We start from the raw sequence: 144,179 nt of genomic DNA, 5'->3' as shown, positions 1-144,179 counted from the left end.
TTAATTTGTCTGTATCTTCTCTAGCTTACTGTTTTTATCTTGATATCTGTGGCATGTCAATTTCGTTCATTTCATATTCATTACTCATCTTTCTTTAATGCTCAACTATGCGTGTCTCTCTCGCCACAAAAAGAAAGCAAGAAGACAGAAAAGCTGAGACTGGATTCACGCCTTATTGAGATCACGTGCCCAGGAAGAACATGGAAAATTGTTATGGCGGCGTGGAAGTGACCTTCCAGCAATGCCTAATAAATTTTACCACCGTATTGTATTTTCAGTGCACGTTTCTCTCCCAGGTGCATATTATCCTGTATCCTTTTCTCTCCTTGTATTGCATCCATTTAAGAGATATTCAATGTTTGATTCACAAATAATCCTTCAGCTCCAATGGATTGGTATGACAGTGAAATACCATTAAATAATTTACCTCTCATCACAATCCCTTCGAATCCCTACATATTTGATCCAAATTCGTTTGGTAAATTTGCCACTTTTTCTAAACACTTTTCAAAAGGTTTTTCCTTGTAGTTTTGCTTTTTGTTTCATCTTGCATCGTAATTTGCACTTAATATTACACACAGACACAGGAAACACTAGGACACATATAGTTAATCAACAACTAAATTAAAGGATGAACTGTGGACGGTCATAGAAGACAATAGATTTGTAGTCTTTTTAAACTAATGTTTTAAAAGATCAAGGTTTATTTATTAGGAGGAAAGATTGTCACTTGAATGATCACGAATGTTATTAAAGGATTGAAACTGATTAATTCAACGACAAAATTTAATCACCCACTTAGAGTCTATGAAAAAAACTTCAACTCGGCTATGTCATTGACTTCAATGAAGCAGTACCATGGTAATCTCTTTAAGAGTTGAGACGTTCTTGGAAATATTTAAGTTGTGTTTTTCAAAATTATGAATGATCAGACGGATGAATGGAATGGAATTTTTCCATTTCTCTGTCTTTTTCTTTCTTTTTCTCTCTCCCTTACCACTCTCTGAATATTCAACGTGAAAATGAAGATCGGTCATCTTCATTTCAGTATAGACCAATTAATCACCAATGTATCGTAAATAATTGTTCTAATCTAGGATAAATATAAAGTCGTCAATCACCTCAGTAAAGGCAAAGACTGTTCCCATTTGTGAAATACATTACTTTAGTACTGCTTACTTCGGTTCTACAACATAGTCATCCTCAAATCTACTGTTAGAACAAATTTATCAATAGTAAGAATGAGTAATCAAATTGTATCTCTCCAAAGTATTTCTAAAATGTTACTTAGGAGCTTACAATCCTTATTGTTTTTTTTTTTTCACAATTTTCCGCGATTTTGGTACTTTTTATACTTTATAATGAGACGCCAAATTTTCAACATGAAATAACAATCAATTGTTTCAAGAATCAAATTAAAATGAAATATTTATTTTTTTATTTTCGTATTGCAGATTTCTGAATACAGATATTTGTACTCTAACTATTATGCCAGTATTCATCAACAGACAATAGAAGCTGCATCAATGTTGATTTTTCCCCAGCCAGAAGACGCGAATTGTAGTATAGAAGGCGAGTCTGACAATGTTTTCTCATCAGTGTTAATTTGTCTGTATCTTCTCTAGCTTACTGTGTTTATCTTGATATCTGTGGCATGTCAATTTCGTTCATTTCATATTCATTACTCATCTTTCTTTAATGCTCAACTATGCATGTTTCTCTCGCCACAAAAAGAAAGCAAGAAGACAGAAAAGCTGAGACTGGATTCACGCCTTATTGAGATCACGTGCCCAGGAAGAACATGGAAAATTGTTATGGCGGCGTGGAAGTGACCTTCCAGCAATGCCTAATAAATTTAACCACCGTATTGTATTTTCAGTGCACGTTTCTCTCCCAGGTGCATATTATCCTGTATCCTTTTCTCTCCTTGTATTGCATCCATTTAAGAGATATTCAATGTTTGATTCACAAATAATCCTTCAGCTCCAATGGATTGGTATGACAGTGAAATACCATTAAATAATTTACCTCTCATCACAATCCCTTCGAATCCCTACATATTTGATCCAAATTCGTTTGGTAAATTTGCCACTTTTTCTAAACACTTTTCAAAAGGTTTTTCTTTGAGTTTTGCTTTTTGTTTCATCTTGCATCGAAATTTGCACTTAATATTACACGCAGACACAGGAAACAAAAGGACACATATAGTTAATCAACAACTAAATTAAAGGATAAACTGTGGACGGTCATAGAAGACAATGGATTTGTAGTCTTTTTAAACTAATGTTTTAAAAGATCAAGGTTTATTTATTAGGAGGAAAGATTGTCACTTGAATGATCACGAATGTTATTAAAGGATTGAAACTGATTAATTCAACGACAAAATTTAATAACCCACTTAGAGTCTATGAAAAAAACTTCAACTCGGCTATGTCATAGACTGCAGTGAAGCAGTACCATGGTAATCTCTTTAAGAGTTGAGACGTTCTTTGAAATATTTAAGTTGTGTTTTTCAAAATTATGAATGATCAGACGAATTAATAGAATGGAATTTTTCCATTTCTCTGTCTTTTTCTTTCTTTTTCTCTCTCCTTTACCACTCTCTGAATATTCAACGTGAAAATGTAGACCGGTCATCTTCATTTCAGTATAGACCAATTAATCACCAATGCATCGTAAATAATTGTTCTAATCTAGGATAAATATAAAGTCGTCAATCACCTCAGTAAAGGCAAAGAAGTTCCCATTTGTGAAATACATTACTTTAGTACTGCTTACTTCGGTTCTACAACATAGTCATCCTCAAATCTACTGTAAGAACAAATTTATCAATAGTAAGAATGAGTAATCAAATTGTATCTCTCCGAAGTATTTCTACAAATATTACTTAGGAGCTTTCAATCCTTATTGTTTTTTTTTCACAATTTAACGCGATTTTGGTACTTTTTATACTTTATAATGAGACACCAAATTTTCAACATGAAATAACAATCAATTGTTTCAAGAATCAAATTAAAATGAAATATTTATTTTTTTATTTTCGTATTGCAGATTTCTGAATACAGATATTTGTACTCTAACTATTATGCCAGTATTCATCAACAGATAATAGAAGCTGCATCAATGTTGATTTTTCCCCAGCCAGAAGACGGGAATTGTAGTATAGAAGGTGAGTCTGACAATGTTTTCTCATCAGTGTTAATTTGTCTGTATCTTCTCTAGCTTACTGTTTTTATCTTGATATCTGTGGCATGTCAATTTCGTTCATTTCATATTCATTACTCATCTTTCTTTAATGCTCAACTATGCCTGTTTCTCTCGCCACAAAAAGAAAGCAAGAAGACAGAAAAGCTGAGACTGGATTCACGCCTTATTGAGATCACGTGCCCAGGAAGAACATGGAAAATTGTTATGGCGGCGTGGAAGTGACCTTCCAGCAATGCCTAATAAATTTAACCACCGTATTGTATTTTCAGTGCACGTTTCTCTCCCAGGTGCATATTATCCTGTATCCTTTTCTCTCCTTGTATTGCATCCATTTAAGAGATATTCAATGTTTGATTCACAAATAATTCTTCAGCTCCAATGGATTGGTATGACAGTGAAATACTATTAAATAATTTACCTCTCATCACAATCCCTTCGAATCCCTACATATTTGATCCAAATCCGTTTGGTAAATTTGCCACTTTTTCTAAACACTTTTCAAAAGGTTTTTCTTTGAGTTTTTCTTTTTGTTTCATCTTGCATCGAAATTTGCACTTAATATTACACGCAGACACAGGAAACACAAGGACACATATAGTTAATCAACAACTAAATTAAAGGATGAACTGTGGACGGTCATAGAAGACAATAGATTTGTAGTCTTTTTAAACTAATGTTTTAAAAGATCAAGGTTTATTTATTAGGAGGAAAGATTGTCACTTGAATGATCACGAATGTTATTAAAGGATTGAAACTGATTAATTCAACGACAAAATTTAATCACCCACTTAGAGTCTATGAAAAAAACTTCAACTCGGCTATGTCATAGACTGCAGTGAAGCAGTACCATGGTAATCTCTTTAAGAGTTGAGACGTGATGGGAAATATTTAAGTTTTGTTTTTCAAAATTATGAATGATCAGACGGATGAATGGAATGGAATTTTTCCATTTCTTTGTCTTTTTCTTTCTTTTTCTCTCTCCCTTACCACTCTCTGAATATTCAACGTGAAAATGAAGATCGGTCATCTTCATTTCAGTATAGACCAATTAATCACCAATGCATCGTAAATAATTATTCTAATCTAGGATAAATATAAAGTCGTCAATCACCTCAGTAAAGGCAAAGAAGTTCCCATTTGGGAAATACATTACTTTAGTACTGCTTACTTCGGTTCTACAACATAGTCATCCTCAAATCTACTGTTAGAACAAATTTATCAATAGTAAGAATGAGTAATCAAATTGTATATCTCCTAAGTATTTCTAAAATGTTACTTAGGAGCTTACAATCCTTATTGTTTTTTTTTTTCACAATTTAACGCGATTTTGGTACTTTTTATACTTTATAATGAGACGCCAAATTTTCAACATGAAATAACAATCAATTGTTTCAAGAATCAAATTAAAATGAAATGTTTTTTTATTTTCGTATTGCAGATTTCTGAATACAGATATTTGTACTCTAACTATTATGCCAGTATTCATCAACAGACAATAGAAGCTGCATCAATGTTGATTTTTCCCCAGCCAGAAGACGGGAATTGTAGTATAGAAGGTGAGTCTGACAATGTTTTCTCATCAGTGTTAATTTGTCTGTATCTTCTCTAGCTTACTGTTTTTATCTTGATATCTGTGGCATGTCAATTTCGTTCATTTCATATTCATTACTCATCTTTCTTTAATGCTCAACTATGCATGTTTCTCTCGCCACAAAAAGAAAGCAAGAAGACAGAAAAGCTTAGACTGGATTCACGCCTTATTGAGATCACGTGCCCAGGAAGAACATGGAAAATTGTTATGGCGGCGTGGAAGTGACCTTCCAGCAATGCCTAATAAATTTAACCACCGTATTGTATTTTCAGTGCACGTTTCTCTCCCAGGTGCATATTATCCTGTATCCTTTTCTCTCCTTGTATTGCATCCATTTAAGAGATATTCAATGTTTGATTCACAAATAATTCTTCAGCTCCAATGGATTGTTATGACAGTGAAATACCATTAAATAATTTACCTCTCATCACAATCCCTTCGAATCCCTACATATTTGATCCAAATTCGTTTGGTAAATTTGCCACTTTTTCTAAACACTTTTCAAAAGGTTTTTCTTTGAGTTTTGCTTTTTGTTTCATCTTGCATCGTAATTTGCACTTAATATTACACACAGACACAGGAAACACAAGGACACATATAGTTAATCAACAACTAAATTAAAGGATGAACTGTGGACGGTCATAGAAGACAATAGATTTGTAGTCTTTTTAAACTAATGTTTTAAAAGATCAAGGTTTATTTATTAGGAGGAAAGATTGTCACTTGAATGATCACGAATGTTATTAAAGGATTGAAACTGATTAATTCAACGACAAAATTTAATCACCCACTTAGAGTCTATGAAAAAAACTTCAACTCGGCTATGTCATAGACTGCAGTGAAGCAGTACCATGGTAATCTCTTTAAGAGTTGAGACGTCATGGGAAATATTTAAGTTGTGTTTTTCAAAATTATGAATGATCAGACGGATGAATGGAATGGAATTTTTCCATTTCTCTGTCTTTTTCTTTCTTTTTCTCTCTCCTTTACCACTCTCTGAATATTCAACGTGAAAATGTAGACCGGTCATCTTCATTTCAGTATAGACCAATTAATCACCAATGCATCGTAAATAATTGTTCTAATCTAGGATAAATATAAAGTCGTCAATCACCTCAGTAAAGGCAAAGAAGTTCCCATTTGTGAAATACATTACTTTAGTACTGCTTACTTCGGTTCTACAACATAGTCATCCTCAAATCTACTGTTAGAACAAATTTATCAATAGTAAGAATGAGTAATCAAATTGTATCTCTCCGAAGTATTTCTAAAAATATTACTTAGGAGCTTTCAATCCTTATTGTTTTTTTTTCACAATTTAACGCGATTTTGGTACTTTTTATACTTTATAATGAGACACCAAATTTTCAACATGAAATAACAATCAATTGTTTCAAGAATCAAATTAAAATGAAATATTTATTTTTTTATTTTCGTATTGCAGATTTCTGAATACAGATATTTGTACTCTAACTATTATGCCAGTATTCATCAACAGACAATAGAAGCTGCATCAATGTTGATTTTTCCCCAGCCAGAAGACGGGAATTGTAGAATAGAAGGTGAGTCTGACAATGTTTTCTCATCAGTGTTAATTTGTCTGTATCTTCTCTAGCTTACTGTTTTTATCTTGATATCTGTGGCATGTCAATTTCGTTCATTTCATATTCATTATTCATTTTTCTTTAATGCTCAACTATGCGTGTCTCTCTCGCCACAAAAAGAAAGCAAGAAGACAGAAAAGCTGAGACTGGATTCACGCCTTATTGAGATCACGTGCCCAGGAAGAACATGGAAAATTGTTATGGCGGCGTGGAAGTGACCTTCCAGCAATGCCTAATAAATTTTACCACCGTATTGTATTTTCAGTGCACGTTTCTCTCCCAGGTGCATATTATCCTGTATCCTTTTCTCTCCTTGTATTGCATCCATTTAAGAGATATTCAATGTTTGATTCACAAATAATCCTTCAGCTCCAATGGATTGGTATGACAGTGAAATACCATTAAATAATTTACCTCTCATCACAATCCCTTCGAATCCCTACATATTTGATCCAAATTCGTTTGGTAAATTTGCCACTTTTTCTAAACACTTTTCAAAAGGTTTTTCCTTGTAGTTTTTCTTTTTGTTTAATCTTGCATCGTAATTTGCACTTAATATTACACACAGACACAGGAAACACAAGGACACATATAGTTAATCAACAACTAAATTAAAGGATGAACTGTGGACGGTCATAGAAGACAATAGATTTGTAGTCTTTTTAAACTAATGTTTTAAAAGATCAAGGTTTATTTATTAGGAGGAAAGATTGTCACTTGAATGATCACGAATGTTATTAAAGGATTGAAACTGATTAATTCAACGACAAAATTTAATCACCCACTTAGAGTCTATGAAAAAAACTTCAACTCGGCTATGTCATAGACTGCAGTGAAGCAGTACAATGGTAATCTCTTTAAGAGTTGAGACGTTCTTGGAAATATTTAAGTTGTGTTTTTCAAAATTATGAATGATCAGACGAATTAATAGAATGGAATTTTTCCATTTCTCTGTCTTTTTCTTTCTTTTTCTCTCTCCTTTACCACTCTCTGAATATTCAACGTGAAAATGTAGACCGGTCATCTTCATTTCAGTATAGACCAATTAATCACCAATGCATCGTAAATAATTGTTCTAATCTAGGATAAATATAAAGTCGTCAATCACCTCAGTAAAGGCAAAGAAGTTCCCATTTGTGAAATACATTACTTTAGTACTGCTTACTTCGGTTCTACAACATAGTCATCCTCAAATCTACTGTAAGAACAAATTTATCAATAGTAAGAATGAGTAATCAAATTGTATCTCTCCGAAGTATTTCTACAAATATTACTTAGGAGCTTTCAATCCTTATTGTTTTTTTTTCACAATTTAACGCGATTTTGGTACTTTTTATACTTTATAATGAGACACCAAATTTTCAACATGAAATAACAATCAATTGTTTCAAGAATCAAATTAAAATGAAATATTTATTTATTTATTTTCGTATTGCAGGTTTCTGAATACAGATATTTGTACTCTAACTATTATGCCAGTATTCATCAACAGATAATAGAAGCTGCATCAATGTTGATTTTTCCCCAGCCAGAAGACGGGAATTGTAGTATAGAAGGCGAGTCTGACAATGTTTTCTCATCAGTGTTAATTTGTCTGTATCTTCTCTAGCTTACTGTTTTTATCTTGATATCTGTGGCATGTCAATTTCGTTCATTTCATATTCATTACTCATCTTTCTTTAATGCTCAACTATGCCTGTTTCTCTCGCCCCAATAGAAAGCAAGAAGACAGAAAAGCTGAGACTGGATTCACGCCTTATTGAGATCACGTGCCCAGGAAGAACATGGAAAATTGTTATGGCGGCGTGGAAGTGACCTTCCAGCAATGCCTAATAAATTTAACCACCGTATTGTATTTTCAGTGCACGTTTCTCTCCCAGGTGCATATTATCCTGTATCCTTTTCTCTCCTTGTATTGCATCCATTTAAGAGATATTCAATGTTTGATTCACAAATAATTCTTCAGCTCCAATGGATTGGTATGACAGTGAAATACTATTAAATAATTTACCTCTCATCACAATCCCTTCGAATTCCTACATATTTGATCCAAATCCGTTTGGTAAATTTGCCACTTTTTCTAAACACTTTTCAAAAGGTTTTTCTTTGAGTTTTTCTTTTTGTTTCATCTTGCATCGAAATTTGCACTTAATATTACACGCAGACACAGGAAACACAAGGACACATATAGTTAATCAACAACTAAATTAAAGGATGAACTGTGGACGGTCATAGAAGACAATAGATTTGTAGTCTTTTTAAACTAATGTTTTAAAAGATCAAGGTTTATTTATTAGGAGGAAAGATTGTCACTTGAATGATCACGAATGTTATTAAAGGATTGAAACTGATTAATTCAACGACAAAATTTAATTACCCACTTAGAGTCTATGAAAAAAACTTCAACTCGGCTATGTCATAGACTGCAGTGAAGCAGTACCATGGTAATCTCTTTAAGAGTTGAGACGTGATGGGAAATATTTAAGTTTTGTTTTTCGAAATTATGAATGATCAGACGGATGAATGGAATGGAATTTTTCCATTTCTTTGTCTTTTTCTTTCTTTTTCTCTCTCCCTTACCACTCTCTGAATATTCAACGTGAAAATGAAGATCGGTCATCTTCATTTCAGTATAGACCAATTAATCACCAATGCATCGTAAATAATTGTTCTAATCTAGGATAAATATAAAGTCGTCAATCACCTCAGTAAAGGCAAAGAAGTTCCCATTTGGGAAATACATTACTTTAGTACTGCTTACTTCGGTTCTACAACATAGTCATCCTCAAATCTACTGTTAGAACAAATTTATCAATAGTAAGAATGAGTAATCAAATTGTATATCTCCTAAGTATTTCTAAAATGTTACTTAGGAGCTTACAATCCTTATTGTTTTTTTTTTTCACAATTTAACGCGATTTTGGTACTTTTTATACTTTATAATGAGACGCCAAATTTTCAACATGAAATAACAATCAATTGTTTCAAGAATCAAATTAAAATGAAATGTTTTTTTATTTTCGTATTGCAGATTTCTGAATACAGATATTTGTACTCTAACTATTATGCCAGTATTCATCAACAGACAATAGAAGCTGCATCAATGTTGATTTTTCCCCAGCCAGAAGACGGGAATTGTAGTATAGAAGGTGAGTCTGACAATGTTTTCTCATCAGTGTTAATTTGTCTGTATCTTCTCTAGCTTACTGTTTTTATCTTGATATCTGTGGCATGTCAATTTCGTTCATTTCATATTCATTACTCATCTTTCTTTAATGCTCAACTATGCATGTTTCTCTCGCCACAAAAAGAAAGCAAGAAGACAGAAAAGCTTAGACTGGATTCACGCCTTATTGAGATCACGTGCCCAGGAAGAACATGGAAAATTGTTATGGCGGCGTGGAAGTGACCTTCCAGCAATGCCTAATAAATTTAACCACCGTATTGTATTTTCAGTGCACGTTTCTCTCCCAGGTGCATATTATCCTGTATCCTTTTCTCTCCTTGTATTGCATCCATTTAAGAGATATTCAATGTTTGATTCACAAATAATTCTTCAGCTCCAATGGATTGGTATGACAGTGAAATACCATTAAATAATTTACCTCTCATCACAATCCCTTCGAATCCCTACATATTTGATCCAAATTCGTTTGGTAAATTTGCCACTTTTTCTAAACACTTTTCAAAAGGTTTTTCTTTGAGTTTTGCTTTTTGTTTCATCTTGCATCGAAATTTGCACTTAATATTACACGCAGACACAGGAAACACAAGGACACATATAGTTAATCAACAACTAAATTAAAGGATAAACTGTGGACGGTCATAGAAGACAATAGATTTGTAGTCTTTTTAAAGTAATGTTTTAAAAGATCAAGGTTTATTTATTAGGAGGAAAGATTGTCACTTGAATGATCAAGAATGTTATTAAAGGATTGAAACTGATTAATTCAACGACAAAATTTAATCACCCACTTAGAGTCTATGAAAAAAACTTCAACTCGGCTATGTCATAGACTGCCGTGAAGCAGTACCATGGTAATCTCTTTAAGAGTTGAGATGTCATGGGAAATATTTAAGTTGTGTTTTTCAAAATTATGAATGATCAGACGGATGAATGGAATGGAATTTTTCCATTTCTCTGTCTTTTTCTTTCTTTTTTCTCTCTCCCTTACCACTCTCTGAATATTCAACGTGAAAATGAAGATCGGTCATCTTCATTTCAGTATAGACCAATTAATCACCAATGCATCGTAAATAATTGTTCTAATCTAGGATAAATATAAAGTCGTCAATCACCTCAGTAAAGGCAAAGAAGTTCCCATTTGGGAAATACATTACTTTAGTACTGCTTACTTCGGTTCTACAACATAGTCATCCTCAAATCTACTGTTAGAACAAATTTATCAATAGTAAGAATGAGTAATCAAATTGTATCTCTCCAAAGTATTTCTAAAATGTTACTTAGGAGCTTACAATCCTTATTGTTTTGTTTTTTTTTCACAATTTAACGCGATTTTGGTACTTTTTATACTTTATGATGAGACGCCAAATTTTCAACATAAAATAACAATCAATTGTTTCAAGAATCGAATTAAAATGAAATATTTATTTTTTTATTTTCGTATTGCAGATTTCTGAATACAGATATTTGTACTCTAACTATTATGCCAGTATTCATCAACAGATAATAGAAGCTGCATCAATGTTGATTTTTCCCCAGCAAGAAGACGGGAATTGTAGTATAGAAGGTGAGTCTGACAATGTTTTCTCATCAGTGTTAATTTGTCTTTATCTTCTCTAGCTTACTGTTTTTATCTTGATATCTGTGGCATGTCAATTTCGTTCATTTCATATTCATTACTCATCTTTCTTTAATGCTCAACTATGCATGTTTCTCTCGCCACAAAAAGAAAGCAAGAAGACAGAAAAGCTGAGACTGGATTCACGCCTTATTGAGATCACGTGCCCAGGAAGAACATGGAAAATTGTTATGGCGGCGTGGAAGTGACCTTCCAGCAATGCCTAATAAATTTAACCACCGTATTGTATTTTCAGTGCACGTTTCTCTCCCAGGTGCATATTATCCTGTATCCTTTTCTCTCCTTGTATTGCATCCATTTAAGAGATATTCAATGTTTGATTCACAAATAATTCTTCAGCTCCAATGGATTGGTATGACAGTGAAATACTATTAAATAATTTACCTCTCATCACAATCCCTTCGAATCCCTACATATTTGATCCGAATCCGTTTGGTAAATTTGCCACTTTTTCTAAACACTTTTCAAAAGGTTTTTCTTTGAGTTTTTCTTTTTGTTTCATCTTGCATCGAAATTTGCACTTAATATTACACGCAGACACAGGAAACACAAGGACACATATAGTTAATCAACAACTAAATTAAAGGATGAACTGTGGACGGTCATAGAAGACAATAGATTTGTAGTCTTTTTAAACTAATGTTTTAAAAGATCAAGGTTTATTTATTAGGAGGAAAGATTGTCACTTGAATGATCACGAATGTTATTAAAGGATTGAAACTGATTAATTCAACGACAAAATTTAATCACCCACTTAGAGTCTATGAAAAAAACTTCAACTCGGCTATGTCATAGACTGCAGTGAAGCAGTACCATGGTAATCTCTTTAAGAGTTGAGACGTGATGGGAAATATTTAAGTTTTGTTTTTCGAAATTATGAATGATCAGACGGATGAATGGAATGGAATTTTTCCATTTCTTTGTCTTTTTCTTTCTTTTTCTCTCTCCCTTACCACTCTCTGAATATTCAACGTGAAAATGAAGATCGGTCATCTTCATTTCAGTATAGACCAATTAATCACCAATGCATCGTAAATAATTGTTCTAATCTAGGATAAATATAAAGTCGTCAATCACCTCAGTAAAGGCAAAGAAGTTCCCATTTGGGAAATACATTACTTTAGTACTGCTTACTTCGGTTCTACAACATAGTCATCCTCAAATCTACTGTTAGAACAAATTTATCAATAGTAAGAATGAGTAATCAAATTGTATATCTCCTAAGTATTTCTAAAATGTTACTTAGGAGCTTACAATCCTTATTGTTTTTTTTTTTCACAATTTAACGCGATTTTGGTACTTTTTATACTTTATAATGAGACGCCAAATTTTCAACATGAAATAACAATCAATTGTTTCAAGAATCAAATTAAAATGAAATGTTTTTTTATTTTCGTATTGCAGATTTCTGAATACAGATATTTGTACTCTAACTATTATGCCAGTATTCATCAACAGACAATAGAAGCTGCATCAATGTTGATTTTTCCCCAGCCAGAAGACGGGAATTGTAGTATAGAAGGTGAGTCTGACAATGTTTTCTCATCAGTGTTAATTTGTCTGTATCTTCTCTAGCTTACTGTTTTTATCTTGATATCTGTGGCATGTCAATTTCGTTCATTTCATATTCATTACTCATCTTTCTTTAATGCTCAACTATGCATGTTTCTCTCGCCACAAAAAGAAAGCAAGAAGACAGAAAAGCTTAGACTGGATTCACGCCTTATTGAGATCACGTGCCCAGGAAGAACATGGAAAATTGTTATGGCGGCGTGGAAGTGACCTTCCAGCAATGCCTAATAAATTTAACCACCGTATTGTATTTTCAGTGCACGTTTCTCTCCCAGGTGCATATTATCCTGTATCCTTTTCTCTCCTTGTATTGCATCCATTTAAGAGATATTCAATGTTTGATTCACAAATAATTCTTCAGCTCCAATGGATTGGTATGACAGTGAAATACCATTAAATAATTTACCTCTCATCACAATCCCTTCGAATCCCTACATATTTGATCCAAATTCGTTTGGTAAATTTGCCACTTTTTCTAAACACTTTTCAAAAGGTTTTTCTTTGAGTTTTGCTTTTTGTTTCATCTTGCATCGAAATTTGCACTTAATATTACACGCAGACACAGGAAACACAAGGACACATATAGTTAATCAACAACTAAATTAAAGGATAAACTGTGGACGGTCATAGAAGACAATAGATTTGTAGTCTTTTTAAAGTAATGTTTTAAAAGATCAAGGTTTATTTATTAGGAGGAAAGATTGTCACTTGAATGATCAAGAATGTTATTAAAGGATTGAAACTGATTAATTCAACGACAAAATTTAATCACCCACTTAGAGTCTATGAAAAAAACTTCAACTCGGCTATGTCATAGACTGCCGTGAAGCAGTACCATGGTAATCTCTTTAAGAGTTGAGACGTCATGGGAAATATTTAAGTTGTGTTTTTCAAAATTATGAATGATCAGACGGATGAATGGAATGGAATTTTTCCATTTCTCTGTCTTTTTCTTTCTTTTTTCTCTCTCCCTTACCACTCTCTGAATATTCAACGTGAAAATGAAGACTGGTCATCTTCATTTCAGTATAGACCAATTAATCACCAATGCATCGTAAATAATTGTTCTAATCTAGGATAAATATAAAGTCGTCAATCACCTCAGTAAAGGCAAAGAAGTTCCCATTTGGGAAATACATTATTTAGTACTGCTTACTTCGGTTCTACAACATAGTCATCCTCAAATCTACTGTTAGAACAAATTTATCAATAGTAAGAATGAGTAATCAAATTGTATCTCTCCAAAGTATTTCTAAAATGTTACTTAGGAGCTTACAATCCTTATTGGTTTTTGTTCACAATTTAACGCGATTTTGGTACTTTTTATACTTTATAATGAGACGCCAAATTTTCAACATGAAATAACAATCAATTGTTTCAAGAATCGAATTAAAATGAAATATTTATTTTTTTATTTTCGTATTGCAGATTTCTGAATACAGATATTTGTACTCTAACTATTATGCCAGTATTCATCAACAGACAATAGAAGCTGCATCAATGTTGATTTTTCCCAAGCCAGAAGACGCGAATTCTAGTATAGTAGGTGAGTCTGACAATGTTTTCTCATCAGTGTTAATTTGTCTGTATCTTCTCTAGCTTACTGTTTTTATCTTGATATCTGTGGCATGTCAATTTCCTTCATTTCATATTCATTACTCATCTTTCTTTAATGCTCAACTATGCCTGTTTCTCTCGCCACAAAAAGAAAGCAAGAAGACAGAAAAGCTGAGACTGGATTCACGCCTTATTGAGATCACGTGCCCAGGAAGAACATGGAAAATTGTTATGGCGGCGTGGAAGTGACCTTCCAGCAATGCCTAATAAATTTAACCACCGTATTGTATTTTCAGTGCACGTTTCTCTCCCAGGTGCATATTATCCTGTATCCTTTTCTCTCCTTGTATTGCATCCATTTAAGAGATATTCAATGTTTGATTCACAAATAATTCTTCAGTTCCAATGGATTGGTATGACAGTGAAATACCATTAAATAATTTACCTCTCATCACAATCCCTTCGAATCCCTACATATTTGATCCAAATTCGTTTTGTAAATTTGCCACTTTTTCTAAACACTTTTCAAAAGGTTTTTCTTTGAGTTTTGCTTTTTGTTTCATCTTGCATCGAAATTTGCACTTAATATTACACGCAGACACAGGAAACACAAGGACACATATAGTTAATCAACAACTAAATTAAAGGATAAACTGTGGACGGTCATAGAAGACAATAGATTTGTAGTCTTTTTAAAGTAATGTTTTAAAAGATCAAGGTTTATTTATTAGGAGGAAAGATTGTCACTTGAATGATCACGAATGTTATTAAAGGATTGAAACTGATTAATTCAACGACAAAATTTAATCACCCACTTAGAGTCTATGAAAAAAACTTCAACTCGGCTATGTCATAGACTGCAGTGAAGCAGTACCATGGTAATCTCTTTAAGAGTTGAGACGTCATGGGAAATATTTAAGTTGTGTTTTTCAAAATTATGAATGATCAGACGGATGAATGGAATGGAATTTTTCCATTTCTCTGTCTTTTTCTTTCTTTTTTCTCTCTCCCTTACCACTCTCTGAATATTCAACGTGAAAATGAAGATCGGTCATCTTCATTTCAGTATAGACCAATTAATCACCAATGCATCGTAAATAATTGTTCTAATCTAGGATAAATATAAAGTCGTCAATCACCTCAGTAAAGGCAAAGAAGTTCCCATTTGGGAAATACATTACTTTAGTACTGCTTACTTCGGTTCTACAACATAGTCATCCTCAAATCTACTGTTAGAACAAATTTATCAATAGTAAGAATGAGTAATCAAATTGTATCTCTCCAAAGTATTTCTAAAATGTTACTTAGGAGCTTACAATCCTTATTGTTTTGTTTTTTTTTCCCAATTTAACGCGATTTTGGTACTTTTTATACTTTATAATGAGACGCCAAATTTTCAACATGAAATAACAATCAACTGTTTAAAGAATCAAATTAAAATGAAATATTTATTTTTTTATTTTCGTATTGCAGATTTCTGAATACAGATATTTGTACTCTAACTATTATGCCAGTATTCATCAACAGACAATAGAAGCTGCATCAATGTTGATTTTTCCCCAGCCAGAAGACGGGAATTGTAGTATAGAAGGTGAGTCTGACAATGTTTTCTCATCAGTGTTAATTTGTCTGTATCTTCTCTAGCTTACTGTTTTTATCTTGATATCTGTGGCATGTCAATTTCGTTCATTTCATATTCATTACTCATCTTTCTTTAATGCTCAACTATGCATGTTTCTCTCGCCACAAAAAGAAAGCAAGAAGACAGAAAAGCTGAGACTGGATTCACGCCTTATTGAGATCACGTGCCCAGGAAGAACATGGAAAATTGTTATGGCGGCGTGGAAGTGACCTTCCAGCAATGCCTAATAAATTTAACCACCGTATTGTATTTTCAGTGCACGTTTCTCTCCCAGGTGCATATTATCCTGTATCCTTTTCTCTCCTTGTATTGCATCCATTTAAGAGATATTCAATGTTTGATTCACAAATAATTCTTCAGCTCCAATGGATTGGTATGACAGTGAAATACCATTAAATAATTTACCTCTCATCACAATCCCTTCGAATCCCTACATATTTGATCCAAATTCGTTTGGTAAATTTGCCACTTTTTCTAAACACTTTTCAAAAGGTTTTTCTTTGAGTTTTGCTTTTTGTTTCATCTTGCATCGAAATTTGCACTTAATATTACACGCAGACACAGGAAACACAAGGACACATATAGTTAATCAACAACTAAATTAAAGGATAAACTGTGGACGGTCATAGAAGACAATAGATTTGTAGTCTTTTTAAAGTAATGTTTTAAAAGATCAAGGTTTATTTATTAGGAGGAAAGATTGTCACTTGAATGATCACGAATGTTATTAAAGGATTGAAACTGATTAATTCAACGACAAAATTTAATAACCCACTTAGAGTCTATGAAAAAAACTTCAACTCGGCTATGTCATAGACTGCAGTGAAGCAGTACCATGGTAATCTCTTTAAGAGTTGAGACGTCATGGGAAATATTTAAGTTGTGTTTTTCAAAATTATGAATGATCAGACGGATGAATGGAATGGAATTTTTCCATTTCTCTGTCTTTTTCTTTCTTTTTCTCTCTCCCTTACCACTCTCTGAATATTCAACGTGAAAATGAAGATCGGTCATCTTCATTTCAGTATAGACCAATTAATCACCAATGCATCGTAAATAATTGTTCTAATCTAGGATAAATATAAAGTCGTCAATCACCTCAGTAAAGGCAAAGAAGTTCCCATTTGGGAAATACATTACTTTAGTACTGCTTACTTCGGTTCTACAACATAGTCATCCTCAAATCTACTGTTAGAACAAATTTATCAATAGTAAGAATGAGTAATCAAATTGTATCTCTCCAAAGTATTTCTAAAATGTTACTTAGGAGCTTACAATCCTTATTGTTTTTTTTTTTTTTACAATTTAACGCGATTTTGGTACTTTTTATACTTTATAATGAGACGCCAAATTTTCAACATGAAATAACAATCAATTGTTTCAAGAATCGAATTAAAATGAAATATTTATTTTTTTATTTTCGTATTGCAGATTTCTGAATACAGATATTTGTACTCTAACTATTATGCCAGTATTCATCAACAGAGAATAGAAGCTGCATCAATGTTGATTTTTCCCCAGCCAGAAGACGCGAATTCTAGTATAGAAGGTGAGTCTGACAATGTTTTCTCATCAGTGTTAATTTGTCTGTATCTTCTCTAGCTTACTGTTTTTATCTTGATATCTGTGGCATGTCAATTTCCTTCATTTCATATTCATTACTCATCTTTCTTTAATGCTCAACTATGCCTGTTTCTGTCGCCACAAAAAGAAAGCAAGAAGACAGAAAAGCTGAGACTGGATTCACGCCTTATTGAGATCACGTGCCCAGGAAGAACATGGAAAATTGTTATGGCGGCGTGGAAGTGACCTTCCAGCAATGCCTAATAAATTTAACCACCGTATTGTATTTTCAGTGCACGTTTCTCTCCCAGGTGCATATTATCCTGTATCCTTTTCTCTCCTTGTATTGCATCCATTTAAGAGATATTCAATGTTTGATTCACAAATAATTCTTCAGTTCCAATGGATTGGTATGACAGTGAAATACCATTAAATAATTTACCTCTCATCACAATCCCTTCGAATCCCTACATATTTGATCCAAATTCGTTTGGTAAATTTGCCACTTTTTCTAAACACTTTTCAAAAGGTTTTTCTTTGAGTTTTGCTTTTTGTTTCATCTTGCATCGAAATTTGCACTTAATATTACACGCAGACACAGGAAACACAAGGACACATATAGTTAATCAACAACTAAATTAAAGGATAAACTGTGGACGGTCATAGAAGACAATAGATTTGTAGTCTTTTTAAAGTAATGTTTTAAAAGATCAAGGTTTATTTATTAGGAGGAAAGATTGTCACTTGAATGATCACGAATGTTATTAAAGGATTGAAACTGATTAATTCAACGACAAAATTTAATCACCCACTTAGAGTCTATGAAAAAAACTTCAACTCGGCTATGTCATAGACTGCAGTGAAGCAGTACCATGGTAATCTCTTTAAGAGTTGAGACGTCATGGGAAATATTTAAGTTGTGTTTTTCAAAATTATGAATGATCAGACGGATGAATGGAATGGAATTTTTCCATTTCTCTGTCTTTTTCTTTCTTTTTCTCTCTCCCTTACCACTCTCTGAATATTCAACGTGAAAATGAAGATCGGTCATCTTCATTTCAGTATAGACCAATTAATCACCAATGCATCGTAAATAATTGTTCTAATCTAGGATAAATATAAAGTCGTCAATCACCTCAGTAAAGGCAAAGAAGTTCCCATTTGTGAAAAACATTACTTTAGTACTGCTTACTTCGGTTCTACAACATAGTCATCCTCAAATCTACTGTAAGAACAAATTTATCAATAGTAAGAATGAGTAATAAAATTGTATCTCTCCTAAGTATTTCTAAAATGTTACTTAGGAGCTTACAATCCTTATTGTTTTTTTTTTTTTCACAATTTAACGCGGTTTTGGTACTTTTTATACTTTATAATGCGATACCAAATTTTCAACATGAAATAACAATCAATTGTTTCAAGAATCGAATTAAAATGAAATGTTTTTTTATTTTCGTATTGCAGATTTCTGAATACAGATATTTGTACTCTAACTATTATGCCAGTATTCATCAACAGACAATAGAAGCTGCATCAATGTTGATTTTTCCCCAGCCAGAAGACGGGAATTGTAGTATAGAAGGTGAGTCTGACAATGTTTTCTCATCAGTGTTAATTTGTCTGTATCTTCTCTAGCTTACTGTTTTTATCTTGATATCTGTGGCATGTCAATTTCGTTCATTTCATATTCATTACTCATCTTTCTTTAATGCTCAACTATGCATGTTTCTCTCGCCACAAAAAGAAAGCAAGAAGACAGAAAAGCTTAGACTGGATTCACGCCTTATTGAGATCACGTGCCCAGGAAGAACATGGAAAATTGTTATGGCGGCGTGGAAGTGACCTTCCAGCAATGCCTAATAAATTTAACCACCGTATTGTATTTTCAGTGCACGTTTCTCTCCCAGGTGCATATTATCCTGTATCCTTTTCTCTCCTTGTATTGCATCCATTTAAGAGATATTCAATGTTTGATTCACAAATAATTCTTCAGCTCCAATGGATTGGTATGACAGTGAAATACCATTAAATAATTTACCTCTCATCACAATCCCTTCGAATCCCTACATATTTGATCCAAATTCGTTTGGTAAATTTGCCACTTTTTCTAAACACTTTTCAAAAGGTTTTTCTTTGAGTTTTGCTTTTTGTTTCATCTTGCATCGAAATTTGCACTTAATATTACACGCAGACACAGGAAACACAAGGACACATATAGTTAATCAACAACTAAATTAAAGGATAAACTGTGGACGGTCATAGAAGACAATAGATTTGTAGTCTTTTTAAAGTAATGTTTTAAAAGATCAAGGTTTATTTATTAGGAGGAAAGATTGTCACTTGAATGATCACGAATGTTATTAAAGGATTGAAACTGATTAATTCAACGACAAAATTTAATCACCCACTTAGAGTCTATGAAAAAAACTTCAACTCGGCTATGTCATAGACTGCCGTGAAGCAGTACAATGGTAATCTCTTTAAGAGTTGAGACGTTCTTGGAAATATTAAAGTTGTGTTTTTCAAAATTATGAATGATCAGACGGATGAATGGAATGGAATTTTTCCATTTCTCTGTCTTTTTCTTTCTTTTTCTCTCTCCCTTACCACTCTCTGAATATTCAACGTGAAAATGTAGATCGGTCATCTTCATTTAAGTATAGACCAATTAATCACCAATGCATCGTAAATAATTGTTCTAATCTAGGATAAATATAAAGTCGTCAATCACCTCAGTAAAGGCAAAGAAGTTCCCATTTGGGAAATACATTACTTTAGTACTGCTTACTTCGGTTCTACAACATAGTCATCCTCAAATCTACTGTTAGAACAAATTTATCAATAGTAAGAATGAGTAATCAAATTGTATCTCTCAAAAGTATTTCTAAAATGTTACTTAGGAGCTTACAATCCTTATTGTTTTGTTTTTTTTTACAATTTAACGCGATTTTGGTACTTTTTATACTTTATAATGAGACGCCAAATTTTCAACATGAAATAACAATCAATTGTTTCAAGAATCGAATTAAAATGAAATATTTATTTTTTTATTTTCGTATTGCAGATTTCTGAATACAGATATTTGTACTCTAACTATTATGCCAGTATTCATCAACAGAGAATAGAAGCTGCATCAATGTTGATTTTTCCCCAGCCAGAAGACGCGAATTCTAGTATAGAAGGTGAGTCTGACAATGTTTTCTCATCAGTGTTAATTTGTCTGTATCTTCTCTAGCTTACTGTTTTTATCTTGATATCTGTGGCATGTCAATTTCCTTCATTTCATATTCATTACTCATCTTTCTTTAATGCTCAACTATGCCTGTTTCTGTCGCCACAAAAAGAAAGCAAGAAGACAGAAAAGCTGAGACTGGATTCACGCCTTATTGAGATCACGTGCCCAGGAAGAACATGGAAAATTGTTATGGCGGCGTGGAAGTGACCTTCCAGCAATGCCTAATAAATTTAACCACCGTATTGTATTTTCAGTGCACGTTTCTCTCCCAGGTGCATATTATCCTGTATCCTTTTCTCTCCTTGTATTGCATCCATTTAAGAGATATTCAATGTTTGATTCACAAATAATTCTTCAGTTCCAATGGATTGGTATGACAGTGAAATACCATTAAATAATTTACCTCTCATCACAATCCCTTCGAATCCCTACATATTTGATCCAAATTCGTTTGGTAAATTTGCCACTTTTTCTAAACACTTTTCAAAAGGTTTTTCTTTGAGTTTTGCTTTTTGTTTCATCTTGCATCGAAATTTGCACTTAATATTACACGCAGACACAGGAAACACAAGGACACATATAGTTAATCAACAACTAAATTAAAGGATAAACTGTGGACGGTCATAGAAGACAATAGATTTGTAGTCTTTTTAAAGTAATGTTTTAAAAGATCAAGGTTTATTTATTAGGAGGAAAGATTGTCACTTGAATGATCACGAATGTTATTAAAGGATTGAAACTGATTAATTCAACGACAAAATTTAATCACCCACTTAGAGTCTATGAAAAAAACTTCAACTCGGCTATGTCATAGACTGCAGTGAAGCAGTACCATGGTAATCTCTTTAAGAGTTGAGACGTCATGGGAAATATTTAAGTTGTGTTTTTCAAAATTATGAATGATCAGACGGATGAATGGAATGGAATTTTTCCATTTCTCTGTCTTTTTCTTTCTTTTTCTCTCTCCCTTACCACTCTCTGAACATTCAACGTGAAAATGAAGATCGGTCATCTTCATTTCAGTATAGACCAATTAATCACCAATGCCTCGTAAATAATTGTTCTAATCTAGGATAAATATAAAGTCGTCAATCACCTCAGTAAAGGCAAAGAAGTTCCCATTTGGGAAATACATTACTTTAGTACTGCTTACTTCGGTTCTACAACATAGTCATCCTCAAATCTACTGTTAGAACAAATTTATCAATAGTAAGAATGAGTAATCAAATTGTATCTCTCCAAAGTATTTCTAAAATGTTACTTAGGAGCTTACAATCCTTATTGTTTTTTGTTCAAAATTTAACGCGATTTTGGTACTTTTTATACTTTATGATGAGACGCCAAATTTTCAACATAAAATAACAATCAATTGTTTCAAGAATCGAATTAAAATGAAATATTTATTTTTTTATTTTCGTATTGCAGATTTCTGAATACAGATATTTGTACTCTAACTATTATGCCAGTATTCATCAACAGACAATAGAAGCTGCATCAATGTTGATTTTTCCCCAGCCAGAAGACGGGAATTGTAGTATAGAAGGTGAGTCTGACAATGTTTTCTCATCAGTGTTAATTTGTCTGTATCTTCTCTAGCTTACTGTTTTTATCTTGATATCTGTGGCATGTCAATTTCGTTCATTTCATATTCATTACTCATCTTTCTTTAATGCTCAACTATGCATGTTTCTCTCGCCACAAAAAGAAAGCAAGAAGACTGAAAAGCTGAGACTGGATTCACGCCTTATTGAGATCACGTGCCCAGGAAGAACATGGAAAATTGTTATGGCGGCGTGGAAGTGACCTTCCAGCAATGCCTAATAAATTTAACCACCGTATTGTATTTTCAGTGCACGTTTCTCTCCCAGGTGCATATTATCCTGTATCCTTTTCTCTCCTTGTATTGCATCCATTTAAGAGATATTCAATGTTTGATTCACAAATAATTCTTCAGCTCCAATGGATTGGTATGACAGTGAAATACCATTAAATAATTTACCTCTCATCACAATCCCTTCGAATCCCTACATATTTGATCCAAATTCGTTTGGTAAATTTGCCACTTTTTCTAAACACTTTTCAAAAGGTTTTTCTTTGAGTTTTGCTTTTTGTTTCATCTTGCATCGAAATTTGCACTTAATATTACACGCAGACACAGGAAACACAAGGACACATATAGTTAATCAACAACTAAATTAAAGGATAAACTGTGGACGGTCATAGAAGACAATAGATTTGTAGTCTTTTTAAAGTAATGTTTTAAAAGATCAAGGTTTATTTATTAGGAGGAAAGATTGTCACTTGAATGATCACGAATGTTATTAAAGGATTGAAACTGATTAATTCAACGACAAAATTTAATAACCCACTTAGAGACTATGAAAAAAACTTCAACTCGGCTATGTCATAGACTGCAGTGAAGCAGTACCATGGTAATCTCTTTAAGAGTTGAGACGTTCTTGGAAATATTTAAGTTGTGTTTTTCAAAATTATGAATGATCAGACGGATTAATGGAATGGAATTTTTCCATTTCTCTGTCTTTTTCTTTCTTTTTCTCTCTCCTTTACCACTCTCTGAATATTCAACGTGAAAATGTAGATCGGTCATCTTCATTTCAGTATAGACCAATTAATCACCAATGCATCGTAAATAATTGTTCTAATCTAGGATAAATATAAAGTCGTCAATCACCTCAGTAAAGGCAAAGAAGTTCCCATTTGGGAAATACATTACTTTAGTACTGCTTACTTCGGTTCTACAACATAGTCATGCTCAAATCTACTGTTAGAACAAATTTATCAATAGTAAGAATGAGTAATAAAATTGCATCTCTCCGAAGTATTTCTAAAAATATTACTTAGGAGCTTACAATCCTTATTGGTTTTTGTTCACAATTTAACGCGATTTTGGTACTTTTTATACTTTATAATGAGACGCCAAATTTTCAACATAAAATAACAATCAATTGTTTCAAGAATCGAATTAAAATGAAATATTTATTTTTTTATTTTCGTATTGCAGATTTCTGAATACAGATATTTGTACTCTAACTATTATGCCAGTATTCATCAACAGACAATAGAAGCTGCATCAATGTTGATTTTTCCCCAGCCAGAAGACGCGAATTCTAGTATAGTAGGTGAGTCTGACAATGTTTTCTCATCAGTGTTAATTTGTCTGTATCTTCTCTAGCTTACTGTTTTTATCTTGATATCTGTGGCATGTCAATTTCCTTCATTTCATATTCATTACTCATCTTTCTTTAATGCTCAACTATGCCTGTTTCTGTCGCCACAAAAAGAAAGCAAGAAGACAGAAAAGCTGAGACTGGATTCACGCCTTATTGAGATCACGTGCCCAGGAAGAACATGGAAAATTGTTATGGCGGCGTGGAAGTGACCTTCCAGCAATGCCTAATAAATTTAACCACCGTATTGTATTTTCAGTGCACGTTTCTCTCCCAGGTGCATATTATCCTGTATCCTTTTCTCTCCTTGTATTGCATCCATTTAAGAGATATTCAATGTTTGATTCACAAATAATTCTTCAGTTCCAATGGATTGGTATGACAGTGAAATACCATTAAATAATTTACCTCTCATCACAATCCCTTCGAATCCCTACATATTTGATCCAAATTCGTTTGGTAAATTTGCCACTTTTTCTAAACACTTTTCAAAAGGTTTTTCTTTGAGTTTTGCTTTTTGTTTCATCTTGCATCGAAATTTGCACTTAATATTACACGCAGACACAGGAAACACAAGGACACATATAGTTAATCAACAACTAAATTAAAGGATAAACTGTGGACGGTCATAGAAGACAATAGATTTGTAGTCTTTTTAAAGTAATGTTTTAAAAGATCAAGGTTTATTTATTAGGAGGAAAGATTGTCACTTGAATGATCACGAATGTTATTAAAGGATTGAAACTGATTAATTCAACGACAAAATTGAATAACCCACTTAGAGACTATGAAAAAAACTTCAACTCGGCTATGTCATAGACTGCAGTGAAGCAGTACAATGGTAATCTCTTTAAGAGTTGAGACGTTCTTGGAAATATTTAAGTTGTGTTTTTCAAAATTATGAATGATCAGACGGATTAATGGAATGGAATTTTTCCATTTCTCTGTCTTTTTCTTTCTTTTTCTCTCTCCTTTACCACTCTCTGAATATTCAACGTGAAAATGTAGATCGGTCATCTTCATTTCAGTATAGACCAATTAATCACCAATGCATCGTAAATAATTGTTCTAATCTAGGATAAATATAAAGTCGTCAATCACCTCAGTAAAGGCAAAGAAGTTCCCATTTGGGAAATACATTACTTTAGTACTGCTTACTTCGGTTCTACAACATAGTCATGCTCAAATCTACTGTTAGAACAAATTTATCAATAGTAAGAATGAGTAATAAAATTGCATCTCTCCGAAGTATTTCTAAAAATATTACTTAGGAGCTTACAATCCTTATTGGTTTTTGTTCACAATTTAACGCGATTTTGGTACTTTTTATACTTTATAATGAGACGCCAAATTTTCAACATGAAATAACAATCAATTGTTTCAAGAATCGAATTAAAATGAAATATTTATTTTTTTATTTTCGTATTGCAGATTTCTGAATACAGATATTTGTACTCTAACTATTATGCCAGTATTAATCAACAGACAATAGAAGCTGCATCAATGTTGATTTTTCCCCAGCCAGAAGACGCGAATTCTAGTATAGTAGGTGAGTCTGACAATGTTTTCTCATCAGTGTTAATTTGTCTGTATCTTCTCTAGCTTACTGTTTTTATCTTGATATCTGTGGCATGTCAATTTCCTTCATTTCATATTCATTACTCATCTTTCTTTAATGCTCAACTATGCCTGTTTCTGTCGCCACAAAAAGAAAGCAAGAAGACAGAAAAGCTGAGACTGGATTCACGCCTTATTGAGATCACGTGCCCAGGAAGAACATGGAAAATTGTTATGGCGGCGTGGAAGTGACCTTCCAGCAATGCCTAATAAATTTAACCACCGTATTGTATTTTCAGTGCACGTTTCTCTCCCAGGTGCATATTATCCTGTATCCTTTTCTCTCCTTGTATTGCATCCATTTAAGAGATATTCAATGTTTGATTCACAAATAATTCTTCAGTTCCAATGGATTGGTATGACAGTGAAATACCATTAAATAATTTACCTCTCATCACAATCCCTTCGAATCCCTACATATTTGATCCAAATTCGTTTGGTAAATTTGCCACTTTTTCTAAACACTTTTCAAAAGGTTTTTCTTTGAGTTTTGCTTTTTGTTTCATCTTGCATCGAAATTTGCACTTAATATTACACGCAGACACAGGAAACACAAGGACACATATAGTTAATCAACAACTAAATTAAAGGATAAACTGTGGACGGTCATAGAAGACAATAGATTTGTAGTCTTTTTAAAGTAATGTTTTAAAAGATCAAGGTTTATTTATTAGGAGGAAAGATTGTCACTTGAATGATCACGAATGTTATTAAAGGATTGAAACTGATTAATTCAACGACAAAATTTAATCACCCACTTAGAGTCTATGAAAAAAACTTCAACTCGGCTATGTTATAGACTGCAGTGAAGCAGTACCATGGTAATCTCTTTAAGAGTTGAGACGTCATGGGAAATATTTAAGTTGTGTTTTTCAAAATTATGAATGATCAGACGGATGAATGGAATGGAATTTTTCCATTTCTCTGTCTTTTTCTTTCTTTTTTCTCTCTCCCTTACCACTCTCTGAATATTCAACGTGAAAATGTAGATCGGTCATCTTCATTTCAGTATAGACCAATTAATCACCAATGCATCGTAAATAATTGTTCTAATCTAGGATAAATATAAAGTCGTCAATCACCTCAGTAAAGGCTAAGAAGTTCCCATTTGGGAAATACATTACTTTAGTACTGCTTACTTCGGTTCTACAACATAGTCATGCTCAAATCTACTGTTAGAACAAATTTATCAATAGTAAGAATGAGTAATCAAATTGTATCTCTCCAAAGTATTTCTAAAATGTTACTTAGGAGCTTACAATCCTTATTGTTTTGTTTTTTTTTCCCAATTTAACGCGATTTTGGTACTTTTTATACTTTATAATGAGACGCCAAATTTTCAACATGAAATAACAATCAACTGTTTAAAGAATCAAATTAAAATGAAATATTTATTTTTTTATTTTCGTATTGCAGATTTCTGAATACAGATATTTGTACTCTAACTATTATGCCAGTATTCATCAACAGACAATAGAAGCTGCATCAATGTTGATTTTTCCCCAGCCAGAAGACGCGAATTGTAGTATAGAAGGTGAGTCTGACAATGTTTTCTCATCAGTGTTAATTTGTCTGTATCTTCTCTAGTTTACTGTTTTTATCTTGATATCTGTGGCATGTCAATTTCGTTCATTTCATATTCATTACTCATCTTTCTTTAATGCTCAACTATGCATGTTTCTCTCGCCACAAAAAGAAAGCAAGAAGACAGAAAAGCTGAGACTGGATTCACGCCTTATTGAGATCACGTGCCCAGGAAGAACATGGAAAATTGTTATGGCGGCGTGGAAGTGACCTTCCAGCAATGCCTAATAAATTTAACCACCGTATTGTATTTTCAGTGCACGTTTCTCTCCCAGGTGCATATTATCCTGTATCCTTTTCTCTCCTTGTATTGCATCCATTTAAGAGATATTCAATGTTTGATTCACAAATAATTCTTCAGCTCCAATGGATTGGTATGACAGTGAAATACCATTAAATAATTTACCTCTCATCACAATCCCTTCGAATCCCTACATATTTGATCCAAATTCGTTTGGTAAATTTGCCACTTTTTCTAAACACTTTTCAAAAGGTTTTTCTTTGAGTTTTGCTTTTTGTTTCATCTTGCATCGAAATTTGCACTTAATATTACACGCAGACACAGGAAACACAAGGACACATATAGTTAATCAACAACTAAATTAAAGGATAAACTGTGGACGGTCATAGAAGACAATAGATTTGTAGTCTTTTTAAAGTAATGTTTTAAAAGATCAAGGTTTATTTATTAGGAGGAAAGATTGTCACTTGAATGATCACGAATGTTATTAAAGGATTGAAACTGATTAATTCAACGACAAAATTTAATAACCCACTTAGAGTCTATGAAAAAAACTTCAACTCGGCTATGTCATAGACTGCAGTGAAGCAGTACAATGGTAATCTCTTTAAGAGTTGAGACGTTCTTGGAAATATTAAAGTTGTGTTTTTCAAAATTATGAATGATCAGACGGATGAATGGAATGGAATTTTTCCATTTCTCTGTCTTTTTCTTTCTTTTTCTCTCTCCCTTACCACTCTCTGAATATTCAACGTGAAAATGTAGATCGGTCATCTTCATTTCAGTATAGACCAATTAATCACCAATGCATCGTAAATAATTGTTCTAATCTAGGATAAATATAAAGTCGTCAATCACCTCAGTAAAGGCAAAGAAGTTCCCATTTGGGAAATACATTACTTTAGTACTGCTTACTTCGGTTCTACAACATAGTCATCCTCAAATCTACTGTTAGAACAAATTTATCAATAGTAAGAATGAGTAATCAAATTGTATCTCTCCAAAGTATTTCTAAAATGTTACTTAGGAGCTTACAATCCTTATTGTTTTGTTTTTTTTTACAATTTAACGCGATTTTGGTACGTTTTATACTTTATAATGAGACGCCAAATTTTCAACATGAAATAACAATCAATTGTTTCAATAATCGAATTAAAATGAAATATTTATTTTTTTATTTTCGTATTGCAGATTTCTGAATACAAATATTTGTACTCTAACTATTATGCCAGTATTCATCAACAGACAATAGAAGCTGCATCAATGTTGATTTTTCCCCAGCCAGAAGACGCGAATTCTAGTATAGAAGGTGAGTCTGACAATGTTTTCTCATCAGTGTTAATTTGTCTGTATCTTCTCTAGCTTACTGTTTTTATCTTGATATCTGTGGCATGTCAATTTCCTTCATTTCATATTCATTACTCATCTTTCTTTAATGCTCAACTATGCCTGTTTCTGTCGCCACAAAAAGAAAGCAAGAAGACAGAAAAGCTGAGACTGGATTCACGCCTTATTGAGATCACGTGCCCAGGAAGAACATGGAAAATTGTTATGGCGGCGTGGAAGTGACCTTCCAGCAATGCCTAATAAATTTAACCACCGTATTGTATTTTCAGTGCACGTTTCTCTCCCAGGTGCATATTATCCTGTATCCTTTTCTCTCCTTGTATTGCATCCATTTAAGAGATATTCAATGTTTGATTCACAAATAATTCTTCAGCTCCAATGGATTGGTATGACAGTGAAATACCATTAAATAATTTACCTCTCATCACAATCCCTTCGAATCCCTACATATTTGATCCAAATTCGTTTGGTAAATTTGCCACTTTTTCTAAACACTTTTCAAAAGGTTTTTCTTTGAGTTTTGCTTTTTGTTTCATCTTGCATCGAAATTTGCACTTAATATTACACGCAGACACAGGAAACACAAGGACACATATAGTTAATCAACAACTAAATTAAAGGATAAACTGTGGACGGTCATAGAAGACAATAGATTTGTAGTCTTTTTAAAGTAATGTTTTAAAAGATCAAGGTTTATTTATTAGGAGGAAAGATTGTCACTTGAATGATCACGAATGTTATTAAAGGATTGAAACTGATTAATTCAACGACAAAATTTAATCACCCACTTAGAGACTATGAAAAAAACTTCAACTCGGCTATGTCATAGACTGCAGTGAAGCAGTACCATGGTAATCTCTTTAAGAGTTGAGACGTCATGGGAAATATTTAAGTTGTGTTTTTCAAAATTATGAATGATCAGACGGATTAATGGAATGGAATTTTTCCATTTCTCTGTCTTTTTCTTTCTTTTTCTCTCTCCTTTACCACTCTCTGAATATTCAACGTGAAAATGTAGATCGGTCATCTTCATTTCAGTATAGACCAATTAATCACCAATGCATCGTAAATAATTGTTCTAATCTAGGATAAATATAAAGTCGTCAATCACCTCAGTAAAGGCAAAGAAGTTCCCATTTGGGAAATACATTACTTTAGTACTGCTTACTTCGGTTCTACAACATAGTCATGCTCAAATCTACTGTTAGAACAAATTTATCAATAGTAAGAATGAGTAATCAAATTGTATCTCTCCGAAGTATTTCTAAAAATATTACTTAGAAGCTTACAATCCTTATTGTGTTGTTTTTTTTTCACAATTTAACGCGATTTTGGTACTTTTTATACTTTATAATGAGACGCCAAATTTGCAACATGAAATAACAATCAATTGTTTCAAGAATCGAATTAAAATGAAATATTTTTTTTTTTGTTTTCGTATTGCAGATTTCTGAATACAGATATTTGTACTCCAACTATTATGCCAGTATTCATCAACAGATAATAGAAGCTGCATCAATGTTGATTTTTCCCCAGCCAGAAGATGCGAATTGTAGTATAGAAGGTGAGTCTGACAATGTTTTCTCATCAGTGTTAATTTGTCTGTATCTTCTCTAGTTTACTGTTTTTATCTTGATATCTGTGGCATGTCAATTTCCTTCATTTCATATTCATTACTCATCTTTCTTTAATGCTCAACTATGCATGTTTCTCTTGCCACAAGAAGAAAGCAAGACGACAGAAAAGCTGAGACTGGATTCACGCCTTATTGAGATCACGTGCCCAGGAAGAACATGGAAAATTGTTATGGCGGCGTGAAAGAGACCTTCCAGCAATGCCTAATTAATTTAACCACCGTATTGTATTTTCAGTGCACGTTTCTCTCCCAGGTGCATATTATCCTGTATCCTTTTCTCTCCTTGTATTGCATCCATTTAAGAGATATTCAATGTTTGATTCACAAATAATTCTTCAGCTCCAATGGATTGGTATGACAGTGAAATACCATTAAATAATTTACCTCTCATCACAATCCCTTCGAATCCCTACATATTTGATCCAAATTCGTTTGGTAAATTTGCCACTTTTTCTAAACACTTTTCAAAAGGTTTTTCTTTGAGTTTTGCTTTTTGTTTCATCTTGCATCGAAATTTGCACTTAATATTACACGCAGACACAGGAAACACAAGGACACATATAGTTAATCAACAACTATATTAAAGGATGAACTGTGGACGGTCATAGAAGACAATAGATTCGTAGTCTTTTTAAACGAATTTTTTAAAAGATCAAGGTTTATTAGAAGGAAAGATAGTCGCTTGAATGATCATTAAACAAATTCCTGATGCCCCGCCCCCTTAAGTAAGACACTTTATCAAATCTGCAATACTAATGATTACTACGATACTATCACATTCACTACTGTACACGCAATAACCTTTATACCAGAGTCTCTTCCAGGCCTTGATAAGTGGTGATCACCATGTAAAAAAAAAGAAAAAAAAAGGATTGAAAATGATGAATTCAATGACAAAATTTAATCACCAACTTAGAGTTTATTAAAGAAACTTGAACACTGCTATGTCATAGACTGCAGTGAAGCAGTAACATGGTAATTTCTTTAAGAGCTGCGACGTTCTTGGAAATATTTAAGTTGTGTTTTTCAAAATTATGAATGATCAGACGGATGATTTGAATGTAATTTTTCCATTTTTCTGTCCTTTTCTTTCTTTCTCTCTCTTCTTTTGGAAAGTTTACAGTAACTACTTTAAAATCAATAGGATTTTTGATAGTTATAAAAACCTTAATTAAAAAAGATTTTAAATATCCTTATTCCCACCAAGACAATTTTAAGTTACTGGAAAAGATTATATTAAGAATACGGGAAATAAAAATGTTCCCACATTGGAAAACTTTGCTATAAAATCTAACAAAATTTCTAGGCATTGTAGATTTAGCCATCTCAATGGGCACACCATGAACTATTGTTCAAAATATTTCTCCCTTAATTCGAGACAGTCTAGGTGTAGGGAAATGGGTTTGTGTCTTTTTTGTACCAGTGCTAGTCATAGTTTGTGTCTTTTTTGTACCAGTGCTAGTCATAGTTTGTTTCTTTTTTGTACCAGTGCTAGTCATAGTTTGTTTCTTTTTTGTACCAGTGCTATTCATAGTACAGAAGACTGCTTTGGCAAAACAAATAAATTACCTCAAAAATATGCAAATTGCAAATCCCGAGGTTACATTATCTTCCTTTGTGATGAAGCAAGTAAGAGTGAAAACGATCTAACTGCTATCATGCACTGGCACACAGGAGCAGCCCTACATTTTATCGATAGTCGCAATTACTGTTACTAAAGGGAAACGTAAATACAACTTAAACTGTCTCTTTGATACAGGCAGTAAAAAGGGCTTATTTCTCTAGGCAGGTTATTGAAAAATTAGGGTGCAATAAACCTTTCCTTACTCCAATAGAATATGATGTAAAAACCTTTTTAGGGTCGAAAAAGAAAAAAATTAAATCAAGTTTAGTGGCAATTGAAATTAATAAGGATCATGTCTTGCCCCTACTTGTTCTCATAGATGATGAATTTGATATAAACTTGAGATTTAGTAAATTTAAATCTATTAAGAATAATTTACTTAAATCAAATTACAAATTAGCCTTTTTGCATGGAAAAAATGATATTAGGGTTCATGGTCTTTTAGGCATCAATGTAATTCAATTTATAAAGATCATCAAAATGGTGGACTGCATGAAGAGTTCTGCTTGTGAGTTTCCTACAGGCATTTCTCCGTAAGGTAACTATCAACATTTTTTATATGAAAATCAAAGTGACTCTAAAAAAGTACAAAAAGATTTTAAACACAATTATCATGCCCGCCATCCTGGAATTATTCCAGACTCAAATGAAGTGTGTGCTAAAGAAATGATGTTGCAAAACTGAAAGTCTCTAACAATGTACCAGATACTAAGAGTGCATCTATTCCAATAATACAGCGCCCTAAGAGAACTAAAAAAAATTTAAATAGTAAAAAACTCTCCCATCTTTTAGAAACTGCAGTTTATTTCAAGTTAGATACAAATCCAAATATGAAAAAAGCGGAAATAAAAAATATTGCTGAAGAATTAATAGAAAGAGATCTGCTAGACTCTTGTCTTGTCAACACAGATAACAATAACTTGCATCTCCAATTAGAAATAAAAATGTTAGAAATCCAAGAAAGAATAGAATTACAAAAAATAGAATTAGAAAAAAAAAAAGATTACAGGTACAAAACACAATTCAAAATGCAAATAACTTTCTTGTTAATACAATTTTCAATGTAGGAAGATGCATAAAATTAGTACCACCATTTAATGAAAAAAAGAGTAGAGAAATACTTCCTTCTTTTTGAGAAAATAGCTACAAATTTAGGATGGCCCTTTGACATATGGCCAACACTTTTGCAATTTGTCCTAAATGGACGAGGAGCTGACATGTATACCACATTTGGCATAGAAGATACCGCAGGTTATGACAAAATAAAAAATGCTATACTGAATGCATATGAATTAATTCCAGAAGAGTATAGGTTAAAATTCAGAAATTTTAGAAAATTTGAAAATCATACCTTCATGGAATTTGCATGACAGAAAACAGATCTATTTATTAGATGGCTTAAGGCTAAAAAATAGACAATGATTACAATAAATTACATCAACTAATTTTAATAGAAGAGTTTAAACGATGTGTAGATAAAGAAAGTCAAATGTATCTGGATGAAAAAGAAGTAGAAACCATAAATGAAGCAGCAATAATCGCAGACACCCACAATGTAACATTAAGAAAGAGTTATGAAAAGACTAAAATGATAATTGTTCAGATTTTCACTCAAAGAGGAAACCATTGCTTATGTCTCACCCTCATAATTTGCCTCACAAAAATGATCTACAGGAAAAAGTGAGACGCATATCAAATAGTTCATTTCTGAAACAATAAAAAATTAGATGTGCATATTGCAGTAAAAATAATCACATTATATTGCAACACAGTACGAAAAAGAGAACGAAATAAATAAATCCTGCAAACCACACGTTTTTGCAAAATACATTGAAAAGCATCTTTTCTCTCGTTCGTCTCACTCGTTATACAGGGAAAAGCGTCTTTGATCCATTTATAGAAATGTACACACCTTTCATGGTTCTGTTTCCATAAGTGATCCTGAGAAGGCCACACCTATAAAAATCCTAAGAGATATAGGAGCATCTCAAATACTATTGCTAGAAGGGGCATTACCACTATCTGACTGTATCTTCACAAGAGATTTTGTCTTGCTACAGAGAATACATTTGAGTGTCATAAAAGTACCACTTCATAAAGTCTAGATTAAATCAAAGTTCATAAATGCCTTTATCATAGTCGGTGTTCATCCCACTTTACCAGTGAAAGGTGTCTCTTTAATCTTAGGAAACGATTTATCAGGTGATAAACTGATACAGATCCAGTAATTACGGATACAGTAGAATAAACTGAAGAAAGTGACGAAGATAAAAACTTATACCCAGTATGTGTACTCACTACAGCTAGAGCAAAGAAACAACTTTTAGAAAACAAAAACACCTCAATACTGGCTACTCTATCAAAATTGAACAAAACCTTCCTATCACATAACCTAGAAAAAACTCATACTATAGATGAAAAAATGAGATAGTACTACATTGCATATTAGAAACAACACATGAAAATTACAAAATCAACTTGTCAAGGAACAACAAAAAGATACAAAAAAACTTAAATTCTCAAGTTAGAATGAAAAATACACACTCTATGACTAGTAAACACTGTTGTTTCCAAAATAAAAGTAATGAGGTACATTATATGCACTCCAGATAGGAAAAAATAGAATGGGTCACACCAGTATGTAAAATCCTTACATTAATAGGAATGATATAACAAAAATGAGGCCAGTTTCTACATTAACAAATATTAAAGATACTAATAAAAGTAAAACTCATTTAGACTATGAAACAAATATAGTTACTAAAAAGAAAAAACATACGTCACAGTAGTCAATAAAACAAAAAAAAAAACTCAGAAATATTATTTAATCTACATAACAAATTTAAGCATTTATCATATGAAAAGAAAAGATATATATGCTTTGGTCAATAAATTCAGAGATCTTTTACAAGATGTTCTGAGAAAAACCAACAGCTGCAGTACATGATGTTGTGGGAAATGCAAAACCTATCAAACAGCATTTTTATCGTATTAATCCAATCAAGCTTCAATATTTGAGAAAGGAAATTAGATATATGATAGAAAATGATATAATAGTACTAAGCAACAAATATAGAACCAAGCAATAAGTGAATGGAGCTCACTGTGTATTCTCGTGCCCAAACCCGATGGCACATAGATTCATAACTGACTTTCGAAAAGTTAATGAAATAACAAAGACTGACTCTTTTCCAATTCCTAGAATTGATGATTGCATTGATAATATCAAAGAATCAAAATATGTCAGTAAGTTTGACCTGATGAAAGGTTACTTTAATCAACGAAGCGAAAGAATTCTCAGGATTTATCACCCCAGATGGTGTCTATCAATAGAAAATTATGCTATTTGGAATGAAAACTACACCAGCAACATTTCAGAGAATGATGCGTTCTATACTACATGATATTCATGGATGTGAGGTTTACATCGACGATGTGATCATATACAGTAACACCTAGGAGGAACATTTAAAAATTATAAAACAATTCTTTTTAAAACTACAAGATACCAACCTATGTGTAAATCTCAACAAGAGTGAATTTTGTCAAGCAAAAGTTGATTATTTTGGTCATACTGTCTGTCAGGGACAAGTGAAACCTACCTCGGCAAACGTTGATGCTATCATAAAATATCCTGTCCCAACAAATAAAAAACAACTAATAAGATTTCTGGTTGGATTTTATAGAAGATTCTGTAAAAACTTCTGAACGACAGCAAGTCCTCTCACCAATCTCCTAAAAATGACTGAAAAATACAAATGGACCGATTCCTGCCATAAAGCTTTTAATAACATCAAGTCAACTCTTATTGGAAGTTCAGCTCTTGCAACTCTAGACTTCTTGAGAGAATTTAGATTACAAATTGATGGCAGTGATGTGGGCATGGGTGGAATTCTCATCCAAGAAGATGAGCAAGGTATCGAGAAAGCTATCGAATATTTCTCAAGAAAATTTAACAAATACCAAAAGAAAATTACTCAACTATTGGAAAAGGATGTTTAGCTTTATTATCAGCCATACAACACTGACTTTTATCTCAATGTGACTGTACAGCCTGTTCTAATCCGCACTGATCATAACCTACTCCCTTTCTTATACTAGATGATTAATAAAAATCAAAGGCTTACAAGATGGCCTCTACTCTTACAAGAATACAACATTATCATCAAACACATAAAAGGTGGAGATAACATTATTGCTGATGCTCTGTCTAGGACATAACTTTATCTTTCACAAAAATAAAAGTACACACAAAACAAACAAAAAATATATAAATTACATAAGTAAAAAAGATGTTATTGCATGTATTGATATACAAAAAATACACACAAATATAAAAAATGACAAATTAAAAAATGTCTATACATTGAATATAATAATACCCAACTTTCTCATTCAAATGAACATTGACAAAAACTTATAAGAATTTTCTACCTATTGCATTTTTTCTCTTATATTTGATTTTCTCTTTTAACAAGTACAAAAATATAACAAACATTCTGACAATGTACATTTCTCTATTTGGGAAAAATATCTATTTTTATGTATGTTTTCACATTCAATAGTTTATCTAACACCTTACAGACAGACTTCTAGATTAAAAGTTATGAAATCTAGATATCAAAACTTTTACTTTGAAGGGGAAAGTGTCATATGAGGACATATTTTCCTCTTAAAATATGAAGAAATTACGATTTCTTACATAAATAATCAGTATCCAAATATAATAAATAAAAAATACAAAACATAATAAAAATAAAATATAAAAATAATCATAAATAATCAAATAAATTAAAAATAATAATACATAATATAATACAAAAATATTACTTTAAAATTAGGCTTAAAAATACATTTTTATATTCTTTCTGGAGACTTCTAAAAATAGAACAGAAAAAAGTATTCTTTTTTATTAGCTTCCAGAAAGTTCTAAAATAAAGTGTTCTTTTTAATTTGTTTCTAGAACATTCTTCAGTGACAACTATAATTAGTTGTCAAACGTGTTTGCTATTTAGTTATGAATAAGAGAAGGAAAGGATGTAACTGAGAAAGGATGTAAGTGTTGGTGACCTCTCAAAACAATTATAACTCCGAAAGGAGATGCAAGGAAAATGAAAAAATCCCATCGTAAGAGAACTCTGAACAACAAGCCTAAGCTTCCTCACCAAGAAAGCAGACAATTCATGGTAAATATAGATTTTCTGAATATTAGTTTGATCAAAGACATTATATCTTTAAACATTATTAAATGTAAATATTAGACACAAAGCAAGACTGGAATGTATATCTGAATTATTTCTCTTAAACTATTTTGTGCCTGGAAATAATTTTTGCTTTTATTTTTATTTTTGGTTTTCAAGAAATCTCTTTTTTTTTTCAATCTTTTTCTTTTACTGTTTTTTATTCGAATATATATGTTTACTGTGTTTTACCTCTAGACTAAACACAATAACATAACAGGGAGAATATTGGAATTATTGAGGAGTCACTAATGGGCTGCCCTATAATTGGATGAAAAACAATCACTCACAGGCTTCTCTTTTAGATCCTCACCATCACCACGAGAGCGTTTTTTTTTTTTTTTTTTTTTTTTTTTTTGAATTCTCGACCTCTTTTGCTTATCGGGGCCTCAAAAACAACATGTCTGTCAGCTCTCGCCATCATTCAATACCAGACACGTGCAAGGATTTTTAACAGCACAAAAAACACAACATTTCCTATTTTTTCCTTAACTCAGCCAAACTCCACAGGAAACATACATCATTAACAGGACGAATCCTTCAGATAAGTTCTGTAAAACACGACTGTTTTTGCAAGGAAACATTCTTACTCCTCTTACTTATCAATACAAATTTTTAACAATTTTCATTTTTGTTTGTGTTCCTTTCTGCTTGTCAACGTCACAATATTTTGTTACCTTATAAAGTTGGGAAAATCCCAACAACGTTTTTAAAGAAATTGGTGTACGTCAACAATTTGTGCATACATGCAGTCAAGATTATCACCAGTTGAGGGATTCAAACAGAATCACAAAACCATCTCTGATTCAATTAGCAAGGAACATATCCCTCGGCCAGCAACTACCATGGCAGAAACTTGAACAACAACAAGACTGAGCATTAGTCAACAGAAAAGGCTCAATTCTCCTCCACGTCAATGCTCGACTGCATGTTGCTAAACCATTCTGCAGAAGTTGAACGAACTGGGCTAAAACACTCTGTCTCATCCACCATACTCTCCAGACCTCTCACCTACTGACTACTATTTTTTCAAGCACCTTTACAATTTTCTGCACGAGAAATACTTCAAAAACGTAAGCAATATAAAAAAACACTTTCAGCAACTTCATCCCCAACAAAACACAAGACTTTTATGTTACTGGCATAAATACACTTGTTCTGTGTTGAGTCTGATGGTGCTTATTTTGATCAAAAAATTTTTGTTTTGAGCTGAGACATGTTCCTCTGAATTTAAAAGTTAAAAATCGCAAGAACTTACTTGTCAACCTGATATTTTGATAAGGTTTTCCTAAATAACCAGTGAAAGTTTTAGGGTTTCTTTCAATTAACTTAAACGTGGCTCTAAATAGCAGTTTGAATTGGTGACATAAGCAGTCAATTGTATGTAATTTTCTGTTTATTTTTCTCTCAAGTTGCAATAGTCCCCGCTTCACATCCGTGTTTCTACTGGTAATGCGCACCAAAACTCCCTCAACACCATTTAGACACCTGCACTCTTCTAGAACAATAGCAATGTCATCAACTTCCATTTAGATCCATCTTAAAGTTAACTGATTGAACAATAAGAAACTATTAATCCTTTAAGGAAACTTTGTAAGAATTATTGCCATGATTTTAATTAGGTAATCTAACATTTGGTATCTATTTTTATGACACCATCATTCGCCAGCAAATTTATGCTGATATTCTTAAATAGAAAACATGGCAATCATAGCCATCCTGGTGACTTTAAACTTGGTCCATACAATTGTTTGAATCGCACTCGCTAATCAACACCATTTGTTGTTGGTATTACAAGGAAGACTTTATGTTAAGATATCTGAAAATGGCAGTAATAACCATCCTGATGACTTTGAACCTGCATTTAAGAGTCCATAGAATTGTAAAACCCTCTTGCTAGAGTTTGAAAAGTAATAAATGACCAACTGAGAAAACTTGCTATTTGGAACTTGGAAAATTATTATATTACACTACATATGTTCTGGAACACAATAAAAGTGCCTTCTTTTTGATGAAAGCATTGGCTGCTGAATAAGTTGAAAATCCAATAATCCACACAGAAGTTTCTAAATATACATTACAGAAACAAGATAAATACCCTGCAGTTTATTCATTATATACCACTGGATACTTTCTTTTGATGTAACATCCTTAACACGTTGCTCTAATACTAATCTTTGCCTCTTAATGAAATTTTTTGCTTAGTCTTAGCTCATGTTGAAACTTTCATTTTAGCATTATTTTATCTCCCACCCTCCTGTTCAAACTATGTTTTACTCTGAATTGTTAAATCTCAATATGATTGTTATCGATCAGTATAAATCAGCTGCACATTATTCAAGGAATGAACATAAACTCTTCAACAGACTGCCAACCTGGAGGTGCCAAGTTCGAATCTAGTTCGTTTTCACAGAAACACTTTCACTTAAGATGTTGGCAACTATCATGTGGTTCCTCCTATAAGTACTAGATGTATTTCTAGAAAGGATTCTGATTAGGGAAATCAAGGCTAACAATAGAATCATCTAACTCATACAAAATGAATGCATTCTTTCTTTAAATTATAAATGAGGGAGAAAAGATGGTAGACATGCTGCAGAGGAGAAAGTGAAGTTCTACCTGGGGAAAAGGCAGTTTCTTGGCAACCTCTAATAGATAGCGGAGCAACAGATATTTTATCAACATAGTATGTACATATTTACATAATGAAAATGGCATTAAGAAGTAGAAATCGAATGCAACAGCAAAGAAACAAGATTAATAATCCCGTTTGAATTTTCCAAGCATTTGAAGTAGTGTTTTTCCTGGTACTGAAATGGAAAAGAAAAAAAATAAATAACTGAAACAAACAAAAAAAGAATTAAAAAAAGAAACATGATGAGCATGGGGAGTATCAATTCCATCTTTTTGAGTTCGTTAGATTCAGAATTAAGAATTACAAAGAAAATGATTATTTAGGATAATAGCGACCTTTGTGTATTTCTGCACGAGGAGGTTGGTCAAACTGCCCTAGAGAGTTCTTAAACTTTAATTTTATGTAAAAATCATCTACAAAGTTAGTATTTTTTTTTTTAATCGATATAATCCTGAATGTATAATATCCAAAAGTGGAAAAATGATTCATTATTTGGAGGTCAAATGGCCATTTATATATAGTTAATATTACCAAGACGTACACATATCTTTTAATGTTATGATATGAAGGGAAGTAACTAATTTTTTACAAATAGTTCCTTTACGTCGATGTGAATTATATGTGTGCATGCTTAGAGATAAGAACAGGCTAGATGAAGAAGAAAAAGGAGAGGGAGGGGAGAAGAGAGCGAATAGAACTTATGCTTACACTTTTGGCCGAACAATGTTAGGTTGCCCTGCTTGTGTAAATATAAAATGTTACAAGGCAATTTTGGAGAAATTTTTCATAAGAGCTTTTGCTGATCATAATTAATCCTGTCTTGTATTATTTTCCAATATGGAGAATCTTATTTGTTACACAAAGTAATGAAAAATTTACATGATTGTGTAATTTATTGTCACAAAAATAGCAATTATTATAAATTTCGAATTCAACAGTATTATCAGTCATGCATCAGAATTATTTAATCGAAGAAGGCGTTTAAGAAAACAATTATCACGGACGAACAATCAGTTAATCTTGGTTGAAAACGTATACACATTTGAATCGGAGTCATCCTTGTGTGTGTGTGTGTGTGTGTGTGTGTGTGTGTGTGTGTGTGTGTATATATATAAATATATATACATACAGACACACACACACAGGTCATGTCATATGCTACTGGTACCATGTAACCCAGTACTACCTGCCTCATAGTCAGGTCACCGGCGACTAAACTGGTACCCCCATCAGACATGTTTGGTGAGGAGGGTGGCTAGTCTCCCTGAAGGATTAAAAACAAGACCTTCCAAAGGGCGAATGAACCCTTTTTCGGGGTCAGTGGCCAACTAGCACCGTGTGTGTTTGTGTGTATGTATGTGTGTGTTGGGGTGGAGAGGACTCCTGTAAGCCGTGGTGAAAGCAACCTTTCTAGGAGAAGCAAATCTCTGATTTAAAAAACCATAAAGCGGGAGACAAGTACCCGCATTAAGCTGGTCTGCAGTTTAACTTGTTGTCGGCTATCTTGCTCTTGCTTGTTGCTGGATCTCAACATTTTGAACCGAGAGGGAGACTTAACTGTCGTACAAAGCTAAGACTCTGTAACATCATTTGTGTATAGATACTCTCTCAGGCATTTGTCTATAAAAGTGGTCCTGTGGCGATGGAAAAGTTGTGACACGTGGAGGCTTGAAATGCTGGAAGCATGTAATAATTGATCTCAATGACCATCTTCAGTGTCATGCCTGCTTGAGTGTGTGAATTCACCGGTAGGACTAAAAAAACAAAGTCACTTGTTGGGCTCATGGACTTTAAGTGTCTGAGGGAGTGGCACTCGTCTGACAAGACGTTGCAATCATCATACACACACACACACAAGGATGATTCCGATTCAAATGCGTATATGTTTTCAACCAAGATAAATATATAACCATGTAAGTTGTCCATAATAGTATTTTTTCTACGTTTTATGAGGTAAACATCTGATGACTAAATATACAGCAATAATATAATTTTGCAAACTTGTTAGTTGCAATAAAAAACAATATTGTAATGGCTAATTACTTTGAAAAGTAATAAATGACCAACTGAGAAAACTTGCTATTTGGAACTTGGAAAATTATTATATTACACTCCATATGTTCTGGAACACAATAAAAAGGCATTCATTGAGGTTGGATTTAAAAAAAAAAATTCGAAATTTACGTAAAACATTTTTCATCATAAAAACTTTATGAGAAATTTTTTTAATCAATTACGAGTAGTATAAAATGAATACATTTCAAGTTATGTTTGTAAACTAATATACAACACGTAATACTTATACTTATAATGTACATATTCAATAAAGTTATTTAAAAGTAATTAAGCTCTATAACAATGGATTTACCCTTTAAGAGCATATGTAATTTTATTAAAGATTCCAAAGTTTAATCACGTTATACAGAGAGAGAGAGAGAGAGAGAGAGAGAGAGAGAGAAAGAGAGAGAGAGTTGTTGTAAAAACAGAAAACACGCACACAAGACAAACGAATTAGTACTCGAATGGAATAGCCTATGATTTATTATCTAGTATACAGTTGAAAATTAAGATAAATAGTAGGTTTGTTTAAGGAAAGATGAACATATTAAGGTGTGGAGGTGGCAGGTGTCACTACTATGGAATGTGTACTTGAAGAATTGAGAGGTTGAGATGGAAAATAAACATTGCATGCCAACTTGAGCTGAAAAGAAACTTGGGATCCCTTTAACGATTTAAATAGGTGTAAGCAGCGAGAGAAACTAAATAAAAAGAAAGAAGAAAAAGCGAGAGAGAATAATTATCCAAAGAGATATAAAATGAAATAAGTCAGAGGGACAGAAAAAGCAAACGTTTCTTAGGTAGATATATTTAGGCGTTAGAATGAAACTTGAGAGAGAGACGGAAAAGGAAGAGATATAGACAAGTGATAAGAAATAAGAGAAAAAAGAGAGTCTGAAGAAATCTCTCGAGAATAGTAAGAGCGGTAGTGAAAAATTAGAGATAGAGAAGCAGTCTGAAGATGAAATTTGGCAGATTGAAATTAAGGTGAGAAAGTTTTAAATCTTACCTTCGACGTTATGTGTTTGTGATATAAGAAGAGTTGATCATGGCTGAATACAAACATCCTCAGCATAGTGGCTGTGGAAAGTGTGAGTTGTGCTCTAAATGGTGATGTCATTGAGGAAGATGATGGTGTCATTGAGGAAGGTAGTGATGTAATCGAAGAAGCTGATCATGTACATGGAAATGAATTGGATGTTGTCATTGTATCGGAGCTGAAAGAAAATGTGGGAAAAACGAGTAAAATAAATAGAGACAAGAAGTTAGCGAGTAATAAAAAACTATCCAAATAAAGATGAAAAAAGAGTAAGAGAGAGAGAGAGAGAGAGAGAGAGAGAGAGAGAGAGAGAGAGAGTAGAGAATGTATCCATTCAGGTCCTTTTAATAAACATTTATCTTCTATATTAACTCTTGGCTTAAAAAGAGTAGAAAAGCTATTAATGTCCACTATAGTGTAAAGAGTCATGCTTGTGGCTGGTTGTCAACTCAAAGTTGACTGCCTCCTTTTGTTGCTGGAGGCTAGAGCAATAGAGGTGAGAAAGGTGGATAGATAAGGAGATAGAGAGAGAGGAAGAGAAATAGAGGGAATATGTATCCAATGAAAGAGAATAGCAAAGAGTGTACAAGATAGACTAATTGTAATAACAGAAAACGGGAGTGTAAGAGAAATAAATTAGTGTTTGAGAGAAATAGTTTACGATACAAAATGAATCCAGTGTTACGTTGAAAATGGAAGTTTTTTTGTAGTTTGATGAAGCTTGAACAGACCAATGTGTGTGGAGGTCGCAGATATCACTAATGTAAAAGTTGTAATTGAAAAAATAAAGGAAATAAAGAGGGAGATAAAATATTCAAATAAAGAGAGAAAGAAACAAGCGGTAAAGAGAAATTATCCGAACAGATATAAAGTGAGAAATAGACAAAGAAATAAAATGGGAAGACAGAAAAAGCAGGCGTCTGTGTGGTGTGTGTGTGTGTGTGTGAGAGAGAGAGAGAGAGAGAGAGAGAGAGAGAGAGAGAGAGAGAGAGAGAGAGAGAGAGAGAGAGAGAGAGAGAGAAATTTTGTGTGTAAAAACTTGCAAAGGAGAAGGCAAAATTGAGATTGGGAGACTTGCGACAGAAACAAGTGAGAATAAGAGAAAACTAACATGAAAGAAAAAGATATAATTCTTGAGACGAGTTAGAAATCCAGTGAGAAAATTGAGATAGAGAGACAAAATGGGATGATAGAGTTGGAAAGATTAAGAGAAATATTTCAATCTCCACTGTTGATGTAGAATTTGCAACATTTGGTGTTTGTGATGTTGATGTTGATGATGTGAATGATTGTTGTAAGGATTTTACTGATTTATTCACAATGTCAAGGTATCAGGAGATTTTGGTAAAAAGAAGAAATACAAATTTATGAAAGTCTACATCAGAACTCGTAGAAAATCATAGACGTAATAATAGCCTAGAAGTATTTAGCAAGAGGAGCGTGGAGGAAGGAGTATAGGTTGAACAATTTTCAGACTATTTATATATATATCTATATTCTGTTGGTACTGTGAACAATATTCTATATTATTATTTGATATTATTAATTTTTAATGACAAGTTTAATAGGATGTCTTTTAATTATTTGGTACTCTTCAAATATATAGAAAAAATATTTAAACAAATTTTCATGTTCTAATTGATTGTTTATGTTTTCTTTTTTTTTTTTTTTTACAAAGGCATCACCATTTATCAAGGCCAAGAGGATTAAAAAGTGTACAGTAGACAATTGGACAATAAAGTAATCGTTAGTAATGGAAATTCAGTAAATTTGTTAACTTATATGGAACGGCTAATCAAAAACTTGTTTACATTAGGCCTAAAGACAACCATATTGTAGTCAGCTGGAAAGCAGGAAAATGGAAGACAATTCCATAGGCGTGCAATTCTAAAATAGAAGCTTTGTTCATGGAATCTACGTTTAGGTTTAGGCACAGATAAAGAGTGGAGGAAATTATTGATAGTGTTTTCTGCTAGATGGGTGTTTCTTGTGAAAGTTTGGCGAGGGTGGACCATGGATTGGAGCTCAGTCGAGCACATGTCATGAAAATAACGATAAAGCAGAGACAAACTCGCAACATCTCTTCCGTGAGAAAGAGGTTGCAGGGAAAAGAAAAGGACATCCCCTACGAAGCTACAAAGTCTATTTTGAACTCTATCAAGGCAGGATAAGTCCTTTCTAGCAGCTCCTGCCCAGATGTGGCAACAGTACTCCATCCTTGGACGTACCTGGCTCTTATATAGATAGAGAATTGCATCAGCAGTGAGATATCTACTGGATTGATAGAAGGATCTCACCATTTTTCCAGCGGCCTTGGCAACAGATTTAATGCATGCATTCCATTTCAGATCAGGAGTAAAGGTCAAGCTCAGAAGCAGCTTGTCAAAACATGAGGCCTCCTCAAGACGAGAGTCATTCATTTCAATTGATGCCAGATGGGGATCAGAGCGTTGGTGATTTAAAGATAAAAGCTTGGTTTTAGATGCATTAAAAGTAACAAGCAACCTTTTCCTCCATTGTACCACATGCTCAAGATCAGAGGAGAGAAAATTGGAGAGAACTTGGCTGTTTACAGTCTTAGATCTGCTACCATAGATAGTAGTGTCATCAGCATAAATGTCTATGAATGATGTAAGGATGTGATTTGGAAGATCATTAATGTAGATCAGGAAGAGAGTTGGGCCCAGGACGGACCTTTGAGGGACTCCAGCATTAATACTGTGAGCTTCTGATTTCTGTCCATCAACCACTACTCTTATGAACCTATCAGAGAGAAATGATTTAATAATTAAGAAGACATTTCCAGTTATACTGTAGCTGGAGATCTTATGAAGTAAAACTTTACACCATACTCTATCAAAGGTCTTTGATATGTCAATAGCAATTGGCCTAGAAATGTAGCCTCTGTCAAGAGATTCACTAATCCTATGAGATATAACTGTAAGTACATCTGCTGTAGATCTAGTAGAACGGAAACCATATTGCGTGTCATTAAGAGGGTTATTTTTGCTGAGATAGTTGATTATTTCTCTATTTAACACAGATTCCAGCAACTTACTCATGGCGCACAGGAGACTTATTATCCTGTACTGAGAGAGGGATAAGCGATCACCTGAATTCTTAAATACAGGGCATACTGATGAGATTTTCCAGGGTGATGGGAAGCAATTCTCCTTAAGACAACATTTTAACAGTTTTGTAAGTATGGGCGCTAGTTCTGGTTGAAGTTTTTTGAGTACTATAATTGGAATACCGTCAGGGCCAGTTGCTTTACTGGAATCAAGGTTTTTGATTAGCTTGGTAACATCACGTGCAGATATTTGTATATCACATAGTGTGTTTTCTGATACAGGAGGAAATATTGGGGGTTGGCGGCCTTGGTTTCAAAGGGTAGAATTAGCTGCAAAGTTCTTAGCAAAGAGTTTGGCTTTGTCTGATGCTGACAAGATTACCTCAGGTCCATTGATGATAGTTGGGATAGAGCACACGCTTCTGTTCAGGATTCTGTTTGCTATTTGCCAAAACTAGTGGGAATCAAGCCGCTGCTCAGCTACTTTGGACTTGATGGACTGAGCATACACCTCTCTTGCGGTCTTACTATTTTATCATGAATTTAATCTGGTTTTTAAATAAAAATTTATCCTCTATATAAACTCTTTAGCTAAAACTGAAAAGAAAAGCTATTGACGTCTGCCACAATTTAAAGTGTCATGCTCATAGTTGGTTGTCAATTAAAAAAGGCGACCGATTTCATGCGTTACTCTTGTTTTCGTTGAATATTGTCAGTAAATGGCAATTCTGATTCAAAATAAATGAGAAAAACTGATGACAAGAGAAAGAGGAAACTAAAAAGTTTTCAGAAAAAAATGAAGGCTTACTAAACATGCGGTTGATGTTAAAATCCAAGATGAAGAAATTGAAGAAGGGGTGGCTGAACCGGAAAGTATTCAAGGAATTAGTAGTGGTATGAGGTAGTAGTGCTGCAGATGGTGTATTCGCTAAAGGTGTTGAGATAGATGAAAAGGAATTCACCTGACCAGGAAATTCTGGCCATTTCATTCGAGCTGAAAAAAAATTAGCTTCATTTTAACATGTAAAATAAATAGGGAAATTAGTGAGTGAAATTAGTCAAAGTAAAATATGAAAAATAGAAAGAGAGATGGAAAGAGAACTTGCAAAGGAGAAGGCAACAGAGAGATTGGGAAACTTGCGATAGAAACAAGCAAGAAAGAGAGAAAACTAAGACAGGAGAAAAAGGCAGTGAGAGAGAGCGACTAAATCGTGATAAAGAGAGACAATCTGACAACAGAGATGGAGAAAAAAGAGAAGAATAGAATTAACGTGATAATTTTTTCAATCGCACCTGCTGATGTAGGATTTACGATATTTGGTGTTCATGATGTTGACGCTGATAATGCGAATGATTGTTGTGAAGATTTTACTGATTCTTTCACGGTGTTAAAGTAACAGGACTTTTTCTGCAAAAACAAAATACAAATTTAAGAGAGTCAACATCCAAAATTGTGGAAAATCATATACAGTGAGTTTCGCAATAACAGCTTAGAAACATTTATCAAATGGAGCATAAAGTAAAGATTGCATGTTGAACAATTTTCAGACTTTATTTATATGTTAATATTCTGCATGAACGGTAAACAATCTATATTATTATTTGACTTTCTTAATTTTTAATGACAGACTGAATGCATTTTGATTATTCAGTGCTGTTTAAATATCAAAGAAAAGCCTTGCTGAACAGTTGTATAGTTTCTTTTTATTTTCTCTCATGAAGAAGAGATACTACTCTCAAACATTAATGGCATCAACACCTACCATCTTGTATGACAAATATATTAAAAATATCTAAACAAACAAATTTTCGTGTCCTCTCAACTTACTTTTAAAAATTGAATGCAGATTACAGAAGAATAATTATAGAGTAATGAGTTTATGTTGAACTCTTTAGCCACCATTATTTCTGTGTATCTATTTTCTTTTGGTTGTATATCTAATTGATTTTTAATGTTTGAAACTTTTTATTTTTATAGCAGATCGTAAGAGAACATTTATGTATTAATATTGTATCAAGTATCTATTTTGGTTTTTAAATAAACAATTATGCTCTATATTAACTCTTTAGCAAAAACCAAAAAGAAAAGCTGTTGATATCCGCAATAGTTCAGGGGTCATGCTTGTAGTTAGTTGTCAATGAAAAGCCGACCAACTTCTGTGTTACTCATGTCTTCATTGAATATTGCCAGTAAAATGCGGATTCCGATTCAAAATAAATCAAATGAGAAAAACTGATGACAACAAGAGAAACAGGAAATTAAAAAGTGTTCGGAAAAAAAAAAAAAAATGAAAGCTTACTGAATGTCTGGTTGATGTTAAAGTCGCAGAAGAAGTGTAGGTTGTGGTTTCTCCAAACCGGAAAATACCTGAGGAACTGGGAGTGGCAGTTGTGATACAGATGGTGCAATGGAGGAAAGTGTTAATGTAGATGGAAAGGAATTCGCGTGTGCAGTAAATGCTGGCCAGAACATTGGTGCTGAAAAAAAATTGGGATCATTTAAACATGTAAAATAGAGAGAATTTGGTGAGTGAAATTACCCAAGGTTGCAATACGAAAATGAAAAATATATTTCATTTTAATTTGAGGCATGAAACAATTTTTTTATGGAAAATTTGGTGTCATATTATAAAGTATAAAATGTACTAAAATTGCGTTAAATTATGAAAAAAAATAAAGCAATAGTGATGAGAAGTTTAATAGTAACATTATAGAAATGCATAGAACAGATACAATTTGATTACTCATTATTATGGTTGATAACAAGACGTAAGCAGTACCAAAATAATATCTTTCACAGATGGTAAGTTATTTGTTTTTACTGGGGTAATTAACAACTTTACATTTATCTCAGATTCAAGCAATTACTTATGACACATTGAAGATTGATCGCTCTGTACTGAGATGAAGATGACCGATCTCCATCTGTATGTCGAAGATTCAGAGTGAGAGAAAGAGAGAGAAAGCTAGAAAGAAATAATAAAGAAAGGAAGATCGAAAAATTACATTCCGTTTATCCATTTAATCTTTTATAATTTTGAAAAAGCACAAATTAAATGAACACGGCTTAAGTATCAAAATTTCAATGAACTGTATATGCTCAAGAACTGCTCATCTATTAAAGACATTACCATGGTACTTCTTCACGACATAAACATATACAAATTTAATATACATATACATGCAATATACATATATATACATAATATATATACAGATATATACATATAATTGTATCAGTAAATACAAAAGAAATGTTCAAAGTTCTCTTTATTTAAGAGAACATGGAATTTGGAGAAAAGGCAAGTGAATTCATGTGAAGCAGGTAAAGATATGATCAGTTACTTACAGGATTCATCCTCTCGGATTGGAATTGTTTCCGTTTCCGATCAGAGTGTGTCTCTTCCAGTACCCGCTTTTGAGATGTCACTGTTTGCTGTGTTGTGCCAGCAGATGGGCTGGAGAGAGTCACGAGGGTGGGAGATGTGACAGAGGAGGAAGTATTGACTGTTGATTGAATCTGGCAAACAGAAATGTGAAAAAAAAACAAACTTCATTTTAATTTTTAATAGAGATTATCTTTAAAAAGGTTATAAAGATGTAAAAAAAAACATTTTATTACAATTCACCGTAGGTTGTAGTAAACCACTAAGCCCACGTGCGTAGATTGTAATATTAAAATTAGTTGAGCAATCTAGACCTACTTGAATTAAATTTACTTTTTAAAAATGTTTATTTCAACTAAATTCTCGCCACAGTAATTGCTGCCCAATTTATATATATATATATATATATATATATATATATATATATATATATATATATAAATTCTCGCCACAGTAATTGCCGCCCAATTTATATATATAATTTAGTTGAAATAAACATTTTTGATATCATTCAACCACGGTAGTGGTTGAATATATGCTTAAGTCCAAAATTGAATGAATCGAGACACATTCAAACCCCCACCACTAATTCCGTTCGCAACCAAATTTCAAACAGGTTATATAGTTGGATAGAACACCTCATTAGCTACATTTTGAAAAAAAAAATTCGAAAATTGGTTCAGTAGAAGAAAAGTTACAACAAAATATGTGGGTTCACAAACAGGAGAGTAAGTACATACATAAGTGACTAACGCTTTTTTTTTATTTTGCATAACTTTTTTTTGTATATAAATATTTTTTTACTGCGATTTTGCCAATATGACATGTTAGCGTAACGGTTAGTGTAACGGGGGTTGGTGGAAAGATTTTAGGTTCAATCCCGTGTATCGTTTTTTTTATAATTAAAAAACCGAACTTTTTTTTAATAACTAATTTTTTTTTTAACTCTCCTTATGATTTTATAGCAAAAAATGGTGAATTTATCGATTAAAAATATTAGTGAATTCTATGATATACATATTCTTTGAATGAACTCAAATTTTTCGTTATCACATTTGATCAAAAATGTAGTCATTTCATAGCAACTACTGTGATTCGAAATTAAATTGAAAATGTTATATGTTACCGTAACGGGTATAGAGCCGGGATTGGTAGAAAGATTTTAGGTTCAATCCCGTGTAATGTTTTTTTTTAAGATTAAAAACCGATGAAAATCGAACTATTAATATGCTAATAATTCGCCGGTTCCAAGTTATTATTATAACTATTACTCTTAGAGCTGCTGCTGCTGCTGTGAGATCGTGTCTTGTCCATATTATCATCAGCAGCAGTGAACCTGCTTGCCTAGTTTCGTAAGTAAATAAGTCGAATAATACATGTGAACTTAAAAGACTAAAAAGAAGAAAATACTAGTGAGAGTGGCAGAGACAATCAGAAGAAGCCAGAAAAAAATGGATAAAATAAAAGGTTTAGTTTTTATTTTATTTTAGTAGAAGAAATGAAAGAAAAAACAACACAACTTTATTTAAACTGAATCGGAAATACTGAAAATAGTTTAAAGATTTTTAAAGGTAAATTAAAAAAAAAAGGATAAAAGCAGACGTCACTTTAAATGTCGATGACAATGAAACTTGGATAAAATAAAAGGTCTAGTTTTTATTTTATTTTATTAGAAGAAATGAAAGAAAAAACAACACAACTTTATTTAAATTATTAATCCAGGGCAGCATGGATTCAGAACCGGAAGATCCTGCTTAAGTCAGCTTCTAATCCATCATGATAGGATCATTAATACTATAGACAATGAATGTAATGTCGACGTGATATACCTAGACTTTGCAAAGGCGTTCGACAAAGTGGACTTTGCAGTAACCATCAGAAAGCTCCAACATCTTGGAATTGGAGGTAAATTGATCCTATGGATTAAATCATTCCTAACAGATCGCTACCAGACAGTTGTAGTAAATGGCTCTGCATCTCCCCCGACCAAAGTGCTATCTGGCGTTCCCCAAGGTTCAGTACTTGGTCCGCTGCTGTTCCTCGTACTAATTGGCGACATAGACGAAAAAGTCAAATCGTCTTTCGTCTCAAGTTTTGCCGACGACACCAGGATTGGCAGGAAAATAAAAGATTCTTCTGATGTACAAGCTCTCCAAGATGATCTAGACGCTATCTACCAATGGGCGGATGACAACAATATGCAGTTTAACTCCGAGAAATTCGAGTGTATCAAATACGGTAGAAGGAAGGACCTGAGAGAAGCATCTAAGTACTCGACCCAAGACGGGAAGCTAATTAAAACCAAAGATACTGTGCGCGATCTGGGAGTAACGTTGGATTCTGATGGTACATTCACCTCCCAGATCGACAAAGTTTGTTCAACTGCACGGAGCCTTTCCAGTTGGATTCTACGCACTTTCAAAACGAGACAAAAAAAACCTAATGCTGACACTCTGGAAGTCGCTGGTGTTGCCGCACATTGATTACTGTTGTCAGCTGTGGACTCCGGACAGAAAACGTCATATTCAAGCATTAGAGGCCATCCAGAAGTCGTTTCTAAGAAAGATAACTGGTTATAGTCAATTGAATTATTGGCAACTGCTGGATGCGTTGAATATCAAATCGATTCAATGCAGGCAAGAAAGATATTCAATCATCTATACCTGGCGTATGATGGAGAACCAGGTGCCCAACGCTTGTATACAGCACCATATCTCAAAACATGGCAGAAGGTGTGTGGTACCACCCCTAACCAGTGCCAGGGACAACTGGATCCGATGGCTCAGGGAATCGAGTTTAAATTCCCGGGGTCCTACGCTCTTCAATTGCCATCCACGTAACATCAGAGAGATCACGAACTGCAAAACAGAATCGTTCAAGTCGGCGCTGGATACCTGGCTGAAGTCTGTACCAGACGAACCTCAGATCCCCGGTTATACCGCTATGAGACGCAGTGAATCCAATAGCTTACGCCACATGCTTGTCTGTGTAAAGAGGGACAGCGAAACGGTGCAGCGGTCTATTGATTCGACACCGCCTATACCGTCCCAACTCGAGGCCGCTTGCCGCAGTGACCTTGGAGGGCTCTGACCGCCGAAAGACATCACAGAAATCACACAAAAAAAACTTACTAGGAAATACTGAAAATAGTTTAAAGATTTTTAAAGGTAAATTTAAAAAAAAAAGGATAAAAGCAGACGTCACTTTAAATGTCGATGACAATGAAACTTGGATAAAATAAAAGGTTTAGTTTTTATTGTATTTTATTAGAAGAATTGAAAGAAAAACAACACAACTTTATTTAAAATGACTCGGAAATACTGAAAATAGTTTAAATATTGTTGAATTTTTATTTTATTATTCATTTATCTCATTCGTTCAGGGAATGAAAGAGAAATATTTTTTTTAGAAAAACAGACAACATTGTCGATTATTCCTGTATTTTTCTTTGCGTGTATTTATATATATAATATTAACAATGAACTTGGAATAATAATGATAATAAATATATATTTATTTACAAAAAAAAGAAAAAAAATCGTCTGAAGGAGATTTTTTTTAAAGGTAAATTAAAAAAAAAAGGATAAAAGCAGACGTCACTTTAAATGTCGATGATAATGGATATTGAGTTAAATCCAGGGCCTGAGAATAGTAATAATGGAAGTAATTATGAGGTGGGTAATCAATTAAATGAAGAAGAATTGAAAAAAAAATGAACTTCAAAATAATACAAGAAAAAGAAAAATGGAAAATGAAAAAATAAAAAATGCAAAAAGACAAAAAAAATTTAAAGAACAAAATAAAGAAGAATATTTAAAAAGAAAACGAGAATATAAAAAAAAAACATAGAGAAAAAATAGAGAAGAAATAAATGTTAAAAATCGAGAACATCAAAAAAATTATAGAAATAAAAATAAAGAAGAATTTAAAATTCGAAATAAAGAAAATAAAAAAAATAAGAGAGAAATATAGTGAAGAATTAAAAATTCGAAATAAAGAAAATCAAAAAATAAATTGAGAGAAAAATAAAGAAAAATACAATAATAAAAATAAAGATTATCAAAGAAATTTTAGAGTAAAAAATAAGAATAATGTCTTTTTTAGAAAGAAAAAGAAAATTTATCAAACTAATTATAAAAATAAACACAAATTAATGGAAGAACAAAAAATGAAAAAATATGATAAGAAAAGTTTGATAAAAAATAAGAAAATTTATTCTTGGAGAAACAAACTAAACAAATTTTCTAGCGTTTTTCATAAAAAAGCTATTGTAATTCATAAATTGACAAAATCCTATTTATTTTACAATAATAAAATGACACATAATATAAGAAATTATAGAAAAAATTATAAAATTGGATTGAATAAAATAACTGGAATGTATTCTAATGCTTTGGGAATTAGAAATTTGATGCTCAAAAATATAAAAAATACTGCAAACACTGTTTATAATTTTGTCAAAAAAGTTGATAAAAAATGACTATTACCTACTTATTGGGGAGAAGAATTGTATCATGCATTCAATAATGAACATTATTTGTTTCCAAGAAATTCAGTTGAATATGTGCCTATAAGAGTTTTGGCAAAGCATAATTATGAATCTCTTGATTGTCAAACTGAAGATTGTGAATGCAAAAAGTCAGAAATTTCTGAACCAAATATGCCAAATAATAACAATGAACATATTATTGTAGAAGAAAATGAAAATAAAGTGAATGATGAAGAAAATGAAGAAGATGAAGAAATAAAAATTGAATTGGCTCGACCTTGTGATTTTAGTAATGAATGTCCCTATGAAAAAACACGACTCATTGAAACTAGAAAAATACATCAAATTATTAAACAAATTTCACCGGATTTGACATTTTTGGAAATTCGCAAAATTATGAAAAAAATGGAAGAATGTTCTGGCATACATAATGACAATTTATATTGCATTGGTCAATCGGATTGCACTAATAGACTTGAACTCCTTAGAAGAATGGCACCACATACTCCAAGACTCAGAACTTTAGTCACTCATGTGTATAGATTAAGAGCTGTTTGCATTTGGCTGGATCTCTATGATATTTGTCTCTTAGAAGGAAATTGGCCAATGTTTGAAAAATTATTAGACTCTGAATTTTATAATCTTAAGACTTCAAAATTAATTGAAAGATTGCAACAAAGAGAGAATCAAGAACATCATTCAGAAAATAATGTTGTGAATAAATTTGTCACATTAATTAAAAATTTTAACAAAGAGATGAAAAAAATGAAAATTAATTCATGTGACATTTGCAAACAAAGAGAATATGATGAATTTTTGAAAGTTTGGACTGACTGGGAAAAAGAAGTTAATGAAATAATTAAAGAAAATTATATATTACCATGCAAGATTTGCAATAATTGTAGAGGGTTTTTGAAGAAAAATAAAATCCCTACATTAGCATCAATTAATGGATTAAGAGTGGATGAAATTCCAGAAGTGTTGGAAAAATTGAACATTTATGAAGAAATCTTAATTCAAAGAGCGAAATGTTTTATTAATATGATAAAACTTGTTCCTCAAAGATACAAAGGACCAAGTTCAGATATGGTTTCTGCTATTAAAGGAATTGCAACTTATTTGTCAATTCCAATGGAAAATACAATCAACCATTTGATGAACACTTTACCATCAAAAGAAGAAAATTCTTTACAAATTATATTCAATTCCTACAGCTCAAAAGAAAATTTGGAAATCATTGGTCAAATTGGATAATGTGTTTGATGCACTGGATTGGCTCAAAGCAAACAATTCATTCTATAAAGATATTGAAATTGACAGAACATCAGATCTCAATAATGTTGTTTTATGCACTGGGCAAGGTAGTTCAACTAAATCTGATGATTGCATTTTGAGTCATTTATCAAAAAAAGATGCTGATACATATTATGAACATCATACTGTTCAAAAAATATATCCGACTTTACCAAATGAAAAAGACATTGAAATTTATAAAATGAAAAAAGTTGAAGGAAATTTGTTGAAAGATGATAATCCAAATTTGGATTACATGTGTTTTCCTAAAATCTTGTGCAAAGGAAGATTTGTCATGAATTACAACAGGCCATATGGAAAAGTGCCAAATTATATGTACACTAGAAACAGATTAAGGCACTGTGATCCAAGATTTAGGAAAAATATTCAGTATTTATTTCATTCTGTTGACAAAGCTGACAAAAGAGCATTGGATTCGGGAATTTTTGTGATTATGAAATCTCTCAAATGCAATCAAATAACATTGGCTCAATTTAATCAACAGGTTCATAATAATGATAAAAAATTAGAAGGCAATCTTTCAATGATGATGGCCAATGTGAGAGGATCCAAACAATTTTGGAATAGAAAAGCATCCGATTTGCACACATTGGATGAAAAATTTGGCCCTTCTACCTTCTTTATCACTTTATCACGTGCTGAATATTTTTGGCCAGATTTAAGAGAATTTTTGGAAAATTGAACAGTGGTGTAAGTAATGTTGAAGCTATGAGAACAAGTACATTGTGCGTGAATGATGTTGTTGCAGTCAGTGAACATTTTTATCACAGATTGCAAGCTGTAATGAATAAAGTAATTTTGGCAAAAGACAATCCAGTTTTTGGAAAAGTTGCACATTATTTTTGGAGGATTGAATATCAACAAAGAGGAGCTCCCCATGTTCACATGAAAATATGGGTGGAAGGAGCAATACTGAAGATCCTCTATCATTTAATGATATTAAAAAATTTATCAATCAACACATAACTTGCAGAATGCCTTGTTCAGTTTCTAGTCCAACACTTCACAACTTGGTTAAAAGATTTCAAGTTCATTCTTGTAGAAAAACATGCTGGAGGATATATGGAAAAGGCAAAAATATTGTGAAAAAGTATCGATTTGGATTTCCTAAATCGGAAGGAGTGGATGAAAAACTTGTAAATGACTATAATCCTTTATTATTATTAATTTGGCAATCCAATATTGATGTACAATATATTGGAGAAGATAGCATGATATTGACAAGATATGTGACAAGTTATCAAACTAAAGCTGAAAAGAATGAAGCTGAAGGTGTTTGGGATAATTTGGATGAAAAGGGATCAAAATATGGAAGATTCAAATCAGCAGGACTTCAACTAATTGGTAAAAGAGACATTGGAGCTTATGAATGTGCTGATAGATTATTGGGTCACCACTTATTTGGTGCATCTGATCAAGTCATTTGCGTTGGAGCTGATATTCCTAGCAAAAGAGGACATAGATTGAAGTCAAAAGAATATTTAGAAAAACTTCCTGAATCTTCTACAAACATATTTCATGAAAATATGGTAGAAAACTATTATCCAAATCGACCATCATCTTTGGAAAAAGTTTCTTTGTATGAAGTTGCAAGCAATTATAAAAAAATATCTGTTAAACCTTCTAACAATGAAGAAGCTAAGAAAATGAAAATGATAAATGACAAAGGTTACTTTAAGCAAGTCAAGGAAAAAGTCGTCAAGGCCCCATATGTTCCTTTAAATAAAGAAACCAAAGAAAGATATGTTCACAATTTGCTTATGCTTTTCAAACCTTGGAGAAAGGAAGAAGATGATTTATTAAATGGTTTCACAACATATGAAGAAGCTTTTAAATATTTTTCTTCTGAATTACCTGAAATGATTAACTATGAAAATATAAAGAAAAAAGTCATACAATCTATAGAGTTGGCAAAGCAATTAGAAATTGAAGTTGAAAAGGAAGGCTCTGAAGAAATACAAAAAATAATTATTGATGAAGAGCAAGAATTTGATACTAATGATTTAATAGTTAATGATTTTGTTGAGAGAAAAGTCACAGAAGAATCAGTAGCTGAAAAAGAAGCTCAACTGAATTCTGATCAAAAAAGAATTTATGATAATGTTATTAGTATAATTAAAAAACAAGAACTTCATTGCAATAAAGAAAAACCTATTCCTAGATGCAGTTGTGAAGACTGTAAACAACTACTCAAATTCATTTCTGGTGTTGGTGGAACAGGAAAAAGCTTTTTGATTGACACCATTTCTGACAAAATTACTTTAATGGTTAATGTCAAAGATACCATGCCAGTTATAATTTGTGGACCAACTGGTATGAGTGCTTTTCAAATAAAAGGCAACACTTTGCATAGCACTCTCATGATCAGTGTTCAACATGGAAAATTTCCTGTTTACAAAGAATTGAAAAAAGATGATGTCAAATTTTTTAGAAGAATTCTGGAAAATGCTAGAATAATAATAATTGATGAAATTAGCATGGTCAGTCATTTAATGCTGGCTTTCATTCACAAAAGATTGGATGAAATCTTTGGGAATTCAAATAAAATGACATATCCATTTGGAAACATGAACATTTTATTGTTTGGAGACTTATTGCAACTGCCACCAGTCAATGAAAAGCCAGTTTTTGCAAGAGTTACAACATTTGATGCCAAAAAAACAGAAATTGGCATTTGTGGACACTCATTATGGAAATATTTTGAATATGATGAGCTCATTATTAATATGAGACAAAAAGATGACAAAGACAATTATAGTGAAATCTTGGGGAGAATTAGAATTGGTTCACCCTCTGACTCAGATATAAGCACTCTTAAACAAAGATGCTTATTTTCTGGTAGAAAAGCAAAAGTTGAAGAAATTGCAGATAAACTTATTGAATTGTCTTCCAATTCTGAATTGAAATTTGTTTGCATACTTCCTATGAATGAAGCTGTAGATGAATTAAATAATGAAATGCTAAAAAAATACAGCACTAAAACTATTGAAATTGCAGCTATTGATTCTGGAATGAGACAAAAGAATGTAAAAAAGAAGAAAAAAGTTTCAATTAAAAATAATGAACCAAAGAAAACATCAGAAACAGCTGGATTAGAAACTATTTTGAAAGTTGGCATTGGTGCCCAAGTGATGTTGAAGAGAAACATTGATGTAGAAAAAGGTTATTGCAATGGTGTTATTGGAAAAGTAACTGATATTATTGGTAAAGGCACTAATGTTGAATCCATTGTGGTTCAATTTGATCATAAAAATGAACCTTTTACTGTTAAAAAAATTCAAGCTAATTATGAAATTTCACCTGGCATATTTATTACCAGAAATCAATTCCCATTGTCACTCTCTTATGCCATTACCATTCACAAATCTCAAGGAATGAGTGTGGATGGCATTATTGCTGATTTGGGAACTCAAGTTTTTGCTGATGGAATGGCTTATGTGGCTCTTTCAAGAGCTAGAAAATTGTGCAATGTTTATTTGTCTGACTTTGATCCAAGATCATTAATTATGTGTGACAAGTCTGCTTGGGAAGAATACAGCAGATTGAGGGCTAGTTCTGGAAGGCCAGAATTGACTCTATTGCCACCTTGTAGAAAACAACCACCGTGTATGGCAAATGCTACTTATATGCCAAAGAAAAGAACCAAGCGATTGCAAATGGGACAAATAGAAGAACCAACTACTAAAAAGAAGAAAACTCAAAATAATTTGACAAATTTGGTTTCTAAAATGCCTTTGATCAATAGAAGCAATGATTGTTTTGTTAATTCAATTGTGCAATTAGTTAATCAGTTGACTGATTTCCATGATTATTTGAATAGCTTGAGCATTGATAATGAATTTTCAAAAGAAATGAAAAATATTTTTTATCATAATCAAAATTCTGTTGCAAATTTGAAAAGAATTATTGGTGGAAGATTCAATGATGGAAATCAACAATGTGCTCATGAATTTTGGAAAGAAATGTATCTTAATTTTGAAAGGGACTTTCAACAAAAATTTATCTTTGCCAAATTTGATACTGCCAGATGCATTAGATTGCATCAACAAAATTGCAACTATTTTACAAATGAAATTTGCAACTGCAACATAAGTCCTGGTTGTGGGAGACAAGTGCAACTTCCAATTGATGGAAAAGAAGAATTGCTATTGCAACCAAATAATGCTCCTCAGCAATTCAAATTTTTAATTAATCAAATTATGAAAAGTTCTCTTCTGAAAAATTGTGATACATGTTCTCTCAATTCAGAACATGAAGTTACTTCAAGAATTGAATTCCCACCTGAATTCAAATATCTTATTATTCAAATCAATAGATTTTTAACCAATCTAAATATTAATATTGAAGAAAGAATCAATTGTGACGTAATGAACTTCAGTTCAAAGAAGCAGCAAATCTTTGGCAATAATTTTTCTCTGAAAGCTGCTGTCATTCATAGAGGACCAACTGCTAGAGCAGGACATTACACTGCTTTGATCAAAAATGAAAATAACGTTTGGGAAGAAATCAGTGACAATACAATCACAAAAAGACATACAAAATTTCCTGCGAAATTGCCTGACATTGTACTTTTGTTCATGGAAAAAATGTGAAAAATTCTATGTTTGGACTAAAACAATAGGCTTGAACTTAATTTATAGGCTTGGACTCAACGTATATTATTATTATTATTATTATTATTATTATTATTAACCAGTGGTGTCTGAAGGACTTTCCTATAAAGTTTTGGTCCTTACAGACACTTCACGGAGGCCTGTAAATAGGCCCATTGCGATTATTCACTGTAGGTTATTTATTTGAACTGGATATCAATTATACTCTACAAGTCTTGCTGCCTGCTTGAGATATGTAGCCAGTTTTCTTATGTTCAGCCTATCAACCACTGACCTGATTGAATGTGTTGTTGAGCTTAGGTGTGCTAATCAAAGTCCTTTGTAACCTTTACACACAGATACATGATGTTCTGGTGTTTCATACTCTTCACCACATTTCGGGCACGTGGGTAATGATGCCAGATCTATGATTTTCTTGTGTTTCTCGAGATTACAGTGCCCTGTAAGGATCTGATTTACCAGATCTTTTTGTTGTCTGGTGAGACTTAGGATACGTTTACATAGTCGGGTAGATACCCAACCAACGTTATCCTTTGTCTTTTTACAGTCTATCCTTTTGTTCCACGTCTCCTTTAGGTGTTTCGTAGACCACTCTCTGATGCTAGAAAGACAGATAGCATACGGGACTTGAGCAAAGGGTTCAGGGCTCTCTATTAGAAGTTCTGATCCCTCTTTTGTCAGTTTATCCACTTCCTCATTGCGCTGTATCCCTTCATGACCGGGGTCCAGGAAATAGATATGCGGTTTTCTTTTCCTAGATGGTTTAGATTTTCAATGCAGCACAGTACGGTTTGGGATCTTACCGTACTATTCTCCAATGCTTTAATAGCTGCCTGACTATCTGAAAGGATAGCTATTTCCTGTTGCTGAACCTCTTCCATGATCAGAACCTCAGATTCAAAAGCCTTAAACATGCGCTATCTCTCCTTCTTCTTTGGTTTTTGTCGTGATGTTTACCGAATGTTAGAGCTGACTTGTCAGACTTAGGTCTGAGATCCTGCTCTTCGGTGAAGGCGGGGGTGGTATTTGGTACCACATCCAATGGTGCCAGCTCATGACTGGTGTTTGGTGTTGTATCCGATGATACCTGTATGGTGAAGACTTCTGCCTGGAAGACCGTCCTCAGTTTACCAAGATAATAAGATTTTTGATAGGTGAGGTGGTTTGAGTATTCTATATAAACACTCGCACCAATCCTATCATTCATTTTAGATCCATCAGTATAGCATTTGATTACGTTGCTTTCCAGCTCTTTTTCGTAATCTCTTGCGCCTGTTCTGTCATAAACCATACATGTGAAATGTTTTTCAAATGATCTGGTTTTAGTCATAAGGTCACCCGGCACATGCAAAAGCGGTAGTTCCTTCCTAGCCTCATTACACAAATCCACATGACTCTTTGTTTTTCCAGTAGTCCCAACAGATCTTGACCACCACAGACCCATGAGATCTATTCTATAGGATCCCCATATCGCTTCTGCCTTCAGGAATTCTTTAATCGGAGGGATATTCAACAGCATCTCCAATGCTCCAATAGGTGTGCTCGGATATGCTGAAGAAGTCATTAAACAAGCAAGTCTTTGTACCTTCTGGAGTTTCTTCCTCAGGTACAGTTTCTCTGTCCCGCGGATCCAGGAAACACATGCTACGACAAAATGGGACATACCATAGCAATGTATATCCACCTCATTACATGTGGGTTAACTGCCCAGGTTTTCCCCACAATTTGTCAGTTTGACTTGATAAGACGGTTATTTGCCGCTAGGCGGTGTATATGAGATTGTTCACCGATGAAAAAAAATGGCTAGCATGGCAAAACATAAACTTTGATGTAAGCGCACCGCGACAATCGAACATTTTTTTTTTTTTTTTAATTATTATTATTTAGTTTTTATCTACATTTTTGGCCTTTTGGCCAAGATCACAGTATAGTATCTATTCTTCAGATGCTGCACTTCCATTTCTTGTTCTCTTTCAGTAGAGGAACAGTCCTTCATGACTGAGACAATTTTTTATTTTTGTACCTTTTCTCCATGTTAAAAAACGACCCTGGTGTTTACCTCAGACCTGTGGGGAGGCATTGTAAATAGGTATTATTATTTAGATATCTTCAGTTAAAAAAAAAAACGGGTTTGTTTTACAGATTCGAAAAAATGGCATTGACAGTGAGTTAAAAATAAACAAATTATACCAAATACTATTAGAAACCCACTCAATAGATGTCACGAAACCATTTATTGGTTGGGTTTCTAACAGTATTTTGTATATTTTTAAGTCATTGTAAAGATTTCAAAGACATGAGATGTCACGTGGCTATTTTTATTGTGCTTTTGTAACCCTCAACACTAATTTTCGAAATAAACAAACATTTTACATTAAATAAATACACTAAAAACTTATCCAACTAGGTAGAAGAGTAACTTATCTTGCCTTTGGTAATATTTATTTGGGTGCTTATGCACTTATATTACCGTGCTATTTTTTCAAATAGTATTTTCAAGTTTCACGATATCTTTTTTTATTTAATTGTTAGGTGAAAGTACAGAATAGTTAATAAAACACTCTCCTTACCCATGTTAAGAATGGGTTTCTAAATAATAACGTTATTATTTCAACATGGTAGCATAAGTGCGCAAGTATCTTTTATTTGTTATATATTTGAGTTTTTTTGACCACTAAAAAACACAATTCTACTTTAAGTACAAGAAGTTATGAATACCATGACAACAGAAACGCATGTACTTAGTAGATTTTTGCTGTTTGTTAACGCTTTTAGTACATTAATACAACAAAATAGTATTGTTTGGGAATCAAATTTGAAAAACTTGAAAATAATTTTTTAAATGTACAAACTCAGAATAAAAAATGGAACTGTTTTTTTCTGCTTTCGTTTTGAAAGCAGAAAAAACAGTTTTTTATTTTAAGAGAATAGAAACAAAATTCGTTAATGCGCTGACTTTGGTCAGTGCATAGTGAGCCATTTTTCCATTAAACGGATTTGAATTTCTATAAAAGATAACATTTTAAAGAAATTTTCTGCACAATTAATAATTATCAAATATTTACATATTATACATGAAAATAATTCTGAAACTATTATCAATATGAAAATGGATGATATATGCCGATTTATCTTATCAATTTTGAAATATTCTTTGTCAACTTTGCTCGTGCGTAACTTTGCTTCCTGTGGTCATAAAAATATAAATCAAAGTCCAGTAAAGAATGGCTTCTTTGTTTATATAGCCTGTAAAATTGCAGTCACATCCAATCAAATTTAACCCCGTGCATGTGTATCCAAACGTATCGTATGAAATGTAAACATTGAAAAAACAGTTTTCCTTCTTTTTGTCGTCATTTTTTACTGTTTTTTTTTTTTTCATTTTTAACTTGGAGCATAAAAATATTGAACGCATAAAAGAACAATAAATTAACATCATTGGAATTCTTATTCTATTTTATTCCCACTAATGTAATTCTTTTAATAATTGACCCACAAATAAAAAAGATATGACTTGTTGAAGCTCATAGGTATGTAATATTGCTAATGCCCACGAAAATACAGCATACGCTTGTAATGCTACTAAAATATTTAATTTTAATTATTTAAAAAAAAAAAAAGATACTTTTTTCTTATCTTTAAAGGCAGTTGAAACGTATTAGCCAAAAAATAGTAGATTTTGATTTCTGTTTAGGAGGTAAACCATCCTGAGTTTGGTCGTAAAAACCTAACCCAAATATTTTTTTTAAATTGATCAAGTAGTTTGTTTTTTACATTAGAAAAACTTATTTGATTTTTTTGTGCGTGAAAACAATTTCAACTTGCAATAAAAATACAAATAAAATGTGCTTTCGACTAAATATGAAACTTAATATTAGCTACTTGTATTTTCTCTACCACTCTCCCTCAACCCAGGACTGTACCATAATAAACAAAGTCTCTGACAGCATAGATATAGCACTCTCCCTCGATACTAGTGCACAAGTACATGTATTTGATGACTTCAATGTCCACCACAGTAACTGGTTTGGATTCTCTAATTACACAGACGTAGCTGGTAGCACAACACATAACTTCTCTATATCCCATTCCCTATCTCAAACGGTTACATTCCCAAAACGTTTCCCAGACCAGCAAGATCAACATGCCTCACTTCTAGATCTATTTCTGACAAGTTTCCGATGATTGTACATCAAATGCCCACAGCTCACTCGGGAATGCTGATTACACTGTGGTAATGGTAGAAATCTCCCTTAATTCTCGCCCTAAAACTGAAGACCCACTACTCAAAACAACGAGGTATTACAAAAAGGCTGACTGAGAAGCCATCAGGGAACTCATCAGAGATGCCCCATGGTAAAATATCTTTTCTCTTCCAGCTGAACAGTGTGCAAATAAGACCACTGGATTATTCAAAACACGGAAATTCTATAGCAAGCCCCACTCTCCCCAATGGTTTACTTCTGCTTGTGCAGCTGCCATTGCTCAACGGCAGCATGCGTTCTGCAGATTCAACCGACATAAATCCAGTTCAAACAGACAGAAATATATAGAAGCCAGAAATAATTGCTAGAGAGTAATAGTGACAGCTAAGACAGATTACACTGAAACCACCAGGAAAAGCATCGAAGCACAGAAATTAGGAACCTGTAATTTGGGGAAAATCTACAACAGTGTAGTAAATAATGGGCAGTCAACAATTCCCCCACTATCAAAGAATCATGAGGTTGCTTGCACGGCAACCAACAAGGCTAATCTGCTTGGCAGTCGGTTTGCCTCAAACTCTACACTGGACCCGGCACACCACTCCCTCCTCGACTTTCCTTTGCGGAAAGATGCAACACTAGACGATTTGAAAATCACCCCTTCTCAGGTGCATGGTATCATAAAAAACCTAGACACCTCAAAAGCATGTGGACCAGATCTCATCCTGGCTGTGCTAATAAAAAAATGCTCTGCTGAGGTTGCTCCAGTTCTCTCTAAACTTTACAATAAATGCCTTAACGAATCTTGCTTTCCCGACTGCTGGAAAACCGCTTCTGTGGTTCCAGTCTTCAAGAATTCTGGTGAAAGAACTGACCCACTAAATTATCGCCCCATTAGCCTCCTCCCACTTTTCGCCAAAATATTTGAGTCCTTAGTTAATCAAGCCCTAGTCCAGTACCTAACAGCTGCTAAACTCCTGACTGACAAACAATATGGATTCAGGTAAGCCTGTTCAACAGCAGATATCTTAACTGTAGTCTCTGAACGTATATACCGCTCACTGGACAAAACGGGAGGGTAGAGCGGTAGCCCTTGATATATCTAAGGCTTTTGACAGGGTATGGCACGATGGTCTTCTAAGGAAAATTAGATCATATGGTATCCCTGGAAGAATACATAATGTAATTAAATCCTTCATAGATAAGAGAAAAATTCAGGTTGTCCTCGACATCATACATCTAAGCAATATGATATAAATGCGGGAGTGCCTCAGGGGTCTATCCTTGGACCTTTATTATTCCTGATATTCATAAATGACCTCCCTGATAAAATTGTTTCGGAGATGAGTATATTTGCAGATGACATCACTCTCTATAACAGATATGAGGGGAAAACAAATGTACACATATCTAAGGAAATGGCAGAAATACTAGAAGATGACCTCCAATCTGTAGTGGAATGGGGACAAAAATGGATGGTCACATTCAATGCTGCCAAGACTAAGCTTGTTTCCCCCAATAACCACAAGAAACCTTTTCTACCACTAATAGCAATGGCCAAGAATACACTGCCTGAAAGTACTTCCTTTAAACTCCTCGGTCTAATGTTTACAGAGAACATGAACTGGAATATATACATTGAGAGCATTGTCAAGGCTGCTGCAAAGAAGGTGGGCTCTCTCTACCATGCCAGAAAATTACTTATGCCCGAAAGTATCCTGTACCTCTATAAGGCCACCATTTACCCGTGTATGGAGTACTGCTGTCACATTTGGGCTGGTGCATCTGCTGCTTGTCTCTCACTCCTGGACAGTGTTCAAAAGAGACTCGCCAAACTGTCATCTAGGCTTCAGTTTCTGTCCCATCGATGAGATGTTGCATCCCTCTGCCTGTTCTACAAATACTTGAATGGTGAATGCTCTGAGGAACTGCAAACAATTGTACCTCCATTACGTGACTACCCCAGACACACCCGACAAACAACTAAGTTCCACCCCTTTACAGTAGAGATCCCTAGGTGTAAGAAAGCCTTTTATGCCAATAGTTTCTTCCCCAGAACTGCAAGTCTTTGGAACTCCCTTCCGGGATACTGCTTTCCCAACTGTACGAAGTGTAATGTGAACAAGCATCCTTCTACCCATCTCCCTTCATAATGCCCCCACAAATTATGTCCCTGATAGTAGCCCCCTACTTCAAAGTGGCACTTGCCTTGTTTGGGGTGAAAATTGAATAAAAAAATAAATAAATAAATAAATAAATAAAAAATCGTAAATAATTTCAAATGCGAAAAACCTACAGTTTTTTTTAAAAATCAAGTTATAGTTTCAATTACACAAAACTTGAACAAAGAAAATATCTTTTTAAAATCACATAAATTGATCCTTTTTTAAATTTATTTCCTTTAAACAATTATCTTATTGTTATTTGTTGTTAATTAATATATCTTGCTTATATCAACTGTATGTATCAAGTGTTTGCACAAAACCAGACTTCCTAAACAAGAAGGACGGTTTAAATACCCAAGCAAGATGATTTGAGTTTTATAATTAAATAGATATATATACATATAATATATACACATAATATATATGTAGAGGCCAGAAAGGAGTTATCTCCCTTTCGCTCAGACTTTGCATAAGTGGAGTTATCCCCCTTATAAAAGGACAGGCGAATCGCCATTATTTGTTTACACTCATTCACAGCGACACGCTGTCGAATTGGAAAACCAGCTTGCTTAACGCAAACTTTACATGGCGCTACGAACATATTGTCACTTTAAAACGTGAAATACTTATATCGCAGCATTGAACTAAAGATATCGTTACACTATGGAACAAGAAAACGTTCTCTTATTACGTCAACTAGTCGAGTTACAAAAAGAAAACATCGAATTACGGAAGGACATCTTATACGGACGAGCGAACACGCCGCAAACAAAAAGAATGCAGCGACCTTCTATAGGTCTGGACTCAACAGATAGCGAATGGGCACTCTTTTTAGACACCTGGTCACGGTACAAGGAGATGTGCAGACTCGAAAATCCAGCTGCAATTCGGAACGAACTGCGAGAAGCATGCACACCGGAAACGAACAGGTTACTGTTTGAGCTCGTTGGACCAGAACGACTCAACAATGCGGCAGAGGAATACCTTCTTCATCAAATACGACTGGTGACCGTTCGAGGCTTACACAAGGAAGTCCACCGACAAACATTTCACTCCATGAAGCAAAATGAGGGTGAGTCAGTGACCCATTTTTTATTGAGGTTACGTGGCCAGGCGAAATTTTGTGAATTTCGTATTCAGTGTCCGAACGAACCCACTTGCCGGCAGCAGGTTAATTACTCAGACGATATGGTTGCCGGGCAAATGATGGCAGGGTTAAGAAATATCGAACACCAGAGAAGGGTACTGGCAGAGGCAGCTACACTTCCTACCTAGGATCTAAAGTTTTCACGGTTGGTTTGCCTGGAGGCAACAGACGAGGCAACTCCACACTTTTCCGATACCACACAACCTCTCGCGATGCCTGGGGTACAAAGGTCGAATCAAGTACAACAAATGCATGAGGCAAAGGCCCTGTCGACCCCACGGGACACCAAACCTTGCAACGGTTGCGGAAAAACATCACACCGAGGTGGATTGATGAACCGGAAAGATTGCCCAGCAGTGGGACTCAAGTGCCACTTTTGTGGAATAGTAGGGCACATTAAAAAGGTGTGCCGGAAAATTAATAGGTCCAAAACGGAGGCTATAAAAAGCGGGGAGTCGTTCATGTTTTGCACCACGGATAAAGCCCCTACTCACAGACACAATGAGAGACAACCGGCAAGCATTCCTCACCTTGAGTGGAATGGGAAACAGTTCCAGGTGGGCGCCCCAGAACCGCCCCCCTCAGTTACAGCAGAGGTAACTGTAATGAACAAGTGCCATGCGACCTTTGGAAGGGTGCCAAAGAAGCCGATGAAAGTGAGCACCCACGCCATCCAAGCCTTCGCAGACACAGGAGCCCAAACTTGCTCTGTTGGCCCCAAGATTCAAGGACTCCTCAGGTACCCAAATGGGTACTTGGTTCCAACTACCCATCGGATAAGGGGTATAACAAATAGCCAGTTACACATCAAGGGGGTCCTGTTCTTACATATTAAGGTGGGATCAAGAGAATCACCACAGTCAGTGTATTTGTCTGACAACACATCCGGGCTCTACTTATCACAAACGGCACTTAAGGAGCTGAAATTATTGCCATCTAATTTTCCTACATCATTATCGCAAAGCAGCTCAGCGGAAACAGAAGAGACGGCCCCTTGCGGGTGCCCGCGCAGAGCACTGGCTCCGAAGAAACCAGCAGCAATCCCATTGGAGCCAACCGACATTAACAGAGAAAAATTGGAGCAATGGCTAAAGGAACATTTCAAGGCCAGTGCATTCAATACCTGTCCACACCAACCACTCCAAGTAATGAAGGGTAAACCCTTAGAAATAAAATTCCTCCCAGATGCGACACCGACGGCAATCCACACACCAATACCTGTCCCCCATCATTGGAAGGAAAAGGTGAAACAAGATATAGACCGTGACGTGGCACTGGGGATAATCGAACCCATACCGGTAGGTACACCAACTACTTGGTGCTCAAGAATGGTGGTCACACCAAAAAAGGATGGGTCCCCAAGGCGGACGGTGGACTTACAAAAGTTGAATGAGGCGACCATGAGGGAGACGCACCACACTTCATCCCCATTCAATCAGGTCTCGGTAATACCTGCACATACCAGGAAGACTGTACTCGATGCGTGGAACGGTTACCACAGTTTACCACTGTCTCCAGCTGCACGAAACGCCACCACGTTCATCACTGAATGGGGTCGATGCAGGTACTGTCGAGCCCCTCAAGGATTCCATGGATCAGGAGATGGCTACACCCGTCGATTTGATGATATCACCATGGACATGGCTCGAAAAACTCGGTGTATAGATGACAGTCTCTTGTGGGACAACTCAATGGAATCCTTATTCTGGCACACAATTGAATATATAAACCACTGCGCAGATAGAGGGATTGTGTTTAACCCAGACAAGTTTCACTTTGCTGACATGGAAGTGGAGTTCGCAGGGTTTCAAGTAACAGCGAACGGGGTCAAACCCACAAGAAGAATGACTGAAGCCATCCTGAGCTTCCCCACCCCGACAAATATTACTGGGGTTAGGTCCTGGTTCGGACTCGTAAACCAAGTCTCCTATGCATTCTCACAAGCCGAAGTTATGGCCCCATTCCGAGAGTTGCTGAAAACAAAGGACAGGAAATTTTATTGGGATGAGACATTGGAACAGATATTCCAAGAATCGAAAAAAATAATAGTGAAAAGGATTGAAAAAGGCATCCAAACGTTCGAAATGAACAGAGCAACAGGACTCGCGACAGACTACAGCAAAACAGGGATATCGTATTTTCTGTTTCAAAAGCACTGTAGATGTGAGGGGGAATTAAACAGGAGTTGTGGGGATGGCCATTGGAAACTCATCCTGGCGGGATCCCGTTTTACCAACGACGCGGAATCACGATATGCACCAGTGGAAGGTGAAGCCTTGACTCTGATCTATGGGTTGGAATCATGCCGCATGTTCATACTCGGATGCCCAGACTTGGTGATTAGTGGATCACTTACCGCTCGTAAAGATATTTTCAGACCGAGCCCTGGAGAATATAAAAAACCCACGCCTGTTAAACTTCAAGGAAAAGTCACTCATGTATAAATTCAAGATAAAACATCGACCGGGGAAACTCAACGGCCCCTGACTGTGCATCTCGGTACCCAGCGGGCACCCCACCAAGAGACCAGGACCAATCCATTGACACCGCAGTCAAAGCCGCCCTAACATCGATGTACGAGAATGATACTACGTTAAGAGCCATCACATGGGGAAGGATTGTGGCTGCGGCAGCCACAGACGAAGAATGCAGGACTTTAAAAGAACTGATTCAAAATGGCTTCCCCCAGTCACGTAACAATATCCCAACCGTAGTTCGAGTCTTCTGGCCTATGCGTGAGGAGTTATATTGCCTGGAAGGAGTGATCATCAAGGGGAACAAAATCCTAATACCTCGACAACTCTGCGCAGAGGTATTGGAATCTCTTCATTCCATTCATCAGGGTGTGACGGAATGCTGGCGAATGCGAGACGACTATTCTGGCCAGGGTTGGATGCTAACATCAGGCAAACAAGAGCCCAGTGCCGCACGTGCAATGAAATCGCACCATCTCAGCCCAGGGAACCCTTGATGTCCCCAGCAGACCCGGAATTTCCATTCCAACAAGTGGTGGTTGACTTCGTCCAGATGCAGGGTAGACACTTTATGGTATACGCAGACAGGTATACGGGATGGGTTGAAGTGGCCCTAATGACGTCGGGAAGAGCCAAGACGGTGTGCGATACCTTGAGGACTTGGTTCTGTACCTACGGCGTACCGGAAGAGATTTCGTCGGATGGTGGACCACCATTTGAATCCCAGGAATAAGACTCCTTTTTGAGGAATTGGGGCATATGAAAACGTACCTCATTAGCGCATTATGCCCAAGGCAACGGCCGCGCAGAGTTAGCCGTCAAAACCGCGAGACGTATACTGGCGGACAATACGGACAGTTATGGACGCCTGTGCCATGATCGGGCGGCCCGAGCACTACTGACCCATAGGAACATGCCTGTCGAAGATCTGGACATGTCCCCGGCCATGATGCTGTATGGTCGGGTCATTAAAGACCACCTTCCTATCCTGCGGGACAAATACCAGGTTCGAAAACAGTGGACAGAAATAGGCAAACTAAGGGAAGTGGCAATGGCCAAAAGACACATGAGGAACGAGCAGTATTACAACCAACATTGTCTCCCACTCCGGGAACTCCAGGTAGGAGATTACGTCCAGATCCAGAACCAGGACGGGAACCACCCACGTCGATGGACAAAGACGGGGAGAATCGTGGAGACCCAGGGGTACCGACAGTACCGAGTCCGGGTCGATGGAAACAATCGAGTGACATTGCGCAACCGTCGGTTTTTCCGCAAAATACACCCGGTAGTGGATGGCCCTCGTAACATCAGACAAGAAATCCCGAACCCACCTATAAATGTGGAGACCTCACAGGCACAACCTCCGGAGGAGGCAATGGAGGTGGAACAACACGCCGACACGGAATCCCCAAGCGAGCAGGAGGAAGAAATGGAAGTGGAAGATACCACGGGAGGAGATACCCAAAAATACAGTCCTCCTCCGTTAAAGGAACCGTCAAGTCGGAGGACGAGAGCCCCAAGGGGTTTGTCGCCGCAAATGCGGGGGAAATCGCACGAGTATTCCTCCACATAAAAGATGACCACAACAACTTGCTTTTGTGGTCACGAGGGGGAGGGGCATGTAGAGGCCAGAAAGGAGTTATCTCCCTTTCGCTCAGACTTTGCATAAGTGGAGTTATCCCCCTTATAAAAGGACAGGCGAATCGCCATTATTTGTTTACACTCATTCACGGCGACACGCTGTCGGATTGGAAAACCAGCTTGCTTAACGCAAACTTTACAATATATACAAATACATACATAATATATATATATATATATATATATATATATATATATATATATATATAATTGTATAAGTAAATACAAGAGAGATATTCAAAGTTCTCTTGCTTTAACAGAACATTGGAATTTTGAGAAAAGGCAAGTGAATCTGTATGAAGCAGGTGAAGATATGATCAATTACTTACAGGACTCATCCTCACATCCAAGTTTGTCCCTTCCAGTACCTGCTTTCAAGATATTATGGTTTCTTGTGTTGTGCCAGCAGATGGGTCGAAGGGAGCCATGAGCATTGGAGACATGACAGCTGAGAAATTTACCGTTGATGTAATCTGGCGAACATAGAAATGTGAAAAACAAATTAATTGTAGATTTTTAATAGAGATTATCTGTAACATGATATAAAAAGATGAAAAAAAAAAACTCATTACAATTCACTAAATTCTAAAATTTGTGATTTTTGATTGAGATTATCTGTAAAAAGTTTAATGGATGTATATTTTCCCAATAAGATTTGGAGAGCGAGTACCTCTTTGGCAAAGGTGTACTTTTTGAGTCATGTAGCTAAAAACATTTTTAGAGTCCATTCGTTTTCTGTGTACCTATATAGTCATGCAAACAATTACTTGATTTCATTTTAAATGTGTTTTTATTTATACACTAGCGGGGCTATCTGGACTTGCTCGGGACCATAAAAAGAATGAGAAAATTTAAGTGGATTTTGGACATATTTGTTATTCTTCGAAGAGAGGAATTTTTAATGTCTATGTATATCATTAGCTTTTTCGAGCAAATGAATATTTTACCTACCCTAGGACGGGTATTACACATATCAAATAATTGTACCTTATCTAGGATAAGTAATTTATACCATATATATGAAATAATGTTTCCTTTGCATTATTTAAAATAATTTTACCTACCCTCGGACGGGTAATTAAAATACATACATGAAACAATTTCACATACTATTGGCAGGTATTGTACAACATGTTAAATAATTTCTCTTACCACCAAGGCTACCACAATTTTAAGAAAATTGAAACAATTTTTAGAAAGTAGCTCGGGACCGTATAAACAATGAGAAAATTGAATTTGATTATGAATATATTTGTAATTCTTAGGAGTTAGAAATTTTTAATGTCTATGTATCATCTGCTATTTCGAGCAAAAGAATATTTTACCTACCTAGAACGAGTATTACACGTATGAAATAATTTACAGCATGTATATGAAATAATTTTACCTTTGCAAGGACGGTGAATATACAACACATATTTAAAATAATTTTACCTACATTAAGACGGGTAATTTAAATAGATATATTAAACAATTTTACAAACTGTTTTTACCCCAAAATGGACATTACTTTCTCCAACTTAACCCTAAAAGAAAACTCAAGAGCACGTTTAAAATTGACATAATCATGCTTCTTTCTACCCCCTACTACAACCATCACATCATTCCCGGATGAGTACATAAAACATTTTAACAAATATAGATCACCCCCTATAGAAACTGGCCTAGGAAACTTTCATAGAAAACCAACAATATATATGCATTAGTCTAATTGTGAAATCATTAACTGTTTAAGCCATACCTGGAATCGACTTCACAAATGAAGTAATTTTGAGATAGAAAATTGTTTAAGCCATATTCTGCTAATATATATTTGTCCCTATCTCATTCAATCCCGGGCAATGCCAGGGATTTTGCTAATATATATTTCCATCAATCTCCTTCAATCCCAGGCGATGCCGGGGATATTGCAAATAAATTATCGCATGCATCTCATGCAAGCTTGAGTAATGCTGGATATTCTGTTTTTGTATAAGTGCAGCTATCTAATACAATCCCGGGCGACGCCAAGTATTCGTCTATTCTGTATTTGTACCTATATCATTTAATGACCAGACTCCATGTTGCTTAACTTTGTTGATCTACATAAAGCATTGGGTATTTCCAAGTAGTAATCCATCTGATAATGACCAAGCTACATGTTCCTTAACTTTGGTGATCTACATAAAGCATTTTGTATTCCCAAGTAGTCACCCATCTGATAAGGACACGGCTATATGTTGCTTAACTTTAGGTATATACATAAAGCATTTGGTATTTCCAAGTAGTCACCCATCTGATAATGACCAAGACAATGTTGCTTAACTTTGGTGATCTATACAAAGCATTTGGTATTCCCAAGTTTTCACCCATTTGTTAATGACCAAGACTATGTTGTTTAACTTGGTGGTCTACATAAAGCATATGGTATTCCCAAGTAGTCACCCATTTGATAATGACCAAGAACATGTTGCTTAACTGTGGTGATCTACATAAAGCAGTAGTTATTCCCAAGTACTCACCAATCCAATAATGACCAAGACAATGTTGCTTAACTTTGGTTATCTACATAAAGTATTTGGTATTCCCAAGTAGACACCAATCTGATAATGATCAAGACAATGTCGCTTAACTTTGGTGATCTCCATAAAGCATTTGGTATTTCCAAGTAGATACCTATCTGATAATGACCAGCCTACATTTTGCTAAACTTTGTTGATCTATATAAAGCATTTGGTATGTCCCAGTAGTCACCCATCTGGTAATGACCAGTCTACATTTTGCTTAACATTGGTGACCTGCATAAAGCATTTGGTATTCCCAAGTAGTCACCGATCTGATAATGGCCAGACTCCATGTTGCTTTAGTGATACACATAAATTATTCTTTATTCCCAAGTAGTCACCCATCTGAAATGACCAAGACAATGTTGCTTAACTTTGGTGATCTACAAAAAGTATTTGATATTCCCAAGTAGTCACCCATCCGATAATGACAAAGACAATGTTGCTGAACTTTGATGAACTTCATAAAGCATTTGGTATTTCCAAATAGTCACCCATCTGATAATGACCAAGACAATGTTGCTTTACTTTGGTTATCAACATAAACATGGAGTCTGGCCATCTACATAAAGCATTTGGTAATCCCAAGTAGTAACCCATCTTCAAAATTGTCAAATTGGACCTGTAGTGCAGAAGCACCTTTAAAATTATCAAGTCCGACCCATACTGCACAAGACCTTCAAAATTGTCAAATCAGACCTATACTGCACAAGCACTTTCAAAATTGTCGAATCGGACCTATACAACAGAAGCACCTTCAAACTTTTTCAAATCGGACCTATACTGCACAAGCACCTTAAAATTTTTCAAATCAGATCTATATTGCACAAACACCTTTAAATTTTGCAAATCGGACCTATACTGCACAAGCAGCTTCAAAAGTATATATATATAATTGTATAAGTAAATACAAGAGAGATGTTCAAAGTTCTCTTGCTTTAACAGAACATTGGAATTTTGAGAAAAGGCAAGTGAATCTGTATGAAGCAGGTGAAAATATGATCAATTACTTACAGGACTCATCCTCACAGTTCGGTATAGTTTCCTTTTCCAATCCAAGTTTGTCCCTTCCAGTACCTGCTTTCAAGATATTATGGTTTCTTGTGTTGTGCCAGCAGATGGGTCGAAGGGAGCCATGAGCATTGGAGACATGACAGCTGAGAAATTTACTGTTGATATAATCTGGCGAACATAGAAATGTGAAAAACAAATTAATTGTAGATTTTTAATAGAGATTATCTGTAACATGATATAAAAAGATGAAAAAAAAAAACTCATTACAATTCACTAAATTCTAAAATTTGTGATTTTTGATTGAGATTATCTGTAAAAAGTTTAATGGATGTATATTTTCCCAATAAGATTTGGAGAGCGAGTACCTCTTTGGCAAAGGTGTACTTTTTGAGTCATGTAGCTAAAAACATTTTTAGAGTCCATTCGTTTTCTGTGTACCTATATAGTCATGCAAACAATTACTTGATTTCATTTTAAATGTGTTTTTATTTATACATGTTATACAGAATGTCAGTCATTTATGTCCATTGTCTAGTAATGGTGGATTCAAATCTGATAGAAATTGGAAAAACAAATCGATCTTGAACTAGAGAAAAAATTTTCAAATATAAAAATTTCATTTGAAATCTAATGATCTCCCATAACAATCTTTGAAGTTTGCTGTTATTTTATATTTTATTATTCATGGAAAATATTAATATTTTTAACTAAAGTATATGTCATGATACGATTCCATATGTGGATCCACAATGGAAGCCTCTGTATGGTTTAATTGTCATAAATATATTTTCATCATTTGCTATATATACATATATATATATATATATATATATATGCATATATATATAACTACTTCATTTACTCACATAAAATTGATATACGAAAGTATAAATTTATGCGTAAACTTAAAGTATTTACTTCAAAAGTACTTAATATGTAGGTAGAGCTAGTTAGTAAGTTATAAAATATATATGGCGATTAAGCTACACTGAATATTCCGCGTTTCATCCACTCTAGGACTCTTCAGGCTTATGCGCATAAGCCTGAAGAGTCCTAAAGTGGATGAAACGCGGAATATTCAGTGTAGCTTAATTGGCATATATATTTTATAACTTACTATATATATATATATATATATATATATATATATATATATATATATATATATATACACACTCATATATGAAAATTTTATCAAAACTGCATACTATGCATGCACAAATTGTTGACATGCACCAATTTCTTTAAAAATATATTACTTAAATAACTCAAAGTTAGAGATAGAGGCATTGTTTAGTGTCTATATTTATCATTAATTATTATTTTTATTGATAAATGGTTGCGTGAAAACTTTGTATAAAAAAGTGATGATTTCCTTTCTATGCAGGAATATTCCGGAGTTCATTATTGCTTGGACCAGGTAATGGTTCCTAACAAACGTGGAAAAGAGGGAAAAATTAATCATGAACAATCTTTAAAGTTATTTTAACTTCTGTATGGAATTCACACCCTTGATGTTATTTTAACTTGGTTTTATTATTAGTGGAAATCATTAGAATTTAAACTACAGGTTTTATTTGCATTAGAGAAAGAGTTTATCGTTTTAAAATAAGACTAGCAGGGATACCCAGCATTGCGCAGGGTAATATAAATTCAAATAGAAGTGAAATTATGTGTAATATCTTTATATTAAAATTTCTATCTCTTCCTCTCTCAAGTTGTATCTTTATGTTTCTTTCTTTTACTCTTTTCTTTTTACTGTCTTTATCCGTAAAACTTTTAGTATCTTTCACTTAACTCATTCCTCTCTCTTGTTTTCCTGTCCTCGGCTCATTAGGAATCAATGAAGAGGTCAAGTTATCTGCTGTGGACAAAGAGAAGATAGAGGAGTTTAAAGACTCCATCGTTTAGGAGGAGGGGAAATACCATGTAAATTTACCGTGGCATCATGATAAACTCCCACAGGTAAAAAGTAACTTTGTGCCTTCCTTAAGGATAATGGAAAGAGTGGCAGAGTCCTTAGAAAGGAAAGGAATGTATAATGAGTGTAACGGACCAGGATATAATACCCTAGCTCGCCGCAAGAAAATAATGAAATGACATTGAAAGAAACAAAGACTCAATTGATGGATAAAATAAACGTGTCGTTTATTTACTGTTGAAAGAATGTTTTAGATATAACATGTATTCATGTCCATGTGTGTGTAACCAATGTTCGTTGCGGGACTGGTGGTGTAGAAAGAATAGGAAATGTGTGTTCATCTCAAGTTCGTTTGTTCGCGCGTGGGAAGAGAAATGAGTGTTGTAGTGGAAATGAGAATGATAGTCCAGCGTGTAGACAAAGAAGAGGATATGAGAGTTGACATCAGTTAGCAGTCAGCTACGCGAAGGTGTTCTCAGGGAACAGTAGTAGATAGAGAGAGAAAGAGTGAGAATGTGTGCATACGGTCTGTTAGCTCGTGCCCCATACATAGTCACAGGGGTGTTGACGCGCGCGAGTGTGCGCCTCTCGAAAGGGAGGCGGCTGGTTAGCCCAACCTCTCTGGTCGAAAGCTGGTCCTAAAAAAAAGAAGCCGGTTATTGCTCTTTGTTTTATACGCATTTTCGGTGGTCTTTTGCGCATATGTGGATTTCCTTTGAAAGCGGAAGTGACGTCGTCCGCGTGTGTGTGAGTACATATGTGTGCGTTAGCGTGTGTGTATATATACACGTGAATGTGAGTGTATGTACGCAAACGTGAATATATGTACGTGTGTGGACGTGTGCGCGTATGTTTGTGTGCGCGTATGTTTGTCTGCGCGTATGTACATGACATAGCTTGAAATGTGAATGTGTGTTTTTGTGCGAGACTAAAAAAGGCTCGCACATGAGTACCTCCAAGTGTTTGAGGATTATGAGGAATATGGAATAGTGGAGCAGTTTTATGTCCTACCTGAGAAGTATGAAGATTATATTTGGGTTCCACATAGACCTGTTATTAAGGATGGACCCAGAGTGATGACAAAAATTCGTCTCGTATTTAACTGCTCCCTGAAATGTTGAGAGGGGATATCAATTAATGACGCTGCCTACATGGGCATGAACTTAACTGCTAAATTATTGGATTTATTGTTGGGATTCAGGAAAAACGAATATGTCCTAGGTGAAATAAGGAAGGCCTTTTTACAAATTCACCTTCAATCGGAAGAGGATAAAAACAAATTTTGTTTTTTCCTTTAAAAATGTGACAAATTATGTACTTACAGGTACAAAACAATTATATTTGGGTTCAATGCTAGCCCCTTCATTCTGAACTTCATTGTGAAATTCCATGCAGAAAAATATGCAAAGGATGCAACATCACATGCTATTTCCAACAATTTTTATGTGGATAATCTTGCCACCGCCAGTTGTGACAGAGAATCCCTACTTACTATTTATAACAATATTCGTAGAGGATTGTTAGAGGCAAGCTTCGATTTGCGATCCTACAATTCTAACTGTTCTAAGATTCAAGATAAAATGTTGGAGGATGAAACTATTTCTTCTCCCTTCTCAGCCTTTCAGAAGGTATTGGGATACCAATATGATTCTATTTGGGATACGTTCAAACTCTCTCCCACTATAGTGGACCCTGAGGTCAATACCAAAAGGGGGATTCTTTCGCAAATATCAGGAGTATATGACCCTTTGTCTTCGCTTCTTCTCGTCACCATACAGGGGAAGATCATTGTCAGCTTGATCTGGAAAAGCAAGTTGTTGTGGGATGAGTGGATTCCTGAAGAGCTCAATAACCTGTGGCAAAACCATGCCAAGGATCTAAATGACTTGGGGAAATTTGAATTTCCCAGGCGTGTATTGTCAGAAAATCGTTCTGTCGAATTTATTTGTTCTGTGACGCGTCAAAAACGCATATGGATTCACCTTGTATGCGAAACAGGAAGCGAATTGTTCTCTGTTGTTCGTAAAGGTCAGAGTGGCCCCAATTAAGGGGATATCACTTCCCACTTTGGAACTATTGGCTATGTTTTTAGCCCTTAAGGTAGCCCCTCAGATTTTGGGTGCCCTGGGACCCCTTAACATTGATAATTTTCTCCTGATGTCTGATTCCCAAGTTGCTCTCTTGTGGGTCCTGAACGGTAAAGGATCCAAGAAAAATATATTCATTGAAAACAGGATCGCAAAGATCAAAAAATTTTAAGATATTAATATTAAATTTGGCGTTCTACTGAAATTAAAATATGTTTCTTTGTCAGAAAATCCGGCAGATCTTCTAACTAGAGGTATCAACACTTCTAAATTTTCCCAGTTATTTAATTTCTGGATGTATGGCCCGGAATGGCTCAATAGAGATGGCACTGATTGCCCAATCTCACCCTTACCTTGTCTAAATGAAACTAATTAAAAAATTGTATCATGTTTTTACTCTAAGAAGGCATATCTTTCTGAAAATACCTTCCCGTTGGATATTACAAGGTATTCCAGCTTATCTAAGGTAATCAGCGTCTTAGAAAAAGTGTTGGAATTTTATGATTTGTTACGTCACCGTAGTGCTGACAATTTTAATAGGGCCAAATTATTGCTATTTGCTAATATGCAAATAGAGGCCTTCTCACATGAACTAGGTTACTTGAAACAACCTTTTGATAAAGTGCGTCCCCCTAGGGTAATTGCCTTAGGGTTATTCCTTGATAAAGATGGGTTAATTAGAACCAGAGGTAGGATACAGAATTCTGATATTCTGCCCTTTGAGGTCAAGTTTCTCCTTTTGTTGAGAAAAAAATCATTATTTAACAAAACTGGCGATTAAGAAAGCTCATTGTCACATGGGGATTAATTCAACCCTCAGTAAGTTAAGGCTGTCTAGGGTTTGGATCCCTCAGGGGAGACAAGCCGTAAAAGCCCTCTTGCATACTTGCATTGTATGTAAAAAATAAATTCTCTGCCTTGTAAGGCACCTGCAGGGTCTCTCTTGCCTGCTCATAGGGTGAACTTTGTTCGCCCATTTAAACAAGTGGGTGTAGATTTCACCGGTCAATTTTCCATAAAGGTTAGAGGAGTAGAAGTTAAAATGCACATATTGCTCTTTACATGCATGAGTTTATGTGCAATTCGCTTAAAATTATTGCCGGACATGAGCACCCGCTCTTTCATGTTGGCCTTTGTTAGGTTTATCAATTTATTTGGTATCCCTATGCATGTATATTCCGATAATGCAAAATCTTTTGTTGCGTTCGGATTATTGTTGTCGAATGTGCTCGAATCAGACAAGCTGAAGGAACAATTTAAATCTATTCGCATCATCCATCAAACAATTCCTCTTTATTCTGCCTGGCATGGGGGAGCTTGGGAGAGACTAATTCTGATGTGCAAAAGGCAATAAATGACAGAACCCTCACATATTGCTTCTGCCGACAGAGGCTTTAGTATTTTAACTCCAAATCATTTTCTACAAACAGGCTATCAACCTCGTTTGCTTATTAATATTTATGATTCTGAATTATGTCCTCCCCCCCCCCCCCCAAATTTGGACTGCCTTGTTACATTCCCTCGAAATGAGGAATGAATTTGTTGAAAAATTCAATCATATCTGGCACAATGATTACCTCTTGTCATTAAGAGAAGTCGATGCCAAAATTGGGAGCAGTTGTTCCCTCAAGTTATCTGTTGGAGAGATAGTACTTATTAAGTCTCCCAACAAAAGCACAATTTTGGAATCTTGGTAAAATAATTAAATTAATTACTGGAAGTGACAATAATGTTTGTTCCACGGTCATTCTTAAAGACAGGTGCGAACAAATCCATTCCTTAAAAAACCTTGTGCCCTTGGAAATTAAGGATAATGGTGATATTTTATCAACTGAGTTTATTGAAGAAGGAGGTCCCTTTTTCTGTCCAACCTGTTCAGTTCCTAATGATGGAACATCACTCATGGTGTGCTGCAATTCCTGTGACAGCTGGTACCATTTCAGCTGTGCAGGAGTTAATTAGCAAGATACCTTAGGGAAGTGGCTTTGTTCTAATTGTAAGGATGAAGCTCCGCAGGCCATTCTACATAGTGGTAATTAGCTAATGTCTGGATGCATGAGAATTATTGAAGTTTCATTTGGAAATTGACAGCAGACAGTGCCACGCATATTAATATTAAGAAGTTTTAACTGAATTGAAGTTATAATTATTGAATCTCAATTTGAATTGTCAACAAACACATATTAAGGTTAGGAAGTTTAACTGAATTAAAACATTAAAATTTATAAATTTGTCTGAGTTAAGAGTTATGTCTATTGGATTTGTCATTTATCTGACCATATTATTAATTAATTTGTATTGGGAAAAAGTAATGATTATCTATTACTCCCCCCCCCTCCTTAGCAGTGTGTGAGAAATTTCATTACAACCGTCATCTTTCTTGTTTAGGCCGCCTACACAGTTCTAGCAGCCGGTCCGTGATTGGTTAATTTTGAATGAGTCAAGTGAATTACTTGGCGCCTTTTTTTGTATCATGCTTTTATTTTTCATGCCACATACAGCTTTTTAGCAGCTCCCAGATGAGAATGGAGCTACGTCCATTTCTTCATGGTATATCACCAAACTGTTGGTGGACAAAGGATTATATCTCTACAAGCAGAGACACCATTTTATTGCTGAAAATATCCTAAGTACAGGATGACAGCCATGAACATTTCTTCATGTTTATTTACCAAATATTGGAACTTATTTCAATTCAATTACAGTTCCAAACGACTCGCATTATGCCTAATTATAGGCGCCAACATTCCCGCCGAGAACACCATGAATATACATGGATGCTTTTAAGGAAAAAAGAACTACCACTCCAACAATAGGAGTTTACACTACCGGCTCCATGATATGGAGGCAAAACTGGCACACCGTTTTTCAATTGGACTGTACCATGACCAATGACTTTTCTTTACTTAGCAATACACATGAAAAAATTGAAATAGCTTGAAATATTTCAATATTGGTTTGCATAGAAAGAGCTTGATGAGCTCAGAAAGAATCTTTTTAAATTTTTAAAATCTGATTAAAATTAAGGAAGTTATGACTATTTTTGTGCCTCACACGTTTGGATATTTTTCCCTCTTTAAGACCATATGCGTTTCGTCACATTTTTTACACTACTTTTTCAGTAAAAATGTCATATCTTTGTTAAAACACAAGACTAAGAAATGAAATTTGCCATATAAGTGTATTTTTATACAAGGAATCAGAATATGCAACTGAAAATCTCCCAAAGTTTATGGTTTCCAAATAATCTGCAGTAAATGTGCATAAATATGCAGCAATTCCTTAAAAATGCCATGTATCCATAAACAGAAAAGAAGTTGGAGAACTCAAAGTTGAATTGTAATGTGCTTTATGTACAAAAAACTTAAATCTAAACATAAGACCATTTAAAAATGAATATATTGCAATATTTCTTTGGTATTATTGTAGATTAACACCTTCTGTTTAACCCCACTCAACTCCTTCTGACCACCCCTCCAAAATGTGATTCTACCTTTTTAGGAAATTATGTATAAAATGCCATGAAAAACTTTAATGAAAGATAAACAAATTATTTTAGAATTGAATGTAAAATAATTTCCTAATATAGGTCATTCTAGCATTTTAGGGCAGTTAACTGTTTTTTTTTTCTATGGGAAAATATGCATGCTTTTTTTTTTTTTTTTTTTTAAGATGATTATGTGTAGTTTTAAGAGGGTTTCTATGCAATGAGAATATGGGGAGGATTGCCATTCGGACTTTGAATTAATTGTAGGGGCTAAGGAAAATTATGTGTGAACATACTGAAAACTTAGAGACAAAGCTAACAAAAACAATATTAGAGGGGGGAGCGGTTAGTTTCACAAAAATTTAATGTAAAATAATTTACCATTTCCTGGCCATTCTAGCATTTTAGGACAGTTAACTAATTTATTTTTATGTGTATTTTTCTTTAAGGAAGGATCTATTTTTTGTTTGTTTGTTTTAGATGCTTGTATGTGGCTTACAGAGGTATTTTATGGAGAGGGGCTTGCCACTCGAACTTAGTGTTATTGCTAGGGTTAAAGAGTGTTTTAGGAATATGAACCGTTACTTCATTTTTGTTTTGTTGTCCTAACTGCAAAATGCCGTTTCCATTTCAAATAAATATTTTACAGAAAGTTATATATATATATACATACATATATATATATGTGTGTGTGTATTCGACAGGTAAATAAGTCAGCAAATGTTATATTTAGTTTTAATTTAATAAGAAACTGCGTTGCGAAATTTCAAAGAAAATTCCATAAATTTGTTGATTTCTATTTTCGAGGTTGAAGGTGTTAATTCCATCCATAGGCCGTTTATACTACGCTGGAGCAGGTTGTAAAAATATCTTTCGCTTAATAAGTAGAAAAAAAAAATAACGAAATAAAAAGCTTCCTAATTGTAGTTTGATGTGTTTTCTTTTAAAATTTCAAGAATATTGATATAGATTTTGAGGGTTTGTATTACTATACACATAGATTCGAAAAAGTTGTCAAAAACAAATATATAACAAATAAATGTTATCAAAAGCAAGTTACTTTTCTACCTAACTGGATAATTTTTTAGTGTTTTTATTTAATGTAACATGTTTATGCAGCTTGAAAACAGTGTTTACCGATGTTTTGGAAAATTTAAAATGGCGCCAGACTCTTGAAATGGTAAGTTTGTGGAAAAGAGTTAAAAATAAAAAAGTAAACAAAATACTGCTAGAAACTCGCTCAATATATGTTACCGTGACATTGGCTGACATATATTCGGTGAGTTTTTAACAGTATTTTGTATAGTTTTTTTTATTTTTAACTCCTTTTCTCAAACTTACCGTGTCAAAGAGAGTCGGGCCGGGCGCCATTTTTAATTTTCCAATACATCGGTAAACACTGTACGTTTTTCGAGCTGAATAAACATGTTACATTAAATAAAAACACTAGAAAATTATTCAGTTAGGTAGAAAAGTAACTTATCTTGCCTTTGATAACATTTATTTGTTATATATATGTTTTTTGACAACTTTTTCGAATCTATGTATAAACGAGATTTTGATACTTATTTTGATTTTGAAAAAAAAAAACATTTGTGGCTGTTCGCAGTAAAACATTGTTTTAATTCGCTGTTCAAAACTAATTTAAAGAATAAAAGTGCATGCAAGCTATATATCTACAAAAGTTTATTTTGTTTTTTTAACCATGTTTTTAAATTTGACGAGAAATGTGAGAAATTGCAACAGATTCATAATGCCGAATTGGTTGGGATTGTTGTTATTATACATTCTGAAAACCGAAGAGTTCTAAACTAATGTTATTCTGCTAACAAAATAGCTCTAATTAAAACATATAAGAACATTTATATTCATATTTTCATGTTTTTCTTAATTCGTTCTTGAATAAAAATTAAAGAACGCGTGTTGTTTACACTGTGCTATGGCTGATTCTACAGGCTGGAGCTGCTGCTGCTTCTAGTAATACTAACTTCATTTGACCAAATTCGAGAAATAGAAACAATTTTTTTTTCGGGTAGGTCCTTTTAAATTATCAATTACCACGGTCCTACTCAACATAAAATAATACTTTTAATCGATAAAGATAGTAAAAAGATTGATTTACTTACTACTGGGTGTCCGAAGAATTTTTTTTTCAAAATGTTCGATACTCTTCATATTAAAGTCTTATTTTTAACACAACAAAAAAAGAAATGGTCAAAAATATTTCGGACACTTGACAGTATTAAAATTAACACCTTTACTGATTAGTTCCCAAATTTCATGACGAAATTCTTCATACAATCACGGTACCGGCGGTACGGACCTTTAGAAAACAGGGGGGGTCATTACAAAACCTTACCGAAAACGCCATTTTATGACGTTCACATTTTTATCACTTTATTTGCTTAAAACTCTTAAAATATATAATGTACATTCATATTTATTAATTCATTTGAAAGTATATTCATTTCCGAACAAAACAGTAGTAATTTGAAGACTTGAAGTGCTTTCACTGCTTTGGTTTAAAAAATATGGCTATTTTAGTAGAACTACCTTGAAATCTGTGATTATCCAAAGCGTTTTTTCGTCCGTGTGTATTACTACTTTACTGTTGTTATTGAATAAATTTTGAGTTGAAGGTATGGCTTTTGTAATTTGTGGTTTTCTTTTACCTCTGCCAGGGAGTAAATTGGTTTGTGAGAATTAAATGTCTCACACGTGTTATGATAATATTTTTTGTTTTTAATAGTATTTTCAAGTTAAATTCAAGTTTTATAATATGTTTTTGTTTATTAAATTGTTGGGTAAAAGTACAAAATAGTTACAATACACCCGCCAGCTCGGTAACATAAGTGCATAAGCATCAATAAAGTGATTTTTTAATATCAGCTAAATCCATAACAACCGGCACTTAAATGAATGGTTTATTTTATCGACACTACACCGTAACCACGTGATTAAAATTTTAGCAGACGAAAAATTGGGAGTCAAAAGAGTCACGAGTTCCGTCCATTCAATAATAATCCACTGAAAAACTTGCAAGAAACGGAACAGAAACAAATTTATAGTGCGGGTAATGCTCGTACAGGTCCGATATTGATTGAAATTAATGACGGTATAAAGGGGGGGGGGTTTAGAGTTAATGAACATAGCCGGGCGTAAGTACAAAGCTGCCCCTCCTTTCTGTTGAAAAAAATGGGTATAGTTCTTTAATATTGTCTACAGTAATAAATGCTCGAAAATTCATTGAACTGCTTGTGCTTCTTTCTTTAATTCTTTTTCTGTTGTTCGAAGTTATCAACTCGACACGAATAAAGGGTTCATTTTTTTCCTCATCACAGATGACGTGCCACGTGACCCAACTTTACCCCGAACTGAAAACGAGGATGGATCTTGGGATCCTATCGGTTTACATTAACCTTTTTTAACGCTATCTTTTTTTTTTGTTTTTGTAAATATGAAGAATTACTCCACCCTCGAAAATTCTTTTAAAATTACCACTCTGAGAGGTTTCCGGGGTCGCTGAAAACGAAAATAATGTTTAAAATTACGGCAAACAAGTAGTTTCCAAGATATGAAGAAATGTTAGTTTAAAAAAGCGGGGGATCACTTTTCTATAATAATTTAACGTGTTCACGATTTTTTTTTGGGGGGGGGAATCCTTTAAAATTACCTGTTTACATTTGGTGGGAGGCAGTGAGGGACGCAGGGTGTTTTGGCGGCCGCGAGTGATCATTTTACGTTAAAAAATCATAAAGTGAATGCATTTCTTCATATCTTGGAAACTACTTGTTTCCAGGAATTTTAAACGTTAGTGGTAATTTTAAAGGATTTTCCGAGGGTGGAAAGAAAATCCCCCCCCCCAAAAAAAAAATCGTCACTAAGTGGGTGATCATTTTACGCTAAATTATTATAGAAAAGTGATCCCCCACTTTTTTAAACTAACATTTCTTCATATCTTGGAAACTACTCGTTTGCCGTAATTTTAAACGTTATTTTCATTTTCAGCGACCCCGAAAACCTATAAGAATGGTAATTTTAAAGGAATTTTCGAGGGTGGAGTGGAGTCTGGAGTACTTCTTCATATTTACCTTTTTTTTTTTGTACAATTTGAACGTCTGATAACTTTGCTCGGAAAATGACGTCAACCGCCGGCATTCGCCGATTACGAAAGCGTAACAAACAAACGCTCAAAATAAAAGAAACATTTAAATATTAACAGAAGAAAAAAAAAAGGGTAAAGGTTACCTTACGCTACAACAGAACACTGATCACTCTAATTTATTTTTTTAGAGGTATGCGAGGTCGCTGACAACGAATCTGATAATCTAATCCGCCGCAAATTTACCGTTTGCATGGTATGAACCCCTAGATCTTGTGACTATTTTATGCCATTTCACCGCTTTAGTGCTTTCCTTACATAATACGTTCGCGTAAAAAAAAAAAAAAACACATTCTAAAATAAAAATTTAAAAAACAACAACAACTTACTGTAACAATTTTTGTTTCATTTTTTTGTAATAAATATTTTGGTGTTTTTTTAGTTTACCGACATCTCGGCATTCACCTTTAATTTGTCGACTAAACAGGTTTTCGTGTACGTTGAGAACGAATATCGCATTTATTTTTTGCGCAAACAAGTAGTTATCCATATTTGAAGATATTCAGTATCCAACGTTTTCTTTTGTTGTTGTTTTTTTTCTGGCATCCATTTAGGAAAAACCGCCAAAAAAAGCCAAACGGAGCTAAAAAAGGCCAAAGCATGCCCCCACCCGGGCCCACCCCCAACTTTTTGGTTTCAAGGCCGAAATGACCCCCCACCCCATCATTCCGGATATTTTTCCGCTTTCCGATATCGAAACGGGCAATCTATTTTTCACTTTGTTAATTATATTCATTTTTTTTAACTTTCTTACTAAACTGCGCGCACGCGTGTAGTCACTTGATGTTTCACAAGGTGCATGAATACATAGCGGACATTTTAAATGACAAGAAATATTTTTCATAAAATAAAAAGTTTTCACCTCATTTAATAGTAAAAATATTGCTGTCAGTGAGTTTTCGCGAGCGGTAAAAGCATATTTTATGTTTTTCGTACTTATTTTGTGGAGAGGGGGTTTTCAATTATATGAACTTGTGTGGTTTAACAGGTGCTTCTACAGTTTAATTAACCATTTTCCCATAAGTAACGTGCCGACACTTACCGAGTAGAATATCGTTTAACATTTCACAGAAATTCTGTTTACATTTGGGGAGACAGTGGAGGGGCGGGTGTGTTGTGGCGGCCGCACCCCCGCCCTTCCATTGCCCCCTCCCCCAATGTAAACACAGAATTTCTGTGAAATGTTAAACAGTATTCTACTCAGTAAATGTCGGCGCGTTACTTATGGAAAAACGGCTAATTAAACTGCAGAAGCACCTGCTAAACTACACAAGTTCTATAATTGAATACCCCCTCCCCACAAAAAAGAACAAAAAACATAAAATATGCTTAAACTGCTCGTGAAAACTTATTTTTTTAGATCTATTAAAAGGGGGTTAATACCATGCAAACCGTAAATTTGCAACGGATTTGATTATCAGATTTGTGGCCAGCAACATCGAATATCCCTAGTGGTCGGTGTTTTTAATGCTTATATTTTCATTTTATCCTACTTAACGATATGAAAACATTTTTCAAGTAAAATAACAATGAATCTTAAAACATTAAATAACAATAAATAGATTAGAATACTTCACTCGTAATATTATACAAGGATTTTTATATATATCTTTAATACACCCATTTTACTTACTCTCGTATTCAATTAAACTTTGAAACTAAAGGGGTCTTAAATCCGAACACAAATATAACGATAATCTATAAACATTATCTGCCACTAATACGAAACTAAAACTAACCGTAACATTTTTGCAAGGCTGTTACGTCCATAATATCGAAACAAAAATTAAAAAAATTAAGTATTGGGTAACAAAGAAATAACAAGATCTAATTTAGGAACCCAACGAATGGGATATATATTAAAAAAAATGTTTTAAATGGCTTATGGCTCTCTGTAGCAACTTGTCATGACTCTGCTCTTAAATAAGGATACGAAAATTAGGCGACATATTAATATTTAAATGGGATTTTCCGTAACCACAACAAAGGTAGATGTTTCTCGCATGCCTTTCTAACTAGGGATTTCCCCTTCCTTCCTTCTCTTCAAAAAATGCTCCATTGCCAAAAGTGTGCTTATTCATAAAGTCTGAAGAAATGCTGGTTTTGAAAATTTTCAAACGACATAATGCTTGAAATTGTCGAACTGGACATGGAAATAATTGTAACGTAAATTGAAATACACTTTTTGTTGCCATCAACACCTTGTTTTGAAGTTTTGTTTTTGCTTACAACAGTATATATAAATATATATATATATATATATATATATATATATATATATATATTAAAGAAAATACGTCAAAATGTTTATGAAAATCGTAAATTGTTAAATGAAAGTACAGGAAAAATTTAGTTGTTTTTTTTTCTCAAGAAAACATAATATTTTTTTTTTGTTTTTTTATGGCTGTTCACTGCCGACGAAAGAATTTTCTTGAGATGAAGGTATTTCCTTAGGAATCTTTTACTTCGGTCGACTATTGAACGGCCATCGATGGCACTGAGGGAGGGATAGGGTGTAGAGGAAATGGAAGGAAGCTCCCCAAAAACCGGACAGCTTTTGGAAATGTGATTTATGATGGAGACAAAAGGATCGTTTCCGAATTTTTGTCTTCACATAAATTCAAGTAAATATATACCCAGAAGCTCCCTGTTGGTCCCGCATTCTTGCTTGGTGTTTGCTTCGTTTCCACATCCTTTCGACATGGTTCGTTGTTGGCTTCGTCACGGGGTTTACAAAATGCATACTTATAATTCACTGTCAGGTGGTTGGTGGAATCCTTTTCCTCCTACTTTGTTATATGCCCTTCCAACAGTCGGATATACGAGTGTAGTACCCGGCAGAATATAATTGTTTATTATTGGAAGGAGGGTTTCAGCGTTGCGATTTTGTACGGTCACCAAAAAAAACAAAAACTTTCCTTCTCGGTGATGTAAATAAAAAATAAAAAGTTGATTTAGCGTATGCAGTCACACACACACACACACACACACACACACACACACACACACACACACAAGCATACACACACACGCTCGCGCGCAAATAAACGAACCTTTATTCATTTTAATTTCCCCACGCATTTTTATAAGTTCTTCCAGCAACGGCACAATTTCAAATACGCCCACACACTTTTCTCACAACAAAAATAAAATGAACATATTTCTGGCGGACGTAGTTGGCGACAGTATCATGTGACACAAGCGACCAATGAGAAAATTCAGAAGATTGTCTTTTTAACGCTTTTCCGGTAATCTCCAAAAATACCGTTAGGGCTTACAACATGGCCGCCAGAAGAGTCAACAAAAAACTGCGAATAAAATATATAAAACTCGTAATTTCTGTTTTTAAAGTGGGTTGTCAATTTTCTTTATGAAATATACTTCCAAAATAAACTATTACAGTCGTTTAAAACATAACAGAAGTATTATTTTTTATTTTTTAAAAACAATGTTTACAAAATGTCACACGCATCCATTCCGCACATTTTCTAATTAATAACAACGAATTACTTTCCTCACAAATTACTTTCCTCATGGGACTTTTAAGTAAGGCGAACTCCGCCAGATAAAACACAAACTTTAAAATAATCTCATTATTTTTACACAGGACTTTAACCTTCTAAACTCCTCGATTCCACAAAGGACTTTCATCTAACATTTTAATCATAACTTCGAAAGAACATTCACCGATTGGACCTTTGTTTATTCACCTTGTTGTTTTTGTTAAAAAATAAATGCAGTGCATTTTGTTTCATTTTTATTATTATTATCATTATTTTGTTTGGGGCAAAGAGATTTAATTTTACTTAAACTTCTGCACCCCTACAAGCGTTTCAACATTTGAACATCGCTTGGCTGAAGCCGATGATTACCGGTCTCGCCTGATCCATGCTTGACGGGAATTCCCGAGAATCCGGGTCAAATTATGTAAGGGTACCAAATTTTCTTGAAAGTAATTTTTGTGGTGGAATTAGCTCGAAATGACGTTGAATAAACGTTTGCATTTCGTAGCATTAACTTCACAGTTCGTATGCGCATGCTCACTGAACCAGTTCATAGAAACAACAAAGATGGTGACCAATTCAAACTACTGGAAATTACATTGCATAATGCAATTATTTATATCCCGAAAACTATTTGTTGGCGCTAATTTTTCCTGTGATATTCAATTTCAGCATACTCGAAAACCACTTAGAGTCGTAATTTTATTGAAAAATTTTAAGACGTCTTCAGTTGGCATAACGGAGCAAATTTTTTTTTTTTTTTTTCAATATTTTCATTTTTTAATGTCTCGATTAAACTAAACAAGTACCATTTAAAGTTATAATAATTAATTTCAGAAATGAATTTTCCAAACATATAATATTTTGTAGATTTTAATTTACTTACCTGTTTTTCTCTTATTTATTTATACAAAGTTTTTTTTCTTCGTAAATTCATTCTCTTGAAAATTCATTATGTCGTTTCTGTTTTGAACAAATATTGCCGCCGCTGCCTGCGGTTGCTGCGTTATATTACTACATGAAACATATGGAAAAGTATCTTTTCAGTATCATGAAAACTAATTCCCGGCCCGGATTTTAAATGCGATATTCGTTTTCAGCACATTCGAAAACCACTAGAAAATAAGTTTTTTAAGGTAAGTTTTGTGTTGGTCTACTAGGCTACAATTACCTGAAAAAGTGTTTGTTTTTATTTTAAATTGCTATGGACGCTGTCACTGTCTGTTCAAAATATCCTTCTTTTTTTGAAGAGCGTTAGTCGCAACTGAATTATTTCCCTTGATTATTGCTTTCATTAACCTAAAAATGTAAATGCGATATTGTGGTGATTGCTGAAATATAAATGTTGGAAAATCGTGAAAGAACGGAATAAATCATTAAACGAATGGAGTAAAATGCGGTTAATAATAATAAAAAAAAAAAAAATAAAAAAAAATGGTAGACAAAGGATGACTACAGAAAACCCCATACTTTTGATGCCTTGTGTCTAATTTGTAAAAAATTAATTTTTTTCGCAAATTAATTTTTCAACATATAGTATCTGTTCTGCTTTCAAATTAAAGAGAAGAACCCCCCCCCCCAATACCTTGTGTCTAAATTTCCCCTTAATAAAATGTGGAACCAAAATTATTTCCCTTGGCTTTATTCTCAACAAACGTTAGAGAACATACTCTCCGAAAGTGAGAATTTCTAATCTAACGTTTCTTTTTTGTTGTTTTTTTAATATCTACATATAGAATAGCCGCTAACAAGAACGAAGGTTGATTATCGCAAAGACAGGAGATGCCTATTAACCTTAGTTATGAAATGACAAAGGCTATAGATAGGAGGAAATGAGTTCCACCAGTTTGCACTTCTTGGAAAGATGCACATGTCCCTTTGTAACCACACGTGCAGCCTTCATAAAAGATAACATAATTCGTTATTTAACAGCAAAAGTTTTTTGGTTTTTTTTCTTTTTACAAGTTAGTCACCACTTATCAAGGCCCGGAAGCCACTTGGAGATAAAGGTTATTGCGTGTACAGTATGTTAGTATTGGAGATTTGATAAAGTATCTTATTTAAGGGGTGGTTCATCAGGAATTTGTTTATATTGGACTTGAAGATATCCAGGTTGTAGTCAGGTGGGAAACAGGCAGACGGAACAGAGTTCCACAGGCGTGCAGTTCTCAGAAAGAAGCTTTGTCCATGGAATCTACGTTTTGATTTTTGCACAGATAAGGAATGAGGAAAATTTTTGACAGTGGTTTCAGCTAGACGGGTGTTTAACGTGAAAGATTGGCGAGGGGGGACCAGAGATTGGAGCTCAGACGAGCACCTGCCATGGTACTAACGATAAAACAAAGACAGGCTCGCAACATCTCTCCTGTGGGAGAGAGGTTGCAGGGAAGAGAAAAGGGCATCACCCACTAGGCCACACAGCCTATTTTGTACTCTGTTAAGGCAGGATAGGCTGTTTTTAGCAGCTCCTGCCCAGATGTGGCAGCAGTACTCCTTCCTTGGATGTACTTGGCTTTTATATAGATAGAGAATTGCATCAGGGGTGAGATGTCTTCTTGAGCAGTAGAAGGATCCTACCATTTTTCCAGCGACCTTGGCAACTGACTTGATGTACATGTTCCATTTCAGGTCAGGAGTAAAGGTCAAGCCCAGAAGCTTATCAAAACATGGAGCTTCCCTTAGACGAGAGCCACCTATTTCAATTGATGCCAGATAGGGATCAGAGTGTTGATGATGTAAAGATAGGAGCTTTGTTTTAGATGCATTAAAAGTAACCAGCCACCTTTTCCCCCACTGTACCACGCGCTCAGATCGGCGGAGAGAGAATCTGAGAGAACTTTGTCATTTACGGCCTTTGATGTGTTGCCATAGATAGTCGTGTCATTAGCATAGATGTCAAGATTTTAGTATGTGTTTTGGGAGATCATTAATGTAGATCAGGAAGAGCGTTGGGCCCAGGATGGACCCCTGAGGGACTCCAGCATTAATATTGAGGGCCTCTGATTTCTGCCCATCAACCATTACTCTTATGAGCCTATCAGAGAGAAATGATTTAATGATTGAGAAAACATTTCCAGTTATACCGTAGCTGGAAATCTTGTGAAGTAGGCCCTTATGCCATACCTTATCGATTGCAGTTTTTATAATTTAAGAAAAATAAATGTACGTTGCTCACTTTTCTTTATTCAAAATGTATATTTACAATTAAAAACAATATATATATAAATATATATATATATATATATATATATATTGTAAAGAAACATTTTGAAACACATGCACAAACACACACATACATATATATTATGAAAATTCATCTAGACAACGCATAAAACCACTTGATGTCAGAAGTTAACAAGAACGAAAGATGATTGTCGCGAAGACAGAAGATGCTTATTGGCCTTAGTTTTGAAAGGACTATGGCTATAGGAAGGACGAAAACAGTCAGCAGAAAGGGAGTTCTGCAAGTCTGAAGTTCTTGGAAAGAAGCTACTGGAATAGAAAGTTGTATTACAATGAGATATCAAAATAGCAAGTCAAACGAGCTAAAACAAAGGATATTCTAATATTTATAAACGATCTCCCTGATAATATTGTGTCTGAGATGGGTATATTTGCTGATGGTACAATGCTCTATAACATGCATGAGGGAAGAATGAATGTACATAAATATAATACACAGGCAGAATCGTTATAAAATGACCTCCAGACTGTAGTGGAATGGGGCCACAAATGGATGGTAACATTTAATGTCAGTAAGACTAAGTTGCTTTCCTTTAACAATTACAGGACACCTCTCTAACCGCCTATATACACGACAAATAACACCCTACCTGAGAATTTTTCCTTCAAACTGCCCTATGTTGACCAAGGACCAATTAAGTGAAGCATCAGAACAGATACTACATGTTGAGATATCAAATCTTTTATTCACGTTAAAATATAAAAAATACAAAAAACAATGAACAAAAAATTTAGGCACAAGGCCAACTCAAAAAAGCGAGAGGGGGTTGTTGGTGATGTTGGTTAATCAATCTCATCTTTTTAGAACTTAAACAAATATTTCTCTTAGTTAGCATCTTCTTTTACCATAATACCGTGTTCACCCTTTTGCACTGTGAGGGTGAGGGGAGGATCCTACTTAAACCTAATTTTAAAACATTTTTTATTTGTATGTAAAAACAAAAAAGATAACAATAATAAAACTACACTTTGATCCAGGCCTGAAGGCCAAGCCGTAGGGCCAGGTACGCTTCCCGCTTTCTGTTGTTTGCATTCATATAGTTTCGCTTTATAATACGAAAAAGACAAACAAACACTCGAGATGACGGCATGGTGGGAATGTTTTTTAACTCAATCAAAAAAAAGGAAAGAAACTGTTCATTTGCAAATCTCAGATATTATGATCTCTGAAAAGCCTTTCGCAGACATACACAAATGCTTGCACCCATTTTGCCATTAATATATATGCTAGCAGGGGTACCCGGCGTTGCCCGGGTGTTTGTAGGTGTGTGTGTTAAAAAAAAAAAAAAATTAGTAGGAACATAAGGATTGAACCCCCGAAGCCTTGACGCGAAGGTGAAAATGAAAGGGGAAAAAAAGCCTACCACCTAACGATCTCAGCCACGAGGGCAGAGGAATTGAGAAGCATGTTAAATTAAGGGTTAAAAAGTGAAAGAGGTTTGATTGACAGGTGGCCGGTAAATGAGGTTATCACAAGAGCGTTACGATGACATTGGTATTTTTTTATTTACTGCAGGGCAGTCTTCCCCAATATGATGGTGGGGGAGACACCAGTTCCCCATTTAAAGGGGATTGTCCAAATTGAATAGCAATTGTCTGATATAAGGAGAAACTCCACATTGATCAAAACTGATTGGATGTTTCCGGTGATCGTGCCAGGAATGATGGTTATTTAGATTTGTTTCGATTTTATTATACAAAAAAGCCCAATCCACATGTGACGATTGAAAAATGTTGAATATTTAGCTTTTCAGAGTCAAGCAAATTAAATAGACAGGCGATCCCCATTGTTAACTCGTAGATATTATCATTTCGACATGATATAAAAAATTTTAAGAAGGTGCGAGCTGACCGATTGCTTCTCGGAAAAAAAGCCTTTCTCAGACATACAGAAAAAGCGAACACACAAACACGCACACATTTTCGCTTTTATATATACAGACTAGCAGGGGGGGGGTACCCGGCGTTGCCCAGGTGTTTGGAGGTGTGTGTGTTTGAGGGAGTAGATCAAAACAACCGTTTGGCTCGATGTTTGGAGGTGTAAAAGAAACAAAAGTTTTAGTAGGAAGGTAGGCTTGAACCCCGAAGCGTTGATGCGAAGGTGGAAACAAAATGGAAAAAAACCCTGCGACCTAACCATCTCAGCCACGAGGGGAGAGGAAGTGATAAGTGTCTTAGGTTGAAGATTATAAAGTGAAATTGATAGGTGCGAGAAAGTTAAGTCGCGTGATGTTTGACCTAGTTTTGCGCTGCAAGCCAGTTTTTGTTTCCCCCATCCATCATTCGCTTTTTTTTACATTGAAAAGCGTAAGGAAAAATATCTCAAAAATAGCGCGTAAAAGTCGGGCAAATTAAAGATAGCTGTGACCCCAATTCGTAAGTCGTAGATATTATGATTTAGACAGCATATAAAAAGTTTTAAGAAGGAGTGAGCCGACCGAGAAGCCCGGCGAAATAAGCCTTTGGCGGACACACACACGCACACACACACACACACACACACACACACACACACACATTAACACACATTTTGGCTTTTATATATATAGACTAGCATGGGTGCCCAGCATTGCCCAAGTGTTTAGAGGTGGTAGTGATAGTGGGGTGGGTGGGGGTTAAATCAAAACAAAGCAAAGTAATAACCCTGTTTAAATATTATAAAAAATAATGTTAAAACTTCTTAAAAAAATTGGAAAAACTAAAAAAAAAACAAAAAAAACAGTGAACATGATGGAAAAAAAACAAAAAAAAAAACGAACCTGATGCAAAACAAACGATGTTAAAACTTCTTAGCAAGGATGCCCAGTGTTGACTGGGAAAGAGGTAGGCTCGAACCCGAATCCTTGAGGTGAAAGTGAAAAAAAAAGCATGACGACTTACCTTGATGCTACGAAGGTAAGGGAATGAGAATGAATGAAATTTAATAATTAAAAAGTGAATTGACAAGTGCGTAAATTTAATGAGGTCAAACGTCAATCCTGCAGTTAAGTTTGGCTGTGAGGCATCTTTTTTGGTTTTGCTTCCCCAAGATGTTGGGTTGGGGGAAAAACTAGCTCCCCATCAAAAATGGAGGTGTCCAAATGAAAAGCAAATGTCTGATATGATGGTTTTCACTACATTGATCAAAGCTGATTTGCTTTTTGGACATCCCCGGCGGGAAAGCCGAGGAGCTGTGTTCTGTATTTATTTGCTTCCCAACTGAGCAAATTAGGCATGAGGTCGTTTTTTAATGTGGAGAGGGGGAGAGGAAGGGGGAAGGAGGACTAGCTCCCCAAGGTAGGGGATGGGAGCTGGTACCTCTTGTTATATAGGGTTGCCCCTACATGGACCAAAAACTCATTGCCACAAGGACAATGGTCTTTGATTGCAGTATCTACCGGAACAGATACTACACAAATGTGATTTGATCTTGGCCAAAAGGCCAAGCCCTGCAAAAAGACAAGGAGCTGTGTTCATTTCGATGTTGTTTTCACTTTATTCATACTAAAAAGCTAAAGAAACACGCAATAGAGCGAAATAGCGCAAATTTTATAAAAGTCAATCAAAATAAATCTAGACACGACATGCGTTCGCAAATCATAGATATTATTATCTTATCTAGGGGGTATGTAAACAGTTCTAAGACATAGTACCCCCCCCCCGAGAACCCCAGTGAAAAAAGTCTTTCTCGGACATACAAAAATGCACGCGCCACATTTGCCTTTTATATATATAGACTAGCGGGGGTGCCCAGCATTGCCCGGGTGTTTAGAGGTGGGATGAGGGGTAAATAAAAAAAAGCGAAGTAATAATCCTGTCTACATATAACAAAAAAAAAATGTTAAAACTTCTTAAAAAAATTGGAAAAACAGAAACCCAAAAAAAACAGTGAACGTGATGTAAAAAAAAAAACCCCAAAAAATGAACATGAGACAAAATGAACAATTTTAAAACTTCTTAGCGAGGGTGCCTAGCGTTGATGGGGTAATGAAAAAAAAAGTTTTGGAGAAGGAGGTAGGCTCGAACCCGAATCCTTGAGGCAAAAGCAAAAAAAAAGCGTGATGACTTACCTCGACGCTACAAAGGTAGGGGAATGATTAAAAAGTGAATTGACAAGTGCATAAATTTAATGAAGTCAAACATCAATCCCACAATTAAGTTTGGCTGCGAGGCAGTCTTTTTTGTTTCCCCAAGTTGTTGGGGGGAAAACCAGCTCCCCATCAAAAGTGGGGGGTGTCCAAATGAGAAGCAATTGTCTGATATGACTTTTTCACCGTATTGATAAAGCTGATTTGCTTTCTGGACATAACTGGCTGGTAAGCCAGGGAGTTGCTTTTCTCCATCAGTTTCACTTTATTTATACTAAAAAGCTGAAGAAACACGCAACACATCGAAATAGCGTGAATTTTGTAAAAGTCGATCAGAATAAATCTAGATAACGTCCCTTAGCAAATTGTAGATATTATTATCTAGGAGTATATAAACAGTTCTAAGACATAGTACCCCCCGGAGAACCCCTGCGAAAAAAGCCCTTGGCTGGACATACAAAAATGCGTGCGCCGCTTTTGCCTTTTATATATATAGATATAGATGGTAAAAGGAATTATGTTATCTCATATAATAAAAAAAAAAAATGAAACAAATGAAACTAATGTACTAATTAAAAGTTTTCAAAGTAATATATATGTTTAGACACAGCCAAAACACTGAGAAAAATTAAGCTTTTTTTTACTAATTAAAATTCATTTGATTTTTTAAAACTAATTAAAATCTATTTAATTTAATTTAGATTGAGGAAACAGTTTCGCGAAAAAACAAAAAATAACACAAATGAAAAGTTTTGTCATGATTTTAAAAGAAAAAAGGCGCTTCTACACTATTAGAATGAAATTTTGTAGTCGATAAGTGGTGTTTTCAGATGAAAAAACAATGGTTTCAACTGATTTTTTTGTCAATTCTAATGAATTACAATAGTAGCTTCCAAATTATGCTGTCGAAATTACCTGAATATTACTGAATTATTAAAAAAAAGTAATTTTAATTGTGTTAGTAGGTAAAAAGTTTCAGCCATCTTGTTTTTATAAAATAAACCAAAACGAAACCATAAACAAGGGAAGTAACTCTAAATGTTTAATGTGACTTATGCAAAACAAATGCCAAAAGCCCACGGGCATGCAGGAAATAAAAAATCCGTATTATATTTGAGCAAAAATAATAAATATCGCACTGAATCAATTCCCTCAGGTCCATTTCTTTTCCTGAGTTTTCTCAGAATTATCAGGAGGAAATAACCTCCCTTTTGAACTCTCCTGTGGCAAAGAAAATTGTGTTCTTCAAATTCTATTTTCTTTAATAAATAATTTTCTACCTTAGCGAGTTTCATAATTTTTTGATATAATCATCTTAAAAATACGAGGTATAAGTAGATACCATTGTTTTCATCTGAAATTCAGTATTACGATTTTCGAAATTTTGTTCTAATAGTGTAAACGCGCCGAAAAAAAAATATATATTGCGAACCATACATAAATCAAAAATGTAGATTTTCTTGAAGAAAAAAACTGTACTTTCATCTAACAATTTATGGTTAAAAAACATCAATCTTTTCTTGAAAAAAACCCCAAAAAACTTTTGTTGATAAATATTAAAAAAAATAAAAAGAATAACAGTAAATAAACGATACAAAGTGCAACTTTTCTTTTAAAAAACAAATATATTATTGAAATTATTATCATCACTTCCAATGAAGATCATTTCGACATTTCAAACGTTACCAATAGAAAGACAAAGAGAAAGATAAAGAAAAGCAACAAGAAAAAAAATGGGAAGAGAAAAAGCTTGATCAATAGAAACAAACAAGCAAACAAACAAACAATTTTATTAAGAAAAAAAAGAAACTTAGAGCAAAAAAAAAAAGTTCGCGAGCTGTCTGCTGCTAAGATTTTTCTTTCAGCTACAAAGAAAGTCCTTTGTGTGGTAACAATTACGAAAGATAGAACAAAGAGAGACCGGTTAAGAAGTCTTTTCTTTACTTACTGCGATGATACGAGATTTCAACCAACGTAGGTTTCTTTTTTAGAAAGGTCAAAATACTTTAGCAAAGTCGAAAAGATTTTATTCCCTTTTTTTGCAATTTATGCTTACATTTTGTAATGTCGTCTATTTTAAAAAGTCCTCTCGAGTAGATTAGTTGAAATATCTACATACAAAGATAACTTATTATCTGAAATAAGGTTCTGAGAGTGTTCTTTTATAGCAAGGAATTAATTTCCTCCTTTTGCTGAAGGAATAACCTGAAAAATACACATAGTTCTTCATATAATGATGTTCTTTAAAGAGATGAGAAGTTCGGTAAAAAAAAACCACTTCCTCCTTTGAATCTGGTCAGGATAGAAATATTCTTTTCTTTTGTCTTAGAAAAACTGCAGCTTGAGACATATCCATTTTCTTTGGGCCTTAGAAGAAAATATCTAGTTATAGTGATAGACACTTCCAATTCAATCTTTCCTAGTGAAAATATTTCCTACATGTATCTCCTCTCCTGCAGACTTGTTGTAGCTCTCCAATATATTTAACTGTCAAGTCTTCGACAGGTTTATTGGATTTACTTGAAGTAGATTTCTCTCAGTCGGATGTGACTTCATCAGGTAACTTAGACGAATGACTTCAACATTATAAACTTTGCCAGGTAACTTCGACGAGTTCACTTCAACATTTTAACGTCCTGTTTAGACGGAGAGAAGATAGCACGTCAACACATTGCAGGTTTCAAGTCCGAACTTCCCACTTTAGCTTGAATTTTATCACAAAATGCGGGAATGTGCAGATCTGTCAACAGGCAGAAATTAGTCATATGACACATCAGCAGCAGCAGTGAAGCAAACTCGAGAGAAAGGAAGAAGAGGAAAAGAAGAGAAGAAGAAATATATCCCTCCCAAAATTGTTATTATTATTAGTAGTAGTAGTAGTACTGCTACTACTACTACTACTACTACTACTACTACTACTACTACTACTACTACTACTACTACAGTAGGTTTTTGTTAGTCTTTTTTATTGTATTTCTATTTTTTCCGGTTTGTTTGTTCTGAAATTCGTCTGTGTCTGTTACTTTGCTCGGTTTAATACGGTGACTGCTAGTCGAGCCCGAACGATAATTGACGGAAATTCTCGAGGATCCAGCTCAAATTATGTGAGAGTGCCTTTTTTTAATGATAAATGTCAAGAAAATGTTAGAAGGAGCAAAAATTAATGATTTTAAGGAAATGTTTTAAAAAAAACGCTCATAGAAAATCTTTTGTGTTTTTTATTATAAAATCATTGTAATTCAGCGCCCCGCCTTGTGATTGGCTGATCAGCATCAGACAGCAGTTAAACCCGAGCTGTTGCCCGATATAATTGATCTGTTGACAGCATGTTCCGACAAAAGCTGAGCGAACCCTGAAATAAGTCTGAAACACAATATTCACCACTACCGATACGCCCATCGGAAGTAAACGATTGATTTGTAATGCAAATCATTTTTTTCAATTCACATAGAACGATAAAAATGATATAATATTTTGTCGAAACACTTTCTTGATCTGCCCTGTATTTAAAAAAGAAACAATAAAAAACTCTAAACCATTGGCGTAGCTAGGGGGGGGGGCGGGTCGCCCCGGGCGGCACACCTGAGGGGGCGGCATTTTGAGAAGGTAAAAATAGAAAGTAGAAAAAATAAATAAAAATAAACAAAAGTTAACAAAAAATATGAAAATTTATACCAAAAACGTTGTAAAAAATCGGAATTTTTGGGGGTATCGGAATCAGAAAAAATGTGTCCCTATTTTCTGAGCGTCAGGGGGGGGGGCGGCATGGGGGCGGCATTTTGAGATGGTAAAAGCGGAAAATCGAAAAAAGTGCTAACAAAAAATCTGAAATTTTATATCGAAAAGGTTGTAAAAAATGGGAACTTTTGTAGTTATTGGAATCACAAAAAGGTGTCCCTATTTTGTGAGCGGCATATGTCAGGGGGCGGCATTTTGAGAGAGTAAAAATAGAAAGTAGAAAAAAATAAATAAAAATAAACAAAAGCTAACAAAAAATATGAAATTTTATACCAAAAAGGTTGTAAAAAATCGGAATTTTGGGGGGTATCGGAATCAGAAAAAATGTGTCCCTATTTTCTGAGCGTCGGGGGGGGGGCGGCAAGGGGGCGGCATTTTGAGATGGTAAAAGGGGAAAATCGAAAAAAATGCTAACAAATTCATACTTAAAGGGGAACTTTCATATAAATTTTTATCGAATAGGTGCGAAAAGAAAGTTGGATATTTGGGTGTATATACACCGACATCAAAGAGGAAATAACATTAGATGCGAAAGTTTGAATTCATTAATTTTATTACTGTCCAATTCATGAGGCTAAGACTTTGAAAGTATCAAACGTTTGTTTTTGTAGCATACTTTTTATAACTCCTTGTAAACTTTACAATTGCTAGCTGCGGGATCAGACAAAATCACCCCGGGTAACCCCCACCATCTACTTAAAACAAAAGGAAAACAGATAAAATCTCAAATGAATAAAAAATATTAAAAATCAGTTTTCATATTTTAATTTAAATTTAATTGAATTTAGGAAAATTAGATACCGTAGAACTAATTTTCGCAAGGTATGAAAATTAAGCAACTACAGAATAAATGTTAACTTAATAATAATGGACCAGTTTTCCTACCTAGCAAAAAACGGACGAATGTTCCATGGACGAATTTTCAGGACACCCAAATGCCCGGGGGAGGGGCAAATTTTACTACCGCCCCGGGCGGCAAAAGGTCTAGCTACGCCAATGAAACCAAAACAATGACATATAACTAAATACCACCCGTCGTTGCCCGGTACGATATAATTATTAATAATAAGGTATTATTATAAAGTGTGTTTTGTTACTTTAAGAACTCTACAAAGTGCGTTCTTTTATTTAATATTGTACTAGAAGCTTAGTACTTTAGCCACCGGCGCCACTCTTAAACCTACCCACTCTTAAAATGTATATATGTTTTATTTAACCCCTATTTAACTTAATTAGTTTATGCATAGTATCAAAAGCCCCTTTTATTTTATGGTCCCTTCCCACCACAGTTTTATCTCCAGCCGACTACAATATAATAGCTTTCAAGTCCAATGTAAACAAGTTCTTGTTGAAGCGCCCCTTTTAAATAATCCAATTCTACCCAATTTATACAATTAATCATTACTACACTACTACCCTACATTCATTAACCTTTATCCTCGAGTGGCCTTCGGCCTTGAAAAATGGTAGCTCCCAAGTAAAAAATTAAAATTCCTGTGACATCATAAAAGATGAGGATAAAAATTACTACCAGACAGTAGCAGAAACTCGCCATGAAACAGCGAACAACAGAAGATGTGTTTTGAAAGGAAACAGCTTACCTTTTAGATGTTTATCAGCTGTTTTCAAATTAATGCTTTTCGGAAAAAGTTAATGTCAAAAGAGAAAACGCACCTTCTAGGGCTTTTTCATCTTAGTTTTTGTATAGGATGGTGCTTTGGGGGGGGAGGGATATTTCATTTTATGTTTGTTTCATTGCATATCTTAGTTTTGTTTATTTTTTTCACTCGTAAACTTTATATAGTCATATTTTGGGGGGGTATTTCATCTTACAGATGATATTGGGTCATCAGGAGATAATATGCACAGTTTCGGAGCCTTCCTCTCTACAGCTTCTTTTTGTATCGCCCCCCCCCTCAGAGGCCCAATTATCTGCTCAATACAATGAAAGAAAAGATATTTTATAATCAAGCAGTTGGTCTGACATATTTGTAAAGACGCGCACATATCAAAGAAAATAATAATAATAATAATAATAATAATAATAATAATAATAATAACAACAACAACAATTATATATATATAAGAAAATAATAATAATAACAACAACAATTATATACATATATATATATATATATATATATATATATATATATATATATATATATATATATATATATATATATATATATATATATACACACACCCACGTGTGTGTGTGTGTACAGGGTGCCCACAAAGTCTGGCTACATAATCTACAGGATGCTTCCGCAAAGTCTGGCTACTGCGGACACCCTATATATATATATATATATATATATATATATATATATATATATATATATATATATATATATATATATAGTCAATAAATGACAAAAAACTGTATTCCAGAATTCATGAGGTTGACCATCTTATACTTTATTCCTTTAATTCAGTTGACGTTTACAATTCTTGCAGTATCTGTTTAGTAGCGTGAAATCAATCACTTAATTATTATATCAATCAGTGAATCTCTTGCGCCCTTAACTCTTCAGAAGAAATAGCAAAAAATCAATCCGTTAAATATATATATATATATATATATATATATATATATATATATATATATATATATATATATATATAGGGTGTCCATAAAGTTCGTGTGCACTTTAAAAAATTTATAACTTTATTTATATTTGCGATAGAAATAATCTGTAAAAAATGTTATAAAGTTTCATGTATCTAGTTTTAAGTATAGTTATTGAATAATTTTTCCCCACAAAATTCGTAACAATTTTTAGATAAGTAAAAAATAAGTAAAAAATATTTTCTTTTGTTTTTCAAAATCAATTTGGTCCCGTGGCTTCAATTGAGGAAAAAGTAAACTGTGTCCTTTGGTTGGCTGAATTGAAATCTACTATTGCTGTACAAAGAAAGTTTAGAATTGAATGCAATAAAAAAGCGCCTCATAGGAACACCATTGTTAAATGGGTGAAAAAATTTAAAGAGACAGGCTCTGTCCATGATAAACTACGGTCTGGAAGGCCATGTGTCAGTGACGAAAGTGTTGCTTCCATAGAAGAATCCTTTATGCAAGTCCAAGAAAGTCTGTAAGACGGGCATCATTGGAGCTCGGGCTGCCAAAGTCTACTGTGCATAAGATTCTGCGGGCAAAGCTTCATATGAAAGCTTACAAAATTCAATTACATCAACAGTTGTTAGAAGAGGATTATTATGCACGGCTAACTTTCTGTCACCAGTTCAATGAAAAACTTTGCAATGATGATGCATTTGTGAGTAATTTACTGTTTTCTGATGAAGCAACATTTCACATTAGTGGCAAGGTCAACAGGCATAATTGCCGAATTTGGGGAACTGAAAACCCAAATGAAACTATTGAACATGAAAGGGACTCTCTTAAAGTTAATGTGTGGTGTGCTTTGGGAATAAATCGAATCATAGGGCCATATTTTTTTGAAGATCGTGTTATTAACAGTGACAGCTACTTAGATATGTTGCAGAATTACTTTATTCCGCAACTTGAAAAATTAAACTTGAAATATGATACAGTGTTTCAACAAGATGGAGCTCCTTGTCACTTTGCTCGGCGTGTTAGACAGTTTCTAAATCAGGAATTTCCTAACAGATGGATCGGAAGGGGTGGACCATTTCATTGGCCTCCACGTTCGCCAGATTTAACTCCATTAGATTTTTTTATGGGGACATGTGAAAACAATTGTGTATGCAACCAAACCTAGTTCATTGGAAGATTTGAAAGCTAGAATAACTAATGTGATTTCAGGCATTACTATAAATCATTTGGCAAACGTTTTTCGTGAATTGCAATATCGTATTACCCTTTGTATTGTTATAAATTTCAGAATGCAAGGGCGATAACCGCTGGATTTTCCAATCACGCGGTTATTTCGACCAATGATATTGCATTGTTCAGTTGCTGCGGACGATTCAGAATTTGGCGGGAATATTGTGTTTCTTAAAACAGATTTCAATTCGGCGTCGAGCAAAGCCGACGCGTATTATCTCGCTCCGTGCCTAATGAACTAAGGCAGGGTTCTATCCCATTTATCATCTCCGCTCACTTGAATGCGGATACAAGCCTGAGGCTAAATGTTCTATGGATTAATTACTTCATTATCATTGCCTGCAAGGGGGTATATTATTTATGAACATCGATCGCAATGTGCGTTGTTCGTATTGACCAATCTGGAAGGATTTCGAGAACCCTCGACCATTTCTACGAGCGGCCGATTCTACCAGCATCTTCCACAAGAAGAAAACTACCTTCGCCTTTCAAGGCATGAACTACCCGCCATTTGGTCGAAGCTAAAGTGGGCACTCTTTTGCAATACAGACTCATTTTTACCTTCTTGTAAATAAAAAATATTCTTGGATCTAAGGTGAGCCTTTGTTGCTTTTCTGTGTCTCTTTCATTCTGCCAAAGGCAAAAACGAGTAAGAATTTCTTAACCGTTTTTATTGCAAAAGATATCCCCCCTCCAATTTTTTTTCTTATGAGTAATAACGTTCTTATTGCATAAGATTTCGATTCCCCACCCCTACATTATTTTGGATTTTTTCCTTTTATTGTGTCGCCTTTAAAAAAAATAATATTTAATATTCATTTTTATATTTAATTTGTAATGGTCCTTAAAAGACCATGTGCTTTGGAAAAATTAATATATTGAATATTCATTCTTATATTAAATTGTAATGGTCCATAAAAGAACTTATTCATTGAAAATAAATATTATTTCATGTAAATTGTAAACTGAAGTTTTAATTCGTAAAAAAAAAACATACCTTCCAAATATTTTACGATAATTGTAATCGTTTAAATAATGTATGGAAAGCCAATATATTAATTCTTGAATTTATAATTGATTTATTGTTGAAATGTGTTGTCGAATGTCGGTCTGAGCTTTTCTTATGGGTTTAAATTCCTTGTTCATTGAGAGTTTCGAATTTTGTTGACGTAACCCCCTTCAGATAGTAGTTGTTCTCGTCGGAGAATCCTTTTCGCGCCCTTTGCTTTTATTCCCCACGTGGGAACGGCCATTTTTTTTCTCGTGTTGTGTCCTTCGAACATGGCAAATTCAAATCTTGTTGGTCGAATAGAAGCTAAAAAGTTTCGTATAACGGCTTCTTTGGATTGGATGAACGAGAGAGGAGGTGGGCGTTGTATAAATAATTTTTCTTCCGACATCGAGAAATGGTTGTCTGAAGTGGACGATTTATTAGATCAGTTAATTTTCAAGTCACCAGATGAGGAAAGACTAAATATCTGTCGTGATTTCGAAATGTTTAAGGCGGGAGTCCACGACAGACTGGCTGAGCTCCAGCCGGAGATTGAGAAATCAAGGGATATTGTTCCCATGAAAATGGAGTTGGAGTGCCCCCCCTTAGTGGGGATCCAACTCCCAATAAGTTTGAATTCCGTGGGTTCCTAAGGAAATTTGAATTCTGTACTGCGAACATGAAAAGTGCAGATAAATTATTATTGCGAAAATCCAAATTGTCAGGAGAGGCGTTTAATATTATTTCTAGGTTTGATGTGATTCCCGAGAATTACGAAGCAGCTTTGGAGTGTCTGAAGGAAAAATATTTAAATCCTTCAGCAATTATGAACAAAATATTCGATGACATTATTCCATAACCAGACCATTTTGCGTCTTTCAGGGATATCAGAATCCTCGTCCAGCGAGTCAAACTTGAACTGACGGAGATGGATAATTCCTTTGGCACGGATTTTCTTACAGATAAATCCACCTCAGGAAGATTAATAGCTCATATTCTGTTCACTAAATTTCCGAACAGTGTTCGCAGAGAAATAATGAATAAATCCTGTGAACGGTTTCCTTCTTTAAAGTCTATTTTAACGTATATGTTTGACGTTATAGACATAATAATGGCGTCGCCTTTAAATGCGTCAAGGCGGGAAAAATTCCCGCCAAACATATCGGGTTCGTTGAATGCTGGAACCCTTGTGGCGAAGAATTCGGAGCCAAAACAAATCAAGTCCTTTCAGAGTAATAATAACTCTAAGTCTTTCGTCAAAAATGACGAAAATAAATTTTGTAAATTGTGTCAGGTTGATGACAAGAGAAGAGTTTGTTCTAAATTTCCAAATTCGGAATCTAAAATTATTCGAGCGAAAGAATTAAGATTATGTCTCCGGTGCCTCGATGAGCACTCAGAGCCCAGTTGCAGGAGGGTTAAGGGGTTCCCCTTCCCTTGCAGTAATTGTGGTCTAAAAAAACATTTTTCCTTAATGTGTTCAAAAGGCTCTAGGTCCTTTGTGGGACGTACTTTCGTGGCGGATCAGGACAAGAGTATTAGTCCTGTACTCAAGATATCTATGAAGGTTAAAGGGCACCCGGTTTATTTTTTCTGTCTGATAGATACGGGTAGCCAAAAATCCTTTTTCTCTAAAATAATTCTGGACCGGTTGATTCACAACCGTAATCTAAATCCTGAGACGGTACAAATGTCCGTCAATACCCTCGTGGGGAATAAGTCCTTACATCTTCAGAGCTGGAAGTGTCTATTAAATTGGGACATCAGCGTCCTTTTTATCATTCTGCATTGTTTGCTGAAAATTTGAAATTGAAATTTAACGTAAACAGATTCGACGAGATTACGTCGAATTTAACTGAAAAAGGGTATAAGCTTTGCCCTGGTTATTCTGAACTAAACGGTTCTAACATTCTCGGTATCATTGGCCTGGATCTTATTCCTAGAATCCATAATTTCAGTTTAATTAAGTTCTTGGGAGGTTCCGCTTGGAAACTCCCCAATTATATCATTCCCTTTGGTGAGGGGTCAAGTTTTTTTTAAACAAAAATGATAAGGCTGTGGAAAAATTGCGAGCCTTCGATCAAGTTATTAAAACACTCCCTATGTGTCAGTCATATTTAATTGACAGTGTATTAAAGCCAGTAGCATCTTACGAGGATGTGCTGCAACCTTTTTTTGACGGTCCTGCTATTGAACGTGGAGTAGAAAAGTTTTTTTCTCTGGACTCCATAGGTATCGAGGATGCCAACCAGTTGTCTTCAATTGATAAAGAAAAAATAAATGCCTTCGAAGAGGCTATAGTTCTCAAGGAACGAAAATATTACGTCGAGCTGCCTTGGGAGCATGACAAGCTTCTCAAGGTGGAGTCCAATTATGTGCCTTCACTGCGAATAATGCATAGGGTGGCCCAGTCCTTGGAAGGAAAAGGACTGTATAACGATTATATACAGGTCTTCAAAGAATACGAAGACTGCGGAATTATCGAACCTTTCTCCGTTCCCCATGGAACTTACGAGAATTATAAATGGATTCCCCAGAAGGTCTGGGAATAACTACAAAAATCCGCCCTGTTTTCAATTGTTCGTTGAAACGTAAAGGTAGCATTTTGATTAACGATGCTGCTTATTCGAGTGTTAACATGACTGCATTGTTGCTAGATATTCTACTAGCTTTCCGAAAAGAAAAATATGTGCTTTTGGGCGACTTGCGCAAAGATTTTTTTACAGATCAGGTTAAAATCTATTGAAGATAAAAATAGATTTTGTTTTTTTCCTCAAGGTAGATGGCAAATTGTGTGCCTACCGATTTAATACTATTATATTTGGGTTCAATGCCAGCCCTTTTATATTAAGCTTTATACTTAAGCATCATGCCAAAAAATATGAAGCCGATTTAGCTTCACATTCGATTTCCAATAATTTCTATGCCGACAACTTAGTTACTACTAATAGTGACTGAGATACTCTAACCCATGTGTATAATAAAGTCCGCGACAGACTCGGAAAAGCGGGGTTTGAACTCCAATCCTGCAACTCCAATTGCACGAGCATACAAAATAAAATGATGGAAGACGGTACTATCTCGTCTCCTTCCCCCACCTTTGAAAAGGTGCTGGGGTATCAATATTCTGTTGAAAGGGATACCCTTAAACTCGCTCCATCTGTAATAGATAGCAATGCCAATACCAAACGCAAGATATTATCTCAAGTCTCAAGTCTATATGATCCATTATCTTTACTTCTTCCTATCACCGTGCAGGGGAAGATTATTATTAGTCAACTGTGGAAAAAGGAGTTGTCTTGGGATCAACAAATCCCTGAAGAAGTTAAGGCCACGTGGCAAGCACATGCCAACGAGCTGAATTGTATAGGGGACTTTGAATTTCCTAGATGTACTCTCCTAGCGGAATCCCCTGTTGAAATTATTTGCTTTAGCGATGCTTCTAAGCACGCTTATGGGGTTTCCGTGTATGCGAAACAAGGTGCTCAGTGTTCCTTGATATTCGCCAAGGCAAAAGTGGCACCCATCAAGGGAAAATCACTAGCGCTGGTTAAGTTTGAATTAAATAAGATACATATTATATACGTTTAAGCCAAAACAACGCATTGTTACAAAATAAACTGATATTTATTGTGTTAGAAATTTATGTTAAATAAATATATTTCGAAGGAGACCATCTTCAGTATGTCTTTTTTCTTATATATATATATATATATATATATATATATATATATATAGTAATTTATAAAACATATATAAAAATTATAAATTACTAACTAGCTCTACCTACGTATTGAGCACTTTTGAAGTAAATACTTAATGTTTACGCATAAATCTATACTTTCGTATATTGAATTTATGTGAATAAATGAAGTAGTTATATATATATACATACACACACACACACACATATATATATATATATATATATATATATATATATATATATATATATATATATAACATCAATAAAATTATATGTATACATTAAAAAAATAGAGAAATCTACTCACAGAGATGACTACATTGTAGACATTTGCAACCATATCATGCGGTATTATTTTTTGCCTAAATTGTGACGTAAACTTCAAGGGTCAGCTCTCTTTAGATTTTCATGTTTCTCGTATTTATGTTGTTTCCTACCCGGCTGTTATAAGGTGTTCTAAATCCAATCAAGATGTGCTTTTCCTTGTTACGGCTTTTTCGCATCGGCCACATTCGCTGATGCAAAGCTTAGCTAGTTGAATCACATTTGAATGAACTGCTCAATACATTAAAAGATGACATCATAATGAATAGTAATGAAAAACAGTGGGACGTCATAAAGGATAAATGGTAGTTGCTAAGAAACAGTTTACCTTATAGGCTTGTATATACTGGTGTTTATTAGCTGTTTTGTTTTGGATAAAGTTAATGTTAAGGGAGAGATAAAGCGCCTTTCTAGGGCTTTCCTCGTCTAAGTTTTATAAGATGGCGCTTTTTATATTTTAAATTCCATGTATTTTTTAAATAAAAGAATTTTTTTAAACAACTACTTGAAAAAGCCGCCGCCATTACATAAGCATTTTTACGGTGCTAGCGAAACGGCGAACCGGTGTTTCTCATTGTTTTGAACTACAGATAAACAGAAGGAGGTAAAAAACGACATGTTCGCGTTAGCCGTCTAGTCTTGTGCGTGAAGAAATATGTGTCCCCATATGTGAAAAATAGTCACAGTTTACTTATAAGTTTTTGCCTAAAAGAAAACCGGTCGATATTTTTTTTTCTCAAAGAAATACATGAATTTTTGATTGAATATATTTTAATTCTTCCTTATCGCGTGAATTTTTTGTTTTAAATATCTAAAAAAAAAAACAAAAAAACATTGAATGAAATACAAAAAATTGTCGAAAGCGTCCGATATTTACTTGACAATATTTACTTAACATAAGCTTCCACTTAAATAAAATCAACGTGTTTTTTTTTTTTTTTTTTAAAAAAAGAGGTTTTACACTTTGGACTTTACAGGTAAATTTCCATAAAAACACTTCTTTTTTTTTGTTTTGAATTAGAATATTTTATTTATTGATCTTTTATCTTCAATTTGTGATATATAAAACTTTGGTGAGTAAATTAATTATTTAAATTTTAACAGACACTTCAAAATTGGGAGGGATGAATTTAACAAAAACGGTTGTCTAAAATATTATATTTGGTTTATTGGAAAGAGCATAAAATTTCACATTGACACTGAAAATATCGTAAAAATTGACGGAATAGAAAAATTTTCATAGATTTTTAAAGTTTAAAGATTGAAAAATATTTAACTCGTAAAATTCAATTGATTTCATTACGTAAAAAAAAAAAAATGACTGCATGAAGGCGCGCCGGCATTTTGTAAACACTGTTTTTTTTTAAATAAAAATAATATTGATATTATTTTTTTAAACAACTTTAATAGTTTATTTCGGAAGTATATTCTATAAAGAAAATAAGCAAACCACTTTAAAAAGAGAAATTACGAAAACATCACAGCAGCCGCAACTCTGGCAGCATATAAACACGAATAATTATCTCAAAAAACACTGCAACAGTGCAACACCCACTAGAACACATTCACAACTTTCTTAGCTTTAAATTGATACAACACATGTATACAAACACCAAACAGACGACTTCCTACAATACATTAAAACACAAAAAACAAACACAAATAAAAAGCAAAAACGATGACCAACAATAAAGCCCCCTTTTGTCTACAACTACGTTCGCATCGCGAATGTAAAAATGACAGCCTTTTCGACAAGCAAGCAATCGGCTTCTGCGTGTCAAGCTGTGAATCTCGCTCTGTCAACAACCAGCAGCATTTAACCCCTCGCCAGCGACACCAACTATCTCATTCGAAGATCTTTGAAGATTACCCCTCTTCTGCCGCCACCGCCATAGCCAGATCACCACAGCACACCAGGCGGCAAGGTTTGCCCGCCAATAGCTTGAGCCACTGTCACCAACTCCCCACAGAGCGACACCTGCTATTAGGATTACTCCTCTTCCGCCGTCGCTGCACCTGTATCCCAGACACCAGAATACTAACCCACATTCCTGTCATCGCTGCCAACGCACACATATTCCAGACACCAGAACACACAAGCCACGTTCCTGCCATCGCCGCCCCTCACCTCAGCCTGATAAAAACTTAGATTGTCGCCAAGTTCATATCAACACCCGACCAGCATTCCTACTGACGCCCCGCCGCCGCCGAATTATCCCGACACATCAAAAAGTGTGTTTCGCGATCGTTTTAACTTTAAATAAAAGGTTTAAATTCAACCTTTTCCTTTGTCATCTTCTTGCTTCTATACGCTCAGTTTTGTAATATAAAAAAAAGAAAGAAAGGTGTGATTTGCCATGATTAAAATCCGAAAATTGGAAGAAAAGCTGCAAATACCTTTAATATGTTTCCATTACGCCATTTTGAATATACATATATATATATATATATATATATATATATATATATATATATATATATATATATATATATATATTAAGAAAATTATATGTATACATTAAAAAATAGAGAATTCTACTCACAGAGATGACTACACTGTAGACATTTGCAACCATATCATGCGGTATTACTTTTTGCCTAGATTGTGACGTAAATTTCACGTTTCAGCTCTCTTTAGATTTTCATATTTCTCGTATTTATGCTGTTTCCTACCCGGTTGTTATAAGGTGTTCTAAATCCAATCAAGATGTGCTTTTCCTTGTTACGGCTTTTTCGCATCGGCCACATTCGCTGATGCAAGGCTTAGCTAGCTGAATTGCATTTGAATGAACTGCTCAATACATTAAAAGATGACATCATAATGAAAAGTAATGAAAAACAGTGGGACGTCATAAAGGATAAATGGTAGTTGCTAAAAGCTGTGGACGTACATATTTGTTAAAAAACAGCAATAGCAGCAGCACAGTAACTGTCGGCTGCTGCTACTTCATCAACTAGTCAATTATATTCTCCCGTTTATGTTGAATGAATGGAGCTAATTTAGAGTGGTATTTAGACGCATCTTAGATAAAGAATATTGGGTAACTGTACCAAACACCAACCTTTTTGTTGACTCGACTAGACTAGAGTAGGTTATATTTTTTTATTTTCCCCTATTTAACTTAACTAGTTTATGCATAGTATCAAAAGTTCCACTTCTATTTTATGGTCTCTTTCCACCCCAGTTTTATTTTTAGCCGACTACACTATCATATCTTTCAAGTCCAATGTAAACAAGTTCTTGTTGAAGCGCCCCTTTTAAATAATCCAATTCTACCCAACGTATACCATTAACCATTACTACACAACCACCATACATTCATTAACCTTTATCCTCGAGTGGCCTTCGGCCTTGTAAAATGGTAACTCCCATATATTTAGACGCATCTTAGATAAAGAATATTGGGAAACTTATTAATAAATTAAAATTACTTGGGTTCAGTTGCTTCAAACCCGTTTCAGACTTCAGCACTACATTTTATATTCATTTTAGATTTTGTAATATATTAGGAATAAATGATAAATATATGATGATATGAGATAAGTACATGATATATCATTGCAGAATCTGCTGGAATCCCGTTATTGCAGTTTAGTTTGCTGAAACTAATCAGAAGAACAGATACAGTTCCCTAAAGGACCATTTCATTTTTCAGCTTGAGTCAAAACGTTAGGTGTCCTCAGTCTTAAATAGTTCATGATTATTCGGTTCATTACCATTTGTAGAAACAAGTTCGCTTGGGTGTTATAACGCATATCCGTGGCTCTCATTCGAGGAAAATCCATGTCCATTATGATGTCATTTCACAATTCCTAAGACTAGATTAAGAATATAAAAATTGGCTTTCACATGCAAACAAGTAAATAGTGACTTCTTGTGATAAACTTATTTATTATTAGAAGAGCTAATAAAATTACCGAGATCCATCATTCATTCATCAGATTGAGGTTCGGGTATTCTCGTTGTTTTTGACGTAATCCTTTTTGGAAATATGATATTATAGAGGATGTAAGATGTGGTACCGGTAGGGTGACCAATCCACATCCTTGCATTAAAAAATAAAAATAAAATCCGCAAAATAATGACACTTGAAAAAACAAAAAACAAAAAAAAAAAAAAAAAAACACGAAATTGCAAAATTAACATGAAATAAACAACATTTATTTACGTGTTAGGAATATTAGTTTACATTATTCCAACATAAGTGTTTGCTTGCATGGAATGTTCATAATGAAGGATTAGTGAAGTGAAGATTTTGTGAGAATAGCACGAGGCTTGAAATTACTGATTTTTGTATAATAAGTGTGCCGCACACGGGCTTTAAGTTGATGTGGCTATTTTTAAAAGAACGGCCCATAAATAATATAAGCAAATGCAATGGTCGCATCACATCTTACGTGTTTTTCATATTCGTAGGGGCTTCAAAGCAGTGATAGCTGTGAAATTTTCTTACTGAGCATTTTTTCCATCCGGGCATAGTGGTTGTTACAAGAATAATTTAAATGAGATCTTAGCAATGTTCTACATTATGACGTCATTCACATGTGTTTGGATTTATTGTGTGCATTTATTCTGATATATCTCGTGCAGTGTACACAACGATTATTAAACTCGCAAAACTTACCTATCTATGTACCCAAACACCCAACCCACCTATCCACCCACCCACCTATCTATCTATCTATCTATCTATCTATCTATCTATCTATCTCTTCTCTCTCTCTTTCTCTCTCTATCTATCTATCTATTTATCTATCTATGTCTATCTCTCTGTCTCTGTCTCTCTCTCTCTCTCTCTATCTATCTATCTTTCTATATATATATATTAGTTAATAATGAAGATAACGAAAGGAAGTATCATTTTAACATTTAATAAACAACTTTATTTGTCATCTTCGTTAGTGGCGTTAGTAGAAGAGAGAGAAAAGTGTTCAATGTGTTTAAAGATAGAATTAATATCATGCTGGCTGGTTGAAGAAGAGAACAATTCAGTTCCGTTTACACGTGTTTATAGGTAGTAGCTGTCAGTACGAAGAAAGCCGGTTAAAAGAGAAAGAAAGGACAAATACTTCAGTGTGTTTGCGTGTTGTCGTGGGTGAGTGTGAGTTGTATTAACGAGAGTAGTCCTGTAGAATGATAAATAACGTTCGTTTGGGTACAGCACGTGGAAATAAATGCTAGTTTGAAAGGTCGCCATGTTAGCTTGTAGTACTCACGTTCTGCCTGGGGCTTTGCCCCCAGGCAATGTGTGCTTCTGGGTAACGCAGCGAGAAAGAGAATTAATGGTTTCAGATTTCGCCTTTTATATACTCTGTCACGTGATTGAGAGCTGGCTTGTGATTGGACAAGCCAGGGAGAAATGGATTTCAAATCTCGAGTCGTGAGAAGTAGTTTCTGCCTGTGATGTTGCAGGTGTCAGCTGCTACAATATATATATATATATATATATATATATATATATATATATATATATATATATATATATAGACAAATATTATTGAATAGCACGGAATTATTCTGTTTTACAATTTTCCTTTTTATCTTCTCTAATCTCCGAATAGTCCTTTTTGTGTTCTTCTCGAAATTGTATATGTTGGATCCATAATCGCGAACGCTTTCGACAGAAGTACTTCTATCATCCTAAGGCATATTGTAGAAATAAATGTAGAAATTGTTTTTTAATTTACTTATATATACATTTTTTCTGGTCACGTGGTAGCTTGTTATAAGTTAGGTGGGCGGACTTTTTTTTTCATTTTCCGTTTCAGGTACCCGGGGTTTATGTTGGTTTAGTAAAAAGGGTGCTTCTGTATTTACCAACCCACGATTTCCACGAAGTTGACTCGAGCTCGCTCGGCAGCTGAGTGTTCCTCAATTTTTAATGAACACGTTGTCTGTTTTTAACTAATACAAATCTATGAAGGCTACTTTTTTTAATAAATTGGAAGAAATAATAAAAAAAATAAGTTTAACCACGCAGGTTAGAGTGAGGGTGTATGGTTAGGGTTAGAGTCGTGTTAGATATGTTTGTAATTTTATTTATTGTATTTCCATGTTTTTCCTGGTTATCATTATAATTTTCTTGTAGCAGTTTAACATATTGCAATTGGCCACTTTCAATTATTTCCGTCAGCTAGTGAGCACACCCATGAGACTTTGTGAAAACCTCGGGTCGGTAAATGCAGATTTACTGAAAAAAAAAACTGACACACACACAGAGACGTTCAGCTTTATATATATATATATATATATATATATATATATATATATATATATATATATATATATATATATATATAAAGCTGGATGTGTGTGTCTGGTCACGAATAGGCTCCTATATGGTTGACTATTTTAAAAAACTGATTACATATAATGATAGATGTATCGAGACACAGGAATGGGTATGTTTGATCTGGCAGAACGGTGGTTCATTACAATTGTGGGGTCGCGCCTGATCCACAAAGTATGGAAATAAAACATTTAAAAAAAAAAAAAAAACGTTTACAAGTGTTTTTGATATTGATGTACATAAGAATACTTTGATAAGTATGTTTTAACTTAAATAGGGATGGTATGATAAAATTGTGGGGTCTGCGTTCGCGCCTGGCCTCCATAGAATGGAGATAGGCACAAACTTTAATAAAGACTTTTCATATCTATCTGTCTAAGTATACTTTGATAATTATGTTTCTGTTTTAAGAAATATGATATAATAAAATTATGGGGTGTTCGTTCGCACCTGACCTCCATAGAATGGAAATATGTCACAAAGATTAACGAGGTTTTTTTAAATATAGATCCACAGAATATTGTGATAAGTGTTTCAGGGTGAACAGGTATGGTATAATAAATTATGGGGTTTATCTATTTTATTTTTACTTTCATCATATTTTGCTTTGGTTTTGAAACACCCAAATTCAACCCAAATTTACAACCCTTCCTTTTCATAACTTATCATACTTTCATAAATCAGAGTCCATTTTCTGTAGGCTGTTTTTGAACCCAGTCAACGACGGGTACTTTTGCTAATATATATATATATATATATATATATATATATATATATATATATATATATATATATATAATACGCAGTTTGTTTTTATATATATATATTTTACATATCCAACATTTTTTACTCTTTATTTGGCAATTTATAAATTCTCAGTATTTGTCTGGAAACGCTCGTAAAGGTTCGGAAAAATCGTGGTAACAAAACTACATACTTTTTCTTTCTAGTGTAGATTTAAATATAAAATAAAATAATCGTTTACTGTTTCGTTTTTTTTTTTCTTTTATAAGCATCTTACTTTTTTTCTCATTGATATTTCCTTGTTTTCTTTTTCGGCGTTTCTATTCGACTGCGTTTCTAATGCCCCTTTTTCTTCTTCATAACAACAATTAATTGATTTATTTTTTCATCAATTTATTAAGTGACTCGTCATAGTATACACTCATGCTGTTTTTCCTAAAAAGGTTTTCATACCCGGTTTTCATACTAGTAAATAAGTTTATTATTATTGTGATATTATGAACAGTTGAATTTGAACTGATTGTTTTTCGTATTTCATTTTGTCTTTAATTATACATGTAAGCAGTAACGTACCGGCCAGGAAGTAAGTAGAGCATGTATAAAAATTTAAGATAGCTAACCATTCAGCATAGGGTGAAGGGAGGGGTCAGTGGGGTGACATTTGAGTGGACCGCCCCGGGTGACGTTTAGTCTAGCTACAGTAGTGATCGGAGAATGATAAGTGGAAGAAAGCAATTAAGCTTAATAAACAATTCCATCATGCATCAAAGGGAAAATTGTGCAGGCTGACCAGGGAAGTAAGGATTTTTGTGATCGCGATTTTCTTCGATTGATTGAGAAGTGTTTAGATACTTGTGAGATATGTTCGAAATTTAGACGACTCCTATTGGGCCCAATTGTTGGTTTACCATTGTCCACTGTTTTTTATGATCTAATGTGCATAAATTTAAAGGAGTATATTCACAACAAGATTTGGATACTTCATTTGATTGATTATCCTATAAGGTATTCAGCTGCGTGTCTAGTTGATGGCAAAAAGTAAGCTGTGATTGTGCAATGTGTGTACAAAATTTCGATATGTTACTTTGGATCACCTCGGAAGATTCTGACTGATAATGGAGGCGAGTTCTCTAATGATAGGTTTAGAGAGATGACTGAGAAGTTGAATGTGAAGACCACTACAATGGCTGCAGAATCTCTATATATTAATGGTATTGTTGAACGCCACAATGCAATTGCGGTTGAATCCATGTTGAAGACAGTATAGGATGTTAATTGTGACCTAGATGTTGTTTTGACTTGGGCTGTTAGTTCCAAGAACACATTGCAGAAACATGGTGGTTTTAGTCCAAATCAGCTCGAAATCCAAATACCCCTTCGGTTTTGGTGAAAAGTCCTCCAGTACTTGAACAAAGTACTTCCTCAGATGTGATTCGAAACAATATGAACACTTTACATAGTGCGAGGAAGAACTTTATTGCAGCTGAATACAGTGAGAGAATCCGTAGAGCTCTGCGTCACAAGGTCAGAACTTATGCTGACACTCAATATGTGAGTGGTGACTGGGTCTTCTATCAACGAAAGAATGAGAAATGTTAGAAAGCTTCTGCTATAGTTCTTGGCTGGGATGAGCAGTTTGTTCTTATTCGTCATGGAGGTGCTCCTTACAGAGTTCATCTCGGTCACTCGATGAAGATGAAGATAGATCTTCCTCTTGCCTCTAGTGAGGTCATCCAGAAGAAGAAAACTATTGTTCAGGATAGCAGGATAGATGGGCAGAAGGCTGAGGGTGCTGATGACTGTGAGGAATCTCTGAATGATTGTTTTGTTGGTGATGGTCCACACCAGGATAACGAGATAGATGGTATTGCTGATACTGATCTTAACGATAATACTGTTAGACCTAGTAGGAACTCTTATGTGAGGTATAAGCTGCGTGATAAGACTGAATGGAGTCGGGCTAAAGTTCTGAGTAGACAGCCTAAACAAACGGGTCAGTATCGAGACTGGATCAATGTGCATATTGAGGGACATGAAGAGCCCATCTGTGTAAATTGGGATCATGTAGAAGGATTGCCATTTCCAGAACAGGCTCTTTTTTTGACCAAATCCCAGGAATTATCTCAAGATTTGGTTGATACTAAGCAAATTGAGTTGGATAATCTGAAGATAAATGATGTATTTAAAGTAGTTCCATTTGTTGGACAAAATACTGTATCATCTCATTGGATATTGACTGAGAAGTTTAAGAATAGTGAAATGAAGATTAAAGCTCATTTAGTTGCTAGATGATTTGAGGAGGATTCTACTCTACTGAAAAAAGACTCGCCTACATGTACTAGGGAAAGTCTTAGGATAGTGTTTCTTGTTGCTGCTATTAAGTCTTGGGAGTTACAGTCGTTGGACATTCCTGCTGCATTTTTACAAGGTAATCCCATGGAAAGGGAGGTATTCTTGAGGCCTTCGGAGGATATCTGTCCTCGTAATCAGGTTTGGAAACTGAAGAGGTGTATCTATGGATTAAATGATGCTCCTAGGTCATGGTATGAGAGGATAAAGGAGGTTTTTTTTTAGAATTGGGAGGTGCTCGTAGTGTCTTTGATAATGCCTTGTTTTTGTAGCATAACAGCAATGGCAAATTAAGTGGCATACTATGCACTCATGTGGATGATTTTGCTTTCTGTGGTGATTTACAATTCAATCTCAATGTTGTTGTTGTTGGCCTCATGCGATGTTTTAAGATTAACACCCATGACTGTGGATCTTTTAATTATGTCGGTTTGGATGTGTCAGAGAACTCATCTGGAATTCAGGTTACACAAGATGCGTATGTGGACAGTGTGAAGCCAATTGTTGTTCAGAGAGAGAAATGTATCAAAAAAGATAATCACCTTACAATTGAGGAACGTGGTGATCTACATAGCAGGTCAGTTGTTATGGGTTACATCTCAAACCCAACCAGATTTAAGTTTTGAGACTTGCATGATTAGTAATACTGGAAAACAGCCTAAGGTCAGTAACAAAGCTGTTGCAAAGCTTAAAAGGGAGCGATTTGGTTTTTATTTCCCTGCCTTAAGTGATTTCAGAAATTTGAGAGTGGTTGTCCATTCTGATGCTACCCATGCTAGTATGCCAGACGAATCCTTACATGGTGGCCATATTGTATTTGTGAAAGGGGACAATGGAAAAGTTATTCCTATTAGTTGGCAATCTAAAAGATTGGTGAGAGTAACAAAAAGTCCTGTGGCTTCGTTGACCGAAGGAGCTGACTCAGGATATCTTGTGGCCTCTCTTATTTGTGAAATATTTAATTTGGATAAATTACCCCCTGACATTTGTTATACGGACAATAAATATCTAATGGATACTCTTGAAACCGCAAATGTTATATGTGACAGAAGACTCAGAGTGGATGTAGCGAGATTAAGAGAAATGATAAGTGAACAGGAAATAATTGTACACTGGGTTGAAGGTAGACATCAATTGACAGATGCATTGACCAAAAAGGGGTCTTCTACAGCCTCTTTAGTAGGAGTTATGAACTACTCCCCTTTGTAAACCAGTGGTTGCAAGTGTATATATGTGAACACTATAGTGTATGTGTATATAAGTTTATAAGTGGTGGTGGTTCTTTACAACCGGACATTTATCCATACAAATTTTCTATAATCCTCATTTGGATGGAAAAGAAGACAAAATGAAGAAAGAAGAGAGAAGCAACGTTGATGATTAATTGAAGTTGTCTTCTGCTTCCAGGTGTTGAGTGAGGATTGGAGGTATCAGCTTACTCAACCAAGGTAAATAGAAGCCAGCAGCAATGAATTAGGATGTGGCATCTGTTATTGCAAACCTAAGATACTTTGGCTCAGAAGGGAATTTCTGCAGTCAAAATATTAAATAGGAGATATTCATTAATTTAAGAACTTCTCATTTTGTTGCAATAAAAAAGAAGCACATATTTAATTAAAATATTTTTCATTGCATACAATTAAGGCTTTATTTTTATTTTAAAAAATTGATATTTAACTTTAATTTTTAAATCCGAGTGCATTTCTAACAATAACCAACATCGTTATTGGTTAAATATTCCTAAATTCAGCAATATTCTAACAATATTAGCAATCAGCAATATTCTAACGATATTAATGAAGACTGTTTATAAATGGTTTTTTTTTCCTTAGAATTTGAAATATTATTTTTGTAAAATGCCCCAGTGCTGAAAGAATTATCTATTAAGAATTAATTAGAATACTGTCTGTTTTTTTTTTTTTTTGTTTTTTTTTACAGTGTTGCTCACACGTACTTCTCCAAATTAATCGTGAGTAGAAATAATCCCATTTAACACTTTTTTCTTAATGAGATAAATTCAAAATTAAAAAAATATATATTTTCAAAATTATGAAAAACAATTTCTTACACTGATATTTCCACGTTCAAGCGGACAAGAAAATATTATAACATTACATTTAGAATTTTCTTGAGAATTGTTAACATTAAAATTACAGGAAATATTTTTTGCAATTATATTATATTTTTTGTGAAACTGTTGACTAAACAATGCTTAATTCAATGGTAATATCGTTAGTTCATGAAATTAATTTTTTTTCAAATTATATTGATTTCATTAGCTTTGTTTTCATTTGTTTGCTTTTTTTTACAAGGTGGTCACCACTTATCAAGGCCCGGAAGCCACTTAGGGATAAGGGTTATTGTAAGTAGAGTACGTTAGTGTGGAAATTTAATAAAGTGTCTATTTAAGGGGGCGGTTCATCATCTGCTATATACCCCAAAATAGTTATCTACCTTCTTTTAGTTCTGTCATTGGACGTTATGTACTTTCGCTCGTTTCTTGAAACACATGACCAGATTAAATAGATCAAATTCAATGATATCAGCAGGTTATATAACTTTAGTTCCCACTAGCGTAGCTAAGGAGGGCGGGGGGGCGGTCCGCCCTGGGTAGCAGCCATAGAGGGATGACAAAATTCCCCCCACCAAAAAAAAAAAAAAAATTTCAGCCAGGCTAAGGTGCGAAAATAGTCGGAAATAGAATTTATTTATTATATATTATGTAATTTTTAAGTTTTAGTTTTAAAAAAATCTTCTTTAGAATATTATAAACTCTTTAATAAATTAATTAGTCATTAAAAAATCGTTTTGCCGATTTTTATTGAAAACTCTAAACCCTGTACTTTTGAAATCATTTGATAAGATTCATTTCATTTTTTAACTGTTAAAAAAATTAGAAAGAAAGGATATATATATATATATATATATATATATATATATATATATATATATATATATATATATATATATATATATATTTAAATAAGTGGGCGGTCACCAACAATGTGTATTTTTTAACATTATTTTATTATTCTTGGTTTTTCATTGAGAATTATGTTTAGATCATTGTAATAATGTTTTTAAATCATTGAAATCGTTTTTAACGCGTTTCAGACGTTTTGTGAAGCGTACTCTTCAGAAATTATTCAAAATGCTTATAATATTTTCAAAATGTGTTGGAGATGTAAAAATAGCATTTTCGTAGTTCATTTGAAATGTTTCCAAGAGGTGGAAACGTGTAAGTGTCTACTATTCATTGGAATGTTCAATTTTCATTACTGTTTTATTGGGCTGTGGTCACTCCTGGCTTGTGTTTCTCTCTCACACTCTCTCTTTCTTGTGTTTATTCTTTTCCTTTAGGGTAGGATGTGTGCGTGTGTGTGTATAAATGTATGAATGTTACTAGAAGAGAGGAAGACGACTACACTACTAATGCAAGTATAGTGAACAAGCATTGCGACGATTTTAAACTGAAGGAATTATCATCAGATAATTTAAAATGTTTAATATTTGTGCAAGGGCTGGTCTTAAATAAAGACGCTAAAATGAGGCGTCGTGTTTTAAATAAACTCGAAAACGAACCGAATTTAAAACTACAAAACTTAGCGGAAGACTATGAACGGTTTATTGCGTTGAAACAAGACAGTCGTGACATAGAGGAAAGCGGAGTGTCGCATATTAAAAAGATCCATCAAAAGAAAAATTCGACTTCAAAAAATAACCAGAGAAAGAAACAGGGAAAAGATCCACCTATCTTCTATCTCTTTGCTAAAGTAAGCGTTGAGCCTTTCTTGGTTATTTCATTTCATAAAAATAGATTTAATTACCTCAGTCACCGTTCACAATGAAAACAATCCTGTCTGTTCTGTTCATTTATTTACAATTTTTTAAAAGAGTAAATGTTGCATTTAATTTATTCATCCGCCTGCGGTCATCCCTGTTTTGGTGGTCAACTCTCCATACTTTTATCTTTATTTCCATTTGTTGCGAGACTGTGGGTGTCAATGTTTGTCCCGCAACAAGTGGTTGATCCGACGTGAGTTGTTCAGTCAATCAAGATGACTAGCGACAATGTTAATCATGATCCCTCCATCAGCATTGCTGTGCCCCTGACGCACTTATCGATGTTCAGTGAACGTGGCCCAGGCATTACCTCCTGCCATGACCGACGAAGCGACCAGACACTTGAAAAACGAAAAGAAACACGAGCATAACCGATTTTTCTTTTCCAAGCATCTAATAAACAACGTAGGTATCCACGGACTTTCTTAAGAAATAACGACACCGGTCTCTCAAAATGACCGATTTTTCCGAATAATCGCTCAAAAATCGAAGATTAACCAATATAGTTTTTCTATGAATCGAACGCCGACGACAGGCAATTAGCGCTCAAAACACACATGAACCTCCTACGGATGAATGGTCATGTAGTTAACACGTTGGACAAACCGCCAACTGACAGATTTCTACCTACATTGCCAGCGGTCATTCAACATTTCAGAACGGACTCATCATTACTTGCACCTCGGATTCGTAAACAATCCCGATACATTTTCACTTTTCACGCATGCATAAGCATGACTACATCGCATTTCTCCCACAATGCCGATAAACCACACGCATGCTTACACGATGACATTCAAGCCATCGATACCGCTGATCTCTAACAGATCACAGCCGAACCAAGGAATGACGACGAATTATTACCGACGTCTCTCAACATGAACCGACACCGAGTTCTTGACTTCATACAAGTCGTAAAAAGTCAAGCTCTGCAAACAATACTTTTCAAACTTTCTACGACTTAATTCAACAAACCCGAACTCTCATGGATTTTCGTCACGCGCTTCAATAACAACCGATATTGAACTCACACCAGTTTGAATTAGCTGCGACACGCACAGTAAAATCTCAACGACTGGACGTTATGGAAGAAGTGTTGCGGGGAGGCCTGAAGGTGGTTAGCCAACTGACCGTGCAACTAAATATATATCAGACACGAGGACAAGGAATGAAACAACAGGACAAAGAAGAAATGACAAACTCTGGTGGTTTAGTTTAAAGACGAAGATTCGCCTTTTATTTAAACAAACGAAAGGGTGGCAAATGCAAATTTGTTCACTGGGCGATGCTGGTCCGGGATCCGTCGCCGGTGTATTCGGTAAGGGGGATGCTTGTCGGTTCGCCGTAAGCTGGAATGACGTCGGAGGAATCGGCGTGGTAACTGATGCGGGTGATTGTTTGACTTGGGTCCGACTGAGATGTTACTGATACGTTAGCCTCAGGCTATGAGAGGAACGGACGGACAATTGGCAACACTGAGTTTTCAGCATCCACTAGGTACGGACGGGCGCTCGGATCGGACTGACACTGAAGGAAGAAGTCAGTGTATGAGAGGTACAGACGAACGAATTAGCAAACACTGAGGGTTCAGTGTTCATCAAGTACGGACGGACGCTCGGATCGGACTGACACTGAAGGAAGAAGTCAGTGTATGAGAGGTACAGACGAACGAATTAGCAACGCTGAGGGTTCAGCGTTCATCAAGTACGGACGGACGTTCGGATCGGACTGACACTGAAGGAAGAAGTCAGTGTATGAGAGGTACAAACGAACGAATTAGCAACACTGAGGGTTCAGTGTTCATCAAGTACGGACGGACGCTCGGATCGGACTGACACTGAAGGAAGAAGTCAGTGTATGAGAGGTACAGGCGAACGAATTAGCAACACTGAGGGTTCAGTGTTCATCAAGTACGGACGGACGCTCGGATCGGACTGACACTGAAGGAAGAAGTCAGTGTATGAAAGGTACAGACGACATGGAGGCCAGAGTCGTGGTGATGATGTGGACTTCTACGGCGTGGAGACCGGAGCCACTGTAGTGGTAGTGGACTTCTACGGCGTGGAGACCGGAGCCACTGTAGTGGTAGTGGACTTCTACGGCGTGGAGACCGGAGCCACTGTAGTGGTGGTGGACTGGACTGCTACAGTGGTGAGACTGGAGTCACAGTGATTGCGCGAGCGTCGAACGGTTAGGGAACCGTGAGCAAGTGCAGAGCTTTGCCGAAAAAACCAAGCCCCACGAGCGGCGAAAATATCGCCGAAAATATTCAGAGGGCTGCTAGATACCGGGGGCGGGCAGGAAATTGTTTCTATTTATAAACAACAGTTAATATTAATTCCCGGATGTGTTCTTTACGAGCAGTCGATGCTGAAGGATTTCGTTGTTTGTATTTCAAAGTTTTTTTCCAGGAAATTAAAGTTTGTTGTTTTTGTTATTGTTGTAGAAAAAATGTTTTTTTTAAATTTCTTTTCTACAACGGGGCCCTGAAATCACGTGACAGCCGCCGACATTGCTGCTGCTGATGATTTTGGCGAAAGGCCCTCAATTGGTTGTCGTCTGTCGCGCTGTTGTTGTTGTTGTTGTTGTTGTTTACTTGCTACTGCTGATTTCGGTAGAGTCTATTAATTGCTGTTCGTTTGTAATGCTGTCGTTGTTGTTGTTGTTGTTTACTTGCTACTGCTGATTTTGGTAGAGTCTATTAATTGCTGGTCGTTTGTAATGCCGTCGTTGTTGTTGTTGTTGTTTACTTGCTACTGCTGATTTTGGTAGAGTCTATTAATTGCTGGTCGTTTGTAATGCCGTCGTTGTTGTTGTTGTTGTTTACTTGCTACTGCTGATTTTGGTAGAGTCTATTAATTGCTGGTCGTTTGTAATGCCGTCGTTGTTGTTGTTGTTGTTTACTTGCTACTGCTGATTTTGGTAGAGTCTATTAATTGCTGGTCGTTTGTAATGCCGTCGTTGTTGTTGTTGTTGTTTGTTAGCGGCCAAGCCGCGACAGAAGTTCAAAAACGAGTTAACTGCTTGCTTCACGCACACTGAAAAACTCCACGACTGGTGGTTCGTTGATTTCAACCGACGCATGGGTACCCGATCAACACGAACGATGCACACCGACCTCGATACAGACTCACTTGTACTGACACTGCAGACTCGCTTGCAAGCCTTCGTGCAACTGGCTTCAATCATACTTCGCTTAGACTCTGCAGACGCAATTGCAGTCTAAGATCGTGCAGATTTATTTGCATTTACTTCCAACCTATGAACGAACAATTGTGCAAACCCGATCATTCTAAACCAACCATGTGTGAAATTTCTTACACCCTTCCTCGCCTACAGGAAGCTTCAACATATTTTGATTCATCTTCTTGACACTACATAAACGTGCATTTATTCCGGAATTGATTTTTCCAATCAATTTTCTAAGGAGGGGGCCATATCGTAGCCCCGACGCCACCGCGTCGAGACTACTCAAACAGAATACTGGCGCGTTGCCCCAACTGTGAAATCACGTTGCACGCGCAGATGTGTAAACATCGTTTCAGCCACGCACGCGCACATTCGCCTTTCTCTACCCACGCAAATTCTGTGGACTCTAAATGAAACTCTACTTTTCACGTGGACGTCTTAGGAAGCATCTTACGTCATAAGAATGTTATTCTTTCCATCCAATCAGATTACGAGGAAAACAAATTTAAAAAAATGAAGACCTCCGTAGAGCCGGTTGAAATGTATAAAAAGGGTATTTTGCACCCAAACCAATCAGTCGGCCCCTAACAAGCATGCTGAAAACATCAACGTCGGTCTCTGTCCTCGGAATGTTAAACACGCGTACGCCCTGTGTCATTATCTTATTGAGGATGTCAATGGATTAGAAAAGACATAACGATAGATCGGTTTTTACATAATGGCGTCTTTATCTAATATTTGTAAACAAAACAAAAACGTAAGGGACGCAACTCGAGACGGTGAAAACTCTTGTTAGTCCCTCATGCAACATCATCCCTTTTCTCAATGACAAAACAGAACAAAAAAAAAAAAAACAACAACAAAAAGTCTAAGAATTAAAACAGAGTCTATAAAATATAGTGATCTAGGTATTCATTAGGGTGACTACCCTCATACCTAACAGGGATTATTCTGCTCTTTCACTTATGTTGTGAAATCCCTGAATCTCACAGCATCTCTTACTATTCTTCCCGACCGTGTTGTCTGCAACCTTTCCGGGTTTGGTTTTGTTGGGGATGGAGTCGGGTTTGTGACTTTCTCTTATTTCACCTTTATATTGAGGTGGTTCTGTGGTGCATATTCTTTTGTAACCCGCCCTGCATTCTTGGGTAATTTGCTCTGCACTTCATATGGCTGGTGTATTACTGATGTGAGCGGGAGTGTCTCCGCAGTTTTCTTCAAATCTACTCTATTTCATCGATATAATTCTCCATCCACTTTTATATGGTATGATCGCTCACCCAGTCTCCGCCATAACACTGCTTTCCTCCACTCTTTTTGACCATTTATGTGTGGTTTCATTTGTACTACATCTCTAGGATCCAATGGTTTCAGTGGTTTTACTTTGTGGTTGAAAGAATGTTCTTGCCCCCTGCGGTCTTGCTTCACCATTTTTCTTAGATTTTGGGGCAATTCTGGTTTGAGCAAATCTTCTCTGGTTGGGAGAAATGTTTTTGTTCTCCTTGACATCAGCTTCTGAGCTGGTGATAAGAGACCCCTGCCTGGCGTATTCCTGTGATCCAACAGTGCTAGATATGGGTCAGACTTATCTTCCATCGCTTTCTGGAAAAGGTTTTTTTGCCATCTTTACTGCAGATTCCACCTTACCATTTGCCTTGCTATTGTCTGGACTGACCAGTGTATGTGCAAAACACTACTTTTTTGCAAAGGTAGAAAATTCCTGGCTACTAAACTGAGGCCCATTATCAGTTACCACCTGATCTGGTATTCCATGTCGTGCAAAATGGTGTTTAAGTTTAGTTATCACTGTCTTTGCTTGTGTATTGAGAAGATGATCGATTTCCCAAAAGTTGCTCATGTAATCAACTGTGCAGAGATAGTCTCTATCTGCAAACTTCTATTCCCACTCTATTCCCACTTTCGCCCAGGGTCTGTCAAGAACTTCATGGACCCTTAATGGCTCTGCCGAATTAGCTACTTCATATTTTCTACACGTAGTCCCTTATGTCACTGTTCATATTTGGCCAATACAAGCATTGTCTTACTCTTCTGCAACATCCCTCTACTCCCAAGTGTGTGGAATGCAGCTTTTCTTTCAACACTCCCCACTGTTTCTAACAACACCCCCGGTTTCCTCTGAAAATTAACCCATCTTGTACCATCATTTCACTCCGCATATTAAAATATGATCTTACCTCTGGGTCAAGATGTATTTTGTCTCCTGGCCATCCTTCCAGAATTACTTGCTGCAACTGCTGCATGCTTCTGTCTTCCTTCGTGGCTGAGCACAGTTCAAGCAGTCTTCTCTCTGTTACAGGAATATATTCTGCTTCCTTGACATCATCTTCATCGTCCATATATTCACCACCCAATCCATAGATGTATGCTCTTAATAGCGTGTCTGCAAGGAACATTTTCTTATCTGGATGGTACAGAACTGTAGCATTGTAAGCCTGTAGTTGCATCAGCATGTTTTGCAGTCGTTTTGGGCATTTCACAAATCATTATCCCTTCCAGTCGCCTATGATCAGTTAGTACTGTTATCTGTTGACCAAACGTATATTGTTGAAACCGTTCATATGCATATGTAACCCCTCCTTGTGAAGAAGGTGGTAAGAACCGCTTTTTATCTGGAAATCTCGGTTTGTGTCGTCTAGTCTTCTCTGAGGGTTGTTACATGGAATCCTGTATGCTGAAAGCGAATATCGAAGCCGCAGGCAGGAAAGATAACAAACTCATGTACTCTAGTCTACAGATGTACAAATGTTTTTACAAATATCATTCAGTTCTTAGTAAGTTTTTTCAAAGTCTCAAATCTCTTCACAGACAGCGACAGACGGGTGGATGAGGAAGGTAGAGGGATCACGTCTCTATACGGTCTGTTATTCTCTTCTGTTCTTCATCGTTCTCCGTTCCAATCTAATTTGACTAATTTTTGTGCGACAGTCGTATATATATTGAGATATATGGATGGGGTGGAAATTTCCCCAGCTAATAAGATTTCGCCACGAAATCGAAAAGCTCCAGGTTTTGCGTGTGGGATTTGAATTACTTGTTCTCACGACTCGCTAAGGTCAAATGTCAGTTCTGACATCCGACTTTGAGTTCACCAAGGCCAGACAATTTTATGCTTCAAGTTCCTGTCATCAACTTTAGCTGCAAAATATATTTCCCTGGTTTCAAACAATATCTATTTTGACATGAAATAAAAAAATATATTTATATTCTCCATTTTAAATCCTCGGGTTATCTGGCATTACCTGGGAATGATTAGCTATCTCAGCATAGTTATTCGACCCCTCCTGGACCCTCTGGGGGGTTCTAAACTCCCCAATGGGGGATTACGTCATGCATAGACTACTGCTAGTAGTTCGTTCTCAAGCTATGCATACCGAGTTTCTGTGCCAGTCAGTGCACGGCAGATGTAGGCTAGGGGTTGCCCCTCTTGTAGTAGTGCAGCCCCCATGCCCTTCTCATTTACATCGCATTGAATGACCAAGGATTTGTTGGAGTCATAGTACCTTAATACTGGTGCCTCACTCACTAACTTTTTAATTTTCCCAAAAGCCTCTTCATGAATTTGGGACCATGCCCATGGACATCTGCCTTCACTAAATTTCTAATTGGTCCATCATGTCAGATATGTGTGGTAGAAATTTTGCCAGGTAATTTACGAATCCAACCAATCGTTGCACTCCCTTTACATCTGTTGGACACGGCATCTTTTTTATGGCTCTTACCTTCCCAGGATCAGAACGTAAACCATTACTGGTAATCATGTGTCCCAGGAAAGATATAGACGTTTGTTGTAGGTTCAATTTTTCAGCATTCAATCGCATCCCACGATCACTCCATCTCTGCAACAGTTTCCTGAGTTTTTGGTCATGATCAATTGTTGCTTCTTCCATCGTTTTACCCTTCCCAATCACCAGAAGATCATCAGCTTTGTTAGCCACCCCCTCTTAATCGGACACATTGTTGTAGAGGCCAGAAAGGAGTTATCGCCCTTTCTCTCAGACTTGGCATAAGTGGAGTTATCCCCCTTATAAAAGAAGAGAGGAATCGCCATTATGTGTTTACACTCATCGACGGCGACACGCTGTCGGATTGGGAAACCAGCTTGCTTAACGCAAACTGTACATGGCGCTACGAACATATTGTCACTTTAAAACGTGAAATACTTATATCGCAGCATTGGACTAAATATCGTTACACTATGGAACAAGAAAACGTTCTCTTATTACGTCAACTCGTCGAGTTACAAAAAGAAAACATCGAATTACGGAAGGACATTTTACATGGACGAGCGAACACGTCGCAAACAAAAAGAATGCAGCGACCTTCTATAGGTCTGGACTCAACAGATAGCGAATGGGCACTCTTTTTAGACACCTGGTCACGGTACAAGGAGATGTGCAGACTCGAAAATCCAGCTGTAATTCGAAACGAACTGCGAGAAGCATGCACACCGGAAACGAACAGGTTACTTTTTGAGCTCATTGGACCAGAACGACTCAACAATGCGGCAGAAGAGTTCCTACTTTGCCAAATACGACTCGTGGCCGTTCGAGGCTTACACAAGGAAGTCCACCGGCAAACGTTTCACTCCATGAAGCAAAATGAGGGTGAGTCAGTGACCCATTTTTTATCGAGGTTACGGGGCCAGGCGAAATTTTGTGAATTTAGTATTCAGTGTCCGAACGAACCCACTTGCCGGCAGCAGGTTAATTACTCAGACGATATGGTTGCCGGGCAAATGATGGCAGGGTTAAGAAATATCGAACACCAGAGAAGGGTACTGGCAGAGGCAGCTACACTTCCTACTTTGGATCTAAAGTTTTCACGGTTGGTTTGCCTGGAGGCAACAGACGAAGCAACTCCACACTTTTCCGATACCACACAACCTCTCACGATATCTGGGGTACAAAAGTCGAATCAAGTACAACAAATGCATGAGGCAAAGGCCCTGTCGAACCCACGGGACACCAAACCTTGCAACGGTTGCGGAAAAACATCACACCGAGGTGGATCGATGAACCGGAAAGATTGCCCAGCAGTGGGACTCAAGTGCCACTTTTGTGGAATAGTAGGGCACATTAAAAAGGTGTGTCGGAAAATTAATAGATCCAAAACGGAGGCTATAAAAAGCGGGGAGTCATTCATGTTTTGCACCACGGATAAAACCCCTACTCACAGACACAATGAGAGACAACCGGCGAACATTCCTCACCTTGAGTGGAATGGGAAACAGTTCCAGGTGGGCGCCCCAGAACCGCCCCCCTCAGTTACAGCAGAGGTAACTGTAATGAACAAGTGCCATGCGACCTTTGGAAGGGTGCCAAAGAAGCCGATGAAAGTGAGCACCCACGCCATCCAAGCCTTCGCGGACACAGGAGCCCAAACTTGCTCTGTTGGCCCCGAGATTCAAGGACTCCTCGGGTACCCAAATGGGTACTTGGTTCCAACTACCCATCGGATAAGGGGTATAACAAATAGCCAGTTACACATCAAGGGGGTCCTGTTTTTACATATTAAGGTGGGATCAAGAGAAACACGACAGGCAGTGTATGTGTCTGACAACACATCCGGGCTCTACTTATCACAGACGGCACTTAAGGAGCTGAAATTATTGCCATCCAATTTTCCTACATCATTATCGCAAAGCAGCTCAGCGGAAACAGAAGAGACGGCCCCTTGCGGGTGTCCGCGCAGAACACCGGCTCCGAAGAAACCAGCAGCAATCCCATTGGAGCCAACCGACATTAACAGAGAAAAATTGGAGCAATGGCTAAAGGAACATTTCAAGGCTAGCGCATTCAATACCTGTCCACACCAACCACTCCAAGTAATGAAGGGTAAACCCTTAGAAATAAAATTCCTCCCAGATGCGACACCGACGGCAATCCACACACCAATACCTGTCCCCCATCATTGGAAGGAAAAGGTGAAACAAGATATAGACCGTGACGTGGCACTGGGGATAATCGAACCCGTACCGGTAGGCACACCAACTACTTGGTGCTCGAGAATGGTGGTCACACCAAAAAAGGATGGATCCCCAAGGCGGACGGTGGACTTACAAAAGTTGAACGAGGCGACCATGAGGGAGACGCACCACACTTCGTCCCCATTCAATCAGGTCTCGGTAATACCTGCACATACCAGGAAGACTGTACTCGATGCGTGGAACGGTTACCACAGTTTACCGCTGTCTCCAGCTGCACGAAACGCCACCACGTTCATCACTGAATGGGGTCGATACAGGTACTGTCGAGCCCCTCAAGGATTCCATGGATCAGGAGATGGCTACACCCGTCGGTTTGACGATATCACCATGGACATGGCTCGAAAAACTCGGTGTATAGATGACAGTCTCCTGTGGGACAACTCAATGGAATCCTCATTCTGGCACACAATTGAATATATAAACCACTGCGCCGATAGAGGGATTGTGTTTAACCCAGACAAGTTTCACTTTGCTGACATGGAAGTGGAGTTCGCAGGGTTTCAAGTAACAGCGAACGGGGTCAAACCCACAAGAAGAATGACTGAAGCCATCCTGAGCTTCCCCACCCCGACAAATATTACTGGGGTTAGGTCCTGGTTCGGACTCGTAAACCAAGTCTCCTATGCATTCTCACAAGCCGAAGTTATGGCCCCATTCCGAGAGTTGCTGAAAACAAAGGACAGGAAATTTTATTGGGATGAGACACTGGAACAGGTATTCCAAGAGTCGAAAAAAATAATAGTGGAAAGAATTGAAAAAGGCATCCAAACGTTCGAAATGAACAGAGCAACAGGACTCGCGACAGACTACAGCAAAACAGGGATATCGTATTTTCTGTTTCAAAAGCATTGCAGATGTGAGGGGGAATTAAACATGAGTTGTGGGGATGGCCATTGGAAACTCATCCTGGCGGGATCCCGTTTTACCAACGACGCGGAATCACGATATGCACCAGTGGAAGGTGAAGCCTTGGCTCTGATCTATGGGTTGGAATCATGCCGCATGTTCATACTCGGATGCCCAGACTTGGTGATTACAGTGGATCACTTACCGCTTGTAAAGATATTTTCGGACCGAGCCCTGGAGAACATAAAAAACCCACGCCTGTTAAACTTCAAGGAAAAGTCACTCATGTATAAATTCAAGATAAAACATCGACCGGGGAAACTCAACTTGGCCCCTGACTGTGCATCTCGGTACCCGGCGGGCACCCCACCAAGAGACCAGGACCAATCCATTGACACCGCAGTCAAAGCCGCCCTAACATCGATGTACGAGAATGATACTACGTTAAGAGCCATCACATGGGGAAGGATTGTGGCTGCGGCAGCCACGGACGAAGAATGTAGGACTTTGAAAGAGCTGATTCAAAATGGCTTCCCCCAGTCACGTAACAATATCCCAACCGTAGTTCGAGTCTTCTGGCCTATGCGTGAGGAATTATATTGCCTGGAAGGAGTGATCATCAAGGGGAACAAAATCCTAATACCTCGACAACTCCGCGCAGAGGTATTGGAATCTCTTCATTCCGCTCATCAGGGTGTGAACGGAATGCTGGCGAATGCGAGACAACGACTATTCTGGCCAGGGTTGGATGCTAACATCAGGCAAACAAGAGCCCAGTGCCGCACGTGCAATGAAATCGCACCGTCTCAGCCCAGGGAACCCTTGATGTCCCCAGCAGACCCGGAATTTCCATTTCAACAAGTGGTGGTTGACTTCGTCCAGATGCAGGGTAGACACTTTATGGTATACGCAGACAGGTATACGGGATGGGTTGAAGTGGCCCTAATGACGTCGGGAAGAGCCAAGACGGTGTGCGATACCTTGAGGACTTGGTTCTGTACCTACGGCGTACCGGAAGAGATTTCGTCGGATGGTGGACCACCATTTGAATCCCAGGAATACGACTCCTTTTTGAGGAATTGGGGCATACGAAAACGTACCTCATCAGCGCATTATGCCCAAGGCAATGGCCGCGCAGAGTTAGCCGTCAAAACCGCGAGACGTATACTGGCGGACAATACGGACAGTTATGGACGCCTGTGCCATGATCGGGCAGCCCGAGCACTACTGACCCATAGGAACACGCCTGTCCAGGATCTGGACATGTCCCCGGCCATGATGCTGTATGGTCGGGTCATTAAAGACCACCTTCCTGTCCTGCGGGACAAATACCAGGTTCGAAAACAGTGGACAGAAATAGGCAAACTAAGGGAAGTAGCAATGGCCAAAAGACATATGAGGAACGAGCAGTATTACAACCAACATAGTCGCCCACTCCGGGAACTCCAGGTAGGAGATTACGTCCAGATCCAGAACCAGGACGGGAACCACCCACGTCGATGGACAAAGACAGGGAGAATCGTGGAGACCCAGGGTTACCGACAGTACCAAGTCCGGGTCGATGGAAGCAATCGAGTGACATTGCGCAACCGTCGGTTTCTCCGTAGAATACACCCGGTAGTGGATGGCCCTCATAACATCAGACAAGAAATCCCGAACCCACCTATAAATGTGGAGACCCCACAGGAACAACCTCCGGAGGAGGCAATGGAGGTGGAACAACACGCCGACACGGAATCCCCAAGCGAACATGAGGAAGAAATGGAAGTGGAAGATACCACGGGAGGAGATACCCAAAAATACAGTCCTCCTCCGTTAAGGGAACCGTCAAGTCGGAGGACGAGAGCCCCAAGGGGTTTGTCGCCGCAAATGCGGGGGAAGTCGCACGGGTATTTCTCCACATAAAGGATGACCACAACAACTTGCTTTTGTGGTCACGAGGGGGAGGGGCATGTAGAGGCCAGAAAGGAGTTATCGCCCTTTCTCTCAGACTTGGCATAAGTGGAGTTATCCCCCTTATAAAAGAAGAGAGGAATCGCCATTATGTGTTTACACTCATCGACGGCGACACGCTGTCGGATTGGGAAACCAGCTTGCTTAACGCAAACTGTACAATTGTCAAAAAGGGTCTTTTGAAATATCTCCGGTGCTGGAGCAATCCCAAAAGATAAAACTTTCCGCCGGAACGTACCATATGGTGTAGAAACTGTTGTTAAGCAACTGCTGGTTTCGTTTAATTTTACATGCCAAAATCCATCTCGTGGATCCAGGGTAGAAAATACCTTGCTCTCAACCAGTTCTGATAGTAAATCGTCCAGTGTAGGTAACTGAAAATATTCCCTCTTCAAAGCTTTATTCAGTGGTCTTGGGTCTATGTATATCCGTAGGCTTCCATTTTTCTTAGCTACCAGTGCTAAAGCACTAACCCATGGTGTTGGATTACTCACTGGTTCAATAACATTCTTCTTAACCAGTTTTTCTAACTCGACTTTTAGCTTGTCCTTAAGCGCCACTGGTATTTTCCATGTTGCTGCAACATTTACTCATGGATCCACCTGCAAATGTACCTCTCCTGATAATTGACCTAATTCTTCCTTGAATACATCTCTGAAGTCATTGATAATGCTGTCTGAGTACAGGCTGCTGGATTCATTCATTTGGGAAACTTTGGCGACCATTTTGAATTTGTCGTTGTTGATTGTGACAAGTTCCATTTTCTGGATTGCATTTGCTCCAAGTAAGGGATGGAAATCCTCTTTCCCAATGAAAGACTTGACTGCATATTTTTGTACAGTTTTGGGGTTTATCATTTTTACTCGACACTCTCCCAATGGCTTTACTTCTGCTCCATTCCACATGACAAGAGTCTTATTTGAATATTCCAGTGTTTTTCCAATCATGTGTTTTTCATTCAATATTTTCACGGACGCTCCACTATCGAGCTGAAAGGTAATTGGGTTTCCTTTCACCATCATTTTTGCTTTTATCACCTCTTGATTTACAACATTCACCCTTTCCTTACTTGTTACGCTGTCTACATGTCCATAGTCTGAACAACTACTACTGTCGTTTTCCTGGTCATAATTTTGGGTTTTGACAGCCTGCACCTTCTTTTTCCTTGATACTTTGCATTTCACAGCAAAGTGTTTTTTCCCCTTACATTTATAACAGGTTTTACCAAATGCAGGACATAACCCTTTGCTCGCTCCATGCCGGAATGCATACGCCCAGCAGTCTCTGTCAGATTGTGCCAATGTCTTTACAATAACCCTATTCACTCCTTCAGGCCTTAGGATTCTGGACTGGAATGTAGCATTTATGACAGCTTACAGATGTCAATACATTTTTGTAAGTCTAACTGTCTTATTTTCAATAAATCAGCTTGTGTCTGGGGGGGGGGAGTATTCCCAGTACTACCTGATCTCTGTGTACTGATGAAACGCAATTGTCTCAAAAATTGCATGTTTTTATCAACGTCCGAAGTGCCGTAATGAAAGATTCCACAGTCTCTGATTCTCCTTGCTTTCTAGAATGAAATACGTAACGCTCGTAGGTTTCATTCGTTTCCCTATAGCATATTTATCAAATGCCTGAATAATTTCGGTGGATGTTCTTTCATCCTCGGGTGTTGAAAATTGAAACCCGTAGTAAACTTTCAATGCGTCGTCTCCCAATGTATGAAGCAAAAGTGTCCTCTGATATTGTAATGACCGTTTCGTCAAACACATAATAATGGCGTAGTTATACCATTTCAGTTTAAACAACTTCCAATTCACCGCTAAATTGTCTTTCATACATAGGGGCACCGGAGGCCTTATGCCAGTCACTGGTCTGTTTGTTTCTTCCATCTTCCGACATTTTTTTTCTTTTCTCGTCCATGTGACGTAAGTATAAATTACAATTTGAAATAAGAACAATAAAGTTACTTATCTGTTTCTGCAAATAACTTTCCGATTCTTATTCTTTTCTACTTGGACTCTTTCCATCCCACCGCTGCCACCATATGTCATTATCTTATTGAGGATGTCAATGGATTAGAAAAGACATAACGATAGATCGGCTTTTACATAATAGCGTCTTTATTTAACATTTGTAAACAAAGCAAAAACGTACACCGGTAAGGGACGCAACTCTAGACAGTGAAAACTCTTGTTAGTCCCTCATGCAACACGCCTGACAATTAATTCCTCCACATGGAGATGGACTTGTTACCCTAATGGACTTTTTACCCTTTTCTATCTCTTTGCTGGACTTTTCTTGGTTATTTCATTTCATAAAAATACATTTAATTACCTCAGTCACCGTTCACAAAGAAAACAATCCTGTCTGTTCTGTTCATTTATTTACAATTAAAAAAAAATGATGCATTTAATTTATCCAGTTGTCTCACTCATCTTTCCTTCATTGTTCAACTCCATTTCACACTTGATTTTTATTATTATTTTGAATTTGCAGGACTAAACATCGACACCCAGTAGTCCCGCAACAACATGCCTCGTTGAACACTAAATGGCCAAGAAATAGGTGATCACTTTACGTTAAATTTATACGGGAAAATGATCCCCCCTAAAATGCTATTTATTTAGTTATTTATTTCAAAATTTCTCTTTTCATATTACTCATAAACGCCTTTTAAACGTATTAGGCAAAAAAAAAGTAGATCTTCCCTTTTTTTAGGGGTTAAACGACACTGAGGCAGCTCGTAAAAATTGACCAAAAATTATTTTTTAAATTCAATTTATAACATTATATAATCAATTCTTAATGCTGCAATATTTTAAGTTATAAATTTATTATATTTTTTATTGGAATATCTTGTCCTTTTCTTTTCCAGTTTTAACAACTAGTCCTTTACTTTTTTATGTTTAAGCTTAGCCATATTACTTTTCATGCTTGCATTTTTCTATTGTAATATATATATATATATATATATAATCAATAAAGATAAAAAAATAATCTTTATATAATAACCTATCAATATATTAAATGTTCCACACAAATAAGTAAATAAATTAATATGAGAAATAAGGGGTAAGAATTCAAACATTGTTCAGATAATTGTTATATACTGTAATACATTTATTGCTAATATTTTTTTGGTTTATGCATTTCACGGCCACTGCTTGTTATATGTTAAATGTTTTAGGGTTAATTGGTTTAAGATATTGTTTGTCATTGATTAATGTTGTTCATCGACATAACATTGCTAATTTAGAATCTCTTCTTGCTTGCTTTGCCTTAGTTAATCTTCTTTTGACGGTTTGAATTTATTGTTCAATAAAACCATTAGATCTTGGGATCTTTGAAGATGATGTTATGTGATTCAATTGCCATTGTTGAGAATTTTATTTAAATACTTCACTGGAATATTGTTCATTGTCACTAACAACTCTTTTGGGAATATCATGTTCAGAGAAAATCTATTTCATTTCTGAGATGGCGATATTACTTGTAGTCAGGCCAATCATTTTCATATTACTAGAAATTTGCTATAGTAATCAGCAATTATTAAGTATTCTTGATTATTACAATGAAACAGATTAGTGCTAACAACTTCCCATACTCTGCTGTGGATGTCATAAGACTTCAATTTTTTCTTTTTTTGCTGGAAGGTTTTTCTGGCATATTGAACATTTCCTGATCATGTTATCTACATCAGAAATCATCTTTTCTCGATTTATGGCATCTGCGACTTAAAGATGTGTTTTTCAATATCTTGATGATTGTAATGAAGCTGGACTAACGTAATTGTCTTTAGGTTTCATGGATAAGAATCCTTGACCCCTTCATGATGATAACATCGTTAACAGATATTTTATTTCTGTATGTCCAGTATGACCGTATTGATGGCAGTATCTTCTTAATTAAGTCTGATCACCATTGTTATGATTTCTTATAGTTGATCAAGTATTGGATCAACCTTTGTTTCCTTTCTTATCTCATTCATGCGCTCACTACTGAATCTCACCAAATCAACTCGAATATGTAGGTCAACCGTATCAGTGTTTTCAATGTTGGGGAGACGGCTCACATATCAGTTAGTCATTTTCTGCCCTGGTATGTATCCTATTTGCATCTGATATACCTGCACTTGATCATCATTTATTGTAGTCTAGGAGGTGCACTACTCAGTAGCTTCTGTAGTATCATGACGAGTGTGTTATGGTCGTTAGTACTTTAAATTAGCCTTCATATATGTATTATGGAATTTTTGAACACCAAATATAATTGCAAGAATTTTCTTGCATGGATACTGCTTTTCAGTGTCTGTTAGAGTCTTTGATACACATGCTTTGTTTTTTGTTTTGTTTTGCATTCATGCCACTTGAAATCCTTTCAAGCTTGCATCGATTTGTAGTAATGTTATTTCATCTGTGTTCAATTATTGTAGATTCTTGGCTGATTGCTGTTTAGAATTTTCAAAACATTTCTAGTGGTGTTCTTTCTAAAAGAAAAAAAAGGTTCGTCCTTCTTTAATTCTTCTCTTAGTGTATTTTTCTTGCCAGCCAGATTATGATTAAATGGTGATAAGCATGTGATAAGGCCTAAGAATTCTTGTAGCTCTTTCTAACAAGTTCGGTAAAGTATTTTTCTTTTAGGTCTTTGAACTTTTCTTGTTCTTGTATGTATATATTTAATATAATGATGTACATATTTCATTATTTTCATTATAGATCATCCCTCAAAAAGATATGTTTTTTTACCTAATTTTTGCATTTTGTTAAATTAAATGCAAGATCATTATCAGTGGTTACTTGCATGAGCCTCTGTAAAATCTTGTTGCGTTCTTCATTTATTTTGCTATAGATACGATCCCCACTTGTTCAAGTATCTGGTCCACCTTTATTTGAAAAATGTCTTATGATACACTCAATTCAAATGGTAATCTCTGAAAGCAGCACCTACAATACAGAGATTGAAATGTTGTTAGCAGTTGAGATTTGCTGTCCATGCTTATAAACCAATAATCAACGTTAGCATCCAATTTAGAAAATAGCTTGGCACACGCAAGGTAGTGTGTTAGCTCTTTCACTATTGGAGTTGCATAGTGTCGTTCTGAGAGCGCTGTATTCATATGTCCAGGTTGAAAAAAATTCTCAGACTTCCATTTTTTAAGTGAGTATGCTAAGCTTGATATCAAGTCTGTTGATTCTGAATATATTGTTTTGACCAGATTGTCAAGTTTCTGTTTCATGCTGTCCTTTAAACTTTACTTTCTATGTGAATTAATGTGTGTCGTAGACTTTTGTTGAATAGTCTCACAGACCCTGGCATAAAGCCAATTTTATCAAACCGGTTTGGATCCATCTGCATCAGGTCTTTGATTGCATTGATTAGTATTACTGCAAGAGTTTGGTGTGCATCTTCTTTTTTTACTGTGCAGTTTAAGCTGTTTTAGTGAGGTAAGTTCTAGAACCACTGGCCCTTGCACATCTAAAATGTAAAAACGCCCTTTGCGTAAATCTGATTCATTGTATTTACATAGTATGTTTTTTTGTTTTTTTGTACACGGTGGTCACCACTTATCAAGGCCCGGAAGCCACTCAGGGATAAGGGTTATTGCAAGTACAGTACGTTAGTGTGGAGATTTAATGAAGTGTTTACTTAAGAGGGCGGTTCATTATGAATTCGTTAACGTTGGACTTGAACACATCCAAGTTGTAGTCAGGTGAGAAGCAGGCAGACGGAACAGACTTCCACAGGCGTGCAGTTCTAAGAAAGAAGCTTTGTTCATGAAATCCACGTTTTGATTTAGGCACAGATAAAGAGTGGGGGAAATTTTTCACAGTGGATTCAGCTAGACGGGTGTTTTTTATGAAAGATTGGCGAGGGGGACCAGTGATTGGAGTTCAGACGAGCACCTGCCATGGAAATAACGATAAAACAAGGATAGGCTCGCAACGTCTCTTGGGAGAGGGGTTGCAGGGTAGAGAAAAGGGCATCCACCACTACGCCACAAAGTCTATTTTGTACTCTGTCAAGGCAGGATAGGCTGTTTTTAGCAGCTCCTGCCCAGATATAGCAGCAGTATTCCATCCTTGGACGTACTTGGCTTTTATATAGATAGAGAATTGCATCAGTAGTAAGATATCTTCTAGAGTGGTAGAAGGATCCCACCATCTTTCCAGCGACCTTGGCGACAGACTTGATGTACGTGTTCCATTTCAGATCAGGAGTAAAGGTCAAACCCAGAAGCTTGTCAAAACACGGGGCTTCTCCTAGACAAGAGCCATCCATTTCAATTGGTGCCAGATGGGGATCAGAGCGTTGATGATGTAAAGATAGGAGTTTGGTTTTAGATGCATTAAATGTAACCGGCCACGTCTTCCCCCACTGAACCACGCGCTCGAGATCAAAGGAGAGGGAATCAAAGAGAACTTTGTCATTTACAGCCTTTGATGTGTTGCCGTAGATATTCGTGTCACCAGCATAGATGCCAACGAATGATTTAAGTATGTGTTTAGGGAGATCATTGATGTAGATCAGGAAGAGAGTTGGGCCCAGGATTGACCCTTGAGGGACTCCAGCATTAATACTGCAAGCCTCTGATTTTTGTCCATCGACCACTACTCTTATGAGCCTATCGGAGAGAAATGATTTAATGATTGAGAAAACATTTCCAGTTATACCGTAGCTGGAAATCTTGTGAAGTAGACCCTTATGCCATACCTTGTCGAAGGCCTTTGAAGCCTTTGTCAAGAGATTCACTAATCCTGTGAGATATAACCGTTAGCACGCGGTAGATCTTGTAGAACGGAAACCATATTGTGTGTCATTAAGAAGGTTGTTTATGCAGAGGTGATTGACTATTTCTCTATTTGATATGGATTCCAGCAACTTACTCATAGCACACAGGAGACTTATTGGTCTGTACTGAGAGGGAGATGACTTATCACCTGAATTCTTAAATACAGGGCATACTGATGAGGTTTTCCAGGGAGTCGGAAAGCACTTCTCCTTAAGACAATGCTTAAACAGTTTCGTAAGTATGGGAGCAAATTTTGGTTGAAGCTTTTTTAACACTATAATTGGGATGCCGTCAGGGCCAGTTGCTTTACTGGAATCAAGGTTCTTGATTAGCTTGGCTACCTCATGCACAGATATTTGTATGTTACCTAGCATGTTCTGTGTTATGGGAGGAAATATGGGGAGTTGATGGCCTTCGTCGCATAGGGTCGAATTACCTGCAAAGTTCTTTGCAAATAGTTGGCCTTGTCTGATGCTGACGAGATGACCTCTGGTCCATTGATAATGATTGGGATGGAACGCACACTTCTGTTCAGGATCCTATTTGTTATTTGCCAAAACTGGTGGGAACCAAGCCGCTGATCAGCTACTTTGGATTTAACAGACTGGGCATATAGCTCTCTTGCATTTTTTATTACTCTTTTACAGTGGTTGCTGGCGTTCCTGAAAGCAGCTTTAGTCTCAGTGCATCTATTACGTTGGTAGTTATGGAAAAAGTGATTTCTGTGCGTGATAGCAGCAGCACATTCTGGGGAGAACCATGGCTGGCTGTTAGGTTTTTGTTGGAATTTTTTAGATGGTATGAATTGGTCTATGCCTACAATTAACCATTCGGTCAGATCTGATACTATAGAGGACACATCCTTTTTAAACATGGAATGAAGAGGTAAATCAGATATGAATGTACGGAAGCTATCCCAGTCAGCCATAGAGTATCGGTATACAGTATGGTGGAGGGGTACGTCTGGGTACTTATTAAATTTCATTTTTATCTTAACTGATACGACGGAGTGGTCGGAGGATCCTAGAGGAGAATGAACGGAACATGAACATAGCTCAGGGGAAATCGAGAGAAAAAGGTCTAGGAGGCTTGCATATTGACCGGGTGTATTGGGCACACGGGTGGGTTCGCGAACAATCTGAGTGAGGTCATAAGCAATGGCAAAATCATGACAAAACCTCCCCTCATCGTCCGTCTTATTTGAATGGGTCAGCCATTCCACGTTATGGACGTTGAAGTCACCACAGATGTGGATGTTAGCCGAGGGATGTGCAGACAGGATGTGGTCTATTTTAGATAGTAACTCCGCTGTTGTGGGGCCGATAAAGGGCAGATATAAATGCAGTGGTGTTAGCAAGTGCAACCCTGAAGCACATATAGGGTAAATTAGGATCTTATCTAGAGATATCCCTGCCACACGGGAAGCCATCTTTAATGTAGGCACTTATTCCATGCCCATGGCGATCTTGGGGTCAGATTTAGCTGTTAAGTTAGAGTATCCGTTAATTATGAACTCATCTAGGAAAGTGATCGGCCCTATTCCAGTTTTGCTTGGAAAGAATATATCCGGTTTCGTCTCCTGTAATTGGGTTTCAACCTCTGGAAGGTTGGAACGTAGACCCCTGATGTTGGAGAAGGAGACCTGGTAGTAGGGGTCTACGTTGGAAGATGGGGTTCTAGGTTTATTCGAGTTTTTTTTCTGGAGATAATTCATGTTGAAGTTTTGGGATTTGTGGAACAGGTCGGCATACTTGGTTAGAGCAGTACAGAGAGGGAAAGTTAAGAGCAAAAAAGACAGGAATTTTTTGTAGCACACGAAAAGGTAAAGCCGTAACAATTGCCCACTAGTATGGCATCGAAAGGTCCCACCAGAGACTATTGCATGGTCGAGAATCCATTCACCAAATGGCAATACAGCAGTCCCAGTAATTTGCGCCTGCTGATAGGACAATCTCCTTAGTGGTTAATCCAAGGTTCGGGTCCCTGACTATCAGGCGGATAACGTCAGCCCAGACAAGACGTTTACCTCCAGCACCCTTACTAGTGACAGGGCCACAA

At 35.5% G+C, this 144,179-nt stretch overlaps 1 long non-coding RNA gene across 7 annotated transcripts; it reads right to left on the bottom strand.

Moving 5' to 3' along the window:
• Nucleotides 1-31,306: 31,306 nt before the first annotated feature.
• Nucleotides 31,307-112,995, bottom strand: LOC145294153 (uncharacterized). Of its 7 annotated transcripts, XR_013869836.1 has the most exons (9): nucleotides 91,114-91,590; nucleotides 75,068-75,235; nucleotides 71,840-71,983; nucleotides 49,423-49,593; nucleotides 48,374-48,551; nucleotides 47,367-47,481; nucleotides 46,882-47,067; nucleotides 42,974-43,181; nucleotides 31,307-40,081 (listed from the first exon to the last, which is right to left on the bottom strand). It is a non-coding gene; the product is annotated as an uncharacterized LOC145294153 (long non-coding RNA). The 7 variants fall into 7 exon arrangements; XR_013869835.1 differs by lacking the exon at nucleotides 91,114-91,590 and adding an exon at nucleotides 112,648-112,995 and having other exon boundaries at nucleotides 46,882-47,481; XR_013869833.1 differs by having other exon boundaries at nucleotides 46,882-47,481; nucleotides 91,114-91,592.
• Nucleotides 112,996-144,179: the final 31,184 nt, after the last annotated feature.

The sequence above is a fragment of the Euprymna scolopes genome, chromosome 15 (assembly GCF_053919585.1).
Source record: "Euprymna scolopes isolate OS-2025 chromosome 15, ASM5391958v1, whole genome shotgun sequence".
NCBI classification, from domain to species: Eukaryota; Metazoa; Mollusca; class Cephalopoda; order Sepiida; family Sepiolidae; genus Euprymna; species Euprymna scolopes.
The sequence above is the reverse complement of the archived record's forward strand: the minus strand, read 5'-3'. Positions and strand labels throughout refer to the sequence as shown.